The sequence below is a fragment of the Abrus precatorius genome, unplaced genomic scaffold (genome assembly GCF_003935025.1).
Source record: "Abrus precatorius isolate BTA unplaced genomic scaffold, Abrus_2018 Scaffold7, whole genome shotgun sequence".
NCBI lineage: Eukaryota > Viridiplantae > Streptophyta > Magnoliopsida > Fabales > Fabaceae > Abrus > Abrus precatorius.
This window is the reverse complement of record NW_020874417.1, coordinates 33,146,845-33,257,858: the sequence shown is the minus strand read 5'-3', so window position 1 is coordinate 33,257,858 and position 111,014 is coordinate 33,146,845. Positions and strand designations below refer to the sequence as shown.

Sequence of the window (111,014 nt, the reverse complement as noted above, 5' to 3'; positions counted from 1 at the left end):
AGACATGAAATTATATAAAATAAATAGTAAAATCTTTATCTTGACCAAAATTTTACAAAAGCATCCACAAAAACTTTCTAAAATATAAAAGTAGGTTAGATTCTTGTTTTCTTAAATTATTAGTTCCTCCATTATAAGTAAAAAATTATTCAAACTATAATATATGAAATTAGAACAATAAAAAATAATTAGAAATATCAATAATAATTATAATAGAGTTTTAAGCTTACTTGTTGAAGACTTGCAAAATTTGTTGTACTTGATCTCTGAATTCTATAAGAAGTGATGGTGAGATCTTTCTGTAAGTTACACTCCTAAAGCACAACTCTCGATAGGCAAATTGTGGAGCAACTCATATAATTATATAATTATCAATGATTATAAAAGAGACCTAGCCTTGAGTAACATAAAGTATTAACCCTAATTCCTTCCCATTATGGGCTTTTGGGTTAAGGCTTCCCTCACATAAGTAGCATAATAATAATAATAATAATAATAATAATAATAGTATATGCGGGTATGGGGCGGGGTGGGTACTTAGGTACCCATACCCGCCCCCATCCCCATGGAAATTTGCGGGTATTTTCCCATACCCATACTCATACCCGTGTAGCGGGTAAATACCTTACCCGTTGAGGGTAGATTTTGCGGGTACCCATCGGGTACTTTACCCATTGCCATCCCTAGTCCGATGCTCTCTTCAGCAAATATTACGAGTGTGGGTCCTTGTAAATAAAGAAATGGGACAAGGTGCAGCTCGGTGGGGATGTATCTGTGGAAACGATACAATCAAGGAGGGGGGGGTGTGGTTAAATCAAGTGATAATAAATAAATTAGTACGTGACACAAAAATTAATTGTTTAATATAAAACACTTTTGTTGTTTTTAAATGATTAAATTTCTCAAAGTTCTATTTAGACAAGGTTTAGCAAAATACTTCTTACGATAGGAAATGCTTGGATGGGAATAAGTTTATTATTGTTGTGTTATTAAAATCAATATTGGTTTTAAGGATAAATCTTTTACATAGACTTGGGTACATTTAAATAAATCATGCTAATCTGATATAATCAAAGTAGAGAGAGCATCCATATATTCTTAATTTTCCGACATAGTCCAAGTGGCAATGGATCATTCTAGCATGTCTTAAATCCAATTGACTAGAACAATTCCTTGACAACCTCAGTAGTCTATAACAATCATCATTTACTTGTTTTTACAGCAGAACATAAACTTTTATGTACAATTCTATTGTAACTGATATAGAATTTGGAGTGTCACTTAATTTCTTTGATGACTTTGGTCCTACCACTCGTGTACTAGAAACGTGGGTCACACAGCAATAGATGGCTAACATAATGCAGGATATATGTATTTTATTAAGTTCATGTAAGTGTTGGTCCCCTTCGATGCCATTCATTTGAATGCCTCATTGGGAAAAATATTTGGAATTATTAGTTTTTAAATGAGGAAAACATGATGATGAGAGAGGATTGTTTTACCTTTTGTCGTCAATATTAAATTGGTAGATGACAAACACAGACCCAAGAGAGAACTTCATCATTTCGAGCTGTGTCTTCGTCATTTTCGTGTTTCCTTCCATAGACATGATTCTGTTTTCAAATTTGCATTGAATAGTGTGATTCGTTCCCTCTTTTACTCAATTTAATCCAGAGATGGCGTCCGCACAGGCTCAAGTTAGAGTTATATTCGGCTTCCAACTTTCGCGTCTCAACTTTTTCATCCCAATCCTTAATTTCACCTATTTTTTCTTTGCAGGCACTTTAAATGTATAATACAGTTTTCTTTAACAATCCAAGAGAATACAAAGAAAAGGGAAAATATAAAAATTATGGCTCTGATATCGAAGCTTAATTAAATTCAAGTTCAACAAAAATACTAATAAAAAACTAAGCCCAATTCAGGTTTAACTTGATATAATACATGATAAATCAAAAGTGATAACAGCACCTTAAGGAAAATCTAAAAGCCTAACTAATCAATCATATTTTGCTGAAAAATTACTATACCTTGTTTGCTAATTAGAGCATTTTTAAATGAGTAATTTATTTTAGTTTTTCATTATATCTCAAAGAATAATCTGTCATTTTTTTAACTTTTAAATTCACTTTTATTATATTTAATGGGTAATCAATTTTTTTATTTTAATTATCCCCCTCTTATTTTTTATTCCTTTTTCAAAATATGCGTGATTTAAAAAAAAATATTATTCTTTAGCAATGAAGGAATGGTCGCTTAACAAATTTTGATGACAAATAAAAAGATTTCCTATGTGAAGCCCGGCTCATGTTCAGTTTTACAACTCTTAACACAATGCAATTGGTGGGCTACAGGGCCCAATTTCGAGCACAGCATCAAACTTAACACCCATTCCTTATTGTTTACCAAAAATTAAAAGCCCAGCGACGAAACCTGAGCTCATTTCTCTGGTTGAAGTTCTATGGTCTGGGAACCGAACTGAAACTGTTCGGTGGTTTTTGGACCCAAAAAAACAAATGTTCGCTGGTTTTAGAAGCTGCACACGATTTTGCCCCAACCAAAAAAAACTTTTACCTTTATGATTTTTTTTTGGATAATAACATTATAAATAATCACAAAAGTTTTATATATTTAAATTCAAATATATGAATACAAAATTTATTTTTATGATTTATCTTTTATTGATTTAAATAGAATTTCTAGTTAAATAATATCTTAATGTATTCTAAAATTTTTATTTTGTGATAAGTAAATATTGAATGTCACGTATAAAATAATTTAAATAATGTAGCTTATAGTTATATTAAATTTACGATGATGTAATTATTACATCTCTGTGCGGAAGAGGTAGAGTCGAGTCTTTGAGTAAGCTTCTTATAAAATTATTTAGAAAACTTAATATATAAAATTAATAAAAAAATTTCATAAATTAAAAATAACTTATTTTATTAAATTGTAGAAAATTTATATGAAATAAATTTTTAAAAATACAGAATATAAATTATTTTAATTACGAGAAAAAATGTATTTGTTTTTATACTGTTTTCTTCTCTTATAAAAATTTCTATACAAGTTTACTCAAACTAAAATAACGCATCCACTACGCATTTTATGCCACATCGTTACCTTGCACAATTTATCCTACCCTGTTTTAGATTTGAATAAGGAGAAAATATTGTTCCTACAGTATATTAAGAGTGTTTATTGTATTATTAAATCCAACATAAACCGTTAAAGTCGTAGCTACAAACTAAAATAGAAAAATAAAACTTTTTATTACATTGGATCGAATTTCAGATATATTTTTTTTAAAAATAAATCAATACAATCTAAACTGAACTTTTATACGTTATATAGTTTTTATTTACAAAATTATCATGTAACTGCGTCTTGATCTAAGTAAAATATGAAATTATTATGCCAATTAATTCCCATACAATTATAATATCCATTACATCTTATTAGAACAATAATTTTATTTTAAGATTTGTATTTTAAAAATTATTTCCATTACATCTTATTAAAATAATAATTTTATTTAATCTGAATTTAACTTAAGTTACATATAATAGGTAAGTCTACTGTTAAAGATTTTTTATATTCGAATTCAACACTTTACCTAAATAATAACAAACTGCTTGCTATTTCAAGTAACTTCTATTGATATTTTGAGTAATATTAATATAATTTATTTTATCTTTATCGGTCCATTTAAACACAGTTAATTATCTATGATCTTATTCTTGTGGCGAATTTTCTCACAGATTGAACTTTTTTCTTCCCATTGACGTGTATTTGGCTACACTACTTTGGTTTTAATTCGTCCGTTTCATCTCTTTCTTCGTTTTCTTTTTTAAAATTTAATGGCAACTGACAAGCGCTACTATAAACAAAAGGAGTGGGTGCAATGTGATGTTTCAGTCTGTGTCAGAGATACCCAATGCACACCGAAATCGATATTTCATGTTAAAAATTGCCATTAAATTCGTATCCTATGTTAACAGTTAGTAAAGTCAGAAAAAACTAAACATGTAGTTATCTTCTTCACCAACACCTATGTAAAGGATTGATCGAGTTGTATGAACGTGAATAAAATGTTGCCATGCGAGTTCAAACAAATAGCGCAAGTTTGTTTGCCATCAAATTATTGCTTGTGTCTTTGGTTGAACAATTTAACTCTCTTTAAAAGCACCAAACGTTTTTACAATATAATGGTAAGTGATCAATGAGTTTTCACGCTACTTTTGGCATCCCATCACGATGAAACCTGCCTATTGCACACCATAAAAACATCGACTATGAGAATCAACCGATTAACAGACAATTTAGCAGTGAAATTAACATGTGCATGGCCAAAATTCAATGGCATCCAAGATATTAGAAAGCATAAATCTAATTGTTAAATTAAAATTTATCCCAAAAAAATAAATTATAAATTTTACACAATTTTAAAATAAGCAATATTCACCAATGTCAATAAAATAAAATAAAATAATTTTCTAGTCTACATAACAAGTATTTTTTTCCAAAAATAATTCTGTTAAGTTATATAAGATTACTACAACATGAAACTTTCTTTTTCAAGTATTTGACATAGTTTACGGTAATTCAAGTCAACTAACTTAGAATAACTTTATCAGTTGATCACAGTGTGGGTATTTAACTAAGATTATATATATATATATATATATATATATATATATATATATATACACACTATTTTTCATGCAAAATCTTGACTACCTAAAGACGAGTTTTTAACGGTGGGATCGCGGCGAAAAATGCTGTTATCTTTTTTTAAACAACTTTTATGTTATAATTTTATCTTATTTAATTTTTATTTATTCGAAACAAATATAAGAAGTAAAAAGTGTTACCCTACCATGAGACTGCAGAAAAGTGTGCATAAAGACATTGAAAAGATAAAAATAGGTGAGAAAAATAAGTTTTAAAAAAAGATTATATAAAGAAGAGACTTCCATTCAACTTTCGTTGGAGTTAAGTTGAATCAACAAGACTCCATAGACACGGTATGCTGTTGAGTTGATGAAATTGATACTTTCCATATGTAATGGGTCCAGGCACCGCTAAACCATCATTTTATGGGCAAGTATACTTCTATTTTCCATTCAATAATTTAGATTTTAGGGCCATGATAATCATTGTTTATCAAGTACAACAACATGCCTCACTTCCGATGTTTTTCTTTTCCGCTAGTACTTCCTTTCCATTGTTAAACTTTCAGACATTGATCTCTAAAAGAAATCATCTTTTTGGTGTCCAATACTTTATATTAGTTGCTCATAATCCTACCATTGGTGTTTATCTAAGAATTTTTCAGAACCAGGGTCACTTTACCTGTTGCTGATGATTCTTATGTCCTTAACCTCTGCAATGCCTAGCGCTGCCTCAATTATAGGAAAGAGAAAAGAAAATTTGAAGAAAAAAGAAATTAAAAGGCACAGCACAAGCACTATCTATTTTAAACCAAACATAGAGTGCAACGACATTAAAATTTCCTAGAAATAAGATAAGCAGGTGAAATATCAAATGTACATGCTCAATCTCAGCACCATTTCACGGTCAAAGCTCAGAAGCAGATGAATAGTATGGAAAAAGAAGAAAGATTTTGATGGATGGGAATAAAGATGTGAGTGTCTTGAGGCAAAGTGATGAAGGGTCTTGCTTTCCCAGTTCACCGGCAACCACAACAATACTGTCAAATCATACATCACTTCTTAATCTATTATCTCCCTTCTTCTTTTCAGAAACCTAACCAAACTTTGTTGAAGGTGGGGTGTTGTCATGTGTGCTGTAAGGGCATCCTGACTAGACCTTTGGATTTTGAATGTCAATTTGGAGCCACCGGTTCACCCATTCCCATCTCATTGTCAATCTGTCTTGTCAAACCGTGAAATAAAACTACTATATACATGTTTTTCTGTGGGACTATGACATATTATAAGTGGAAGAGAAGGAAAAAAAACAAATAAAAAACAACAACGCTGCCAGGCCTCGTGAAAAAGCAGACTCCTTGTGCTGTACATTTGTGTGTATCTGTGCCAGCTAGTTATCAAAGACAATGTTATATATGGGGACATATCTCGAACAAACAAAAGGGTCAATAATATGTTAATAACTTAATATCATTATAACATTATAAACACATTAAAAAATTAAAATTCGTAAGGTGAACGAAAATAATTCTAATCATGTACTTGTGTACTTGTTAATAATTATCCATCCAAAAAATAATATTAATTTTGAGTAGTTTATAATATTGAACTGGTCCATCCAAGTAGCACATTGCCGTTTTGGGAGTAGTAACTAGTAAGAAGGGTTTCAAAGAAGGGCTAACATTGTGAAATAGAGGGACCTGTTTCGGTGACTCAGTGGTGGCTTGTTGCGGGTGTTTGTGAATGGTGGCTTTCTTTTGCCAGTTTTTACTTTTACCCCATTTGATACAAGCAACACTGACAAGAGTGTAGCTAGCCAAAGCAACTGTATATCTCTGTTCACCCCAATTGCAGAGAAAGGAGCTTTCACCCCCTCGTGTGTGTACTGCATTTTTGGGGGGAAGCACAGGTCTCTCTACTTTGGAATTGGAGCACATCATCAGTGATATGAGTCGTCACTCACATGTCATCCACTACAATAATAATACTATTGTCTATCCATAATTGTTGGCCCATTATTTTTTCTTCTTATTTAGGAAAATAAAAATCACACACATCTTAGTCATTAGCTTCATTTAAAAGAGACATCAACTTTAATTTCCCCACGTTCGATGCGCATGATTAATCAATGCGTCAACTTGTTTATGCAAAGTTCCGCTTCACCCTACCATAGAAGATGCATAATTTGCATGGCGTTGTCATACTTACGCAATTTTGAATCATGCTGCCGAAGTAATTCATAATTCTGTCGTGCTTCTACTTTCTACTTCCATGATGTCACGTAAAGGACCATTGAGAGAAAAAGAAAGCTAAGCTAAAATAATATGGTTAGATAAATGAAATTAAATCTCCTGCTATAATTCAAAGTTTTGACATCAAATTTCAATTTTGAGGTCGTGAAAATAGTACTGAGATTTAGGACACTAATGAGTTGTTCGAAAGAGTAATTAATGTTACACTGAGTAGTAATTATAACTTGCGATCAGCAATGAGCAAATAGAGAAAGAAGACACCAATCCACTCCCAGTTGATGTATGTAGCTATAGAAGACCTAAAAATAGGGTTACGAGTGAAATATTCATTCTAGCTAGGTAACGTTAGAAATATCTTCAAGTTAAATATTAAGTCACCTCATAAGGTATGGAAATGAATATTGGAATTTAAACAAGGGAATGAGATAACAGGAAAAGTGGTAATTTATACCAGTAAAATACAATTAACTATCTTCCATGATCGTTCTAATGAAAAAAACAAATTAATACCCCTATATACGTGTTTCTTTTTGTTATTTTCATTCTCTCACAACATAATATCACTGAGCAGTGTCAAACGTAGCTTTCAGCACAGGATGCAAACACCTCTTATTAGCATGTGCACATTTAATGGAAAATGAAAGTAGGGGGATATATAAAACATTCACCCGGTGGAGCAGAAGACAGAAAATAAGTAAAAACGTAATCTACTGCATAGGAAAAAAATCTTGGTGAAGGAAACAGTAGTGAGAGCGATGAGACAGATCATGTATGCGTGTAACAATAATTCCCCAACAGTACAAAAAAACAAACAAAGAAAAATTAAGAATACTACTCAGATACCTAATATACCATGAAACAGTGAGGTAGCATAAACTTCAACAAGTACAAACAACAGATCAATAACTTAACCCAGCCTCAACAGTTTCCCACATACCCTCCATTCAATATGATGCTCCCTCCTTCCCTCCATGTGAGAAAGATTTCAACTTTACAATTACGAAGATAAAGACAACAATAATGATGAATATTGCTGTGTTTTCTGAAGTGAAGCTACTCATGTCCCTTCCTTCATGTCAACTTTACGCTCCCTTCCTTCATGTCCCTCCAGCCTCAAAAGGTTAACCCCAAAAATCCATACTATAAACATAGTACTCATGAAAAGCACCACAAAAACAACCCAACACCAGCAACATTATATGCACGAATGCACTAACACTGAGATTAAAAAAACAAAACCCAAAAGGGGAAATTTTAAGATGACTGCTGCCTGCAATGTTTTGCTGTTCGGTTCTGGCAACGTTTGTGTTTTTCTTTTGTACTGGGATTTTTTTTATAATTTATATAATTCATAATTATATATTAATTTATTTGTCAAGGCATAAAAAGCTTGTTCCCACACTTGCAACGCCACGCTTCTGGGTAGTACTCAAGCCGTATGATTAAACCCGGCTGAACCGGAACGTGAACCGGTTGGCAAGGGCTGCACCATCCGCACTTGGATCTGCACGACGGCGGCGACGACCCAGGTCCGCCAAACCTCTTCTGATCCGCCACCGCTCTGTCCAACGGAGCCGCCGCCAACCCATTTTCCTTCTCTTCCCGGTGAAGGTGCTTCACTGCTCCCCCACCTCAAAACCAAAAAAAAAAAGAAAGAAGAGAGAACCACCGTGAAAAGTTAGAATTTGAATTGAAAACTACAAGTAACCGAAATTGGGTGGATTTTATTTTATCTTTTTGTTTTGGGTACTTACTGGGTTGTGATGTGAGAGCAGCTATAGCTGAAGTGGAAGAGAACAAGAGAAAAGTGAAGGTGGTGAAGGTTGGTAACCAATGATATTGATAGTGCTGTTCGCGACGACGGTGGTGGCGTATTACGCCCATCGCCGAGGTGGGAATGCGCACGTTAGCAACAGGATAGGACGATGAGAATGAGAGGGATGGTGTTGAAGGGAAGGTATGGTATTATTGTTGCAGAAGTAGCGCAGATTCTTGCGTGTATATGCGTGTGTTTGTGTGCGTGAGGGAGAAAGAGAGAGAAAGTCCAAGTCAAAAGAGAAGAGAAGAGAACCCAAGAGGGGAGAGGGAGAGGGAGAGATATTGTTTGAGTATTTGGGAAAAAGGCCCAAAGGGTGGGGGGCATGGGCCCTACCAGAGTCCAGAATGATTGTGATGGGGTGGGTTCCAATTTATGGAGTGCCCTCCAACAAGCCTCTTATTTGTCAAATGTTTGTGTTATTTTCATCACTTGTTTCGGGGTGTCACGTACATCCCCTTTTCTTTCTACAAATATTCATCATATTTGTATGTGTTGGAGATATAGACATGACAGAGGTAGTATGTATAAGTAAGGGTCTTTTCATTTTCTTAGAGGGGCTACCAAGAATAAAATAAATATTAAAATCAATCTTGGAAAATAATTTGGATCCAATGCTATCCCCCTCTCCATCATTTAAAATATGACTCATTTTTGGGGTTGGAATTATAGCCCTTTATTTATAATTTTTATAATCATGTTTTCACATTATAATTCATGTTTTATTGTAAGTTTAAAATGTCTACTAAGACAATCCGGAGGAAAAAAAAAACACTAAGAGGGGGGGAAAAGTATAGCAAATGGCTCAAATTCCAAGTATGCGGGAAAGGAATTCCTGGACTTGTCTTGGTTTTCCATTTGCTTTACATTTTAATCAGCTTCACTTTCAATAATAGAAGCTTTAATATAATATTAATGATTATAATTATTTTAAGTATGTATTTAGTTATATTCATCAGTCTAAAATCAAATTTTATTTTTAAAGAAAAAACAAACGGACACTTTGCCCAAACACTTTTGAATCTGCTTGTTTCTACATTGGATGGCCACATGACAATTTTTAAAACAGAATTAACGGCTCAAATTAGTTTCTGTACTATTTCACAAAAGTATGTAATATGTATAGACACTTTTATTATCATAGTAAATTTTTATATATATAAAAAAAAAAAGAATCAGTATAAAAACATAATAAAACTTTAATTATAAATTAGAAATAACTTATTCTTTAAATTTAAGAAAATTTAAATATTTTTTTTAAATAAAGAGATACAAGTTATTTAAAAATAAATGAGTTTTATTTATTTATATATTGAATGACAAATACTTTTAATATTTTTTTGTTATATTATATATCTTATTTTTTTTTTGTTTTTATCAAAACAAATGTTAAAGATATAAATAAAGAGAACAATTTATCTTATTATCAATATTTTTTTTTATTTTAATGATTGAGACAGTGGAGCATTTTTAAGCACCGTTGTATTTTCAGTAGTTTGAAAAAGTGGGTTCCACTGACCCCTCCAAAGTCCAAATCAGTAAAAGAGTACGAAAAGCATTAAAAGGTTTTAATGATAAAAAAAGAGAGAAAAGATAAAAAGAGAAAGGAAAAAGAAGTATAGTAATAAAAGAGGAAGAGTACCTGTAGATAAAAGGCATAAAATGCTATCTACTTAAAAAAAAAAGGAGTGAAGTTGTATATTTATTTTAAAAAAAATTAATTTACTAGTTATTTTAATCTATTTAAAATGTTTGTATATTTTTTTATTTATGATTGTTGGCATTCAAATACTACATTCAATATTCAATTAATCAAGTACAATTATTATAAATAAATAAATGAGAATTATGCATTATATACACTTAGTTAAATAGATGATATGATATCAAAAACATAAAAGAAACAAACAATTAAAACTAAAAAAAAGTATACATCTGTATGAATATCATTATTATAAATGAAAATATTATACCATTACATTTATATATTCAAATGCTTAAATTTAATATTTTTAATTATAAAATTAGTAGTAAGTTGAATGATACACTTAGTAATCCACAATCAAAATATTTAAACTTCTTTTATATTAATGATACAAAAAGAAAACTAGTTTCATACTAGTTCATACATGAGATTTCAAAAAACGAATATACAAATAATTTGAATAGTTTAAGAGTTTAATTTTAATGTATTATCTACACTTTTTTTTTTTACATTATTATTAGTTGTGATCTTTGATATAAAGATTATGAAATTTTAATTTTTTATAACAAGGCAGTAAAAGATTAATTGTATAATTTTTTTAATGATGTCAATATTAGATTCACTGCTTAATGATTAAATCAGAGTTAATAATGAAATTGTGATTATATTTCGAATGCTTGAAAAACTAGTTTTATGGGAACAGCAAAATAAAAGTTTTGCTGCTTAAAATATGTATACTTCTATGTAAAATACACGTGATTCTAGCTAAATCCAGCTCAATTATGAACAAGTTTATTTGAATAAGAGTAACAAGGTTTTTACATAATTTAATAATAATTTATAAAATTGAACATTCTTCAAGTTAAATTAAAATAATTTATCAATATTTATATACAAGATATTGATTAAGGTTTAAATAATGATTTTTTTTATAATAAATTTAATTACAATACAGATTTAAATGTTAAAATATAAATATTATAATTTTAAAAAAATTATATGTACTTAAGTTGAATCGAATTCATCATAATGCAAGAAAGAAACCCGATCCTCAACCTGTAAATTATCAAATTTATCCTTTTAAGACCCGATTATCTGACCCGTCAAATTTTACTTAAATTTAATTGGGTTGATCCGATTAGTCAAGTTTACCCGACCCATGAACGACTTTATTAGTTACTAGTTTAACATCTACCAGTAATACTAATTTCAATAGACTAGTCCTTCTTTCACAACGAAAAAAATGTATGATAAAATTACATTATGAAAATATATTTCATTTAATTTTAAGATATATATATTTTAGAAATGTATCCAACAAATAAAAGATAAAAAAATAATTAACATAGTATTAACTTTTTCACGTATTTAAATAATACAATTGTTTCGAACATCTTCAATGCACTATTCCAAAAGGAAGTGGAAGATGAGTAACACTGAAATAATTCAATACAATACTCGATTAGCTTAATTTTCTTATATATTCAAAATCAATAAAACATTGCGGCTCGTAACATTTTAGAAATAGGCGATATATTGAGTTTTGGGAACTTTTTGGAAAATTTTTATATTTTTGGAAGGTGTGAACCTTTTATTGATAAACATTATTAGATCTTTCCCTCACACGCTCAATTTTAGGCATATTAAAAAAAAGCGCACACATATATACACAATACAAGTAATATTAAGGTTGATTATACAAGCCCACAATGTGATCAGATCACATGAAGTTGTTTTTTACTATCAAATAATTGTGGTAATAAAAAGTAAGGTTTTTTAAAATTTTGTGAGGATAGGTAAAAAAAAAATACAAAAGAACCAAAAGAAAATTTTATAATTTTTATACAAGTTAAAAATATATTTAAAGGAAAAGGAAAAAATATATATTTTTTTTTATCAAATAGCAAATTTAATTTGAAACTTAAAACATTTATATCGATGACTCGACACTATCTACAGGCCACGAGGCTCAAATGCATTGATAGAACAATGATTAAAGATATTTTTGCCGAGGCGAACTTGGCCCAAAAGTATAATCACTAGCCCTTTTATGGTTCCGTCATGTATTGGGCTAACCCCACCAGCCAAAAAATGTGAGAGAATTTATTTTTTGGCACTTTAGTTTTGACCTGAATGGCTCTTTGGTAACTGTCTCACAATTTTGACTACGTCATATTTATCTCCACCAAAAATGTTTCGTCATTTTAATAGTAGCTATATTCTATCATGTAATTAATGTTAATCGAACATTTAGTTGAAGAAATAAAAGAAAAAAAAATTCTATATCTTGAATACAAATTTATTCAATACTTATTTTTTAAAAATAATTAAACAATATATTAAATATTGTTAATATAAGATCCTTAATCTGTTTATTATAAGTGCATTTGAATATTAAACAAACTTAAATGTTTATTTTTCAAATATAGTAACTTATATTGTAAGTTTAGTGATAAAATTTAATAGAATAAATTAAAAAACATATTTTAACAATATATATATATATATATATATATATATATATTATTGAAACAACTTATGAACTTTTATATTTTACACCAACATAATTTATTTTAAAATTTATATGCATTTGTTAGCTTTTGTGTTTGTCACCTATTAAACGCGTACTTCTAATAGCATATGGAATAAGACTGCGGATTTGAACTTCAGTTTACAGTATTCGAAACACACAAGTAGATGCGTGCCAAATATGCATTTAAATATATGTTATTTAATAATATTTGACATAATAATTTATATTATAAACTTAGTTATAAAGTTCACTGGGATAAAATAATGAAAAAATGATTAAAATAAACTAAAAAAATTACTAACTATTATCATAAAATTTCTAGCAAATTTTCCAAACGAACTTTTAAGTAATAGTTACAGCACAAAGCAGTTATTGTTTGACAGTTAGAGGAAGTGAGAAAGGAAAGAAAGGAATTGGAAGTTTGCAGAGAGCATAAAAAGTTATAGGAGATGAATAATGATGATGAACATAACTCATTGATAAAAGTTTGGTAATTGATCATAAAGATCCAAAACGGGAAGTTAATGAGGGTGTGCAGATCGATGGCAACAGCACCCGTGTTGAATGTGTACGTATGGGAGTATGGACAGGGCGTTGTCTCGTACGGGACCAACATCTTAAACCTTTTGGCTGAATGCACTCAAAGCCAAAACCACCATTATTGCTTCTACTCTTCTCTATTCACTCTATCCCAATCTGCATATATCGTGGCTGAATCCTCAGTCCATAAATTCAACTGGGCACCCACACCAGAGAACAAACACCCCATTCATTTATAGCCAACATTTATTACTCTGAATCACAATCATATCAAATAAAAGACAAATGCTATTAATCAAACAATTGCAACATAATATTGATATATTTCTACCATAGCTTTTTCATTTTTTTTTAATGGAAACTATGAGCATCTTTAGTAAGCAACAATTCTATTCAAATTCGAAGCATTTACATCATGGTAGAGCTTTCATGTATAAGATTTTAACTCGAAACTTTACTTTAAATGCACCAGGAGAGCTTTCATCTATTCAAATTAGGAACATTTGTGAAAAAGGTCATACATGAAAAACTTCAGAAAAAAGTGAAAAGGGAGAGCAAGTTGTAGTTAATGGATCAAAAGCATATGATCTTTGTGCAGGTGCAACAGGCCTATCCTAAACCTACTACAGTGGCAGAACCCGGAAGTGAATTTAAAGCATAATGTGAAGTCACGTTGTGTGATTCAGGACCAACAATGGTTAGCTGCCTCGTCTTCTGGTATCTGCTTTGCTTATACAAGGCAAACCAACGAGGTATAGGCTGTGACATTTCAAACTCATCACTCAGAGAGTGTTAAAATCTATTAGTGTGTGGTGGAAAAGAATCATAGGATTTGTTTGAGAATCAGAGGGAAGTGAAAGAGTTATACAATTCTCAAATTTTTGTATAATTCTCCTTCCATTCTATTCTATTTTTTTTTTTCTTTACCTTCCAAAATTTTGACTTACCTAACATGGTCACAAATAATTCATAGTTCTAATAAGCTGAATTTAGTAGTTAAAATAACGTGACACCATTACACTGAAAAATGTACTGATATTGCTTTATCGAATAACCCAATACAATGCTCTATTGTTCTCGTCCTTGTTTTGACGAAGGTGGAAAGAAAATTCATTGGGTTCCTGGCTGGCAGGGTTAGGTCTGTAAACTCAGGCCCTGTATGATGGTCCAAATGGGCCCATTGAGCATCAGGGTTTCTGATTTTGGACTCGGTCAAGTACACTTTCAATAAAGTAAATCATACCATTACTTCTTATACCATTCCGGTTGATACCCTCGCCGACGAGTTATATTCTATATAACTATAATACCATATATTGCCTTTTTATACATACACTTATATTATTTAATTTTTATTTGTCTTTTAAAAATATAATACTTATTAAAATAAATTTTTTATTAATTTAAATTTATATAAAATCTTATAATTTTAATCTGATAAGAACGTTAAAATTAATAATTTGATTGGTTAATTTTATATTTTATAAAATTATTAATCGTATGTGAATGTTGAAGTTTGTTCCGTTATCAATTGACGCTCACGTGCAGCAACATTGTTATGCAACACAAAATTACAAGAGTAATGTTGTTATTTACATAACTTTGTTGAATTATTGACGTAACTATACCCAAAACTACCCATGTCTTGCTTCTCGTATACCTTTCCTTATTGAACCCGCATATGGCCAAATCAGCATGTGCAAGGGAATATGTTTATCGAAAGGTTTCGCCTTTCAACAAATAAGATTACGTTTGCACACTCAAAGTATTCTAAATGACGATAATTTTATTTTATGACTGAACGTTAAAAAGTTTTTTTTTTTTTTTTTAAATTCTCTATTCTTCTTTTTTCTTTCTTCTCCCTTCTTATTATAAGCAACTGCAAAGTTCTAAGGATGAGCCTGTACATGGGTTTCAATTAATGTCACATTCCACTCAGAGTTAATAAAGTACAAACGTTTGCTTTCTTTGAAATCCTAAAATCATACTGTACAAAACATTTGAAATTATTCCTTTCTCGATTATATTATAAACCTTCAATTATTCGAATAAAAAACAATGACGTGCGACATCTGTGTAGAGAAAATAACTGATGATGATTAAATTCAGATAAAAAACGATTTAAAAACAAAAATTACATATTATAATTAATGGTTGTAAAATAACAAAAAATGATTTTTTTTAAAAATTTCTTCTTTAATTATATTATATCTATTTAACCCCTCCGTGTAAAATTATATAAACGCATTGGTACTTATATTTGAAAAAATATACATCACTGTCGCCCAAAAGTTATTTTCGAAATACACTACCCAGCCACCAGGTCAACAATGTTAGTAACTAACGGTACCACACTTTCCATGGCATAACAAATAATGCAATCGTTGCCCAAAAATAGAAGAATCTTCCTTGTGCAGCGAGACATGGAGTCATTAGATGGATGGAGCTTTGAAGCTTTGTGCCCAAACTAGAAGGAATGCAAACCCACACAGCTCAGCTGTTTTACCAGGTGACAGGTCACAGGTGACAACCTATTCGGCCACTGCAACTTTCGTTGATTCATTCATACGACGTTGATGGCTTGATCCAGATGTAGTTATTTCTTATACATTCAAACTAACATTTCACTTCGAGCACAAAAAATTGTAACAGTTCGCAATTTTACTGTGGACATTAGAAAGGGAGTGTGGAAATACATTACTTAATAAAATAACTGCAACAACAGAGCCTTATCGATACACGAATCATGTAGAGTCTTTCTCGGTTCATAATGACCAAACTTCACTTATAGTCCTGTAATGGGTCTCAGATAAAAGTAGAGGAGGAAAAGTTTATTAAACTTTCAGGAATTAACATAAAAATTGTAATGTTATTTGAAAATAACGTTTGAAACGATTTTGAAATAAATTAAGCGAAACAAGTACTACATCTTACACGAGCAATGTATGAGAATTTATTCGTCAAAGAATAAAGTATGACAATGACTATACCCAGGAAGGAAGATTACGACGTGACATTGAAGGCAACAGAGGGAAACCGGTCCATCTTAAAACCCTCCCTTCCATCGAGGAAATCCAATGCTCATGAATCAGCTGTGTGCATCAAATGGTGTTCAAGTATTGCGAAAGGAAAGGTAGTTGGTACGTTATGCTGTGGTTCAGTAAAACAATGATGCGTGTTATATGTTGCAGATGAGTATTTATTTGTCGCCGTCTGTGAGAATCAATAAATAGTATTTTTATTAAAAATTATGTTAAGTTGCGTTTATGATAGTGAGTGCATTTTTATATTTTTAATAGTTATTTGTTAGTATTAAATCTTTAAAATTAAAAAGACAAGATTTTATTTGAATCAATTTTTTGAAAATTTTTTATAGAAAAAATAGTATAAAAAAATTATTTCATAAGTTAGAAATAATTTATACTTCTCTATTTTTTTAAAAAATACCAAAAATCTCTTTTAATTAACTTTTTTAAAAATTTGAAGATATAAGATATTTTTCATTTGTAAATAATTTTTTTATTTATTATATTAACATTTTTTATTTTTTAAATAAAATTTAAGTCTTTAAATATTATATAATGATTGTATAATTATAAAAAAATTAATTTTAATTATTTATAAATATATGTTCAAGATTAAACTCTCTTGTACTAAAAAAAATTATCTCATTAAATAAGCTCTCATGCGAACAAGCGAATTTTTTTTTAATAGGTAAAATATATATTATTAGAAAGAGTTTAAGGAGAGCTCAAAACCTATATATATAAGGAAAAAACTAATACTTATTCATAAAAATAAAAAGTAAAAATATATTTATACAAAGTTAATATGGATGCAATTTCGTAGGTTCAGATACCAATTAGCTAATAAAATAATTTATTTCTTACTAAAAAGTGATAGTCATTTTCAGGATTTCAAAATAATATAATCTAAGACTTCTCTCTCATCTAAAATACTATTAAAAAAACACAATTTTATTTCTATATAACTACGAGGACCACATTGTACTTACCAAAACAATCAATAAATATGTCTATTTTCTTTTACTACAACCAATACTAACCCAAGAAAATAAGTAAGTCGATAAATTTAAATGCAAAACCAGTAAAAATCCAAACCAACGTGCAGTAAAATATTATATTTGAGATAAAACTAAACACGTTAAAAATAAATGAGTTTGGAGTTTCTCTAAATTATGATAGTAGTAACAGGTTATATCATTAAATTGAACACCACGATCAATCAACAAACCTTTTATAAATAAGTGCATTTAACAACAATTGTCAAAAAAATATAAAGTACTTGAGAGGAACCTTCTCTCTTTATAACCTTTATAATACATCTGTCGTACACTGTACACTGATCTACATTATTAGGATCACGAAAAAAAGTTCAAATAACTATAAATACGCAGATTACACTGAATAACAATTTGAAGAATTTTCTATAAATTCTATCTATAAGCTTTAACAAAAAATTAAAGTTTGAGATCTCATATTAAAAGAATATTTCACAAAAACGACGAGTGCATCAATAAAAAAATTAATAAAATTAATAAAATAGTTTAATATAATTTTTAACTATTAGATGTAATTATGATGTTTTAGATTAAAATATAAATTCACACATTTTGTCAATATTTATTTATTTATTTATTCTCTCATATTAAAAATTCCATTTCCCTATATTATCCACGTGTATGTGTACATACGCTATATAATAAAAAAAATTAAACTATTTTATTATTAAGTAGAATAAAATTTGTAAAGTACGTTATTTAACATATCAACTTAATTAATTACTTATATATACTTTATTTCTAACCGTGACCTTGCTAGAAATTGATAAGTTGCACCCCTAAATTTAATGAAAAAACGTATGTCTTATACTAAAAATATTATATACAAAAAAAATTATAACAAACAAAAAATTGTTTTTAATATATATTTAGATATATATATATATATATATATATATATATATTGTTTTTTAAAATTTCTAAATTATTTTCTCCTAAAAAAATATAAGCAATTTTGGTTGGAATCATTTTAAAGTTACAAATTTTGACTGGCATAAAGAATAAAAAAAACCATAAAATTTAAAAAAATATAAAATATAAAAGTATACTTGACGTAAAAAACAAACCCATAAAAATAGTATAATTTAAACATAATATACAAAAACGCTTCGATTTACGCATTTTTTTTAAAAATATAAAAGAATTATAAATATTTTGAATTGATGGCAATTCATAATTAAAGAATATTATAAAAAAGTATATTTAAATGGAATCCATAAAATGAAGCAGGAAGTAAAAGTGAAGAAAATGGATGAAAAAGAAGAAGATAAGAGTTGACGGTAAGCAGGAGAAAGAGTGAGGGGGAGAGTGGAAGGGTGGAAGGGCATGGCGTTGCATCCTGCAAATTGGAAATGGGAAATGGGAAATGGGAATGGGAGGAAGGGAATAACGCAAGTGGACAAAGGGAAATCTCTATCTATCTAAAATCTCCAAACAGGAAAGCAGAAAGCACAAATAATTACAAAGAGATGCGAACTCCCACGTAAAAATAATAAATAAACAGAGGGCTGAGCGGGGAGTAATAGTAAAGAAGAGGAACAGGAAGGAGATTAGTTGCTAATAATTAAGACACAAACATACGTGGCAGCTTAGGGTTCACCCCAACTCCTAAAAAAGCCCCCCCTACCCTTCCCCCGTTTTCCCCCCCTCTCCCAAACGCTGCCAACACTCTCTCTCTCCCTCTCTCTCAATCAGTACATGGTCCCACCCACCACCGTGTGCCGTAATCGGAAGCCATGAACGGCGCCGCCGCCGCCACCTTCCGATCCATCCTCGACAAACCCCTCAACCAGCTCACCGAGGATGACATTTCTCAACTCACCCGCGAAGACTGTCGCAGATTCCTCAAAGAAAAAGGTCTCTCTCTCTCTCTCTTCCACCATTTCCGCCACCTGAATACCACCATTTTCTTAATTCCTCTGAACATTATATTATATCATAATATTATTAATCGGGATGCGATGCGCTACTGATTATTATTGTTATTATTTAATTAAAAGCAGAATAATAATAATAATATTAATATTAATCATCTCTATTAAAGATTTAAAAAAATTGAATGGAGAAGACACGTGTTCGTACAGGGATGCGCAGGCCTTCCTGGAACAAATCGCAGGCGATCCAACAGGTCATTTCCCTCAAAGCCCTTCTCGAACCTTCCGACGATGATTCCCTCGCTCCCGCCGTGCACCACCATGCCACTCAAGTAGTCTCTCTATCTCTCTTCTCTTTTCCGCTTTCGTTCCTCACGAAACGACACTGAATGCCGTCAATCGTGGGTGATTGTAGGGGGACTTGAGAGAAGCTCCGGCAAATATCCCGGCGACTGAAGAACCCGCTTCTCATGCTGGAGAGGAGCTTCCGAAATCTTCATCTTCCGGGGAAAAACCTAAGGAAGCCAATGATGCCAACGTTGTTAGCCCCAGGTCTATTTCCCTTTCGTCTTTCTTTTTTCATGGATTTCAATGTCCTTTTTTTCTGACTATAATTTTTAAAAAAAAAATATCTATGTATTAAAGCTTTTGGGGGTGTTGAATGGCGTCCAAGCTAGTTGGATCTTTGATGGTGCTTTTGATACTTTGTGGGAAACAAAATAGTGTATGCTATGTAAAGTGTGTTCTCAATTGCAGTGAAGAGTGAGGGTTGCCGACTAGAGGGACTGATAGGATGATTTGGGTGGTTAAAACGTTAAATTTTTCTTCTCTTTTTTTTTTTTTTTTTTTCAAGTTTTTCTTTAGGCATTGGCTTGGAAATTTGGCCATTGTATATTTGTGCAGTTTGTGGCTCTTTAAGTTGTTAGATGTATTTCTGAGCTATAATAGATGTGATTATGGGTTGGATCTTGCTGTCAGCAAGGTCAGCAGAAAAGGTTTATGGTCATTTGAACTTTTGGATAATTGATAACCCTTGATTTCAGCCTTGGATGTGGTAACAAATTGTAACTTTAGTTGATGATGTGGAATCTCAAGGAGATTTTACTTTTAGTTGTAGTAAGTAGTAATTATGTGTCAGTCTGAATAAATTTCTTGAAAAGCATTTATACAAGGAGAAAGTAAGATAAATTGAGGAGGTAAAATGAACCAAACTTTTCTTATAAGTTACAATCAAATCGTGCATCTCAATCTTTTCAGAAGTTCCTTTATTTAACTTCTCTGTAAGTCGAGTGTGATATATTGATTTTAATGTGTGAGCAAAGTTTGATTCATTTGAATTTCATGGTTCATCATATTTTCTTTTCCTATAGGAGGTTGAGAAGTTTGTCCACATTATCGCTATAATTATCTCAAAAGAAAGTTGACATGAGTGTAGTAATTCGGTGTTAGGAACCCAAATGAGAAAATGGAGAAAAGAAAAAAAGGAATAATCTTGATTGAAAATGAAAACAACAAAGGAGAAAGAAATCTCTTAAGGGTTTCTCCTTCACAGTTTCCCTTTTCACAAGAGTTAATGCATAGTTTTCCAGATGAAAAAAAAGAATGAAGCTTCTTCCCTTGCATCCTTCTATTTATTTGTCTCACTGACCCCTCTAACTAATTAAGTAACTAATATTGTAACTTCCCTCCTTACCCTTTGTCCTATCATTAGGTGTTATTGATTTACTAAAATGTCTTCATTGATTGATATTTAAACTGAAAACTGCTCTTGTGCCATTCTTTACAAAATAGGAGTCAGGATACTGATAAGGTGCACAAAATATTGATTATACAACTATTTTCCATTTGAATAAAATGATTCAGCAACTTAAATAAATAAGAATCAATATTTTGTGTAATATATACATGAATAAAGGCAGGCCAATGTTCCTATTATGTATTGTCCATTAATGTTTGTAACATTACTTATGAATGTGGTCGCAGAGGGTGTGCAACCAGTGGATCATTTGGGCAAATGACTATTTTCTATTGTGGTAAGGTGAATGTCTATGATGGAGTCTCACCTGATAAGGTTGGTAACCATTTGTCCTCTTGCTTAAATACTTGGCCATAAATACAATAAATTTCACCATCCAATGCAGTAGTATTTGGATTTGTAGGCACGAGCAATCATGCAACTTGCAGCAAGTCCAATCCAGTTTACTCAGGATGATCCTTTAAATGGAAATGCAGCAGTTTGGGCTTCTCCTTGTCATGTACATATGGATAAGGATGTCCTTGTCCCTGTTGATACGACAATCCTTCAGGTTGCTCAAGCAGGTAGCAATTGGGTAGAAATATTGCTTAAATTTGCTTCAATGTATTAGCTTTGTGATGCACTAGGGAATGAGTCTTCTTTGGTGCCCACTGCATCAATTTCTGAAATTTCTTCAAGGAATGCATTTTTTCATCCAATAAACAGCTGCAGAAAATTATTGTAGCATTTTCATCAGCTTAAAAACAGGATTCAATTTATTTCTTGGAGCAGGATGTATCAACATGTTGCCTTGTTTTGTTTTTTACGGGCTTCAAATTCAAACTGTTATTTCTTATCATACTATTTCATATGCCATGTTTATTAAGTTTTTCATGCTAATGGCTGTTCCTTTTCTATGCAAGTGCAACAATAATTGGATGTGCAAACGTTATTTGGACCAAACTAACTCTGAATTCTGATTTTAGAATTATGGCTATCAAGTCCTTGTGTCTTGAAGGTGGATAAGTGTACCATATTTGACTTGTCGAAATCATGAGGACTTGCATTTATTTGGAACTAAAGATGTTGAGATGCACGCATTACACCTTTTGTTGTATTGGTAACTTTGTAATTGGTGTTCTGAATTTATTTTACAGATAAGATGGTGGAATATCCTCTGCAATACAGGGAGAAAGGTAGCATAGCCCGTGATGCTCGTAAGTATAACTAAGTTTGAAATTTTCAGTCAGCTTGAGCTATTTCTTGTTCTCTCATTTTTGGCAGATTTACAGAAAAATATTGAGTAGAAAATTAAATATTTTGATTAACCATTGGGCTGAATTAGGACCCATGCTGCTACAATTAGTTGTAAATTACCCTCCCTCCCAAAAAACAACCCCATTTCTTTTCATTTGATTTGACAAGTTTCTGGAGGTCCTTTTTTGTATTTTACCTTGGCATCCAAGGTCATATATTATTTTGTATTAAGAAAAACAATTACTTTAAAGTTTTATTAGTGGATAGCTATGTAGGCTACAGGAAAAGGCTGTTGTTGTTGCTCCTATTGTCCAAGAGTTGTGATGTTATGCTGCCATTTTTCTACCATAGTTTTGGATGTCAGTTTCATTTTGGAGTGCAAGAGCCAGTTGTGTATTTAAACACCATGTCTGTTGGTAAATTGCTACCATTACTTGAAAACTACCCCCCTCCAAAAAAAAAAAGTAAAAATAAAAATAAGCTAATATTAGAATAGGGGTGTATTTCTAGATTGTCAGATGTGCTCTACGTGTACTTCTAAATTGATCATGTATGTCTGGGTACTGATGCTGATACCATTCACAAAGTACGGTATAAGTCTATAACTTTTCCCCCTAAAAATGATCCTGTGTTTGTACAAGATATGTGTCTGATGCTCTTGTAATTTCCAGCCATTTAAGTATCTGGGCTAACAAGTAGCGTCTCCACTTAAATACCTGTTTAAAAGAACTTGCTCTTTGTGATTCTGAAAGCAATGAAATAAGATAAAATCTTGAGACTTTGATGATGTACTGTACCAATGCATTATTCACGTATAAAAGGAAGACTTCTGTTGCATTAAATATGTAGAAGAGTAAATACCTGATATGCAACTTGAATAACACATTCATGCACCCATGTGGTAGCATAATATGCATCTTAGATTGCAAGCATCTCCAAGAGAAATAGAGAATACTTGCTGTTTAAACTTTAAAGCATTGTATTAAGCTTCCATCGTTCAAATTATGAGAACAGAAGTATTCATAATATTTATTTGTGTTTCATAAGATGTAGAGGGCCAGGCTAGCAGAAAAGTGTCAGTGCAGCGGTATATTGAAAAGCGCAATCACAGGTATTTGCAGTACTGAACTGTCATTTGTTTATTGACATTAATTCCGTCCCTTGCGTTACAGGTGTATAGTTTAGTGATAGCCCCCTGCACTGTTCTCTTATTCTGTCTTTTATGATAGGGGAAGATTGAAGGGCAAGAAATCAACTGGGGTAACTTCAATGTATTTGAACCTCCCAGTGAAGGTCCATGCCCCGAATGGGAATTCAAGCCGTAGTAGCACTAGCTCTCCACCACAGCCTAGACTGCCTCCAGTTTCAAGTGGCTCAGCTGACAACCAGCTAAAAGTTGCCCTTCCCATTGATCTCAATGACAAAGGTCAGTCGCAATCTTTTCTTGAACTGTTAAGTAATAAACCAAATTTTTTCCCTAACAAGAATGTGAAAATTAGCTTTTCAAGATGTAAATCAGAGAATTCTAATGGTTAAAATAAATTAGATTGTCTTGCTTACTGTATTGATATTTGGGGATGTAAGAATTGCAAACCTTCTTACTAGCAGTGAGATGATGTTTGTCTGCAGTGCTTATAAGACAACCTTATATGTAAAACTTATAGCCACAAGGGATAATATTCTTGGTGGTGATAAAAAAACTAAGTGGTAAACCAAGATATGACAAATTGTCAGCCTCAATGCTAGTTTACCAAAATGTTTTTCAATATTTTCGGTCATATATTTATGTTGTCTCGGTGTCTTCGCAGATGTTCAAGAATGCCTAAAACTACTAGATAGATAATGCAGAGTTGGGACTCCGTTGATTGAAGAGAGATGATCAACATTATAACTGAAGAGACCATAGCTTCTAGGAGCCTATTGCAAGAATTGGGCTTTTCTTAGACCGGTCAATTTTAGTATCTTAACTACTGGGCAAATTTCTTTTGTTTAGGATAGTCGAGTGTCCTTACCTGATCAATTTTGTAATATCTGCCATCTAATTTCATCCTTCGGGAATTTCTTGTTAATGAAGTTTAAGGTTTTCTGAGTTAAAATGTAGAGCCAGGAGCAGCCATTTTCCCCAGGAATATATTATATGTAAATTCATCTTGCTGCCTCTTGTTAAATGTGAATAGCTTTTCTGCAATGCAAGCCAAACTAGTTTCTTACTTTTCTATTGTTTTTATTTAATCTATCGTTGCTGTTTTTTTATTCTGTTTCAGTATGAATGACTTCATTAATTTCAATGAATATTGACATTTAATATTTTGTTGTGCTATAACGTCATGCTTTTGGCCGCAAGACGGCCTTTTCGAAGTCTAATATATATTTTTGAGATTGGAAAAAAATACTAGTTAAATTTAGATCTTAATCCTTAATTTAAAAAAAGAAAATTTTAGCATAATTTTATTTTGAATGTGAAAAAATAATTTATTTTTCATTAAAAATCTATCGGCTTTTAAATTTTTAAAATCACTTTTGAGAATTGATATTTGCAAAATTATTAAAAATTATTTTTTGTGATTGGTGAAAATAGGATGAGTTATTAATGCTTAAATTTATTTTGTCACGTGATGTAAAAAGTGATATTCTAGAATTGTAAAAAATTTTTTCTCAACCATAAAATTAGATAACTCGAGACAATTCTGCAAGTGCATAAAAACAAACAATCCGATAAAACGACGATGACGATATTTTTGCGGGGTGGAAAAGACCCGCCACATGTACACATTACCCGATGGAAGAAGAGGTGCTGAAAAAATACGAACTGCACGCCACAATAATTTTATTATTATATTATGCAGTTTTATATTTACTCTTTTTTAATGTCTTATGGCAAGTAACGTATACTCTCACTCTCACCAGTCTTGGTTCATATATATAGAGAGAGAAAGAGAGAGGAGAAATTATAATAAAAGTAAGAAACGAGTGATCAACAGTTGAAAGTTGTGATTCATGGCGATCGAGGTGAGTTCTTATACATTTGAATGTAGGTGTAGAACTTTGTTTATTAATAAAAAGATTGTCACATGCCAGGCATGGTTCATGGACGATAGCAATGAAGATCCAAGGCTTCCTCACCATCGCAACCCACACGAATTTGTTTCCATGGACCAATTAGCAGGTGCGCTCATATCTCTCTCTCGAACTATTTATATAAAATTTTACTTCATTTATTGTGACGTTGCTGAAAACTGGTGAGTTTTGCAGAATTGGGGGTCTTATACTGGAAGCTGAATCCAAATGTCTGTGAGAACGATGAAGAGTTGAACAAGATTAGAGAAACTAGAGGATACAATTACACGGTGATATTCTGTTTAAATTTTCTATTAATTTCAATTAACTTTATTTTGTTCTCCGTAGATAGATTATTTTTGGTGCATCGTATTTTTTATTTTTTTTCTTTTTGGGGCATGTTTTCTGTGATTAGATGATGTATGAATTGTTACCTTTTCATTGATTTTCTTTCATGATAGAAGCTAGCATGTTGATTTCTTGTTTGGGAATGGTTAAATTTCAAGAAATAATTAGTTTTATATAATTTTTTAAAAAGTTAATAAAAAATAATTATATCATTAGAATAAACTGCTTTAAACTAGAAGGTGAAAGCCTGATCATGTTTGAGTAAATTTTTAGAAAAGTAAAAAGAAAGTCAATAAAAAATAAATAATATTTTTTTAATAAGTTGGAATTAATATATGTTTTTTTATTTTTTAAAAAGATCTCTCGTTTTATTATATTTCTTTAGGAGATTAGATGTTTTTAATTTACTAGGAAATTATTATTTTTTATATTTATTTTTTTATTGTAAGGATTTTTATGCAAAATTACTCAGACCGGACCTTGTCAAATAAATTTAAAAGAACTAACAAGAAGGCGAAGCCGACGAGTCCAAATAAGCTATTCTAATAATTTCCTAAATATAATTATAGTAGCACACTCGCTAAGACTAAACATGCTTAGCCTATTTAGAGATCTGGCGATTTCAAGGTTTATTTTTGGGCTCTTATTTTTTTAGCTGTTGTTGAAATTTTCTCTTTTAGATTTTTTTATTGGGGAAGGGAGCAATCATTCAAGCTTGCTATTAATTGCAAACAATTTGTCATGAATGTTCAGACTTCAGAGTGATAGTAACATTTCCTTCATCTTGAATATTTCTGGTTTATTTGGATATGCTGTAGGATCTGCTGGATTTATGCCCAGAAAAGGTGGAAAATTATGAAGAGAAGTTGAAGAACTTCTATACTGAGCACATTCATCAGGATGAAGAGATTCGTTATTGTTTGGAAGGAAGCGGCTACTTCGATGTGCGAGACAAGGATGACCGCTGGATTCGCTTTTTAATCAAGCCTGGTGATCTTATCATTTTACCTGCTGGAATCTATCATCGGTTCACTCTAGACACAAATAACTACGTGAAGGTATGAAAGTTTCTTATGCTAACCCCAACCATCAATTTCCTTTTTACGGCTACATTTTGTGGAAGGAAGAAAATGATGCTGTTTAAAGATTGTTTAGAAAAAACGCTTAGATTCAAGGCTTTTCTTTGGTTGGTTAATCATTGTTTTTTTGTGTATGTATTTGTGTGCAGTTAATGAGGCTGTTCAAAGGCGAGCCAGTGTGGACAGCATACAATCGACCACAAGAAGACAATCCTGCTAGAAAGGAATACATTAAGGGCCTGACTGAGAAAATAGGAATGCCACTTGCAGCTCATTAGGACCCTGAAATATTATTGTAATTAAGCTGTTTGAGACATAATGCTTACGGTTCTTGATGTAATTGTTGGTATATTTTTAGCTAAGAGAAGACCTGGGTATGAAGGTAAAACAGACCAAGCATGAGATTATGTATCAGATCTAAGAGCATGTATGATACATGATTACATACTACTAGTTTTTGTCACTTTCTGTGAATCTGTGTTCAGTTGTTGAAATCAAGTTTGTCCTTTGAGGAGATAATGGGATATATATCATGTTCGATAGGTAGGAGTTGAGAAAGTGTGGTTTATTTTAAAATTAAAATTTGATTTTTTTTATTTTTATTTTTTTGCTATTCAAAAGGGTTTTCTCAAACATCACAAAATAGTCAAAGACTTAATTTATGAATCTAAATGCCTAAAGAATCAAGGCAAGGAAAAGGTATGAGGAAAAAGGAAGCTGAATCAATACAAGAAGAAGATAGTAAATTATTTAAGCTTAACTTGCTAAATGATCAGCACAAGAATTAACTTTCCTATAAGCATGTATAAATCTAACAAATGGAATAGATTTTACAGCATTCTTAATTCTGGAAATAAGGTCATATAAAGGGTGGGTATTTACTTGAGCATTAAGGATAAGTGACAAAATTTCGTTAGTATCACTTTCTATCTAAATGGTAGAGATATCTTTTTGAATAATAAGATTCAGCTTCAATCAAATGCTCCACAATTCAGCTTCAACAGGGGAGCAAGGATCCAAATTTTGCAAAATCCAACAATAAAATAGTTTTTATCATCTTTGATTAAACCCCCCACAAGCTGTAGTCCTGACAACTTTAAACACTGCTCGATCAACATTTAGCTTCTATTGGTTAGTAGGAAGAGGGACCCATTTGATTTGAACATGATCTTTGACTTATTTCATGAATTATCTAGAGAAAAGATCGTCGCTACTAGAGAAGGCCTAAAAATCAAGAAAAATGTTTTGAATGAGGGCAAGTGATTGGACAGAATAATTTGTAAAAATAAAATTATTTTTCTCCTTTCACAATACCAAACAATAATATCAAATAAGCTATCCCAATTAGAAAACTTACTAAATTGCTTATTAGATAGATAAAGCCATAATGAATCATATATACCACTACTAAAAAAAGCAATCTATTACTTAGAGGAAATGAAATATTCTCAAACATCTTTAATAAAAGTACAATCTCTAATCACATGGATGACAAATTCTTCATCCTCATAACATCTGATACACAGAGAAGAAGACATACCTCGACGACATCTTTCAAGATTTGTAAAAAAATTATTGTGAGCAAGTTTCCATAGAAAAATTTTAATTTTGTGCTAGACTTCCCACTTTCAAAAAGCATTAAACAAGTTATGATATCCACTAGAAATAGAATTAGAACAATATAACAAAGAGTAAGTAGATTTTAGAATAAAAATATCATTATTGATCATATTCCAAAATATAGAATCAGGTCCTTCAGAAAATGAAAGAGGTTTAATTTTGGCCATAGTATTACAAACCTAATCAGTAAGGAGCTCAACAATTTCCTTCCAGTCCCAAACCTCATTTTTGGAAAATAAACAAACTGGAGTATCCTGATCTAAAGTAGAAAGAGAAACAAAGTTATAAGATGACAAAATATTCATCTTATGATACCAATTATCAGATCAAAATTTAACTTTCCTCCCATCCTTATTATGCTAACCAGATCTTGAAAAAAATATATGACAAACAAAAGATAAACTACTTTATAAATAAGAAGTTTTGAAACAATTTATGGCTAGAAAATTTTGGTCAACCCGAAACTTATATTTTAAATAAAAAATATAAAACTTATATTTTTTTATTTAATATTAATAAAATTATTTATTTCTAAAAATTTAAACCAATTATTGTAATATATTTTAATTAATTATGTAAAAAAATTTATTTTAATTTAATTATATTCGTGCATCATTTTCTGATAGAGAGGGTCCTCATCAAGAATTTAATTTTATAAATATCTAAAGTTAAATCGTGAAAGATAAGGCTGCTGCTTACTCTATTCGAACCTAAAAGGAAGTAAGCAGCTCTATAGCCTTTCTTGCTTTAAAGGTAGAAAAAGTCTAGCCCTTACCGTGTACCTTTCTTATGTTATAAATAGCAGAAAAATCACTAGCTTTATATAATCATTAGAAAACACGACTTTCACAATTCGATGCGTTTTTAAAATTATTTTTCTTAAAAAGATTAAGCAAATAAAATAAAAAATTTTAAAATAACTTTTTGTCTAATATATTAACCTAAAACTTATTTTATATAATTAATTATAAAATAATCAATCACACATATAATTAAGTATTAAAATGTTTTTACAATTAACCTAAACATATCGAACAAGCTCTTATGAAATAAGAGCTTATTTATATATTTGATTGTAAATTTTATTAAAATAAATTTTTAAAAATTGTTCTAACAAGTTTCTTTGTACATCAGGACTAGAGTCTAATATTTTGAGAGTGATTAAAACTTTTAATATATTATCCTTCAAAGAATAATATTCATATTATAGTAGAATTAGCCAATTTTCACGATCCATTACATGAGAGCAAAATTTTTTCATTCTTTTAAAAACTTCGTTATACAAGTTATCCATCACGCCAACGCCATATGTCATTTCCACCGTCCATGCAGCCCTTTGTCAATAATTTCCGGTGGACCTTATTTAATGTCATCTTTTGTTTCAATGGAATAAATTTTATTGATTGAAAAAGAAATATATTTTTTCCTCTAAAAATAGAGGAATGGGTACATATGTCGTTGAACGCTGATTATAGGCCAAGGGCGGCTAAGGCTAAGTCCCGCCATTAACGTGCATACTCTGCTTTCACTAATGGCTGCATTCTCTGTGACCGTTACCACTTCACCTTCTCCATGCCTTCTTCAACGCCGTCGTTTCTCCACTCCTTCACCTTCTACCCATCTTCATGTACCTTTTTGCTTTATTCTATCTTCTTGGCTAATTTGCCCTTTTTAGCTCGATGATTTTATGGATTATTCTTAAAAGTTTTATCTTTCCGTAATTTAGGGTTCATTTTCGCAAAATCAGAAAATTGGGATTTTCGATTACGAACGAAACTGGAGGAGGAAGAGGTAATATTCCAGGATTACATCCCTGTATTTACTTTACCAACTGTGCTTGTTCGTATTATGATTGTTCAACTTGGTATCATTTTGGGGGTTTTTTTCAACTTCTAGGGTATGTTTGATTGCGATGAAAATGGGCAAATAGAAAAAGGATAGTGTATCTGAACTTTATTGTGCTCAAATAAGTTGCCATTTTCACTCATACTACCAAGTGTAGTCATTTAGTGTTGTATTATATTATGATACTCCAATTGCTGAAGCTGTCAATAGTAAATTGGCGTGTTTGAATCTAAAAACAGGAGAACTTTAATGTGTGCAGTCAATCAAGATGCCAAGGAAGCAATGAAAGACACTGTCGAAACTGATAGCCTGATAGGTGTGCTGGGAGAAACAGATTCTGACCAGGTAAGAACAGGGAAACTTTTTCAATTTGTTTCTCACCCTTTATTTCATGCTGCCTTTCCTTCAAGTGAGTTGTTTTTGAGAAATTGTTTTTGGTACTATAAAGATATACGTGACATCAGAATGGTCTTCCAATTGGTTCAACAGAGGTATACATAAACGTGATCAATTTCATCTATGAATGTCATATTGTTGCCCAAATCGATCTTTGAAAGGTGAACGAACTTGATAGTATATAACCTTTGATTTGAAGGCACGTGTGATATAAGTGGAGGACTTATGTGCTGTAGCCTATATCTTTGAAGGACCAAGATGGGTGTTTACTCTTTTTTTCTTTTAATATCAAACATAATTTTGGATTGTGATTCTGTAACTTGTTGGTGCTATTGCTTTAAAATGTTCCCCTGATTACACAAATTTATGCAGCCTTTGCCTTGTTAAGAATTCATGCAATACTATGTACTTTGGATACCAATTTGGCTATTCCATACAGGATGGGAGTAGAACTTTTCTCAAGGTATGTGACAAAAGTATTGAAGCCTGGTCGCAATTTGCCAGAAGAGTCTCTGGTGAATGGGATGGATTTGGAGCAGATTTCAATAATGAAGGGAAGGCAATCGAATTGCCAGAGTCGGTGGTGCCTGAAGCATACCGGGAGTGGGAGATTAAATTATTTGATTGGCAGACTCAGTGCCCCACTCTTGCTGAACCAGAAGATCATGTTCTTGTATACAAGTCCATTCAATTACTTCCAACTGTTGGATGTGAGGCTGATGCTGCCACACGGTACAGTGTGGATGAGAGGAAAGTGGGAGGGGAAAATAGTGGAGTTACTGCCTTTGCTTACCAATCCAGTGGTTCTTATGTTGCTGTCTGGCAAAAGGATAACTTGTTTGAGTTGGAGTACTGCTTGATCCATCCTCAAGATTTTGAATCTCGGGTTAGGATTATTCAGCTTATCCGTGTATTAAATAACACAAAGATGGTACTGCAGAGTATTAGAGTATTTCGTGAGCAGTGGTATGGGCCATTCAGAAATGGTGACCAACTAGGAGGTTGTGCTATTCGTGATTCTGCCTTTGCTTCTACTGCACCCATGATTGCTTCAGATGTCGCTGGTATCTGGCAGGGATCTAAAGCTGTTGCCACTTTTGGCACTCCAAACACTGTGAGTGCAAGAATCTCTCATAACCTTATATATTTTTGTATCTGAATTTTTCTTATTTCATTGCCTTCATTGGCATGCCATTTCTATTTAACTTCAGGAGATCTTTCGAGAGCTTTTAGATGACCAGGTGCAGAACTCTGTCAGAGATGGAGACAACAGCATATTACTTCCTAAGCAACTGTGGTGTTCGCTTAAACAAAGCATGGATGGTGAAACTCTTAGTGAAGTTGGATGGCTTCTAGATCATGGACAAGCAATCACATCAAGGTGCCAATTCTCAAGCACTGCAAAGCCACAGGCAAGTTACAGTATGTAGGGTTATAGTAGTTATAGACATTGATAGAGATGGGTAATCCACAAGGATGCAAATCGCCACTCACATTTAGGAAAGAGAGATACAAAATAAAATATTTAAATTTCAGTTAACTTCAATAACTGTGTGTCTCTGTGTGTTTCTCAACTTCTGGACTCCTGAAATTCAGAGCAGGGGATCCACGTTTGAATGTAGAAGCACCAACATTAAAAAATGCTCGTTTGTATTTTTATATAAATCTAATAAGGAAAAACAATGAAGAGTAAAAGGTTGCTGAGAAAATGGCGGAATAGTATCAGACTCTTCCAATTTTTATACTCAATGTGACTTCTGAAGATGCTTGCTGGATGTGCACCATTATATAAACAGCAGGTGGCACTGTCTAGAACAAAAAAACATGCATATACTTTGGTATAGCAAAGATATGACTAGAACAACAGTATCGACGGAGGGGGAAACAGACTCTTCTTTAGGAGATGAAAACTTCTATTTCATCAACATAAGTAGTGTACAAGCAGATTTTTTTGTTTGGTATTTTTTTTAACGTGTCAGCATGAGATGTTTGCAATATATTTTTTGTTTGTTGACTTATTTCGATTAATTTTTTGGTTTAACATTGCAACTGTGTTTCTTCTAACAAACCCATGGTCTTCATATTTTGGCAGGAAATATCAATAGCCTTAGAAACTAGAGCCTTGGAATAGGAATAGCCACACTGGCAATCCATTCTGATCCAAATTTGTTTAGATTCCTATAAGGCGGTTCTTTACTAGGTGATTTATTCATGTATAAATATGGCAAATTTGTAGCAAAAATGTGTTATTTAAATCATTCATTTTAACCCGTGTATATATAAGGTCGATTTATTTTATCTTTCATGGAATGTTTCTTTGCGGTACAGTAAGTTTAAAGGTTTATTTATATTTCCATAACTTATGTTCCATGCATATGACTTCAGTGCTTTTAAATTTAATTGTTGTTTTTCCAAGAAAGAAAATAAGGAGGAAAGAAAACTTTTAAAGTTTGAAAAGAAGCTACAAGAAAGAAAAAAAATCAAAATTTTATCTCTTCGAGTATTTTTCTTCCATGTCATTCCAGAGGTGGTTTGTGGTTACATAAGAGGTAATATTTTTTTCTTTTCTTTTACTAATTTTCTTCCTTCTGAGTAATGGTGGGGGCGATGGGGTTGGTTCCAAGTTTGGTACATTTGTGTGTTTTTGATTTATACGGTTTATACACTGAATGTAATTTTTCATTAATTTATACAAATAAACGATGCCCACACTTTTATTACATTTTTACTAATTATTGCATAAAATTTTAAATTTTAAAAATTACTTTAAATACTTGAACAGTTATGAATGAAATTATACTAAAATTAAAATAATAAAAAAACTATAAACGTAATTATACCTATGCAATAATAATAATAATAATAATAATAATAACAAAATATTATAGAACCTAATATTTGTTCCTTAATGCCCCACCCCAACTAAAATGTAAACCTTCGAGTCTATGATTTAAAATGTTTAGGTCAAGTATTTTAATTTTAAGAATTTCAACTTTATTTTAGTCTTTGACTTTGTGAAAATTTATTAATTTTAGTTATTTTTATTACCATTCGCACAAAATATTAAAATAAATATTGCTTTGTAAATTTATGAACTAACAAGAGATTTTTAAAATCTTAAAAGATTAAAAATATACAACTCATATGACATCAATAATTATTTTGACAGTTTACTCTAAGCTAAATCCCTAGTATTGCATAGTTAATAATGAGAATTTAAATGGAATAAAATAATAAAGAATGAATACATTTAGATATAAGAAGTTAACATGTAAAATAACCTTATAATTTATTAATATTTTTAACATTTGTCGGCTTTGAGAGTTGAATAGAAATATAGTTGAAAAAATGATGGAACTGGAAATTAAGTCGGCAAAAGAAAGATCATAAGACTTGATATTCACATAGACAAAACAGCTTACTCTGTACGAAATGAAATTGATTGCCAACTCGTTCAAACAAAAGAGAACTGAAAATAGAAATTAAGAAATAATAAAATTCAAAATAAAAATGGGCATCGTACAGTTGCAACAATAAAAACATGTATCATGCTAACATGTGTGGTTGATAGGTCATTCAAAGGAATTTTTGAAGACTTATTTTATTTTTTAGTTGACCGTTGAATAAAAACTCTCCTCAATTGACGCAGCCATGCTTTGTAACTCCGTTCCGTGCCCGGTTTGGTTAATGTTCTCTCAAACGGAGTTCTTCCTCTTGCAAGACTTTCATTTCAACCACATAACTGTGTAACCTGCTTTTGGAAAGTAAAGTGATTATCAAACGCTTCTTTTTTTTTTTTTGTCAAAGATTATTTCACTTTATAAATGTATATTTAGTATTTTAAATTGAATTTTTAGAACAAAAATTAATGTAAATATTCTTTTAAAAAAGTTGATTAATAGATTATCAGCAGGAAAAACAGTAATATCAAATTAAATATTTATCTTTTTATTTCAGCACACTACTCTCAAAATACAAATTACATTAACAATTTTTTTAGTCCAAAAATAATATTTTACTACATTAAATGTATTCAGGTAATTAGTTTTAATTGACACTTATTTAATAATTTTATCTGCTTTTACATAAATTCAATCATAAACTATTTTTATAAGTTCTCTATTTCAAAATTTCTTATTGTGCATAATTTATTTTTAAATTTTATTTTATCGAATTACATTTATTAATAATTAAAAAAAAATAAAACTTATCTTCAGTAAGGATATTAAATAAGGAAAAAGACCAAAAAAAAAAAAAAAAACCCTTGTGAAAAGGCAAGAAGGGTGTTTCGGTGAAATCTGTTGAAATTGAGGGTTTATAAATGGCGTAGGCATTAAGCGCAGTGCGTAGAAATCCGATCGACATAGCCTCAAAACCGTAGCAGCAAACATATGACCATTATCTCCTCCGACATGGTATTCTTCGAACTCTCTTCTTTGTTTCTACGCTAATTTTGTTTTCTTTTTTATATGCATTAGATTGTACCTTTTTTGCTCTTATAGAAATACTTCCTGGCTTAGCTCTGCTTCAATAATTTCTTCCACATAACAAGAAAAGATGTTAATAATCGTAGTCTCATATTCCAATTCAACTTTAGCCACTTCTGTGTGAGTGTGTGTGTGTGAGTGTTATCTGTAAGTTTTTATCAGAAATTATTAATATTTTTGTGATTTGTTACCAAGAAATTTGTTGAAAGAAGTATTGGGAAATTTGTGTTCTGACCATTTCTTGAACGTAATTTATCAAACTGTCCTATAGTTTTCCCCCTTCTTTAACCTTTTCCTATTGACATTGGTGCTGGATTGCTGGCTTGGGTACTACGTTTGTTATTCTATCATGTGATCAAAATATTTATCTTTTCTCTTTAGAACTCGGGAAAGACAGAATATATTGTATCTATAGGAATTTTGAAATGGAAATCCTTTTAGGGATGGGTGTTGTGAGGCAGCTTTGATATGGTGGATCTACACTGATAGTACGTTTGGACTTTGGTTGCGAAAAATTCGATACTAACTGTGGCTGTCATTGTACATATTCCTGGAGAACATTTTGTATGGCTGTCTTATACTATTGGCTCTTAATTTAAGTTTCCTTGTACGTTATTGTTCCATTGGTATGATGATAATTTTAAAGCTAATTATCTATTTCAAAAGATTTTTTGGTTTCTAATTGCTAGTACATTCTTTCTTGTTTATGTTGATCATGGGCTCAAAGTATGCTGCAGTTAAATGTGTGTTTCTACTAGTCAACTACTGCTACTTTTTTGGTTGTTGAGTTGAGAGGTTGTCTTATGTATGTTGATCACGCGCTCAAATTATCTTTTTTTTCATTTTTTTTTGCTAATGACTTTTTTCACAGGATCCACGTGAGGAAGTCCTTCAAGCATGGTACATGGATGACAGTGACGAAGATCAAAGACTTCCCCATCACAAAGAACCCAATGAGTTTGTCTCATTGGACCAACTTGCTGGTAAGCTTCTCGCAGCTTGTGTCAGGTATGTTTATGTGCATATTAAGGGTTTTATACTGAAAACCTGATCTTGGGCCCATGTTAAATTGCAGAACTTGGAGTCCTTAGCTGGAGGTTAGATGCTGATAACCATGAGACAGACCCAGAACTGAAAAAGATTCGTGAAGAACGTGGTTACAGCTACATGGTTTGTTATACAAAGTTTATAACATTATAATAAATAGATGCAGAGAATTATCAACAATATGCAAAATCATCACTGTATTTAATTGTGTCTAACATTGAGCACTATTTAAGTGAAGTTTGACAATTTTTAATTTTTTTATTTGATGTCAAATATTTGTATCTGGACGTTGTGGCTATGTTTTTGAATAATTTAACCTGAGGCACCTTTTCTGCAGGATGTTTGTGAGGTCTGCCCCGAAAAGTTGCCAAATTATGAAGAGAAGATCAAGGGCTTCTTTGAAGAACATCTTCACACTGATGAGGAGATCCGCTATTGTGTTGCTGGAAGTGGTATGAGCAAATTCCCAGCTTTACTTTGATTTTCTTGCCACCTTGCCTCCATGTTAAGTCACTGAATATATCCTATGTTTAGGCTATTTTGATGTCAGGGATCGCAATGATGCTTGGATTCGTGTATGGGTGAAGAAAGGAGGAATGATCATCTTACCTGCTGGAATTTATCATCGCTTTACACTTGATGAGAGCAACTACATTAAGGTATCGATTGCATATTTACAAGTGGTAGCGTACTAGTACTTTTTCTGTGGCTAATAGAAAAGCATTTTATCCTTGTACTTTTGTTCCTCTGTTCCATTGTTTTGGGAACTTGGTTCTCGGAATACTTCTCCTGTTCATTTGGGAACTTGGAAGTCTTGAACTAGGTTATTAGAATACTTATTATGTTATCCTGTCCTCTTTTTGGGAGGCTTTTTGTCAGTATGTTGATGTTCTTTGTCTCTTTTTGAAAGAAGCACGTGATGGCAAAATTTCTGGTTAGGGGAAAATAGTGATGTAGTGGAACATGATGGCTGCTGGCTGCTACAGGGAACTCATAGCTTAGCAGTTTTGCATTGCATAAATAGCTGCCAAGATTGCTGCTGATTAGTGGCCAAATAGCAGAGGATAGCCCTGCTATTTCTTTGTTTGTACATCAAACCTCCAGTTTCTGTCCAAACCTTTTTTAGCCCACACATACTCTGGCTAAACACACCCCAGTTTTTGCCTGAAGTACTCCCTTTCTAGCCAAGTCCATTCATTATCTGGTCAAGTTCACCTCCCACCTGTGTTTTGTATTTCAAAAACCGGAGTAGAGCTAATAGAGCCTTTCTCAACTATGACAATGCGAGATATCTTTGTTTTTGGTGCTGTAGTGTGTTTTTCACACTTCATACATCATTAAGGTGATGCAGGACAATAGATTTCCAACTAGTTGGTCTGGTACGTGCCCCAATTATAGCAAACGAAGATGTTCCCAGGATTTGATCTCATGTCCTCTGGGTCATAATGCAACAACCATATTGTTGTACCTGTGCTGTGTATATTTAACTAATTGTTCTGTCACAACTATAAATTCCATCATGATGTTTTTCTCTTAACTTCATTTTGTTCTCATTTCTCTCATTGTTAATTATAAGCTCAAGTTAGTGGTAAATTGTGTCTCAGACTATGACATTTTTGTTATGAATGATGAATACATCTTTGTTTTGTTTATTTTTAATCAATTACATGCTGTTGGTATAAAATACAAATTATTTATCTTGTGTATATAATCTTTACTATAGCCGCTGACCCACCACGCACCCTTGCATGCTTATTTTTGTTATTTTTCAGTAATTAATGTGCATTTTCAACCTTTTTTTTTCTTTATTTTAACTTTTGAGATTAGTCTACCTTATGAATGCTTCTTAAATGATTATTATGTGCAGGCTTTGCGATTTTTTGTTGGTGAACCAGTGTGGACTCCATTCAATCGCCCTCATGATCATCTACCTGCAAGGTATGAGTTAATAAATTCAGTAGTCTGTCGGACAATTGGTTTTTTTGTCAATCCTTATAATATGATTTAAATGCGCAGACAAGAATATGTCAAGACTTTTGTGGGAAAGGATGTCGCCAACCATGCCGTTGATGCTGCTGCTGCTTAGGATTTGGTTCTGCCCTAGCGTAGTGAGTGAAAAGGACTAGGAATTTGCTACTAAAGTAACGTTTGAAAAATGAAAATAATGGTCTATTTTAATAAAGGGTCCCGTCTATGTATGCTACGGTTTGAGGGTAAGGTGACCCTTGTAACTTTGATGTTGTACTCTTTTCAGTGCTTTTGTTGCCCATTACTGTATAAAGATTGCAAGGTATTATTACCAGAAATGGTGACAGGATAAACATAATATTATACTAATGTATTTATCTTTGGCTGCATTGAATTTTAAATGATGAAATTAAAAAATATTTAGAATACTTTTTTAAAAACTTCATGAGGGAAATTCCTAAACTATAGGCGGCGGTAACAATAGGTATGAGTTGGGATTATAAAGGAGTAAATTTCAAGTTATTTCAAGTTTTTTGTTTGTCTCTGGGATTATAAAGGTAACCTAGGTTTGTGTCTGGCTTTAGTTTCTTTAGGCTACATATATATAAAAGAGAAGTTGGCTTAAACACATTTTTAAAAATGAATTAACGAAAAAACAATGTAAATGAAGCAATAAAGAGAAGTTAATTAGATGAGCTTGTATATTTATTTTTTGTTATAACATACTGGCTTCTTTCCCCTTTTCAATTTCTTTACCAAACGCACGGTCCTTCAAATTTAAAATAATAAATTTTTTATCTTACTCACCTGCTTTTGAAGTTTAATCCATTTGTTTAAACATGTATATATAGTTTAGACAAGGTTTAATCCTCTGTTGAAAAGATTAATTATCTACTACAGTTTGTTGGAGCTTTAGAAATTCTACGGAGTGTGTTTAGTTTTGTATTAAAAATGAATAAATATGAATTCAAATTCTAAAAGTTATTTTGGACGAGTGTTTAAGATTTAAAGCACTGAGATTCCGTGAATCAAACTAGGTCTTATTTTCATGACAGAAAATTACAAGTAATCATGTTTTACCTAATATTAGGCCCAATAATTTGATTAAAAAGTTGAACTAATCGACGGAAGTGCTCGAAAGTAAAACAAAAACAAAAAGCAAGAAATGGGACCCTCGTCACTATCCTTTCATTTTTGAATTTTGGTGGTGTCGGGTATATTCGATGCGGTTCTACACTCATCTCTAACAACACTAAAATATTAGCCATATGCTTACACGTGTCTTCTATCTGTGATGCCAAAAACTCTGGCCAGGTATCCCGTGCACGACCTTTCTCTTGTGTTAATCAATGTAATCTATAACGGTATAACCTACATTTCTGGTCAAATTTTGAATATTTGTCACATATTTCATGCTTAAAACCCCTAAACATTTTCCAACTTCGATAATTAAATTGTTTATCATTCAATCGTTAAATTATTATGAAAACATTAAGTACTTTTTACATGTATCACACATTTGATAATCTCACTTTTATGTTTTCCTGTGTTGGTAACATTGATCATTATTAGAGTTGTTAATTTACTACTCAATCTGTCTTATGAACAATAGTTTTTATATGAGTTGGCTTGCATAATTTAAATTTGTTTTAAAAATATGTTGTTATTATTATTATTACTGCTAATAATATATAATCATGTAGCATGAAAATATGATGCTATTTTGCTTATATAGACAGAAGCTTATTCTTGTGCATGAGGATAAAAAGAAAATTAAAACCCCTTTCCTATATTATCGTTTATTTTCTTTGATGGATCTCATGCCACATTACATCCAACATCTAGTTGAATTGAATATTTTTCTTTGCACCTTTTTGGACCGGAGAACTCTGTTTATTAATTAATTAAAATCATGACGGTTGCTTTGAATCGGTGCCTACCATACTTGGTTTAAAAGATAATAAAATAAGGTGAAAGATGCTTACATTGAAAGAAAGAATAAGAAACATGACAGTTGGGTTTATAATATTGTTTAAAAGGGAATAGTTATCCCAATGCGTAGCTCATGAAAAATATTCTATCGTTAAGTTCATTTAAACCCTATTAGCTACTAGTTTCACCACTTATTCTGCATGCAACTTAACTTAATTCCTCAATCAAACAATTTACGCATCCAATGTTGATCACAATGGAGTCCTTTGGAAGAAATGTACACTACAAGAAAGTAACAGTTGTTGTTTGAGAAAGAGGAGAACAAATCTTAATAAGGAGTATTTTATTAAAGGTTTCTTAAAATAAAATTTACCAGACATTAAATCAGTTTTTAATTCGATAATAAGTACAAAAATATAAATATTTTAATGAATTTGCTCTCACTCTTTTAACGAAAAGAGCATATAAAAAAATCCCAAAAGATAGAAGAGGAGCAACTCGGGGACAGTGGCATGATGGTTGAATGAAAAAAAATACTAATATAACAATGGATGTAAAGCTTCTTTAATGAACTAATAGAATAAAATAATGTTGAGTGGCTAGATATTTATTTTTATGGAATAAAATAATGTTGTATGGCTAGATATTTATTTTGACACCCTTGAATTGCTGATCTTCACCTCCCCATAACCCTGCCCTCATTCCTGGTTCGCTCAAAATCTCCGTGACTCTATGCAAACCAATGGCTGCTCATTTTTAGTAAAAGGGATATTTTTTGGCATTTTATGTATAAACAATTTTCATTGTATTATTTAAAGGAGCTTATATTAGATCTAGGTGCCCAAGTTTTTAGCAAAGCTCTACTAGCTTTTATGAAAATGTGAATATTTCGTTCACATAAATTATATATATGTCAATATTATTACATGACAAATGAAAAAAACAAAGTAATAAAATACAAAGGATAAGATATAAGAAGACCGATAATATTTTTTGGAATAATTACGGAGAATAAATTCCAGTGGAATTCTTTAACTTTTAAGTGTATTTTAATATTGTATATATACATAACAAATTAATAAAACATATAAAAATATAAACAATATTACATGCATTGTCAATTTTTAATTATTTAAATAACGAAATTGTTTAACATAGAGAGCGAATCCCTTTTCAAAAGCATTCCTATGAAGAAATTAATAAATATTCATAGAAGAAGAAATAAAGTGATAAAACAAATTATACTTTTAAAATAATTAAAACCAAGTTATATCATTTAATTTTTAAAAAATATAAATAAAGAATGAACTGTATAAATTATTTTGAATTTTTATAAATATTTATTAATAAAGTTATCTATTCCTTTGTCCCATAATGCAAAAAAAAAAAATTAATATAAAAAAATCGAATGTATACGTGGGCAAGAGTAAATTATGTAAACACATCACATTGATTTGTGCCAGTTCTGAAACGTTCATTGGTTGCTTTCATACGAAACGTCGCTGCTTTTCTTTAGGGGTGAATTAGGGCTAAGAGCATATGCCTCTTTACCAATGATCGGGTGACACGTGTTTTGCGGTCAGTTTCATTGGCGAGCATGGACCAAAGAAGAAATCAAGAAATATATATACAATATTGAATCGATATTAAAAAAACAAAATTTAGGTGAATTATAGTAAATATTTTTAGTGTTGTTTTTATATTTTATTCTTCATAAAAATGTGAAAAGTTATATATATATTCCTTATCCCTACTCTTTTTTAAAATTCTTCTTTTAAAGTGTAAAAAAATAGTAACAATATTAAGATAAAGAGATAAATAAAAAAGATAGGGAGTGATTCGGTCCAGAAGAGAGAAACTAAAAGTAAAAATGATTTTTTCATCCAAACACCTTCTTATATATGGCATTGGCACAGCTCGCGACAGCTATATATTACTCCTACTGACAATCATACAGAAAAGGAAATTCAAAGGAAAGGACAAACGCAGTTTGATGAAAGATGATAAAAAATGGACATAACTAAAAGCAAAGTAAATTTAAATATATTTTTAATCTTCTTTTTTTATTCTATATTTAATATATTTGAATAAATATATCTATATTTTAATTCTTTAATAAATATTAGGCACACTGACACTGATTAGTAATAGTAATGTGCTTGTTTTAATATACAAATATCTTAAATTGCTGAGTGCTAACAAAATGAATGGAAGGTGCAACGGCTTTCCCAAAGGAGAAAAGAAGACAGGAGGGAGAAAAATATCTGATTGGCATGTTGGATTTTTCTTGCACTTTACCTTCTCCATTAGTCATAATAATAATTATTATAATAATATGAGCCTAAAAAGGAAAAGCGAAAAGGAAAAGAACAAAGGCAGCATCAATAGCTATTTATAAATAAATTGGACAAAGCTAACGCTGCAACTGCTTCTGCTTCCTCCACGTCGCTCCAATCCAAAAGCTTCCTTCTCCATTATACCATAACATCATATATCAACCCTCTAGTCTACATTCACTGTCCTCTCTCTCTCTCTCTCTCTCTCTCTCCCTCCTTCTTCTATATATGATCTAATTCTATACAAAAATACCACATCTAATCTTCATTTTACCCATTTGATCTTTTCACTTTCACCTGTCACTTCCCAAATTCCTTTTATGAATGCTTGAACCACACTGCACTCACTAGCTTTGGCTGAACTTGAGAGTGCCCTCACAAGGTCAAAGTCAAAGAATCAAGAAGGTAACATACGAATCAATTATAGATATTTCCAGTATGAATCCTAATGGTAGAGTGAAGGAAGAGTTTCTTGGAGAAACTTCAAGCTTTTGTTGTAGTGGTTATGAACAGCAAGCAGTGGTTGTTCCTCAACCAATTGATGGGCTTCATGAAACTGGTCCTCCACCATTCCTCACAAAAACATATGACATCGTTGATGACCCTTCAACGAATCATATAATTTCGTGGAGCTCAGGGAACAATAGTTTTGTTGTGTGGGATCCTCAGGCCTTCTCCATAACCCTACTTCCCAGATTCTTCAAGCACAACAATTTCTCCAGTTTTGTCCGGCAACTCAACACTTATGTCAGTAAATTAATTATTTCTTTTTTCTACTTACCAATTATATATCATGTTAGTATTTATTTTTTATTTCTCCTACCGAGTTTTTCTTACCGTGACAAACTGAAGTGCTGTTTTCATAGTCGATTTTGCATTCAGATGTAATGATAACTTTTATTATCTTCACTGAGGTTCATGAATCTTCTGGAATGTGTTACTACTGTTACCCTTCTTCTATCTTCATTTATCATATAGGTAGAAAAATTACAGTATAAAATGATGCAATTAGAAAGGTGTTGATTTAATTCTCAGCTATATCATTAGCAGTGATGTTATATCTTTATATAGGTTGTTTTAAATAATAGTTTATCATATGTGCCTTTCTCAAACCATTAATTACCAGAGTGGTATTTTATGGATTGATTTGAAATGAAGAAGGAACTTGACATGACTGTAGGGGTTTAAAAAGGTGGATCCAGATAAGTGGGAGTTTGCTAATGAGATGTTTCTTAGAGGACAAAGAATTCTATTGAAGAACATTAGAAGGAGAAAAGCAAATCAATCTCAGGCAATGATGCAGCAAGGTATAGAGGCTTGTGTTGAGGTGGGGCAGTTTGGATTAGATGGAGAAGTTGATCAGTTGAGGCGTGACAGGCAAGTTCTCATGGTGGAGTTGGTGAAACTTAGACAACAGCAACAGAATACCAGAGCTCACCTTAAAGAAATGGAAGGCAGGCTCAAAAGGACCGAGCAGAAACAACAACAGATGATGAATTTCTTGGCAAGAGCAATGCAGAATCCCAACTTTGTACAACAGTTGGTTCAGCAAAAGGAGTGGAGAAAGGAACTTGAGGAAGCCTTTTCCAAGAAGAGGAGGAGACCTATTGATCAAGGGCCTAGTAATGTTGTTGAAGTAGATGCATTAGGTTGTGCTGAAGAATGCTCAACTTTTGTTAAACTTGAACACCAGGAAAACAATGATGACAAGTTATTGGAGTTTGAGGTGTCTGAGATGGACCTTGCTTTGAATATGGAGGGACCAAGTGGAAGCCAGAAGAACATGGAGGAAGATTTAGATCACATTCAAACTGAAATTAGAGATGGTAGAGATATTGATGATGTGTTTTGGCAAGATTTGCTTAATGAGGGTATTGTAGATCAAGATGCACTAGGTGTTGAAGATGTAGATGTATTGGCTGAGCAACTTGGTTATTTGGCCTCTACTCCTAAATAGGAGGCTGTCCAAAGCTGCATTTCCTAATTCTTCACGCTTTTTTCATTGAATTGGCTGTGTGCTGGATCACTGCTATACTTTCTGACCATTTTGGGGTTGCTGATTGATACATACTCAAGATGCTAATTAAACCCAACCTTTTGTGTAAGAGTTTCTTGGCCCAAGTTTAAAGCACATGGTTATCAAGAAATGGACACCTTTTGATGCCATATGATCAGTTAGGGTGCTACAAGTCTGGTGGTTATTCTCATGGCTTCTAGATTATTCCATTTCAAAGTTAACTTTATATCCTAATTTCAAGTTAATATCTCATGATCTCCGTGAAAATTCTTGCTTCAATGAGCTGGGTAAGGAACTCCTGCACCTGCTAGCTATGTGAAATGACATGCCATTTGTTTAATCAATTTCAGTGCTCGAGAACAAAATGCCAAACCATCTTTTAGAAGAGGGTTCATTAATTTTTTGGTATGCACAACTGGATGGGATATGGCTACTAAGAGATGCGTGTTTCCTGAAACTTCTAGTTCTTGCATGCTAAATAATTTTATTTATTTTCTTCTTGAATGATTACAGCAGGCTGTGGAGAACGAAATAAAAATTCCAGTAACAATTAAATTTTGCATGTTCATGTTAGTTTATGCTACAATATTATTGTTAAGATTATATTTTTTTAGTCTAATATTAAAACTTTCTCTTTTAATATATTCGCGATATGTACATATACGCATATATATGAAGCAGTTGATGCTAAGTCATAAGGGAAACCTGACTCATGCGCAGACGTTGAAGATGGGATCGGCTAACTGCACCATGGGCGAGGGACACATCCGGGATGATGCCACTATTGCTTGCTCTCTCAGAATTTTAATGGTAATAATTAACAGTGACATATGCTTCTGAAATTTTTTTGGGGGTGAAATTAATACATATGCAAATTTTATTTGCATTTTATATTCATGATAGGGGGTGCACTAATGTATTTGTCCTCCAGATATGATTTTGAGTTTGAAAAATAATTTTAACAATCCATCTATGTGATTGAAGGTGTAACAAGAAAATAGAGAAAAATGAAAGTGAAAAATAAAATAAAATCCAATCAATGTACATTCCGACACATCTTTACAAGTTGCTAGAATATTAAAAGAGTGGCTTTTACCGATTATAGACAATTGTTCTCGTAATGGTGTGAATTGGATTTTACGTTTTTCCACACCAAAATTTTGTTCTTTTACCTGATAGCTAGCCCTAGCATTCCCTCTTCCTCTATATCTCTTTTACTTTGGAGTTTCCAGAGTACTTTAGGGCAAAAGGTCTGGCAAACAGTATGAAAGTTGTTCATCGAGTATCAATGAACTACGGTATTCTTCGCCATAATTCTGCACAACAAAATATTGATATGTTCCACTATATAAGACTACACAAAGGGGTTATTAACTTCAAGGGAAAATTTTGTGTATCTTATACAAGGATATATGATGTTTCGTACACAAACAAATCCCGAATTGATAACCTTTTATTTGTTGAAGGTAGCATAAAGTGAATTCTCTTGAAATTAAATTAAAGTAACTTAGACCTTAAATATATATATGTTGTTATTGAAACATTAATCATTAGTCAAAACTCAAAAAGCAGGTTTTGAATAAATTAGTTAGTATATAGTAAATGTAGCTCAAGTGGTTGGTCTTGTGGGTGATGATTGTCATGTGTCAGTCATATGGGGGTACCAACAGGGAGCATAACAAGTTATAGCAAGACATGGGAGGGGAAATTCTTTGAAGAAGGGTTTGGCAATGCTTTATTTCCTTTAATGGAAAAAAGGCAAAGAAAAAGCTGAAATGTTAGCTCCCTTAAGTATGCAGAAATTTTGATGATGTGGTGTTATGTAAATTGAGTTGGGTCACACAGGTTACTTCAATTGTCTGCTTAAGTGATAAGGTTGCACATGCCATGCATGAATTTTCACATGCCAGAAAATTCTATTTCTTCCTTTTTCTCTTTCCATTTTATATGTAAATTTTCCTTTTGTCTTAAAGAATATATTAATTAAAGGCAATATGAATTTTATCTCGTCAAGAGAATTGAGGGTTTTTTTTTTTTAATTTGTCCAATATTTAGAACAAGACCTAATTAAAACATCAAATAAAGATCATTAACGAACGACAAAAAGATATGAAAATGCAGTGAACGGAATGAATACTATTTTGAATAGCAAGTTTGTTGTTAATTTATGTAATAAATGGGATTTTATGTTTGATGAACCCTTGAGATTTTCTTAAAAACCAGGCAAGTGATGCAGATACTACTGTAAATCTATATGCGCTTGCTTTTTTTTGTTAAGTCTCTTTCGTTTCTACTAGCTTCAAAGTGGTGTTTTTCAATCACGCTTCTATACTAAAATGCTAACAAGTTAATGAGGTGTGAATTTGAGCGCAATTACAAAGTCTTTTTATTGATTGGCAAAATAATACTTACCAAAATTTTCGATCTACTTTATACAAATGCATATATAGTTAGTTAATATGAGTTTGGGGGAATAGAAAAAAAATTAAAAAATACTTTAGTCACATAAATATGTAATTTAATCTAAACACGAAATTATCGAATAACAGTGTTATCGGGACATGAATCAGCTAGAAAATAATTATTATTAAAAGTTAAAACACCATTTAGGTACGATTTTATTAATTTGAATTGAATTTCAGAAAATAATAATAATCTGCTTTAAAAATATTTATTATATTTTAAATATAATAATTATTTTTCATAAAAAATATTATTTAATATATTTAAACTCAGACTTAAATGCTGAATTTAACAAAAGAAATTTTCGTAATAGTGCCCCGAAAATAACTATTAATATCTCCAAGCGATACTTACAATGATAAACCAAAAATGTCTCACATCGAAAGAACGATTTTGGTAATAAAAACGATTATTTCACATTCCAACAGGTATATATACTCTTAATAAAAAGAGAAATAAGCAAAATTATTAAATAGAATTAATATTTTGAAAAGAATAAAAAACTATTCAATTTGAAAATATTTTTAAAACGTATATAAAAAGAAGTAAACAAATATTATTTCTTAAATAAAATTTTAAAAAAGTTATATTTTTAAAATTAAAATTTAAAAATAATTTTCAAATCAACTGACCTATAGTGAGTATAAAAACTAAAGTGAGAGAAAAATTAGGTTATTTGGGTAGAAGCGTGGGTGACCTGCATACTGAGAAAGCAAAGGTAGGTTATGGTGCATTTATTTGGAGGTGTATTTTTATATTTGGGGAAATTAAAGTTGAATTTGGATTGTTGTTGAAACATTTGAGCAGTTTGTAGCTAAGAACACCACAGCAAGCAAAATTGAATTACAACGAGCCAAGTGTCTTCACTGTTCTAAGCCAGCCAGTGACCAACACAAGAACCTTTCATGAACATACATCATTTCAGGAATTGGAGCAAAGCAAGTTAGAGAGCAAACATATATTTATAGACAACCTCCACCGCCAATGACCCCTGCTTTGCAATTCCACCATTTTTTACTATTCCTTTTGCTTTTAATTTGTCGTTTCTGCTTGTTCTAGACTTTTTTTTTCCTAGAGATATCTAGTCGTTACTCTAGATTCTAGACTAATCTATATTAATATTATTAATTATTTTTTCACTGACATTTTCTGACCGCCACGTGGCAAATGCAGGCATCACTAATTAGACTAAGGATCTTTATATGAACAGAGACCCAAGATATATCTGCAAAAGTATAAACAATTAACCATTTTTTCATATTCCGGGCACTGGTCCTTCATCCACTGTTTTGGAGAAACTGCGTTTTGTGTGGGTTCCATAACCTTATGTTTTAGTCATATTTAGTGGGATACACCAAAACCCAATCTTTGCTATATCTCATTGACGGATCTTTCAAGGTAATGAATTCATTGGAAGGGCCCAATATGCTGCTACTGATGCCTTAAAGCAAAGGGCAAACATTGATTCTTTTAGAATGAATCCTTTACTTTTTTGTTGACTCTTTTAGTTTCTTTAATCGAGTTTTTGGATTTTTTGTTTTTTTTTTTCAGAAAAAAATATGTCAACCAATAAATCATCAGTGGAGTAAAGGCTAAACTTTTTCATTAAGTGTTGAAATGGAAGTCATAGAAAGAAAATTGCTATAATTAAAAATAATTAAGTTAGAAAACTGAATAAAGAAAATAAAACTTTAAAAGTCGGAAAAGAAATATTTAAACTCATATTTTTCATCCGTCCAAACATTACATTGAATATCAATACTAAAATGCTCGTTTCCTCCAACAGTGTAGAAGAACTCTTCAGGACTTCCCCAACTTTAACATTGGTACGTTCATCTTGCCATTGAAAGGGATTACACAACAGGCACCCCATCCTCAATTACACACACCCTAAACCTTCTTCTTATGTTTTTATATTTATAGATGTGATCCAACAATGTTTTTTCACCAAAGTTAATGAACAACAATTCAGCCCTTCAAAGTTCCTATTTTCCAAAACCTCATGTTATTATTTTCAATCTCCTTCCTTTTTTTTCTTTAATAGAAAAAGATAAAACACCGGTATAAATCTAAAATTTTTTATACCAAATCTACATTTTTCATGATCTATATATAAGCCCAGCACTAAACGAAGTCATCTGTGATGAAATCCTTTTTAATTCAGTGTTCGTGGCCCGTTAAGCGATAAAATAAACAAAACTTCTAGTACAGCCCAAATGTGCAAAAGTTCATCAAGCTATGTATCTCCGTGTTTCTCAAGGCAGCAAAAGGTCAAGCCTAAAATAAAAAATCCAATGCATTGCATGGAATAAGAGATAATGATGTATGTGGAAGATAAAAATAAACTCATTATTTATTTATTCATCAATGCTTCTTCACTCATCTCACTCGATACAACCGATCCATTCATTGGTATATTGCCAAAATTATTCGAGTCACATCCATTTATTATGGTTTAAAGGCATATGTCAGTTAATGGAACTTTTTAAACGTGTATTCGAAGGAATATACATTAAAAAAATAATTTTTTTGTTATTAAATATTATGATTATATTAATTTGTATGATATACTATAACTTTTAATATACATGATTTTTTATCGTAAAATTTTTTAGTCGGTGTTAAAAAATATTAATTGGTCTGATTAACTAAAGCGGTTTAACAAAGTGCATTCTACAAATTTTGTAGTGATCGATAAGAACCAACAAGTTAATGAATGAGATGATGAAATTCATGCCTTGTTTAGTAATCGTGGGCCTAACTTTGACAACCCTATAACACTTAATTTATTCTTACCCATTTCATGAATTTTAGGGAGAAAGAATCTATATTTCTTCAGTCATAAAATAATAAAAATTTTACATTTTCTGTTACCCACCTATGTGTCATCTTAATTCATAATCACATATTAATTAATAACGTGATCATAAGAAGCATGAAACCGTGGAGACAATTTGATTTATTAATATAAAAAAAAAAACTTAACATAAGTGAATTTTCTTTCTAGTTGAATTAACTACAATACTTGTTGAGTTGAGATTAAGCGTATGTTTGCATTACTTGAAGAATCGTTTCTATTGAAATAAAGCAAAAAATATCACCGTATAATGTACATTGAGTTAAAATAATTTTTGTTTCAAATATTTTTCTTTCAATATCTTACAAAGTTGAAACATTTTTCATTTACTGGTTAATCCAGTAAAATTAAAATACATATATTTTTGTGAGTCCTAAATGTTTGTGAAACAGGATAAAATGCATGTTTTCTATTCAACCATTCAATAAAATGGAAAAAAAGTGTTTTTCTTACTCTCTATTATTAATTAGGATATTATAATTATTATGGCGGTGCCGGAAAAAAATGGAAATGTAAAAGTACAGTATATAAATTGTACGTGGCCAATTATTAATAAAGAGTAGAATAATCAGCAAATGGGAACAAACCTTACCCACGAAAGAACCCAATGACTTGTCACTCTCTAATAACCTTAAGTTACGTGATACAATAACTACATTTTTTTTGTAAGTTGGACTGAGGAAAATGGTTTGTTTTTGTACAATTTCCCTTCATTTTTTCTTGTCAAAATTAATTTTAATAAAGATGTTAAAGACTATTAAATGTTTTTTATAAGTTATCTTTTATTTTTAATTATTTAAAAAACTCTACTAACTAAAGTCAACAAAGTATTTTTTTTTTATAAATAATATTCATCCGGGATAGACACCCTCTTACACTGTTGAAGAGTTAGAAAATCATTATTTTCAAATTATGTTCAGAATTTCAATATTCATTTGTAAAAGTTTTTACTGCTAAATGTTTGTTTATAATTTATATTTAAACGATGTATGAAAATTGCTATTATTTCTGAACCCCATACGTCATAAAAAATTAACGTGTTTGGGGGTACACTGTAGGCAGAGTGAAGCGTTAGGCTAAACGCACGTTGCGTCGTGAAAATCATCTGCAAAATGTCTGCTTTTCCAATGTATTTAGTTAATTGTACATTAGCGAGGTGACAGATCTCTCACATTTTCATATCAAATCAAATCAAATCAAATACAAGTCAAGAAGGCCATACTAATTATTTAAAAAAATGGAATAAAAGTTATGAATATGATACATTACCAATATTTTTATAGTTTTATTGACGAAATTTATACAAAATAAATAAATTAGAAATTTTCGATTTTGTCGATTTCGAACTGTGTCTTGTTTGGTTTCCAGCCAAATATAAGCTCAATTTTGTGGAAAAAATATGGTAAGACGCGTTTTTGTCCAAACAAGTCCTTATAATTAATTCATTGCTCTGCAAAACCTTCGTTTCTAAGCTCCTTCTCGTTGTTGTTGTTGTTTTCCTTCACACTCTCTGTTCCCTTCTTGCGCTTCACGAACCAACCAGATTTTGAAATCCCACACCCGTTTTTGCATTCGGATCAAACCCTTTTGATCTCTCGGCAAGTTTTCGCGCAATGTGGTTGCCCTGAATCTCACACCAAATCAGAGTCCACAAGATTTGTCACAGTATCGACGACCCAAAACGCCACATCGCCAAAATACCGTTTTTTTCTAATGGGGACGGTGCCGTCAACGCCGCGCAGGGGTGGCGCATTCTCGCCGGAGACGGCGGAGTATCTAATCGGCACTTTCGTCGGCGACCAGTCCTTCCCGCTTTCATCGGAGTTCTGGCAGAAATTGCTTGAGCTTCCTCTTAATGTTCAATGGCCCACTCAACGTGTTCAAGAAGCTTGCGAGCTGTTGGGTTAGTCCTATTCTGATTACTTTCCCTGATCACAATTTTTTTAGGCTTAGAATGATAATGGTTTTAAGGGGAGGCTTTAATCCCTCGATTTGAAGCAAACAACATTAGTTAGGAGCTTATTATATTTAATTTATGTGCTAGAATGCTAGAGTAAGATTTTCCTATGTCAAGATGATGATGATGTTAATGTAAAGGAGTCCAGAATGTTATGTTGCTATTTATATCTTATGTTATCTCAAATAATTGGGTTTCTAATAGAACTGATATGTTATAGTTTCACTCTCCTTGAATTTATAGGTTATAATATGTTAATTGAGGTATTAACGGTTAGGGAGAGTATTTTGTATCTCATGGATGTATCATATATCTTTTTTGATATATTTTTTCGCTGGATTGTCTTGCAGCCAAAAACAGTTGTCACACCAGGCATCTTGCCAAGATTTTGTTCCATTTAGCGTGCTACTTGCAAGAGTCCATGTCTACTTCTGGTGCGTCACCCTTGGTTTATGAAAAGGCTGTTAATGCAGGGTACATCAGTTCAGTATTTTTGAAGCACTTGATTGAAAGTGTCCAAGGCGATAATATTCAGTTGTATCTGTCTCTTGATGATAATGAGGCTGCACAGAAGGATGTTCTGGGAGGTATGTACAACTCTCGTTGTTTCAGATTTATTGAGAACTATAATCTGCAAACATACAAATATTAGAATTCTTTTGAACTTTGTTGCATATGTGGTTTTGGGTGATGTAGTAGGATAAGACTTGTGTAAAGGCCAACTTAATTTTGACACCTACTTGCATGAGATTGGATTAAATGTCAATTTATTATGTTTTGCATTACATAAGCATGGTTTTTGACATTTTTTTGAATTGGAACTTCCTTACTTTTTCTTTGGTTTCACATGCATTATGTCAGTTCTCCCTTTCAATTTTTTAATTTTTTTTTTTTGGTTTTTTTATGCATGTATTTCCAGTATTATTCATTTTATTTTCAACATTTGTACAGACCAAACAATTGTAAATCTTGTTATGCGGAATGTGCTGGACTTCATAGCATCAGTAGAAGTGAGGTATATCACTGCTCCTGAGTAATTTGACCTGCTAATTATTGTTGAGTTATTGTGTGAACTTTTTGACCTAACATTTTTGTTATTATAGTTCGGAAACATTCCTCCTACATCTAGAGGTGCTTAATTTCATGATTATTGCAATGTCAACTCAGCTTCTCTGTGGGCCATCTCCTGGACCGAATGATGTGAACCCATTTATTGATGCAGCAATGGCTCAGGTTAGAAGTTGAGATTTTAACGTGAAACCTTGGTTATTGAGTTATTGTGCATATGCTGATAATAAACATCAGGTTAGTGTATTGTTATTTTTTTCAGGACAGTTCTCTGGTTGGTTCAGTTGTTCGCAGATTGCTTCTAAATTTCATTGCCCATGCTAATGTTCCATTAAATAGGGCAACTTATTCCATCTTTTATGATGGAAGTCAGAGTAGTGTGCTACAGAGAGTTGGTTCTGCGGCTGGTATAATGACTGTATATATATTCTATTTAATATTTTTGGATTCTTTGGAGTCAAATATGCATTTTGGACGGTATTATAATAATTGTCTTACTGCAAGATTGCTTCTTTTTGTTTTGCAGCAAATATTGTTTTATTTCCATTCAGTTATCTGGTCAGTTCAAGTGGTGAAGGATCAAGAAGTCCTATTGCAGATATCAGTATTCATGTGCTTCTTGTTCTCATTCATTATCGTAAATGTGTTGTGAGTGAGGATTACTCTGCTGTTGAAAATAACAAATCTTCCACTTCTGATTCTTTGCTCAAAGAAAATCCTCATTTTTCTGACAACCCTTACTGCAAGGCCTTGGAGCATGCAATTGATTGTGAATGTAATATATTTTTCATATATGTGTATTATTTCAATTGATTAAGAAGGCTAGAAATTTTTGATCAGTCCTTTAAATGCAGTGGATCGTGTAGATATTGAGGGCAATGCTCACAGTGCTCGACACATAAAGTTGCCTTTTGCTTCGTTGTTTGATACACTTGGCATGTGAGTATCTTTCTTTAGTGTTTGACAATTAGCATGCTACAATTATTTCATGCTTACCACGGTTTTAATTGAGTGCATCCATGTTTGTAATTGCTTGTTATGATGATGATAAGTTGAAAATTTCTATTTGTGAAATGTGACATGATCAGAATGTGTATTAGTTGTTAGTTAGTCTTATTATGACATATAGAAAACTTGTTTCTTATACTTTTCTGTTCACCAATTGATAGTTATATCAAAGAAAAGGAGGGAAAAGGTAAAAGAAGTAAGAAATCAGATTCCCCCCCCACTCTCTTTTCTTACCCCTTCATGGTTGGTTGGTCTTCAGTTAGTCAGTTACACATTTCCTCATGTTACATCGCTCATGTATATAATTGTTATTTGCAACTTTTTATCCCTGTTACTGTTACCTCAATTTCATTGTTTGAGGCTCTACTAGCCCATGACTTTTAATTTTATAGTGTCCCTCACTCTCCCTACTTCTAGATATAGCAAGAATTCTTGGTCTTCTTTTCACTTGGGACATTTGATTAAACTTACATGTTATATGTGTATGCAGTGTCATACACTCATACCATATGCAATTCATTATTTTGAATTTTACATCTTTGTTAGCTTTTTAATTCTTACAACTTATATTCCTCCGCAGACGCTTAGCTGATGAGGCAGCTGTCCTACTGCTATACTCACTGTTGCAAGGGAATTCTGCCTTTCTGGAGTATGTATTGGTGCGGACAGATCTGGATACATTGGTATGGGCCAACAAAATTAAGTTCCTCCTATGAAGAAAGTGGGAATGAATTATTTAATAAGTAAAAAAGTCAAGAAGAATCATAGATGAAGTTCTGTTATGGATTATTACTTTGTAAAGCATGCATTTACTTGATTATCCTGTGATGCATGTATCTACCTGTTTTAAATTGTTCTAAATCTTATGAGCCCTAATGATACATATAGAATGACTGAAGGTCAAGCCTTATTCTGATCCCTGTTTATCTTATGAAATTAACAGTTAGTGCCAATTCTGGAAGCTCTATACAATGCTCCAAGGAGGACAGCTAATCAAATTTACATGCTGCTAATTATACTTCTCATACTTAGTCAAGATTCTTCTTTTAATGCAAGCATTCATAAGCTGGTAAGACTTGTCTTTTGGCATTAGACTTTGTTGTAAAATGCAAGGATTGTGCTAAATGCTAATTGGTATACAAATGGACAGATATTGACTGGTGTTCCATGGTACAAAGAACGTCTTCTCCATCAGACTTCTCTTGGTTCGCTCATGGTCATAATTCTTATAAGAACTGTACAGTATAATTTGTCTAAGCTGCGGGTATAAATCTTAAACTTTATTGGACTATTAGTTTAATCTCATGTATCTAAGATAAGCTTTTCTGCTAACTGATTATTTAATCAGATGTTAAATGCATTGTATAAAATTACCTATTTCATTTGTATATAAAAGCAATATTTTTTAAGGATGGACAGAAAGTTTACACTTGTACAAGTCTGGAAGTAAGACTGAGAAAGCATTGAGATCTGTTAGCCTATGTCTATTGAAGACCATGATTACATATAAAGTATGCCAATGGATCCCAGTAGAATTGACTTATTTCACTCTTAGAGATGTTTCTGATCATTGTTTATTTACTTAAGCAGTTTATACGCATTGAACTACTACTCTGCTTTTATTTTGTTAATATATCTCCTTTGATCATTCTGTTTTGTATTGAATTATGATAGGATGTCTATCTCCAAACAACATGTCTAGCAACTTTAGCAAACATGGCACCTCATGTCCATCGATTGAGTGCATATGCATCTCAGAGACTAGTCAGCCTTTTTGATATGCTTTCACGCAAGTATGGCGCTCTTTTCTTTGCCTTCATAATGTCCTATTTCCATTTCTTTATGTTTTAGAATATTGTAGTTTCTATAAAAATATGTCCATATCTTTGCTTCTTGTTAGGTATAACAAATTAGCTGACCGCAGAGATAATAAGCTCCACATTGCAAAAAGCAACTCAATTGAAGGAAACAGCCTCGTAGAAGATATGGTATGTACTGCCTAGGCGCTTTTATGGCTCTATTGATTACAAAATTTAGACTACTCCTGTTCCTAAATTACATATTCTTTTGATGCAGTCTACTGAATTGCACATTTATACTGACTTCTTGAGGCTTGTCTTAGAAATAATAAATGCAATCCTGACTTATGCACTGCCTCGGAATCCTGAGGTATTTGATCTTCTACTTGGTTGATTGAAGGTTCATCACGTCTATTTTTATCTAGTTCTGAACAGTTGAATTTACACGATGAACTTTTGTGCCTATTGTATTTATTTCTTATGTGACTGGGGCAGGTAGTATATGCAATAATGCACAGACAGGAAGTCTTTCAGCCATTCAAGAATCATCCACGCTTCAATGAATTGCTTGATAACATCTATACTGTATGTTTAATATATTATATTTAAGTTAAAGTTATAAAACATGTTTTCCCTTTGAAATCTTGCAGCTTTTAAAGAAACAAGTTTTGTGCTGTCTTCAGTTACATTAATGATTCTTGTCTTTGTATATAATACATCATGTTTCTCAAAATGTATCTACTAAATATTTACAGGTGTTAGATTTTTTCAATAGTCGCATGGATGCTCAAAGAGTGGATGGTGACTGGTCAGTCAATGAAGTGCTCCAAGTCATAATTGTCAATTGTCGTTCCTGGAGAGGTGATGGAATGAAGGTAAGATGGAAATATATTATTTTGTGATTTGTGGTCTGCTACTTTGCTTCCAATGGGGAATATCGTTTGGTAGATTTTTTGTCATATTTTTATGAAGCTGATCTTGTTTGGCAGATGTTTACTCAACTGCGCTTCACATATGAACAAGAGAGTCATCCAGAAGAGTTTTTTATCCCATATGTCTGGCAGCTAGTACTATCCCATTGGTATGGTTCCTGGAGCTTCTTATTCACGTTGTCTCAAAGCTACTTGTAATTATTTCTTTTATAATTGTGAATTTGTTGGGTCTTACTTCATTTTGTTGTGCTTGTAAACCAAGTGTGTTTGCTCATTAAGTACCAATATTGGATAATCATTATGTATTGAGGCTTTAGAGACTCTATCTCTAGGGGATTAATTCTAGTATAGTAGTATCTATCTTATTATTGATTTTAACTTTTGTTAATTCTTTTCTACCTATGGTTTTTCTCATTCTGTGCATGCCACTAATACAAAAACTGGGTCCTCTTCAGTGGATTCACATTCAACGCAGGAGCCATAAATTTGTTTCCAGTTGATCTACATACAGAAGTATGTGTCTGAAACACTCTATCTGTTTTTTTTTGTTCGTGTGTACATGCAATTTCTAATCAAACAGTGCAACTTTTTTTAAAAAAATTTCTTGTGTGACAACATTGGTATCTTTTCTTTAACATGTTACTGTTTTTTGCAATGGATTAATGTATCCCATCAATATGGATCTCACTTGTCATTTGTGTAGTGCAGAATTGAATGTACATTTATTTTCTAAGAAACCGAAGTCTTTGTCCGTTTGACAAAAATTGAACCACCCCATTGTATTTGACGTATAAAACAAGTACATTAAAGGGTCTTTGTGTAGTGTTTGGTCAACATCAATTTACTGTAATATGACATCAATTTCATTTGTATTGGATACGAGATACTGATTTCTTCTCTTGTGTTGGGGATTGACTTATGCAGAGACTTGAAAATGGTGAGGTGGGAAGCACACTCCAAAATGGTGATTTTGACAAGCCTGAGTATCAGCTCGATCCATAGCCAGTGGGGTATTACGAACGTGGCCTCTTAAGACATTAATTAGTTCTATTGGTGAATATTTGTACATATGGAATAGATGATATGATTTCCGGAGAGAAAAAAAAAATGCTAAGATGTGTATTGTTCTCATTCTTTTATGTTCATATAATTTGAGTGTAGAGGTTCATTCCCGTAGATGAAAATCAGAATATCCATGTAATCAATAAGGATGACACTAATATCCATGTCATGTCATATAATAAGTTTTTGTAGCTCTGTTCATTTGCTTGCGCCTCGGCTATTATATCATTATTTTGCAAACTTATATAATTATAATATATATTTTTTATATTTTAAATGTTTCTTTAAAAAAAACAACTACATACAATTATACAGACAAGATTGCTTTGGTTGATCACTTTTGTGAATTACATCTATTGACCAACACGCTCTCAGCTATGTTTTCGTAAGATGCTCACAATCTAGAAAAAAAGAAGTGTGTATGTGCTATATTATTTTGTGTTTCATTCTCTTAGGGTAGAAGTTCCCTTTAGTTAGAAATGTTTAGGGTATCAATACATCTAGTTAGAAATGTGAGACATTGCTTTGGGAAGATTGTTGGATAGTTTATAAGCCAGTATATTAACTAATTTAATGTGCATATTATTTTATTACTTTTAAAGTTATATATTTTACCTAATAATATAATTTTAAGTTTTAATACAAATATATTAAAATTTTATTTATTTAATACACATGCAAATAAATGCACGAGCGTATTCTTTTATATCACAGTATATTTTAGCAAAAAAATTTAATTGAATTAATTAATTAATTTTTAAATTTCATTCCCTAATTTTTTTGCCCTCATTTTTATATGTTCAATTTCCTTTTCTTAGTTTGCGTGGCATGTTATTTGTCCTATAATACTGGTCTTGATTTGTATCCTCTGAAAATAGTTAAGGGTCTAACTAGTTATTATTAATATTCTTAAGGGACTAGAAATGAAAGATAATATTTTTATTTTAAAATACATTAAAAAATAAAATAAATATTCTTAAGGGATCAAAAAATGTTCAAGAATACGAACAGGATTGCTTTGAAGTTTTAAAGGTGACCTTAAAGTGTCCAAAAATTTAGTATTAACAATTGGTGTTCTGGTTGAAATGATGAGGGAGTGACAGTGTTATTGAAAAAAATAAATGTATGAACTGTCACATATAAGATGAAGTTTCGCGCGTTCCCCTTTTTTCTATTATACTATTAGCTACGTATTATACTTTTCTTTTTTTCCAGCGCAAACCGCAAATGACAAGAGACAAGAAAATAAAACAAGAACCAGCACCTTGTTTAAAGGTCAAAAGGGATAAATTTTTTTACTTCATTTCTGACGATTTGTTGTACTTGTCTTGCACTTTGTTAAACCGCTTTAGTTATTGGGATAATCACAAGTCAATCCCATGAAATATGCTCATGATCAATGTAAAATTCTGTATGTAGATTAAATCAACAAAACATAGCAAAACCAAATAGATTGGCTCCTAACCACAAATTCTTAAGGCCATTTTGGTGTCTTAGTGACTAAATCATACCAGGGTACTGCTGACTAATTTACACCAGGGTACTACCCTTGACATACTCGGTAAAAGCAAGGGCAACTAAACCCAGCATAGCAAACCTCCCATTCCACAGCTCCGCATCTGAGGACATGAACCCTTGGGATTTAGACTCCACACTAACCCCTTGAAATAGTGGAATCAAAGAAGCAAGGGAAAGAATCACACTTGTTCCTAGGAACCATGGAATGCCACCATTTGTTATCTGTTCAAAGACACCCTGCCCATTAGCTATTTCAACTGCTATTGCAGCTACAAACCCAATCATAGCCAGCCTTCCATTGATCCTCTCAGGTGCTGGCCCACTGAATGCCAATACGTCCGAAAATTTTGTGCTCACCTGCCATAATTTCGTTAATCATCATTTAAATTGAGGTTCTCTTTCGTTCATTGACAACTATATATTAATTCAATTACATAAATTATCCAGTTCCAAAAGAATAAATTAATGAAAAAATAAAATCAGTTATCAGTGCATTTACATTGTTACCTTCAATAAACTTCAATAATTTAGATGAAAATTTCTAATCTAGCAAGCTTAATTACTGATTAAGGAAACCCTAAATTATTAATGGCCCATGAAGAATATACAATAATTGGATTCTCACAATTGATGGCCTAGAATCAAATCAGAGAGTACTGTTCAAAACAGAAGATGTAGTATTGCTCTACACATAACACTATACTCACCTTTGGTGAGCGAGATGAAGCTGACTGTGGCTTGGGGTTTGGTGCTGGTGCTGATGCTGGTGGGGGTGTAACCGGGGTTGCAGGTTTACTTGGTTGCTCATTCTGCTCTTCCTGCACGTAAAAACCAATGATTCATTTAAACATGAAAATTCCTGTGCACCTGATGAAACATAAACACGATATATACTATTACTGTTTCATCTGATATTTGGCTAGTGATCCAATACCTCAGCCATGGACCGAACTTTCAACGTTGCACTCCTTCTCAGGCTCGGCATATACGTAGCAGGAATGCCAAATCGGTTCACCCTAGTCCTGCTTGGAATGTGGATCATAGGGTTTGCCAAGATAGATTGCATAGCAAAAGATGAGACAGCCATAGATAAAATGGTTATAATATCACAGATCCAAGATGCACACTATAAGGAAATGTGACCAAGCCAACCACAAGGACTAGAGAAATTGAAGATTATCTTAGCACTCTAACTCAAAAATATTTATGACAAACTGCAACCTAAAGAACTTCACTGTAGTGTATTCACTGCAATTAAGTTGGCAGGTAAAGTGACGAACAAGGTTGTTTATATAGAATTAAAGGGCTAGCATTGTGGTGGATATTTTGGTTCCACGTCATGTGTATGTTGGTACTAAAGGTCATTGGTTCACGTGGGTTCACTTGTCCTCACATAGTAAAAGCAAGAGACGTGGCTCCCATGAGGACCAAAGACACCCTTTGGTGAATGTGAGGTTTTAGAATGGTTGGAGTGTGGAACTTGCAGGACTACAATTATTATTTTTACTGCTTCTTAGTTTGATAAGACTGGAACATTCTACACACATCTAGACAATTGGTGGCTCCGAATGATCCTTAATTAACCGATAAACTTTAACTCTCCTTAAAACAATGTTTTTGCTCTAACCAAAATGCTTTGTATCCAAAGCATAATAGCTGGGGTTGCAAGCGTAATTTTTTGAACGCTTCTTGCAATTAAGATCACATGCCTTACTTCTAAGAATCGACTTCAAATTTGTGTACGAAGTATAATATAGCTTAGTTTGTAGGATTTATCCTGGTTCGCTGTGTATATTATTATTGAATTATACATTATTATATATTAAAAGAATTTGGCTTCATAAATTATTATTATTATCATAGAACTCTCAAAGAGTAGAAAGATTTTTTGTGATTATCAATGTAAATAAGAGGGTTGCAAATTAATCCCACAAAACAAAATACTGCTGCAAAATGTTTAATCAGATATAACATTTAAAAATAGTTTTTTAAGAAGCAAAAGAGATTTTTAGACACTTTCTGGTGCATAATTGTTAATTTGTGATTAGAATTGCTTGTATTATACTAATTCTTTAGTTTCTAAGGTAAATAACATTTTTTTATATAATAAATATATTTTTTCTAATAAATATGTTTTGGTGTTTGTTTTCTTAAAAACAATATTTTTATTTGATTAACTAAACAGACGGGATAGCTACTAATTAATACCGCAAAAGTATTAAAATTTTGAAAAAAGTAGGTTATATATATATATATATATATATATATATATATATATATATATATAATCTGTAACCAGTATTTTAAACCGTTATGAAAATAAATCTGATATAAAGCCCAGAATAGTAAATAAATAAATAAAGCTGCTCTCTCTCTCTCTCTCTCTTTTTTTTTTTTTACATATATGAGAAAAAATTCAAATTACTAAAATATGAGATTTAAAAATACAAAAATATAAAAAAAAAATTCAAAAACTAGCCGTGACAATTTTTGACATAAAATTATTGCTTATTTTTAATTTTTAATTTTTTTAAAAACTCGTCCTTAACAAATTTAGATACTTTATAATTTTATCTGTTTCATTTTTAAATTTTTGCACATAATCTAAAGGTAATGTTTGAACCCTATATTTTCTTAAAAATACCATATTTTAGTATATAAATATCATATATAAAAAAACAATCCGCTTTTATTTTTTCCATTTCTCAGTCTTTTTTCTCTAGGAGAATCGCAGTGGTTATTTTACTGTGATAAGCATGATGGTCGAACACAAACACAACATTGTTTCATTATAGACTTGCACGGTTCTTCTCACAATTACTTTGGGGGTGTAGTTGCAAACTTCCAAGTATAGTTTGATAAAGTATCATATTCTCGTTTCCCAGCAACTTCATAAACAGGAACTGCTTCAGAAATTTCCCTCAAATCTTCATCTGTAAGCTTCACGATCAGAGATCCCATGTTGTTTTCAAAGTTCCTTAGTTTAGTAGTCCCTGTGATATAAAAAAAAATATATAAGATATGATAACACTTGGTCAATAGAAGTAATTTATATATTCTCATGTTTGCAATAACTACACATTTTATGGACAAAATTTAAGTACTATGAATGAACAAATGCACATTAATGTCATGCTTTTCATTTCTTCATATGGTGATTTTCATGAGAAATTGAGAAAAATAAATTGGCAGAATTTGTTAAGCATTTGATATAGAAACACAAGAATTAACAGTAGAAGCAGATAGTAAGCAACTCATCAAATATGTTGAACACATAAGTCTTCCTAAATGTAACAAAGACACTACCAGGGATAGGGATTATGTCATTTCCCTGATGTAGAAGCCAAGCTAAGGCTAATTGAGAAGGAGTGCATGCATGCTTAGAAGCCAAGTCATCAAGTCGTTTATAGAATAGTTTGTTCTTCTCCAAATTTTCTCCACTGAACCTCGGATGCATAGCCTGATACAGAAACAAGAAGAAATCTCAATAGACAATAGCTGCAGGAATAGAATTAAGACTGATATTTATGGCACTTTCCCGCAGAAGAGATCCGTTCCAACTCCAACATAGTTCAAAGTTCAAACCACCCTTGCCAATGTTATTTTGACTATCATAATAGGGAAAAGCTACAACATCATGCAAACTTGAAACTGTGTTACTTGTTTGTTAATAGCTTCATACCAGCAAGCTCTGACTAGGCAAGTTCTCAACCACTGCCTTTCCAGCAAAGAATCCACGACCAAGAGGGCTATATGCCACTATTCCAATTCCCAGTTCTCTGCAATTACATAATACTAGTTATATAATAACAATATTTTTCTGATAATCTAAGTTAAAATCATGCATGAAATAGCTAGAAAACATATCAAACTATAAGTTCGAGTATAACTGCGACAATATAGATATGAGATAATATTTCTATTTAATTAAATACCTGCAAAGTGGAATTATTTCTTCTTCAATGTCACGGGTCCATAAGGAATACTCCATTTGCAAGGCAGTAATGGGATGAACAGCATGTGCTCTCCTTATAGTGTCAGCATTAGCCTCTGACAACCCAATATATTTTATCTTTCCTTCATTTACCAGCTGTTTGAGCTCTCCCATCTTCCATACAAAGGTCCATATTAAAGCACTTAATCATCTATAGTTTAGAAATTTTGAAATGATATGCATAACTAACAACAGAGAAAAACCATTCAATGCTTACGGTGTCTTCAATTGGCACTGAAGTGTCAACTCGATGTTGATAGTATAAATCAATATATTGGACATTAAGCCGCTTAAGACTAGCTTCACAGCACACCCGCACGTATTCAGGGGTACCTTTTATCTCAAAAACCATCCCACCAGAATTAACAACACCAAATTTTGTAGCCAGTTGAACTTTTTCTCGTGGAAGTTGTTTTAAAGCCTAATAACAGAAGAAAAAACATCTGTTACTATATTAAATTTACATTTTCCACGAGTTTGTTTTACTCCACCAGGTGATTGCCTAAACAAGCTTATAAATAATGCTAACCGTGGAAAGCTTTTATTACAAAATGTTATTAATGCATATGATTTTAAATGTAATCTATCATGATTTCTATTGAAAACTTTTCACTTTTGATTCCTTAATCAATGCTTTTTATATTTATGTCATGTTATAATGAAATTTGTGAGACATAAGTCAAGCCATTTGTCATATCTAAAGAGTGATCTATTTGTGAACCAGTTGTTAACACGTGATAAAATTATTACAATTTGCGACTAATGCACATTGATTATGAATTAAAATTGAAAAATATCATTTAGTTGTATAACATGTTACCTTACCTTACCAACCATGATTTCATTATCATGATTATGACCATAAAGATCCGATGTATCAAAGAAGGTAACACCCTTATGGAATACTTCCTTAATTATTGAACATCCTTCATCATGCGAGAGGGGGGCATTATAAATTCCAGATAATCCTCCACATCCAAAGCCCAACCTAGAAACCTGAATTCCACAAATGAAATATATACAGCAGGTTCTTATCTTATCACAGATATCCAATCCACATGTACAATTAACATCAAATTTCTGCTCTCTCTCTTCATTCCTGTTTCGAACTGAATACTGTTTGGCTTGAGGTAAGTATTCCGCACCAACAAGTCAATCGGTGAACCAGCAATTAACAAAAAATTTGAGCATTTATTTAAATTTTATTTTCACAAATCACAATTCATATCCAATGTAAGCCTTAGAAATAGAATCATGTAATTTTTTCTTTGATCAAACTAATTTCTTTAGGTTGATGACAATAAGCACAGATATCCTTCCTTCAACCAAGTGGTCAACTGCAGGGATTGATAAAAACTAGCATATGATAGCAATTGATGGTACTGAAAAAAGGGTTTAATGTCATCTTTGTTCCTCTTAACAACAAAACTGGAAGATGAGTTGGTAAACAAGTAGGATGAAAAACACCCACGTGAAAATATTAGTATTGGGGGTTGAAGATCACCTCTAAGCCTTGGGTACCCAGTTTCACTCTTGGGACTAGCATCTGGCTCTCCCCTTTCTCCATTTTTCAACGCTTGTTCTGTTCACTCCTTTGATGCAAAGGAGAAGACTTTATTGACACAGAAAAGCAAGACCAGATTAAGAAATACGCTGAAACCATGAAATATTCCTGTCAGTTGTCAAAGTGGAGTGTACCACCCTGTCACACACTACCCAAACAACTTTTCGGTGTAGAATTAGAGAACGACAAAATTAATTATTGATTTATTTTATATTATTTTTATAATTATGAATATTAAATTTAATATATATAAATAGGTTATTTAAATTTTAATATTTTAAAAATATATCATCGTTACAATAAAATAACACCATAAAATATATATTAATTTCGTTTTTATATAAATTTTATAAAATTAATTATTTAATACAAAATTTAAAATTAATTATTGAATTAATTTATTTTTTATTTTATAAAAAATTATTAAATAATATAAATATCTAAATTTAACATTTGATTAACTTTTTTATAAATATCTAAATTTAACATTTGATTAACTTTTTTATAAATATATTTTTTAAAATTATTTATTAAAATATAATTTTTTTAAAACAAATTTTTTGATTGGAACGCCTTGAGACACTTTATCACTGATTTGGTCACTTGCAGGGACAATTTTTTTTTCCATCACCTAATAAAATTAAAACTATCTCAAAATACAATTCACCGGAGAGTTTTATTAGTAAAATAAAAAATATTTTTTTTATCTTTATAATTAACACTTATTTACAAAATAATTTTTATACTTAAAAATATTTTTATATTTATTGTTTATATTTTAATCTTTATTGTTAACTAGTTAATCATGTTATAATAATAAAGTTTAAAGTGTAATAAAATACTTAATATATAAACTAAAACATAATTTATTTTAAGTGTAAAAACTGATTTGTAGATAAATATTAATTATAGAGATTAAATACATATTTTAATTAAAAATAAAAAAAATTAATAAATTTGTCGAAAAAATTAAAAATGAATTATCAAATAAAAAATCTTAAAATTTGAAAATAATAAAAATTCATATATTTAAGTCAAAAATTATTTATAATTTAAGATTATATATATTTATTGATAAAAATTATTGATTTAATAAATACATAAATTAATGAAATAATAATAAGTACAGTTAATAAAATATTAAGAATATTTTTATTATGATTAAAAAATTATCTAGACATATTTAATCTTTTTGAGACAATATAATATATAAAAAAAAAACTAAATATACCTAAATATTTTGTTTGTCTAATTGATAGAGAAAGTAACAAAAACTGACTAAATAATATTTTGAATTGATATAATAAAATTTATTTATTTACATTATAACAAAAAATTATAAATTCATTTATGTAATGAAATAATTTTTTTAAAATATTGAATAATAGTGTAATTTTACATTTTATTAGTTAAAAATGAAGTGTTATGAAAAAATAATTAAATTATAATAAAAAATTAACTACTTTTAGTGTATTATATTATTTTAAAATTATGATTAATTAAAACACGTAATTAGTTCGATACGTTTATAAATTAATTTTTATATTTTAAAAAAAATTCACATTTCACTTTTTATATTTAAAAAAACTTGCATGTTAGTTTCTGTGTAAGGAATAAAAGTATTGCCATGGAGAGACTGCCTTGGCTGACAAAGTTCATTCAATGCATACTAAAACTAAGAATCAATATTTTTTTTATCTACTTGTTAAATGCGCCACACTTTCTTGGCACAGTTAAAAAACAATTTAATCAAATATAATTATATTTTTTAAAATATAATTATTATTAAGAACACTGAAGTATAATTATTTTAAAGTGCTAAAAATTAATGTTCTTTTAATAGGGCAAGATTAACGTATTCTGTTGCACGACACAAAATAAGATAAAAATATCTTATTTAAAAGCTTTAAAATTATATGAATCATTGACTAAAATTAAATAGTTAAAAATAAAAAATGAGTTTAATTTATGAAAAAATATATTAATAATTTAACGTATATTTTTTTTATTTTTTTTATTTCATTCATTTTTGTTTGTTTGTAAATATTTGCAAGTAATAAATTTTTTTATGTAAAAAATATAAAAAATTATAAAACTTAAAATTTTGAAATTTAATTTTTTAAATTAAATAACTCTCAAAAAAGTTATATTAAATAGATATATAATTTATATAAATATAATTTTTTTATTAAAAGTTATATCATTTTGAAGTGTACACGTTAAGTATAATAACATTCAAAAATTTTTATTGTCTAAAAGAATTAATATAAAAAATATATTAATTTTTTTTTATTTTTTATATCAAAGAGAATTGATGTATAAAATATGTAAAATTAAAAAAAAACTTCTATATTTAAAAAACTGATATAGAAAGTAATATTATTTTAAAAATCTATTATTTACGTCAAACAGTCTTCATTAATTGTGACTGTGATAGTTAAAAAAAAAAAAAAAGATATATGATAAAAGATATTATATTTTTTTACTTTCTATCCTTTCTAACAGAATCTTTGAATAATATAAATTATTAACTTTTTAAGTATTTTATGCTTATAATATAATATTAAAAATTAATGTTTCTTTTTTACTTTCCATTTGTTTCTAACGACTTTTTATCTTTTTAACAATTCATACTTAATGGCAAAGTTTGAATAATATGATTTATTAATTTTTTAAGTACTCTATGCTTACACTATAATATTAAGAATCATGTAATTTTATGCTTACAAATGAATAAATTAATAACCATAAAAATAAGATCAGAATTTCTAAGTCACATATCCACAACCACAGTCAATAATATAGATATTTTTTATCTTATATAGGTAAGAATTAATATAAATTATTCATCTAATTTTTATTTTATTTTTTTCAGTTTCAATTCTACTCATTGATTTATTACAAAATTAAATTATTTATTTTAAATGATTTACAGTTTTTATTAAAAAATATTACTTTTCTAATTTTTTTACTTTTTTTCCCTAACAATCATATATACTGTGGTTAACTTTACTTATTTTAAGTTTTATATTTCAAATTTTTTATTGAATTATATATCTTGTATTTAATATATTTTGTGGATTGTATTTAAATTAACTATTGATGAAATTTTTTTTATCGTTTATTATTCTTTAAATTTTATATTTAATATTTTCTGTTTCAGTGTTGCAAACAGCTAAGACCAACTCTGTTTTCTGATTGGCTGGTGCACGTTGTTGGCTCTATCTACCTTTCACACGTAAGCTCAACTAAACGACACCTCCATCAGAGCCTTGCGACCTTCACCACGTGCCGTTTTGTTGCACTGCACTCGCAAAGACGAGAAACGGAGTAAAGGATCAATTTTTGGGGAAGAAGTGAGAGGGTTGAAGAGATCTGGGAAGCGTTTCTCACTTGCAGTTGCTCACAATCACAATTCATCGTAATTTCGTTTCATCATAAAACCCCCAAAAATAAAAAGGGGGCAAAATGAGAAGCGCCAAGATGTGGACGATTTTCATGTGTCTGGTTCTCAGCTTCTTCGCTCGCATTCAATCGCTCTCCGTCACGGTGAATGACGTCGAGTGCGTCTACGAATACGTGCTATACGAGGGTGACACCGTTTCGGGAAACTTCGTTGTCGTCGACCATGACATTTTCTGGAGCTCCGATCACCCCGGCATTGATTTCACGGTGAGTGCAATCTCAATTTTCAATCACCTCCATGATCTAATCATTGACTTACCCAGTTACTAATTGGTTAAATTATCAAATTAGGGTTTATATATATATATATATATATTTATTTATTTATTTTTTCTAATATCGGCATGTTTACTAAAGATAGAAATCGGAATCTGGAACTCATTCTCCATACTCCTTTTGAAGAATCTGTTTGCAAATTGAATGGCAACCTTATAGATTTAGGAGGCGTTTGAAGAGCTTAGGGTGAAAATAATCCATGACTATGAGCACTTTTTAACTTATTCTTATAAATTTTTTAATCTAATTTATGACATAAGCCTTCATGTGATAAGATTTTATTGAATAAATGTTTAATTAAGTTGTTTACCCAAATGCACCCTGATTATCCGATCTCCAGCAGTTTACACTTTTGTTTACTACGGAGTGCAGCTTGAGGCCTGACTATATTGTTATAAACCGTGGGAGACTTGTTCGTTATAAGCCTTCTGCATGAAAGTGGGTTTGTTATGAGTCCCTCTTTAATTAGAAAAAATAAATAGTGCTTGCTATGGTAACCGTAAACTCGAGAGGGTCTTCAATACCTTTTTTTTTAACTAAATCACAATCCCCATTATCTATTAGTATAAAAGTAACGGTGACGATTGTTTCACGTGTAAAAGAGGGTAACAGACTCTCTCATTTATAAAGGGTGTCATAGATTTTACCAAAAAATATTCAGTGTGTTACTTAAGTTATGGGATTTTCTCACCTAATGGATTAGGTTTTTGGGTTGGACTCTTCTCATGTGCTTAGATCATAACTTTAGACTACTCTATAATAATGTACCCAATACTGATAGGTGAAAGCAGCCGCCAATATAAGGGAAAAGGGTTACCATTGGATTAGTTTCGATAGAGTAAAAGCTGGTGTGGACGTTGGCTCTTAAAAGGGTGGCAACGGTATGAGTTCCTCATTGAGTAAAATAAGATGCTCAATATGGTACTAAGTTATGGAGCTCTCCGATCCGATCTAATAGACTAGTTTTTAGGTTGGACTCTCCTAATGTGCCAAAATAGAACAGGGTTTTATGTAAAAACGATGTGTGCTAGTAATTATTATAGGAAACACATGGAGCCATCTATGGTTACTGATTTGTGAATCCATTGTGGCGGAGCAGTCCCTTGCTGTCAAAATGAGACCCACCCAGAATTGCATATTGTTTTAATTTTGGAGTTATTTGCAGGTGACATCTCCTGGTGGAAATACTGTCCAGAATATCAAGGGGACCTCTGGCGACAAGTTCACCTTTAAAGCCCCAACACATGGAATGTATAAATTTTGTTTTCATAACCCATACTCAACGCCTGAGACTGTTTCTTTCTACATCCATGTTGGTCATATTCCCTCTGAGCATGACCTTGCCAAAGATGGTATGTTCTCTGTGTAAGCTGGTTTTCTTAGTAGATTCTACTATCCTATTGCAGTGTTACGTCATTTATATGTTTAGGTTTTAAACAGTACAGTCATTAATTATTTACCTGAGGTACTTCTTGATGTTTGTGAAGAATGATCCAAGTGTTTCTTTTCTTTACTATTTATTGGTTCTCGGGGCTTCCTAACTTTGATGATTTGCAGAGCATTTGGACCCCATTAATGTAAAAATTGCTGAGCTCAGAGAAGCACTAGAGTCTGTTACAGCTGAACAAAAGTACTTGAGAGCTCGTGATGCAAGACATCGACATAGTAAGTAGTTTTCTTTCCTACGAGCTTGCACTGTTCTCTACTTGTAGGAATTTGATTGTGATAGTCATGATATTATTCTTGCAACCATGTATGCATTTGTAGATTTACTTTTCTTTCTTGAGATTAGTAGCGAATGTAGCAAAACGGGAGAAAAACTCTTTTTGAGTTTATGTATTTAAATTGTATAGTGCTAGAGGTTTCCGCTAAAGTGAGACCTACACGTGGACTTCAAGATCTCCTGAGATTTTTGGCCATTAAAAAGTTCTTTGTGCGTTTTCATATCTGAAAAGTATGAGACCTATAAATGGCATAGCAAGAAGCTGCCCCAGGAGGCTTCTGTGATAGCTAACATCCCTTCTGCCAGAAAGGGCTATTCCTGTTTGTTACAGCCGTAGTAAGTTAATAACAAAATAGATAGAAACATTACATTCTTGGTACTTGGTTTCATATTTTGGAAATAATCTGTTTCCCCATTAAGGTAGAACAGTTTATGCATTCTAGGATATAAGAACCGGTTAGTTTGTTGTTCAAGATTCGGTGCAGTGAAAATTGGATGCAGTCCATGCAGTCAGTAAATTGGAGTCTTCGGATGAAAATTGAATGGGTGTCAGATTTTGATTTTTGCAAGTTGGATTCAAAACATGAACCTGGAATCTAGGCCATCTGATTTTTATCCAACAATTCTGACTTCTAACTGCAACAATATTGTTGACTAAGAATGTTCTAATTTCTGCATTGATAAACTGTTCAGTCATGATATCGGTTGACTATGCAATTATGATGCTGCTTTCACCTTCAAGAATAGTAAGCACTTGGGATGATATGTTTTTCTTATCAAAGACAAAGTAATGATATTGGTAAATAGGAACACAACAGCCACTACCTTAATCTTTCACTGACTCACTTCCTTTTGTTGTTTGTAGCGAATGAGAGCACACGTAAGCGTGTTATATTCTATACTGTGGGAGAGTACCTTCTGTTGGCTGGTGTTAGTGCACTGCAAGTCATATACATAAGGCGCCTTTTCAGCAAGTCAGTGGCCTACAACCGTGTTTGAGTCTCCTCTCTTATTTAGCGACAGTGTTAGGTTTACATATCTGTTCTGTTCTATTTTAAACCATATAATCCTTATCCAACACTTTTTTCAATTCAACATAGACGTGACTTTATTTTGATACCCAACATGATTTTTAAATTCCTTAGTTTCAATTTAAATGGATTGACAGAAATTAATAGAATCGTGTGGGGTGGGAGTCGATGCTTATACTACGATTCTTAAATAAAGCTTCTGTGAGTTCTTAAACGGTTGAAGTAAAATAAGATATTTTTGGTTAATCAAAACCCATACTGCTTCCTTTGACACGTTCTTCCAGCATTTGGCTCTATAAGCTGTGCATTTTACACGCAAAAAGTGAGAAACTCCAGCGGATACAAAATCTATAATTTTTTCTTAAAGTCAAAAAATATTAACTTTAGTTTTTAGGTGTTAAAAAATAATTTTAAAAAACGATGTAAATGAAAACGTTTCTCTAAGTAGATTTAGCCTTCAATTTTTTATAACTTTACAATTAAGGTTTTCCATTTTTTTATTCAAAATCTTATAATTCTTCTAAGTAAATTTGATCATTTAATTTTAAAAATATAAAGGCTTTTATTTATTAGAAAGAATTTGAGAGGTCAAAATTATGCACAATTTAAAATAAAAAGAATTAAAAGCGTATGTTTGTATATGTTGTTAAAATTCATTTTTATAGAAATTTGTCATTTAAATTATTTTTTCACTACACCAAATTGTATTTACTTGAGTATAAAGGCAGTGCACGAAAGGCTATGCCTTCGTTAATGGCAAGCGTTGCTGTTGAGCGAGGCAACTACGTAGAGGGTGCTTGGTGGATACTAAAAAGAAGATACAGAATTTGTTTGTTTCGGTTATTTTTTTAAATTATTTTTTCATTTTTTAAAAATTATTAAATTATTTAACTTTTTAAAAAGTTCAATTTTTCAAAGAAGTTTTTTATTTATTATTTTGAGAAAATTTTGAGCAATTTTTAAAAAATAAAATAATTTTTAAAATAAAAAGTGCTCTGCAGAATGGACACATGTTAAATTAAATATGGACACGTATTAAATTATAATAGGTTTATAAAAATAAGGTATTATACCTTATCAATTTTAATCTTTCAAGGTATCGCAGAATTTAGTTTATAATTAAATAACATATAACTTTTGCTTTTAAATAATTCTTTGATATATAAATTAATTTTTAAATTAAATAAACAGGCCATAATCCAGTTTTATCACATGATAAATTAAAAAATCTATTTAATTTGCATTATATAAATTTCTCTGTAACACTAATTTAATTTCCTATGCCCGTGCACTAAATAGAAATAAAAAAAAAAAGGTGAAGTCTCCTTTGTTGAAAATTCAAAAGAAACTGAATGAAAATAGCAAAAAAAAGAAACAATCGGTGGTTTAATTGGTTGATTTATCTTGATGCAACCAACCCTGATGCTCTGGATATGGGATCAAAATTGTGTCTTCCCCTTTCCTGTCTCATCGATCACAATTTGACATCTCAATTAATAATTTCATGTTACCTTCCACTCATCTTTCGTTAAGTTACGCTTTTCTCCATGTAAAATCGAATACTGCTCTTTCTTTAGCTGCAACACCTCACTTAAAGCCTTCACTAGCGTCTTCTCCAATGCTTTTGCATTCATTCACACCCTTTTTTTTTTCTCATATTTACTGTTTAATGCAGTAATGTTCGTGAACAATGGGGATTATCAATTTTGTTGTAGGATATTAATATTATTAGTGCCTCTCTGTTGAAGTTTGTGTAACTTTATCTCATGGACCAATAGCATCATTTTCAATTACGAAAAGTGCATCGGTAGTTATAAGGGGATAGACATGTGAGACAGACGATTTTAATCCCTGTTATGCTTGGTACTTGGTAGAATGGTAGCTGCAGTTTCTTTTTCGTTTTATTTAAAATATAAATTTTTACTTCATAAGAAACTTGTATACATGCCTTCAATTTTTTTGAAGGATACGTTAAATTAAAAAGATAAAATAACAGTGCGCTTAACTGGTATTTTTAGAATTACTGAATTAGCCTTCATCTTTAACGCTGGAGAAGAAAGGGAGGTAGGTTGCTGATCAGAGAAGAAACCGAGAGCATGAGAAATCGTTGAGTTGACTCAGTAGAGCGATTCGATGGAGTGCTTCGAGTGCCTCCAACTTCGAGTAAAGTCAGATTTCTCTGACCAAGTCTTTTTCAATTATGGCATCTCCGCTTCTGCTTTTCCCTTCGGATCCTCAGCTATCGTCCATGTCTCTCTCTCTCTCTCTCTCTTTGAATTTTCCGATCGAATTTTTTTTACTCAATCTATTTTTTTTTTTAATTTTGTTTTTGTTTTTCGGGAAATAGATTTCTGGTACAGCAGATGGTGAAGCTTCGGGTGGTCAATTTGTATTACAATACATGCCGAGTCATGAGAAGAATTGTTTTACCAATTATGTGTAAGATTCATGTTCTTTATTATCCTCTTTTTTTCTGTGAATTACATTTTTCCTATAATTTTAATGATGGTTTTGTGAATTACTGATGTTTTACCAATGATGGTTTGATTAATTGTTTCTTTATAATTATTTTTATTATTTTTTTGATGAATTGTTTTACCAATTACCGATGTTTTAGTTCTTGGTTGGGCTATTTGCTGTGAAATAAATGGCTGGTTGGAAGTAATAAACTATTGTTCTGTTTGCAGAAATGAGTATATTTTGGATAGTAGCGAAAGTACATTGAGTAGTGATCCTGATATTGGAGGCAGTCAGCATAATAATGTGGTTGATGGTGGAATTACTTCATTAGATGATTTGGAAAACGGAAAAGCTTCTTTGAAAAACACAACTTGTAATCATTCTGGAAGGTTTTCTTGCTTGAGGACAATGAGTTCACTTGCCCCAATTGCTCGTGTGGGAATGTCTTCCTATTCTACATTTCAAGAGGTTTCCACTGATTTCTTGTCTGGGTTGATCGAAGATCATGTGCTAGATTCGCTTGATCTCTTCATTGAAGGGAAAGCATCTGGACGGGACAGTATAAATTTCCTCAGTTTACTTGGGTTGCCATCGTTTGAGGAGAATACTTTTCCTGGCTCCTTGAGGCATCCAAACATAGCTCCTGTCCTTGCAATTTTTAAAACATCTGATCATGTCAACATGGTACTTCCAAAGACGCCGTACAACTTGGAAAGTATTCTTCATTTTAACCCCAATGCCTTAAAGTCTGATTGGAATAGAAGATTTCTTATATATCAGCTACTGTCAGCCTTATTGTACTTACATGGTTTAGGGATTTCCCATGGTAATATATGCCCATCCAATATCATGTTGACGGATTCATTGTGGTCTTGGCTGAGATTATGGAATGAGCCTGTATCGGAATGTAATTTAACTTTGCAGAAGAGTGAAAGCATTAGTTCTAAACCTGCAAGAATTGGTTGTTGTAATGGTGGTTGTCATTCTGATGGCCTTTATGCTGATCTAAAGCTTTCTCCAACAATAGATTGGCATTCTAGCTTTCACCAGTGGTGGAGAGGAGAACTAAGTAATTTTGAATATTTACTCATCTTAAACAGATTAGCAGGAAGAAGGTGGGGGGACCATACATTTCATCCTGTAATGCCTTGGGTAATTGATTTTAGCTCAAAACCCGATGATAATTGTGATGTAGGCTGGCGAGATTTGAGCAAGAGCAAATGGCGCTTGGCAAAAGGTGATGAACAATTGGATTTCACCTATTCAACGTCTGAAATCCCTCATCATGTGTCAGATGAATGTCTATCTGAATTGGCTGTCTGCAGTTATAAAGCAAGAAGGTTGCCTTTGAGTGTTCTCCGAATGGCTGTTCGTTCAGTGTATGAACCTAATGAATATCCTTCTACAATGCAGAGGCTTTATCAATGGACCCCTGATGAATGCATTCCAGAGTTTTATTGTGATGCCCAAATTTTTGAGTCAATAAATTATGGAATGGCTGACTTGGCTGTGCCTTCTTGGGCAGAGAGTCCTGAGGATTTCATTAAATTGCATCGTGATGCGTTAGAAAGTAATAGGGTGTCATTTCAACTCCATCATTGGATCGATATAACCTTTGGGTACAAAATGTCTGGCCAGGCAGCTATTGCTGCTAAGAATGTTATGCTTCCTCTTTCAGAACCCCTGATGCCAAGATCAGCAGGGCGTCGTCAGCTCTTTACACAACCACACCCCATCCGTCATGCCACTACCAGAGTAACACATCATGGTTACAATAAATATGCCAAAGTTTGGAGTCAAGCAAATGAAATGCAGCCAGAGACGTCTCTTCTATCTGAAACTGCTTATCTACAAGAACTAGAGCAAGCATCTACATTTTCTGAACATGCTAGGCATTTGAATGCTTGTTACCATTATCCCTTAAATCAAGTGAAAGGGAAGAACATCTCATCTTCGGGAGTTCCAACAACACAGAAATTTAGTAGAAGTATGCACAAACTATCCTTGATTGACAGAAATTACTGGGTTCCATGTAAAATAAATCTAATTTCTTTTCTTCAACATATGAAAGAGGAAGATGAAAGCTCCTCAGGATATCCAAACTTGCTGCTTTGGAAGCAGAAATTATCTTCTTCGAAACTTTGCTCAGAAGATGCTGCTAAGGACATATTTTCTGTTGGTTGTCTTTTAGCTGAGCTTCATCTTTGCAGGCCACTTTTTGATTCAATCTCATTAGCATTATACTTGGAAGATGGAACGGTGCCAGGATTTCTGCAGGAACTACCTCCTGATGTTAGATTACTTGTTGAAGCATGTATCCAAAAGGATTGGATGAGGTATCAGTATGTTTGTTCACACATACAACTGAATGCATGTGTTTGGCCTTATTAGGTATGATTTTTATGGTTGATTTTTCTATCATGTTATTGAAGTATTAATTTTTTCTATATAGGAGGCCATCTCCCAAAATTCTTCTGGAATCACCTTATTTCCCTAAGACTGTCAAGTCCTCCTACTTGTTTCTTGCTCCACTTCATCTTGTAGCTAAAGATGAAACTCGCCTTCGTTATGCTGCAAATATTGCAAAGGAGGGTGCTCTCAGGGAAATGGGTGCATTTGCAACTGAAATGTGCGCTACTTATTGCTTACCACTTATAGTAAATGCTGTGAGCGACAGTGAAACTGAATGGGCATATATACTACTGAAGGAATTCATAAAATGCTTAACAGCGCAAGCAGTAAAAACATTAATCTTGCCAACCATACAGAAAATTTTACAGGCTAGTTGCAAATTCTCTGTTAATATTCTTTAGTCTGCAGAAATTTCTCCTCTTCTTTCTTCTTTTTTAACAAAAATGTGAGTTCTTATTAAGACATCTTTTTACAGACGACAGGTTATTTACATTTGAAGGTTTCCCTTCTACAAGATTCATTTGTCCGTGAAATATGGAATCGAGTCGGTAAACAAGCATACCTGGAAACTATTCACCCATTAGTCTTGTCAAACCTATATATTTCTCCAGATAAAAGTTCAGCTGCCTCTGCTTCAGTGCTTCTAATTGGTTCTAGTGAGGAGATTGGTGTACCTATTACCATACATCAGGTTTTTTGGTTTTGCGACAATCTTCAGTACTATGTTTTCCTTTATACATGTGCCTCCACTCCCACTTAATGTGTAATCATTGTTGTTTTAACTTATATTTTATCCTTGAATCAGACTATCTTGCCTCTTGTTCACTGCTTTGGGAAAGGACTATGTGCAGATGGCATTGACGTGCTGGTCAGAATTGGTATTCTTAGTATATTGACTTTCATATCCTTCCATCACTTCATCACTGAGACCTTCAATTTGTGATCCCCTTTCACTTTTAAACTTCTCAGGTGGCATTTTTGGGGAATCTTTTATTGTCAAACAGATGGTTCCATTACTTAAAAATGTGGTTCGTTCCTTTATTGATGTGTCATACATGAATAAGCCTGATCCTGTCCAGAGTTGGAGTGCTTTAGCACTTGTTGATTGCATGATGACTTTAGATGGCCTTGTAGCTTTCTTGACAGAAGAGACCATTGTAAAGGAACTGCTTGAAGTATGGTTCTTATTAATTTTTGGCTTCAAAGTTCTTTTTAATTTCCAATAAATATTGTATAACAGTTAATAGTTAATGTGTTGTTGCACATACACAGGACCTAAGTTGCATATACGTTGGGGTTCTTATGCAGAAACATATGGAAATTGCAGTGCTTCAGGTTCTTCAAATTTCCATTGGTTTGTTTTGGATCCATCACCCATTCCTTGATTCCATTTACTCTAATTGGCATATTAGCTTTACTCTTTCAAGGGACTTTTAACTTTTTAATCATAAGTCACCAAGGAATTTTACAGTTTTAGATGAATTATATCAGGATATATTTTTTCACCTTGATTTTAATTGGAAGGATGAGAAATGAAGATTTACAGTGTCAATGATTGGATTTTGTGCCTGAGTTATGGAACCAAGCATTGCACATAAACCAAACTTTGGCACTCCTCCCAAATTGGTTGTGCGTTATTCCCCAAAGCTTTATTTTCAAAATCTAAAGATCAATTGCTCCTGCCTTTTATTTGGCTTGGCGGTGTCTGCTCCATTTCATTGCCCTAACATTTTGCCATTTGGTTAATCACTTAAATCATCCTTGTTGGCTTCTGTTTGTCAGGTTGCTGCTACTACTCTCTTTGGAATTTGTCAACGGATTGGGGCAGATTTGACAGCATTGCATATTCTTCCAAAACTTAGAGAACTATTTGACGAGCTTGCTTTCTCCCAGGAAATTTCTAAGGGTTCAACTACTGTTGGCAGAAACTTGAAGGTTAACAAATTAAAAATTGGAGGGGACTTGCAAATTGAAACTCGTATGGATCTAGTGTGAGTGTCAAATCTGCCTTTTAAACTGGATTTTATGCTGGTACCAATTCCTCTCCTGGCTATTTAGTGCAAAACTAGAAAAAATCTAAGTAGACAAGAAGATGTAATGGTAAGTCAGGAAAATGGAGAAGAAGAAATCATGCAACACAACAGAAATGAATAATTTTTAGTCCTTTTAGTGTTTTACATCAAATCTAAAAATACACTGCACTAAACCTGTAATTATTGTGTAAGGCAATATAATCCCATATGTGATATGAAGATTTCCCCTCAATAAATGATGGATTAAATAGACAGAGGTAGTATCTTTTATTTATTGTTTTAGTTCCGTATTTTTAGCTTAATGTGTTACTAATTTATATTATTTTGAATAACTATAAGAGCTTGTTTTACAAGCTTTCTTGACTTAACAAAATTCAGAGCATAGTGTCTACACAAGACACCAACTCCACTCTTCACCTTTGAATTTATACTTTCTGTTAATTCTAATGATAAGACAAATCCATACTCCTAACACCAAACAAAATTAAAATAAAATAAGATAATAATAGATTCCTTGAGTGTATTCCTAAAATATCCTTGTGCATATATACACCCACTATGTGCTTCAATTTAACTTTGCTTTGGTAGTTTTTTGACCCAGCTGCTGGACCCTTCCTGATTTACAAAAGTAATGCACATTTCTACCTGATATAATATTAGAATTTGCAGTGTCTCACTTATCACCAGAATACAGGGTTAACTATCATGTTTGAGAAGCATGTGCAAAGCAATTAACTTCTTGATGTTAAAATGAATTGAAAGATCAATTAATCCCCATCAATCATAAGTTCTAGGCGACACAAGCTTATCTCATTTGGCATAGTCAGGTCTTCTTGCAATCCAAAAAGTCACATACTTTGCACATTCTATTGAAATCTTGAGAGTTAGTTTGGATATGTGATCATACATTGCAAAAAGTCATTAAATTGGATGGATATGTGCTTAATTTTATAAAATCATGGGAAAGTGCAATTGGGGTGATAAATCAAGGTGTCATCAAAGTGCAATTCATTCCCAATTGTAAATAGGTTGTGTCCTCTTAGACTGTTAGGAAACCTCCTATTATTAAGGTGTATAGGAGAAAAGATAGGAAGGCTGAAGGGGATGAAAGCCTTGAGTCAGCCTGTTAGGGATATTCATAATAATAATTGTAATAGAATCAGTTATTCTGTATCTAAATCTAGGCGATAGGAGAGGAGAACAGTATTATAAATAAGAAGGTAAAGAGTGAGGAGAGGGGGAGAAAAAGAAATCCTTAAATATGTCAAGGAGAGTTTGGCCTCTCGAAGTGTCATCATTGTATTCTAGTGCATTTGTACGTTTTTTACATTAGGACTAAACATAGATTCCTAAATAATACGAGTGTCTATTCAATCTCTAGTCTATTTGATACTAGTATCTAATATAGACTCAATTTTATGTTTGTTTTATTTTATAACGAGTCTATGTGTAGTATGTATAAAATCTTCTGGGTCATGTGTAGATTGGTTCTCTATCCTTCCTTTGCATCTCTTCTTGGAATAGAGAAACTTCGTCAATGTTGTGCTACATGGTTGCTTCTTGAACAATATCTTCTACGCAGTCATAATTGGAAGGTAGGCTACATTTTATTTTCTTCTTTCCCCCCATATGAGTGGAAATTTACATTTTTTTTTATGGTCTGAGAATTTATGCTGTATAGCCTCAAGTCCATCTTTCTTGTTTGCTTGTTTCTAAATCCGTTGTGGTTCAGTGGGAACATGCAGGAGAATCATCAAAAAATGGCTCAGAAAATATTATTGCTAGAAGACCTTTTATAGCCCAGGGATTTACATCTGAATACAATCCAGCAAAGCTGTTACTTAATGGAGTTGGATGGTCGATTCCACAATCCCAAGGAAGTAGAAGTGCCAAAAATTTGATCCCACAGAGACGATCATTTAAGGCTCATCAACGTCCATTAGTAATGCACGAAGGAATGTCACACCAAATGAACCATGAACCCTGGTTTTGGTTCCCTAGTCCAGCCACCATCTGGGATGGACCTGAATTTCTTGGGAGGGTTGGGGTTCAGAAAGATGAGCTTCCATGGAAAATCAGAGCATCTGTTTTATACTCTATACGTGCACACCATGGAGCAGTGAGGTCTCTGGCTGTTCATCAAGATGAATGTACTGTTTTTACCGCAGGAATTGGCCAAGGATATAAAGGAACTGTTCAGAAATGGGAATTGAGCCGAACTAACTGTCTGTCTGGCTATTATGGCCATGAGGAGGTTTGCTTCTTCATTCTTTGCTGAAAATGACATTCTTCAACCACCAGAATTATTTCTTGATATAGATCCCTGTAATATTTATACATTTCCGTAGCAGAGAACTATTTGGTACTACTACTATCATGCATGAACTATGGCATTGATATGCAGTAGCACAAAGTGAAGCATGATGGATGATGATTTAAAACAAAACAGGCTATGATTGGTTGGAGAAAAACATACCATTAATTAGTATAACCAATCACAACAAAATCCAACTTTTTTAGCTTCAAATGACATTTAGTTAAATACAGACGTGTTTCTCTATGGGAACAACTTTTGCAATGAATATGTCACTCATACATATCTCAAATTTCAGGTTGTGAATGATATTTGCATCTTACCATCTAGTGGAAGAGTGGCATCTTGTGACGGAACAATTCACATTTGGGATAGCCAAACAGGGAAGCAAATATCAGTATTTGCTGAGTCCCAAACAGAATCTGGCCATCCTACAAGCCACCCATCATCTGCGCCAAAAATTAACAGTGACCAGGCTAATGTGCTTAATTTGAACACACTGTCAAATGGAATATTGTCTAGTGCTTTTGATTCAAGCCTTTATACTTGTATGCATCGATTATACTCCACTGAAACTCTTATAGTTGGCACTGGAAATGGTTCTCTAAGGTGAAAATATTTGTTTTGAATGCCATTTCAATCAGATATAGATTGCAAAATATGTTTATGCCTGCTAATTTTTTAATCTTTGATGTACTGTACAGGTTCATTGATGTTGCTCAAGGTCAAAAGCTTCATATTTGGAGAGGGGAATCTAATGAATCTAGTTTTCCTTCACTTATTTCTGCTATTTGTTCAGCTGGTTCTGACAAGATGCAGGGAGGAGGAATTTCTACTTTGCCATCTTTAATTGCAACTGGACTAAGTTCTGGTCACTGTAAATTATTTGATGCAAAGAGTGGAAATGTCATCGCCTCTTGGCGAGCTCATGATGGATATGTGACAAAGGTATGTTGGTTATGTTCCAAATGTCATGGCTACCCAATTTGTTTTTCACACAGCTTCATCAATGTCTTTGTTTACAGTTGGCAGCACCTGAGGAGCATCTTCTTGTTTCCAGCTCTCTGGACAGAACTTTGCGAGTTTGGGACTTAAGAATGTAGGGGCTATCACCCTTGTGAATCTTCAATTCATTAGAAGTTTAGGATTGTAACTCTCTCATGCATTTTATCAATAGATCAAAGTTTTGTGCCTTTTGACGCATGAAATTTTAAGGTAAAGTAAATGTTAATTGATGTTTGAAGAATGATAACCCCTTATGGAATGTACACCTGCTGGTAGTTTATAGAACTTCATATAAAAATGTTTTTACACGATGTAGTTGTATACAATTTCACTCTAGGAAATTAAAGAATTTATCCATGATCAAAAAGAGCAAAAAAACATATTTGACCACTATTTTATGTTTCTTCCTTTCTCCATGTAAGCAAGTATTGGACTTTCCTTGCCCCCGATGTTTCTGTTGTTTCACATTTCATACATTTTAGTCTGTGCTCGGTATATTGCACGTGTTTATACGAAGATATATTCCAAAAAAAGAACCTAAATGAAAGTGATAAGCTTTCTTCCGCATTTCTAAAAGGATGTAACTTGACCTGTAGTTCATCTTTTAATTACCCTTGCAGGAATTTGCCATCACGGCCCAGTATTTTCAGAGGTCATTCAGATGGTATATCCAGTTTCTCCATTTGGGGCCAAGATGTTATTTCAATTTCCCGGAATAGAATTGGACTTCTCTCCTTGTCTAAATCTGCCTATGAAACAGTATGCTACTCTTTCTTGTGGTTCATAACTAGCTAGTATGATGAGGATAGGAAATAGGAAAGATATGTTAATTTTGCATGCCTAGCACCTAATATAGATGTCAAGCTATTTGTTCATATTGCTTTAGTTATATCTTGTTGCTTGATGTGATCTCTCTTCCCTCTTGCTTGCTCATATAGATTCTGCTTGTCAATAATATATGAATGTGCTAATGTCATTGTTTAATAATACAGACATAGATTTGTGCTTGAGTTTTTTTAATTTTTATCGTGATTGTGTGGTTCCATGGCACAGGATGGGCAGCAGCACATTATCCCCCAGAAACTCTACGTTTCTGATAATGGATTGAGAAGCTTGTCAGCATTATCAAGTATTAGCATACTTCCATTCTCTCGATTGTTTCTCATTGGAACAGAAGATGGTTATCTGAGAATCTGTTGTTGAATATGCATCATCGTTTTCCTTATCTTTGCATCGGCTGCGAGGAATTCATTTGTACATCGTGATGAATTATGAATCATCCATAGCATGCAGGTCCTATATTAGAGGGACCAGCTTGATAGTAGATAATTTAATCCATCATTACTTACATAATTATTTGTTTCAGCCAATATGGCCTTGTAAATCAATCAGCTATTCAATATTTTTTGCCAAGCAGGGTCGAAGCTACAGCTTAACTGAGGTGAGCCATGGCCCCCAAATTTTCTTCATTTTATATGTAATATTTTAAAGAAAATTAATGATTTTTAAATTCAATTTTATATTTCAATGATTTTTTTGTGTATTTGACCATCACAATTAAATTTAATTGCTTTACTTTAATGATATTTCTTTGTGTCTGGTGACTACAATCAAATCAACCTAACTGCCACTGTTGCCAAGACCATTCATGTTCCCTTTTAATTATTTTCTTCAAACCCTTAAATATTTAAAAGAAAAAAACAACATTGTCAAAGTATCTAAAAATTTGGAAGTGATTAATTTAAATGACGTACCCCTAACCAATTATTTTTATTAAAAAGATAATAATTCTAAACTATCTTATCTTTTTTGTTTATAAATTTTTTAATCAATTTAAAGAAGTTATTACATATTTTTTTTTATATTTTGAAGATAATAAAATAATCTAAATTTTTGCTCAATACTTTGTACAATAATAAAAAAATTATTCAAAAATATATGTAAAAGGGATATAGGAAAGTTTTTAAAAAGATATGATTATTACAAATAGAGTCATTCCTAACGAGTTGAGAGTATTTATAGGGCACTATAGGAATATTAATTTTCAGCACAATGATCGTTTGATTTCAAACCTTTAAAATTTTGAAATGTGAGAACCGTCACTTGCATAGAAATTGATATTTTTGTATAAAGAACAACAGTTTGTAAACTTAACAAATTCCCCTAATCTCTTTATTAAATATTAATTTTTAAAATTTGTCAAAGATGAGTTGCATTTGGACAATGACTTCGATTTTGAATCTTTGATCTATCCGCATGCCATACAGCAAAGCAGAACCCTATCTTTGTTTTGCGGAAAAGTCGGTTTACTGTGTCATTTAGTGCTTTTTCAATCACGATTTTTAAACAAACGTACATAATAAATATTTATAAAATTTATTAATATTAATTTATTACAATTATTATTATTTATTTTAAATTATGTATCTTTAGATATACAGTAAAAAAATTTATTATCCTGAAAGGTTAAAAGGTTAAATGCAGAAAGTTTTTGTTAAAACCGATAACAAAAAACAAAACATTTATTTATTAGGATTCTTTTAACTCCTCAACCTATAGAACAATTACCAAAGTAATTATATTATTTTTTATCTGATCCTTAATCTATACCTATATTATAAAATAAATCTGTGTTATTACTCAAGTAATCGGTCACGTGACTCCCATCTCGCTACGATGATAACAGTACAAATAACAGCATAAATAAAACAACAGTAGCAAAATAATATAATATTAAAATAACATAAAAATTAAATGTCTAAAACAAGAGAAACAGTATATATTTTTGCACACAATATAATCCGTAAATTTATGTGAAAAAGTAAAAATGTTAATAAATTAATACCAATTAAGATGCAAATAATAAACTAATATATTAGAAAACAATATCAATGAAGTCATGTTGTAATATTTGTAAAAGAAAAAAAAAAGGAAACATTAAAAAATAAAACAAAAATGTGATAAAAATATTATAATCTATATTTATTATTATAATATAAATCGTGTTACTACAGCAACCTATCGCATTCGCTATAGCGATAGCAATATTACAATTAACAACATTAAATAAAAAGAGTAATAGCAAATTAACATTATATTTATATAGAATAAAATATTTTAAATAACAGAAACAATATATGTAAAATACAAAAGTAAACTTTTGGGATAAAATTAAAGATATAAATAATGATGAAGTATAAAACAAAATAATAAAGGAATATTATAATAAAAACCATTTAATATTTATGCATAAATATTTTTTAAAACATCATGATTTTATAATTAAAAAATATTTTTTAAAACCAAACTTTTTATTACTTTATCTTATAAAAAATCCTAAATTATGAAAGAGGTTTCTACATCTGCACTTCTCAAAACTCTGCATAACAATTTTTTAACAAATAAAATAAAATAAAAAAGTGCGTCATAAACGTATAAAATAAATTATAATATGTTTACGCTAACATTATATTATATTTAAATTTCAATTATATATCTTTTTTTTAAACTGCCAAAATAATTGTCCAAAACGAATTTCTTTAGAAGAATAAAAAGTGAACGCCAAAAAGAGTGGTCGTTAAAAAATACTATAGTGTGGTCATAGAAAACAGTTTTTAAAAATAATCCAAAAAATGAAGGGGCATAATGGGAAACAAATGATGTTCCATCGCAGAAGCTTATATTAACCGCATTGCATCGCATGATCTTCAGCATCGTCAGACTGGTATTGGTTCCGATCCACGAAAAATGTTGGCAGTTTTCGACAAATCGGTGGCAAAGAGCCCAGAGGGTTTGCAGAGCCCTCACTCAGTTTCTGTGTCAGCCCTGAAAGATGGGTTTCTGGCACAGCACTTCTCTACGGTTCACCCTGGTTCCGTCACCGTCAATTTTGGCCCTTCTGGTCTTTTGGCTTATTCTCTTCACAAACAGAACCCCCTCCTCCCAAGGTCCTCTACCCCATCTTTCTTTTTTCTTCATTATCTTATTTCCCATTGTTTTCGATTAAGAAAACGTTTTTTTGTGTTATTTTTTTGTTTAATTTGGTTGCTGCAATTCTTTCCTTGATTTGGGTTTTTCTTTTCTTTTCTTTTTTTGTTCTTATAGGGTTAAAACTTTGAGTTGAAGGGATATTAAAGTTGGAATCTTGTCGATAAACACCACTGATTTTGGATTTTAATAAGAAGAAAAAAGACCCATTTTCTGTGTTCTTTATGTTAAATTTCATTATTCTATTCTTTTCTTGATTTGGGTTCATTTGCGTGTGTGCATTTTTGCTATATTGGGTGATCTTCTTAGACATTTGAGTTGAATGGAGATTAAAGTTGAAATCTTGTTGATGAAACCATTTGATTTCCCTGAGTTTCTTGATCATTGAAGCACTTTTTCGTTGCTGTCGTGGTAAATTTAACATGTATTTCGTTTATGTTTGTAAGTGTATAAGTTCAAACCTCGCACTTATTTGGATGAGGGTCTGAAGTTGAATCTTTTGTGTTGTCGGCATCTTATTGATCTTGGGTTCTTGTGGGTTTATGGTGTTTTTTATTCAATTATTCTTGTTTATTTTCCCGACCTTATTCTTTACTGTTTATAATAATTATTATTATATTTACTTCGCAATCATTTAAACCTTATTAGACCTTAATTTGGCCGATCCTCGGGGATAGTCCAGTTTTACGATGATAGTGCGTTATATCTCTTTATTTTATCAGCATGCATGTGATTCCATATCTGATTTTTTTCCCCGGTTCTGGCATTATCCGTCTTGTTTCTACTGATGGCCTTCAAATTTAAGAAAAAAGAATTAATTAACCCACGCCATATACAAATCCCTTAGATTCTCCATGAAATTTGGGCTATGTAAAATAATACCCTTCTTTTTTCATTCTTCCCTATCTTAATTTGTCAGTATATTAAATGTTTATTCACACCCCACCTTCTGTACCCCTTTACCACCGGTGGAAAATTTTCTAAGATAGTTTTGCAGTGCCATTTATAATTTTTCTACCATGGTCTTAAAACCTTTATCTGCTGCTTTTTGTTTTTCCTATTTCACTAATTTTACTGATATATTTTTAAAAAATAATCATATCACTAGGTTACAACATTACTTTGGCCTTGAGGCAATACTCAGTCTTTCCTCTCTAATGCTAAGCTGACATCTTTCTTCTATTCTCTCTTTGATCAGTAAAATCATCATATCTGATAATCTCGAAATCTTAAAATATGATTTTATGGAAGACATTTACATGTTATAAAGTTGTTGAAGATTACTCTTTTCTTGATAATTATTTGTCTTCCTTTCTTATTTGCCAGGCTGTTTGCAGTTGTGGATGACATCTTCTGCTTGTTTCAAGGCCACCTCGAGAATGTTGCTCATCTTAAGCAACAATATGGATTGAATAAAGCAGCAAATGAGGTGATCATTGTCATAGAGGCATACAGGACACTAAGAGATCGTGGTCCCTATCCTGCTGCTCAGGTTGTGAGAGATTTCCAAGGCAAATTTGCATTTATTCTGTTTGATAGTGGTTCTAAGACCACATTTATTGCTTCGGTGAGTTATATCCTTGGTCCATTTCTTTTCCTACATATCTGTCAGTAGTTTGCTTCTCTAACCTGGCATACATACCCTGCTTTTTGACAGGATGATGATGGGAATGTTCCCTTCTTCTGGGGTACTGATGCTGATGGAAATCTCGTTCTTTCTGATGAGACAGATATTGTAACTAAGAGCTGTGGGAAATCTTATGGGCCATTCCCTAAAGGTAAAAAGATTTGTTGCGGAAGGGCAGTTTGACTATATAAAAATTCTCCACCATCCCCTGTGGTGAACATTTCCTGTGAGACAACACCTTAAAAAATTGTTCTAGTGTATTAAAATTTAAAAGTGAATTAAGAGGAAGAAAGGAATGACAAATTCAATGTCTTGAAAATCGAAAATGTAGATGATTTGTCATTATTTAAGTTGAGTAAAATATGACATTTGCACCCGTTGTTATATTATTTTTCACGTTGCAGTTGTCCATTTCATTTCAAGGTCCTTATGTTATGTAATTGACTGTCCACTGCCTCTTTCTTCCATGTTGAACATTCACTGATTTCGTGCAAAAAATGACATATTATCCCATGTTCAGGATGTTTCTTTACAACATCTGGAGGTTTGAGCAGTTTTGAGCATCCACTTAATGAGTTGAAGCCCGTACCACGGGTTGACAGTTCTGGACAGATGTGTGGTGCCACTTTCAAGGTGGATGCTGAGGCTAAGAAGGAATCGACCGGCATGCCAAGGGTTGGGAGTGCTGCTAACTGGTCTAATAATATATGATTGCAACTCTATTCTGTTTTCACAATGACTTTAATTTTATGCGAACTCGGTTGAATTTCAAGTTCTGGATCTGTTCCCATCATGTGATGATAACTTTGAGGCTCAGGCGAGGCTTAGCTTGTCAAATTAATTTGCTTGCTGAATCGATAAATGATTTCATGAAGCTATATAAATTGCTTGGAAGCAAATATTGAGCTCATACTCTTTAGGCACAGATCATGTAATAATATCAACGTGCGGACAGGTTCATCCTAAAACCGATGATTACTTACTGTTTTTGTTTGGTCTTTTTTTATCTTTGCTTTATTAAAGCCCTATTTGTACCCTGCTTAAACCATCAATACGATGGATATTATGTCAAAAATAGGGTCCCTAGAAAGTCACGTACAGCATGATTTTGTTTAGTGTTTAGAGTAATGCTCAAATTGCAAAATAGCTGCGCACATATATAACTAAGGGGCACTCGTATAATGATATATCTGGTATATACTAACCCTGTTCAAGCAACAGCACTTTTCATACAAACTATAATAAGCAAATATCAAGAAGATTAAGGTTACTAGAAATATTCAGCCACTGGTATCTCTTGTGGATTCGGCCCAGAAGTCAGCAGCGACTTCAGTCCTTAGCGTCTGCAATGCCCCCTGGTGTTATCTGGAAGACGTAATTCTGTCAAGAGAAAACGTGGATAATTGAGGTAGTTTTCTCCTCATTCTCAGATGTACTGTAGTGTGGTTCCAATTGTCATGATTATGTTTTTCCCCCATCTAAAATTAATAGACGTAGCTGGTTCTATGTAGAATTATGTAAAAGCCAATTTCACGATATAATAGCCATAATTTCGAAGTCATTTGGGGCAAATTGTAAGATGACTCGCAAACTGAGAAAGAAAACTAATAGATTACTAAAGAAGCAAGGTCGGGTAAAGGATATCGCTTCAGCCTCTGGCAGGTTTGGGGCGTCAAATACTTTGCAAATGCGCTGATCGCCTTTCCCTTTCCTGAACATCAACCTTATTGTGGCTGCATGGGCGAGTACATGACCTCCTGCTGGTTTCTTCGGATCAGTTACGAACACCCCACCTCCTGGATCAGCTATGACTGCAACCAAAGCAATATTTTGAAGATAATCATCAATACGCTTAGGGTCCTCACATAAAGCTACAACTAAAAATCCAATGCTAATGCTTGTCGTATCAAAACAATCTTGGGACTTCGAAGTGAAAAAAATAAACTGGAAAAATAAAATCTTAATTCACTAAGGCAGAATTTACCTTGATTTGTCATATAAACAGCAACATTGAACTCCTCAGCAATCTTTGTCAATCGAGAAAGCATTTGTGCTAGTCTTTGCTGAAAATGGTTTGTTCAAGTCAGCAAAAGCTGACATGGGGAGGGGGTGAACCTATTATTTTAAGTGCATATTAATGACAAGACCTGGCGTTCTGCAAGCTCTCCTCTTCCTGAAAAGTCCACCCGAAACAGAGCGATCACCGAATCCACAATCTGCAGAAATCAATTCCGTTAACTGCCATATCCCATGACATTGCAAAGGAAGATAAATTTGTTACTCCATTAGTAAAATCTCACCAGAAGTCTGAATGGTTCTTCGGACATTTTAGCAGCCAAACCAAGGAGGAGGTTGTACTGATGCTCATAAGTGTAGGCACGAGCATATATAATCTGGCGCAGACACAAACAGTATACGGTTAGGTGTCGACCCCAAAATATTTCCCTTCAGAACCAACTATAAGAAAGTGAGAAAACTTACATTGTCTAGTACAGCCCCAGGATCCATGCCAAATCTCTCAGCTATGGGAACAATGCGATCAGGTCGACTACAGTTATTTGCGAATTAACATGCAACATTGGTAAAATTGGGTGGATATCAGTTTAAAAACAATCGTAAGTTATCGATGCAGAGGGACTAGAAGTTCCTAGTAGTTAAGGCCAATTCTTAGCTCTGTCACAAACACTATACGGTTAAATGTGAAGAGAGAAAATAATCATACAAAGTTCCTTCCGTGTCAATGTAAGCAACTTTTCCGTTTCCTCCCCTCATATTAGTTGGCAGCTGGAGAGGTCAGGAACGGTCAGTAGTATACACCAAATATTTCAATATGCGTGAAAATAAGGCTTAATGCTTTTAAATTCGGTGTTTAATAAACTATCAATGCGTACGACAAGACATACAAAAATGAACTTCAGAAAAAGAAAAAAAAAATACTCGCATTTTAACTAAGTCAACACTCGCATGCCATGACCATGGAGAGATCACAGAAGTAAACCTGAGTGGCAACACAGAGAGTATGAGCAAGCTGTGTTTTCCCAGATCTGAAAAATAAAATCGTATCCTTAGAATAAACTTCTGAAACTGAATATGAATTGGATCTCTGGCGAAACTAGATATGTTCTATGCTCTCACCGGAACTCTCCAAACGCTTCTGTAATTGACAGTGTCTCGATCCCGCCTTTTTCAGAAGTTAAAATGAAAATTTCAGAGAGAAGATGGCTACGAAAATTAGAGAGTCAAAATTTACTAGTCATACAAAACTGTAAGGAAGAAATTCTCCGTGTAATGCTACCTCCAAGCAATTCATCCAGCGCTTGACTTCCGGTTGTAATTCGGATCACTGACTTTCTCTGCAGTAACAGAGGACAAATAAATGCTTAATCCAAATACAACTAAGTAAGTTGTACTTAAGCCTAACGGAAGCCACAATTTCTAACACGTTAAAGGCGTGTCGTTTTAAATCGAATCTATAATTCGAAAATTTCCAAACAAAATTAACAACCTACTTTGAGTAGAGCGTCACTTCCGGTAATATAACCAAAATTCTGCATGGAAAGAGGGCAATAAGGTATAAAGATCGAATTATAACGAGTTGGAGTAGTACTCCGAAGTGGAGATTTAATAGATTACAATTTCTTACCACAATCTTCTCGGCCGCTTCACAAATTTTATCGACCTTGGCCTCGGATAGGCCTTTGATTCCAGTCAAATTCTGCCAAAATATAACAAAAATTGCTAGTAATTGAAATGCAGAGTATATTGACATTCCACGTCCTTAGAAATTCGAATCAGAGATGAGTTTGAAGTTAAACCTTCTTAGTGTGCATCATCAAGCCATTGCAAGTATATATCCCAGCGTCCTGAAGCTTCTTCACATCTCCGGCATTGATGCCTTGGGAAATCACTGCGTAGATGCATATTGATGTGAAACGAAGATGAAACGTTTTGCCAATAATCAAATGAGGACGGAGTTGTGCTTTTTTCAAACTAGATCGGTGTTCGGTTAGTAGCGTATGTAGCCAAATTTTTTAGAAGAACCGGAGAGAAGGAAAACAAAGACCACTGAGGATGAAGATTTTACAATCGTAACTGATTTGTTCAGTGAAAAAGTGAATTGAAGAAAAACTCAGCCAAGAGCACAAAAATTGAAAACTAGAAACCGATAGGAATGAAGAGGAGAGAGAAGTTAAATACAGATATCGGTGTTTTGTGCGGTGATCTAGGAAAAAGAAGAACGACGAAAACGAACTGGAAAACAGAGTTCAGAGGAAATACGTTTGTCGATTGCTTCGAAGAGGTCTTCATCGTCATCGATGTCTTCGCGTTCGACGAGCTGCAGCTGGCCGCTGGACTCTTCGGATCTGAAAAGTCATTGACGTTCAAATTGTGAGGTTAGAATGAAATTCTTAGATGGAGAATAAACGGAACTAGATTCTATGACTTACTTGAGCGTAGCAAGCATCGTGGATGTAGAAGGAAGTTTTGAATGTGGCTTAAGAACAGGGAGAGATATTTTTGAATTATGAATGAGGTGAAGGAATCAGTATATATATAAGGCGGGAAATGAGAGGGAGAGTTTGTTAGAGCTGAGAAGCGAGAGCAAGAGCAAACGGTTAGCGCTCCCTCGTTTTTCTGCGCTTTATTTAATTTGAGTTCAATTTCTTTTCCTTTTTTTTCCTGGTCAAATTTCTATCTCGTAATGACAATGGGCTGGGCCTTCTGCACTGCAACCAGATTTATTCACAAAAAAGATTAATATTGATTAATAGTGAATGCCAGATACGATCCACGTGTTAAGTTTTGAAATAAACTTAAATTTACGCTTCACACCTCCAACCTAATATTCAAAACCTTTCCTTTAATTATTGCAACTCTTATAAGATGAATAATCAAACAGATATAAGTCAAATACTATCACTTAATTTCCAAATAAAATTTACCTCTATATATAATTTGAATCTAGAAAATATTTTTAAAAATTATCTTAAACAAAAATATTTTTAAGAATCAGTTTTCTCTCTCATCAAGCATTTGACTTTAAAATAATTTAATGTTAATTTAAGTTTTTATAATCTATTTTTCAATTTCAAAAATTCTATCTCTTATTTAATATATTTTAATATAATAAAATATTTATTATTACAATTACAATATTTTTTTTCTAAATTTATAAAGTTTATTAACTTCAAAATAATCACACAACATGTTTTTATTTTAATTTAATAATCTCCCTACAATATACTAAAAACTTATTGGTTAAAATAAAGATGCAAATTGACACACATGTGCACTAATCTAAGTAAATTTTAATTGCATACTTTTTACATATTTTTTTTATATCCCTATACTTGCTATTAACTCTGTGACCCAGTGTTGGTAACTTGTAAACTAATAGCAACAACTAACTAAAGTTTCTATTTGTTACAGGAGTTTTATTAACACAACAAATTTTTATAACAATTTTATTTCTATCTCTCTTCATTACATCACTCGTCTTACACTTTTTCACTCTCACTTTCTCTTCCTATCTTTCTTGAATTTGTTAAAAACAATAATAATAATAATAATAATAATAATAATAATTTAGATTTAGAAATAGCATCTCTCTTCCTACGTGTAAAAACTGATGCAGCAAGATATGGCGACATAGGCACATAGCAGCCGGATAGTGGGGTCAATACGCGAAATTACATCAAGTTAATATTACGTTCTAGCTTTACAGCAAAAACGTGTTGAGTGATGGATGTATAATGTGTTGGCCAGTAGTCATTCAACCTGACTTCTAGCCTTTCAGGTTTCAGCAGTGGTAAACAACGAGAGTCCACACACAAGTTGTCACGTGAATTCCTATGACTCAAAAAACTATAATTCTGAAAAAGGAAGAATAATTCATCTGCACAAACAATTAAAGTATTATATATCACACAACAGAAACGCCGAGTACGTTGGATATCTATGCACACTCTTCTTTCACCGAGGAAAGGCAGGACAAGATCCTTGGCTTGTAACATCCTGCTAGATCTCATTTACCTAGCTGTCTACATCCTCCACCTTCTGATCTAAATCTTGCCTCCTTTGGTTTCTGATACCTAAGTCATCAAAGCTTGTTTCAGTTTTCCATGGAGGTGGTGTTAGACAATCAGAAACTCCTGGTAATCTTTGGGAAGGATCTCTGGCTGGTGTCCTAGGTAAAGGGGAATCAAATTGGCCCACTCTCAGTTTCTGAAGTGTTGCAAATGACTCTCTTGTGGCAGACATAGCTTCAAAGAACCGAGTGCAAGATGCCAATGCTACAGGAATGGGTCGAAGCATTTCCTGGAGAAAAAATAAAAAGTAATTTCATTTAAAATGAAAGTAGCAAACACAAAAAGGTTTGGACATTAACATTGCACAAGATGTCCTCAAAGCAGTGCCTGAGCACCTTGATGCCTTTGAAAACACTTACTGAAATGTGATAAAATGCAAAACCTTTAGAACCCGTAAATTCAAATTAAGAATTAAAAAAAGATTTTCTTTCACATGTCAAAAATTTCATTATAACTATTTTAAAACTCCATTTGTAGTATTTTGTAGGTTATTTGATCTGATTTGGACTTGGAGCAATTTTAGAGTGTCAAAGTGGACTTAAATAGACTTCAATTATTCACTTAATCATATTCTGGATGCTTCTAAACAACAGTTAAAATATTAATGAAAAGTAGAAGGTGAAAACTAAGGCCTAAGGATGGAAATCGGTTTAGAAGTTAAGACATAATGCAAACAGAAAGTCCTAATATTTATATCAAGAATATCTTTGAAAAAATAAAAGGAATGCAGAAGCATACCCCCCAAACCGAAGGCGGTTCCTTAAAATTTTGACTCCACTGAAAATCTGCCACTGATGCTGTTAAGGCACCATAATCACTAGCCGCCTTCATCAATAGTTCAGAGAATTGTTTCTGTACAAATTAGAGAAATATATACTCGAGCATTACAATGCCAGTCTTACATTGGTTGAAAATTTACACTGAACAATAGTTCAACATTTACATCAATTTTCAACTACAAGGATAAGGGGTTATATATTAATATTAGAACCAATTTATTCTTGCCCACAATATTAAAATTTGTAATTTCAATTGGGTATGTGAAATTGTAGGGACAAAATTCATGGTAGTATCATAGGACTGTAACGGTTCACAAAAGGATTAATATATTTTATTTAAGCAAAATCCTTATACTTTATTTTAAAATATATAAAACAATTTGCACAAGAAAACGTTAGTTCAGCATCTCAAGCAACAGGAATAATTGAACGAACTCATGTAGCTGAGTAGCTGATAAAGCACAGTGCATAAAAACATTTAAGCCTGTGTACAGACTACATAGGTCTTATCTACAGATGCCAATCAGCACTTGATTGACCAAGAAAGTGATGAACTATATTCTTAATTTCCAGTGTATAATGGATGGTGAAGCAAATAGATCAAGCTCCTTAATGTGTAATTTATATTGCATACCAGAATCTTTGATCTTATTTATAACAGCTCCAGTTGAAGTCACTGTATCAAATTGTTCCTATAATGCTGCATTTTGTAGCTAACATGCTTTATTAAAGCAAAGTAATAAAATTACCACATTAAAGACAACATCTAGGAAACTCGGGAACTAAGCACAAAACAAGAAAATGTATGCAAATGAGCAACATCACTATCACTAACACAACCAAAAAACCATACCAACACACACATAACTGCCTGTGCATGCCATTGGATGGCCAACCATTGATAAAATCAATAACTTCGTACATCTTTTTTTATGTATTTGGCTCAACAACAATTTAAACTAACCTGATATTCTGCTTCAACAGGAATGCAGTCAAGGGAATATGGCTGCTGCAGGCGAGCTATAATGCGATCCTGCCAAATTTTAGCAAAAAAATAATGATAGAAAGCATATAATAGGTTGTCCAGTTATACCTGAAACCCTAGATACCCAACACCGAGAAAGGAATTGTCGAACAGGAAAAGTAAACAACAGCATAAGAAAGCATAAAATGAGACATACAGAAATCCTCTTGATATGGTCTAAATATTCACTAATTAATAATTATGTCTCTGTTGAAGCATTTCGTGGAATTTAGTCACTAATACCACTGCAATAATTAACAATTTACAAATGTGAAAAATAATAAACTAAAATTGAGAATCTGATGCACTAAAGCAGTGCTGGAAAAAGTGGACAAATTACATTACCTTATTCTGAATAACATCTTTGAGTATAGTGGTAATCCTTGCCAATGTCTCAATCTTCTTTTCCATTTCACTCACATGAGTCAAGTGTGCAACATTTTTATCATCCTAAAAATTTTGCAAATCTCAAGATGAGTACGAGTAAAAAATAAATAAACACAAAATATCAAAAGAAGACACTGGTTTTTTTATAAAAAAAAAAACTTATTCCATGCATTTTATCTATTCTTAACTAAATAGTGAAACGAATTTGTTTAAAGTAAAACAGCAGATGGTCCAGATCCATATAAAACAAAAATGGCTAATGCTAACCTTTCGACCTTGAAGTTCAACTTGCAAATCTGCAATTTTTCTTTGGACAGTGGTTAGTTCTCTCAAAACCCTGATCAAGTCCTCACCCTTGTCCCCAGTTGCAGGGGACGAATTTTGAAGTCCTTCCTAGAAAGAGAGACAGTAACGTACTACAATTTGGCAAACAAAGAGTGCGAATCGGAGGAAAAAGGAAGAATGGTACCTGAGATGGGGGAGGAGACACGGAGAAACCGAGATCGGCCGCAATTGATAGAGCATCAGACATTCCCCCAATGCGTTTCACTGGCTTCCTCCCAACCCAACTCGATTCATTTGCCATTGACATTTACAAATTCTAACGCAATCACCACCAGTTTTTCAGTTAAAATTCTACCCAAGTTTTTTCTGAAAGGAGAACAAACATACAGAAAATCGCTAACATGGATGTTCAAATATGACTTAACAGGCACAGATGGGGCCAGCCCTGTTTCATTCAACCCTATACCATGGCCGGGCCCACTTTTAAAAATTATACTTTATTTAAAATTATTGTATTTTAAAAAAAATACTTTGAAGAAAGTTAATATCATTTTTTTTTATCAAATTATACGTAACCTAACCTCTCCACACACAAAAAAGAGTTCATCAAGCTTTTAAAATGTGTAGCCATAATAATAATTATTTAACATGACTATATTAGATAGTTATAATTAATTGAGTATTATTAGTTTAAATTACACTTATCTTTTACTTGAGTCAATCTCATTTAAGTTGAATGATATTAATATAAATAACAAACAAATTTTTTAAAAATATTTAACATAATTATATTTATTTAAATAAAATTTGATATCATAAATTAAGTTAGAATAAAATTTTTATAAGTTTAAAAATTCTTACATTCAATTTAAATTATTTATTTAATTTATATTTAACGTTTAATGAAGTAATAAATTATAATTTATTAAAAAAGTTTTGCTTATTTAATAGTTAATTCTAATAGAATTTATTAAGCTGAATGTTAAATAGGATTTGTTTGCATTATTTTATGTTTTTTTTTTGTTATAAATATATGAACACCTTCCTTGTATAGTTGTATAGGATTATTCTAAAATAATGAATCTATGGCTATGTGTGTTTTGACACCTTACCTTGTACCTTTTGAAAACCCATTTTTCCTTTCATCTTTTAAGGTTTTGGGTACTCTACCGTCTTTGGATCCTGATCAGACGTTTCTAATCCATTTTGTTACCATGTAGCAAAGACAAGTAACAATCGTGCTCACCGTTGAGCTTGTAGTTCACGTATGGTGGTTGGGTTTGTCACCTCCTGCTAAATGTGTGGAACAATGCCAATGCCATGTGTATCATTGCCGTCATCCATGGGAACTTCGTCAGCGTGTGAGAAACACTAAAAAAAGCATAGTAATTCTTGAAGTCTATATTAATTCTCCGTGATACAAAAAATAATTTTCATAATTTTGCTAATAATAAACAAGTCAGTGTCCATTTTAAGTTGTTTGCAATTAATTCAGAGACCTATAACTTTGCGAGAGTGCAATAAACATATACAAGAAGTCAGTGTACACGTTTGTTAAGTGCATTGGACAGTTAGAGGTAGTTGATTATGACTCAAGTTAGTTTTACTCAGTTATGTTTAGTTTTCTAAGTCACATTATCCTGCGTTTCTTCTCGTGCCCTCGCGTTATACAACAAAAAATTTACAAGATTGTATGCTGTTTGACATCACATCTTTTACTTGTGAACCTACTTTGGAAGCTTTTTTCATGTTATTTTTTTAAATTAGATTTATTAAAAAAATATTTTTTTGTATTTTTTTTCTTACTTGTAAACGACCAACGTTGTTCATGGTTTATTGGGTTTACGATCTGGAGATTAGACATATTGCATTTTTTGCATAATTCTGTATTATATTTTGCTTTATTTATATATATATAAACAAGTATATATCAATAGATAATATTTTGAACGACAAAATATCATTTATTTAAATAATTATTTCTTATTTAAAATTTATACTTCTTAAACCTGCAACTTTAACTATATATAACATTAAAATTATTAAAATTGTTTTATAATATATATTTTCTGAATACACATCATAAAAAATGTAACAATACGATTGACATTTATCTAACCCAAAAAAAAAAAAACAGAGGATGTAATGTGAAGTTGTCAAATTTTCGAACAACATAAGATGAACACATCCGCATCATGAATACCACTGGATGCGTCACAATGAGATTATTCATTCGAAGTAGAGTTTTCACTTAATTAAAAAAAAAAAAAAAGAGTTTGCAACAAAAAATACCCATTAATTGATTAAATATAAAGAATAGACGTATCTCTCCCTTAAACTTAAAGGTAAGGTGATATGATATGTCTTAAATTTTTATTTAAAATTTAAAATTTGATGAAGAATAAATAAATTGATTAAATATTTGTTATTTATTATATCAAATATTATGTACTTGATGCATTAAGTTATTCTATTCTTTAAAATAATTATTGTCTAAATAATGATAAAAACAAGTAATAAATAATTATATTCGTTAACAATTAGAATAAATAATGATTATATATAATAAATATTAAAAAATATTTTATTTAGATTATAAATTATTTAAATGAATTATTAAAAAATTAAATATTAAAATAATTGATGATTATAAATAAAAAGAATTTAAATTACTCTGTACTGAATTTAAATGAAGTTTAGAAATAATAGAGACGAAAATGATAATTTCCTCTCTATCTTTATAACATATAGCCCCGCAGCCACTTTTGACTCCGCCAAAACCCAGTAATTAAGGGCGAAGATGGGGGCTATTATCGTCCCTTCGGGCAGTGTTTCGCAACCAACGTCTCGATTCGCGACTAGTCCCCAAATATTCATTTTCACTGCAATTGCTGCTTCTGTATTCTAGGGTTTCTCCTTTCCCATTCCCTTCTCCCACTGTTAAACATCATCGCACCCAATGCAGCTCCTTCACTCCGACGAAACCGCGCCCCAACCCTCCGATAAACCCCAAGACCATAACACCTCTAGCGATTCGCTCGACCCCGGAATCGACGATTCCCTGGCTCTCGACGTCACCGGAAAGACCGTCGAGTTCCTGGCGGCTGAGAATGCCGAAGACTCCGTCGAGAGTTTGTACATGTATAAGAATATCTATAGCTTGATTCCCAAGTCCGTAGCTGGCCTCGTGCGGTTGCGAACGTTGAAGTTCTTCGGAAACGAGATTAACTTGTTCGCCCCCGAGTTTGGGAACTTGACGGCGTTGGAGTGCTTGCAGATGAAGATTTCTTCGCCTGGGATTGGTGGCTTGCACTTGCACGAGCTCAAGGGTTTGAAGGAGCTTGAACTTTCTAAGGGCCCTCCCAGACCTTCTGCTTTTCCCATTTTGACTGAGATTTCTGGTCTCAAGTGTTTGACCAAGCTTTCCATTTGCCATTTCTCTATACGGTTAGTGTTCCTGTTAGCTTTCACTGCTGAATTTTACTTGCTTTATGTGAATTTTATGGAGCATTAAGACCTTATTCTATGTTTTGTTGAGTTATGCTTCATTGTGATTGTGTATGTTTATGTTTTTTTTTTTTTAAACTCTAGATACCTTCCTCCGGAAATTGGATGCTTAAAGAACCTGGAGTATCTTGATCTTTCATTCAATAAAATGAAGACATTGCCTTCGGAGATTAGTTATTTGAATGGCTTAATATCCATGAAGGTTGCGAATAACAAGTTGGTGGAACTACCGTCGGCTATGTCCTCTCTGTCAAGGCTGGAGAGTTTGGACCTGTCAAATAATAGGTTGACTTCATTAGGATCCCTTGAACTTGCCTCCATGCATAGACTTCAGAACTTAAATCTTCAGGTACCTAGCTATGATTTGTTCAATCAGGATCATTCTGCAATCATACTGCTCTGTTCAATATCTGTGTTGTTCATAGATGGGGCTTTTGCTTTTTCTGAATTTGCTTTGTCCTTTTAATGCGCTGAAGTTATCCTCCTATTGGAATCTTACTCTCTCAATGCTTTACATGAATTTTTTGGGTGTATATGATAGTAGTCGTTGTTTGTTAGATCTGCTTATTGGTCTAATATGTTGGTTATCTGAAAAAAATTACTAAATGTAGATTTCGCTTATGGTTGATTGTGTGTGCTGGTGTCTGACATGGAATGTTTGTCCAGTTTCCTTTGTTTGAATTTGTGTTTAATATGCATTTAATTTGGTGGCATCTGACAGTGTTTGACATGGAGGGACCGCATTGAAGGTGCCTCTGTGCATCCAAGGTATTGATTTTGTAGCTGTAGTTTGTCTATGAAACAAACGATGATGATTCTGGGTGCATGTGGGAGTGCACATTTATCTATATAGTGCATCACTTCTGTGTTCTGAAGTTCTAACTGTATAATTTATTGATTTGAGTTTTTGTAAAACAAATTCCTATGATTTCCATATGCCTAAATAGCTCGTAACTTATACTTCATACATTTATTGTTCAAGTACAACAAGCTGCTTGGAATGTTTCAAGTTCCTTCATGGATATGCTGTAGTATGGAGGGAAATGATGGAGCTAGATGCAAAGATGACTGCGGCAGTTCTTCTGTTGAAATGGATGTCTATGAAAGTAGCTTTCAGGAAAATGGTGAAGCCGTTTCTCATGGTGAGGCTTATAATGCTTTTCCATGTTTGGTTTATTCCCCCTCATTTTGTGTTTGCTCTTCCCTTTTGCATTGTGAATGATTGAGTTCGTGTATTCAGAGCCCAACCTACACTCTTGTATGAATTCTTTTGCAGGCCCTCATAACACCTCATCAAGCATATTAACAAGCTCCTCATGTAGCAGTAGATGTTTTGCAGCTCGGAAGTCAGGTAAACGGTGGAAACGGCGACATTATTTACAGCAGAAAGCTCGTCAAGAACGTTTGAACAACAGTAGGAAGTGGAAAGGTGTAGATCATGACCAGTTATTGAGCAAGAGGGTTCACAGAATTTCAGAACCAGGAAATCTTGATGGTCTTGCTTCTGAAGGTTGTGCAAAATCTGTATCAGATAATGGGGGCCTTGATGATAGTCGGAAAAGAATATTTTCTGAACAAGCAGTAAATAATAATGTAATTGATAATGTTGACAATGATGAAGTAATTATTGAAAAGCACTTTTCTAGTGAAGATTGCTGCACTGCTGAATGCGAGGATGAAAAAGATTCATCCTTATGCACCTTAGAGAATGGACAAAGTGAACGAGATGAAACATCTTGTTCAGAATTTTTGCAGTGTATTTCCAAATCAAAGAGACATTCGGATCAGGATATTGATAATCCTAAACCATGCAAGTGTAGAAAATCACTTGGTGATAGCTCATTGTCTTGCAAGTTTAGCAAGATCTCATTGTGCGGTGTTGAGGACCATTTATCAGATGGCTTTTATGATGCAGGACGTGATCGGCCATTTATGCCCCTTGAGAGTTATGAGCAAAATCAGTGTCTTGCTTCTCGTGAAGTTATCCTTTTAGACAGGTTTTTTGCTACTATTATTAAATATTGTTGTTGTTAGTATATAATATGTGAGGTTCTTTTCCCTGCCTAACATGACTGGATTGTGTGTTCTCTTTCAGAAAAAGGGATGAAGAGTTTGATGCTGTTATACTAGCTGCTCAGGCATTGGTCTATAATTTAAAGCAGTTATATGGTGTAAGCAGACCTGGGAACCAGGCTATGGTTGATAACTTGCAGATAGCTTCACTTCTTGCACTCTTTGTATCAGATCATTTCGGTGGCAGTGATAGAGGTGCTATTGTTGAGAGGACACGAAAATCTGTGTCTGGTTCAAACTATACTAAGCCTTTTGTCTGTACATGTTCGGCTGGAAGCAGCACGGGTATAAGTTCTTCCACCAAACCAAGTGTAAATGCTGTAGAAGATATCACTCTTTCTAGGATCTCTGAGAAATCTCTTGATTCTATCAAGAAAAGGCAAAATTCAATCATAGTTCCAATTGGTTCTGTGCAGTATGGTGTATGTAGACATAGAGCTCTGCTTTTTAAGGTGAATCATTGTTACTCTTTTCCTATAGTTTTGCGTATATATTTTGTGCTGTGGCTTTTCAGTTTTTGGCCCTCATTGTGATGATCTAATGCTAGTTATTTTGTTTTACAGTATTTATGTGATCACATGGAGCCGCCAGTACCTTGTGAGCTTGTGAGGGGCTACTTGGATTTTTCACCACATGCCTGGAATGTCATTCTGATTAAGAGGGGTAGTTCATGGGTTCGGATGCTGATTGATGCGTGTCGGCCTCATGATATAAGAGAAGAGAAAGATCCTGAATACTGTTGCAGGTATGTACCTCCGGAGTGATAAATGGATGTGTAGCACATCTTCGTGCAGTAACACTGTTTGGCTTTGTATTATATAATATTGTCACATATTTACATTTCATCTTTTGCTTGAGTTGGGTATATATAAGATTAATTTTATATGTTAATGAAGTTTAGTTATTCTTGTTTGAATAAAGCTTTTGGTATTAGTCCTATTCCTGTTGAATATTTATCATACTTTAAATAATCATCCATTATTTGGCATTTTAGATCTTGGATTCATTTTTTATATCTGATCTCATATCCTGTTGTAGGCATGTAAACAATATTTCTTATGGTTCACAATTATTAAACTAAAACTGGCAAACCTGACTCCAGTTTTAGTCTGCCTATTTGTGTAATATCTTTATTGAACCTAACCTTGTATAAAATTAAAGAATATGACTTTGAAATTTGAATATCATGGTTTTTTCCAAATCCTCAGTGCATGGTTGGTTTAGGTGTCCAAACATAATTTTGAATGTCAGAATCATAGTAGTTAAATCGAGATCCGAATCGTGAATCGGAATAACTATTTTCGTGAATCGAATCGTTAAGATTCATGATATTGCTAAAAATATAATAAAAAAATTCTAATATAAAGAAAAATTAAATTCATCCTTGTATTAATATTTTATAGTCAAATATTAATTTTATTATATAACTTATAAAATAAAACATAGTACAAAAATTTAAATCACATCAACCAGAATGACCCTAAAAAAAAGGTTGTAATTGTATAAATCATCTATAAATTAGAAGATCATAACATCTTAAAATATAAAATTATAATTAAATAAATAAATATTTATACAGATAAAATATCAGAAATAAATAAAATAACCTTAAAATCATAAATAACATTTAATCAAATTTAATTAAAAATGTATATCATAACCCATAAAAATTATAATTCTATAAAAATGCAATTTTATTTATTTATTTAAATAATATAAGTTTTTATAAAAAAAAGAAAAAGAAAAACATTTTTCTACAGTACCTATTGTCTGAACTATTCACATGGCCCAGCTCACACCTTGCAATGTCTAAGCTATTCACATGGACATGGTAGACAAATGCTGACAAAAAAACAAAAGGACTATAAAACATGCAAATAGGAAAAAAAATAAAAAATGAAGTCTACAAGTGAGAATGGAGAGACTCGTATTCAAACACCCAAGGCGAACTCACAGGCACAACGACTAACATCGAGGAGCAACTCAAGCTTGCAGGTACAGCAGCACACATGCACCCAGCCAGTACACATGTAGAGGAAGCAACACAACTGAACTGGGTCATGCGCGGTTTGCGGCAGAATCGTGCGTCACGGACAAGAATCCTGATTCCGCATCGATTCAGGCGATTCAAGCTGCGATTCTGGAACAAATCTGATACACCCTGCGATTTGTATCTTTAAGATGCGAAACTGCATCGAATCGCAAATCATGCTATTCTAACTACCATGGTCAGAATTACATAACTGGAAGTCTGGGTAAATATGTATATGGAACCTTATCGTGTATAAAATTAAATGAATTTTAGTGACTTTGAATATAACAGTTTTCTCCAAACACTGGTGCATATTGGGATAAGGTGTTAAAACTTAATTATGGAGGTTGGCATTTCATTTCTGCTGACAAATAAAATTTAAACCCAACATCTGCTTGTTAGTTAGGCAGTGACAGAGTTCTCAGTTTAAAGTAAGATTTCTTACTCAGAACTAAGAATTTATTCTTTACGTGAGAACTTTATTTAAATTTTGTGAATTCTGTGAGACTATATGGTGCTGTTCAGAGTCTGATTACTTGCTTGGTGTTCCAGGTATATACCTCTTAGTCGAACCAAAATCCCCCTTTCATCTGGAGGAAGTCCAGGTCCTGATTATTCCTTTCCATCTTTCTCTACTGGCGATGAACTCGAGAAAAAAGCTTCAACTACTTTAGTTAAATGCAAATTTGGATCCGTTGAGGCTGCAGCAAAGGTATGTAATTAGACATCAAGGCTCATGATGTTCAACTGTCCTCTTTTTTTCATTTAACTTGTTGTGATTATTCGGATATAATATGAAATAATATGATGCACTTTATACTTATCTTGTGTGATATTGTAGGTGCGTACTTTGGAAGTGCAGGGGAGTTCAGCTGACAAAATTAAAAATTTTGAATATAATTGTTTGGGAGAAGTTAGAATTCTTGGTGCTTTAAAACACCCCTGCATAGTCGAAATGTATGGACACCAAATATCGTGTCAATGGTCTATCTCAGCTGATGGTAATCCTGAGCATCATGTACTAAAATCTGCAATTTTTATGGAGTATGTGGAAGGGGGCTCGTTAAAAGTAAGATTTTCTGTATCATTTTTGTGGTGTTATTATATTTGTGTTTATTGTTAACTTTTTTTATTGTTTTTATTAAATTCACACTTTATTTTCTCAGAACTATTTGGAGAAGCTGTCGGAAGCTGGAGAAAAGCATGTTCCTGTGGAGTTGGCTTTATATATTGCCAGAGATGTCTCATCTGCTTTGTCAGAGCTGCACTTGAAGCACATAATTCATCGTGACATAAAAAGTGAAAACATTCTGTTTGATTTGGTTAGGAAGAGAGACAATGGAGCTCCCACTGTGAAGCTCTGTGATTTTGATAGTGCAGTGCCACTAAGAGCAACTTTGCATGCGTGCTGTATTGGTCATTTGGGGACACCTCCTCCTTGTGTATGTGTTGGAACTCCTCGGTGGATGGCTCCAGAAGTTATGCGGACTATGTATGAAAAAAACACTTATGGTTTGGTAAGATAGCCCAACTGATTAGCCATATCTTTATTATCTTTCATGATATTCAGTGTCTTTTGGGCTTTTATATGTGAACAATAGCAGAACTTTTGATCTTGAAGGTCTCTGTGATGTTGGAAAAAGATAGTGTGTTTATGTAAATCTGCTGTTGTTAAAAAATAAAAATAATGGGAGGTAGTTCTTTGTGTTTTAAAGTGAAGTATATTTTGGAAAAATGACTGGTCCCCTTTCTTTCTCCAATTTCCAAAGTTACATTCATCTCCATCCCCCAACACCTTTTGCTTTTTACCTGTTCCTATTATTTCGCTTCTCCATTTTTTCTTGCTTATATATACATATAACTGTGTGTCCATTTTTTTTTTCTAGTTATATTATCTATTGTCTATGCTAACAGGGAGTAATCTAAACTTTGGTAAACCTAGAAGGAATGAAACTAGAGACCAGGTTTTTGATTCCCTTTATTTTCAAATTTGACTCTTTAACTGTTTTTGTTGTTAACAATATTTTTGTACAACAAATTTGGTGATTCATTCTAAAGTACATGGCAGAAGTTGGATTACTTTACTTGCTCTTCTAAGATATTTTGACTAGTCTGAAAAGAAAGAAATTATTAATGAGACTGAGAGAATAGATTATTCATTCCATAAAAAATTCCATCCAGACGTTACCAACAGTACATTAATGTCATTGAAAGATACATAGAAGAAAAGTCATGTATATCTAACAGGTGTCACATATATAACCAGTAAATCTGTTTTGTATTAGGTTTACTGGTATGGAAGCTGGTGCTAAGCACAGGCCAATATTTTTAAGGGAGACTAATTATTTTTTTTTTTTTTTGTCATAATTCAGGAAATGAATACCTCAGTCTGATTAGTTTGGGAAATTTAATATTATGTATACCCTAGTGATTAGAAACTAATTTACAAAAATTACAAATTCAGCTTTACATAATGTGGAAACTAGTCTTCTGTTTTGCTTTAGGTTGTTATGCTGAGAAGACTAAGAGAATTGTGTTAAATGGATTTTATCATTGTATGCTATGCTACTATGATGGATTTGTTTTGTTTGAGGACCTTGCATTTAGAGTTCTGATTTCATATTTTGTAGTTTGAAGATAAGATGCTATAATCATTTATTTCCCTTTTATTTTTGTGTTCCTATTGCATAATCTAGATTCTAGAATATGTATCTTAGGTCGCAAATTTGGATGGACATATGTTATTCATACTTTGCAATAGATTACTGTTGCATTGGTATAAAGAGCTAAAATTATAAAAAGCATTACTGATAATACAGTAATTTTAAGAATTTTGTTGTGCTGCTGCCTATGCCTAGTAAAATTTTCAGTTCATTTATCAAAATTGTATGATATCCCCTGACCTAGCTAGTAAAAATTTGCTGTTCCATTTTTTTCCTTGTTTGGGTTAGGGAACAGGATTCTCTCCCATTTTGGCGCAAATTGGACGGTCCAGTCAAGCAAAATTTTGCATTTTCGTTTAAGCGAAAATTTTTGGCTTAAGCAAAAATGCAAAATTAACTAAACTGGACGACCAGTTACAGGAGAGGGTCCGGGTCCTTTGGTTAGAGGTGCTATTGCTTATGTTGCTTATTGGCAGCGGGTTTATGATATCATATCTTGAAAATGAGTTGGTTCAATCTTTCATGACCTCAAATGAAGAATGTATATACAACAATGAAAACCTTATCACACTATATAATTAAGAATATGTATATAGTGAAAACAATCAAGTTTTCTCTGCTACCAGAAGTAATAATATTGTCTGGGGTTGTAATATATCTTTATCTTGTGACAGGAAGCTGATATTTGGTCGTTTGGATGTTTACTTTTGGAGATGTTGTCTCTGCAAATTCCATATTCTGGAATGCCTGATTCCCATTTCCTTGATAGTCTGCAGGTATGGTTGTCTTTTGTTCCACTTTTTGTACTCCACGGGCAGTGCTTGAACTAGTTGGTCCATGTGCAGGTCCAATCTTTCTGTTTTAATTATTTTTTGAACAATGTATCAATACAGATGGGCAAACGACCACGGTTAACTGAAGAGCTGGAGGTATTGAGTTCAATGAATGAACCCAGGATGATCCAATCCGGTGAAGAGCTGGAAAAATCAGATGCTGAGTTAGACACATTGAAATTTCTTGTTAATTTGTTTCATAGGTGTGTGGAAGACAATCCAAGCGAACGTCCTACAGCTGAAGAAATCCATAAAATGCTGCTTGCACACACTGGTCGCTTACAAGTTCAAGAGGTTAGGAAAATCTAGGTAGGTTATTGGGGGGGCCCTGTCGTGGCGCAATATATTTATTATCAGAACCATATAGATTCATTGTTTTCTTCGCAAATGTGTTACGGCTTATCTAAGAAAAATTGTTTGTACTACTATGTCCAAGTCTGCAATGAGTTGTATCTTTTATTCATTTTCAAAGGGTTACATCCATGCGGCTCTATATAATCTGATTGAGATCTGTATTTTATAGCTAGATCTCTTTCAGGTGGTAAATGTTGAGACGTACATGAGTTCAACCATTCAGCAAGTGTATCTGTTAATTTATTGATGCCTTTGAATTGAATCGTGTCTTATAGGAGCGTACCAAAAATTGGTACTATCAAGCAGGGCGGGGTTCTTTTTTTGTCTTGAATTAATTTGATGAATACGAGAATGTATAATTGCTTTATTTATATTGGCTGTTTTCAAAGAACTGTGAATCCTTTTTTCTTTCTTAAATCAAGATCCGTATGATTTTAAAATTGAAGAAAAAATACGATAGAGATGAAATCTTGGGCAAACCATTTTATCTGAGATGACTTGAGAGTATTGGTAGTTCGTTTTGTTGGTTCAAAATGGTGAGAGTTTTCATATGAATTTGATTAACCTTTCTTGTGAGCTTTTGCCTTGGTTTCGAAGTATTAATAGGAAGCAGGAATAACATAAATTAACCACTACATGGGCTATATTCTCCGTTACTGGTAGCAAAGTCACCTCAATGAATAATTATTATCTGTGTTTCTACCCATGTTGTTTTTAACCTGGTTTCACATGCAGCATTTGGCATCATGATTACACTAATCCCTTTGCCAAAAGGAAAAGTCGGCGTCCTTTTCATTAACAAATATTCTGAGATGGGGGGAGAGGTGCATTGGACAGTGATCTGCAGGATGGCAGAATGACACCCACCTCTGAACAGCTTGTACTCCATTTAGTTAAAATTGTTTAATGGGGTTTCAAATGCTTCATCCCTCAGCTGCTCTTTATGTTCCCTTTTCTGTGAGCACCTAAAGTTGAGACTGGGACGGAGAAATTGAGTGGTCTTTGCATCCTTACACAAGAGTGCATGCATTAGGCAGTAGCAGCAACTTTGGACCACTCTACTCACAAGATACTCTCGTACTTGTATCTCTCCAATATCTGCCATATCCTTATTAAAGACCAGAATCACTCCTCACTATAAAAATCATGTACCTATATTTATGTAGGGTTCTTAGGGAACGCAATCCCAAAACACTCCTCCATCTTTGCCAGTGGGCTGTGTAAGTGTTTTTTAAGGAGGGCCCTCAATACTCAGCAGAAGCAGTGAGCAATTTTTGACCTTGAGTCAACAAGCATTGGTGTTTTTATGTGACAACTACAAAGAAAAAAATAACCTGTGGCAATTTTATAGACATCAGTCTGAAGTAGACTGGACGTGTGACAGAAAATCCAATGAAACCGAAGAATGGAAATATCTTTTTGGCTTTAGATGCTGCTGTGCTTGCTTTACATGGGGTGGTGATGGTGCCTATTCCTTTTCCTTTTCTTGTCTCTAATTTTCTACCTTCTGACTTGGTTGGCAGTTTTTGGTACACCAAAGAGATTGAGACCCTAATTAACCAAATGGAGCATGCTTTCTTCAAAAGCGGACCACCTCTACCCTCTGGGTTTGAGCCAGCCTGTTTTGTTGCGAGCGTGGGGCATTTATACATGGTGGACCATGATGCTGAGTGTTAACAGTAATTTTTCCATTATAGGCAACAATTACAATTTTGGCACAAAAATCTAGCTTTCGTAACCCACTCATTTACTTGGACAAATAGATGCAGATGCTTTCATCTATGCTAACAATGTACCCCCCCCCCCCCCCTCATTTTTATTTTGTTAAAAAGTGATATGTTTCCTTCCCTATTTTATCCTTATAAATCACAATTGAAAAAACTGAGTCAACTTAACTTTTTTCTCCAACTCTAAATAATTTCAAAACATTCTGGTAATCTACTGGGGCATTGTTTTTCTTCAAGCAAATGACCCTTGGATTAACTTGACCATAGTTTTGCGATCGTCGACAGATAATAGTTATCGATAATAGGTTTTCTGTTAGTCCCCTATTTGTCATAGCCATACAATATATAAATAAAATACATAGGGATATTATACATCTAAAGTTATAAAATGGTGCAAGGCTATAGAGCGACCACCGGCAGTAATAAACTAGTCGAGTATCGTGATTATTACTCTTAATTAGCATAAAGACTGTTAATTGCTTTTATTTTAAAAAGATATTAAAATGTGATAATCTTATTTTTATTTAATATTATTAAACCTAATTTATTATTAATACTTTTTTATTAATTTGAAATTTTACTAGCTCTATTTATTAAGAAAATAATAATAATAATAATAATTTTATAAAAATTATAAAAAGTGCCTTGTAAAAAATATCATATAAAGTATCTTCTTATTAGTTCACTCTTATCTGTTGGTACTTGGAAGGAACCGAACATATATATTTGTCAAGAACTATGTCTCACATTTACTGGTTTTTGTTTTTGTTTTCTTTAATAAACGGCGTTTCTTTTCTACTTTCTATCATACGAGAAGGAATAATATTCTTGATAGAATTTGCACTCAAAATTATAATCTTATATGTATTGTTATAACACAATGTCAACTTCAACATTTAAGTGAATAAGAATACAGAAGTTAAAGATTGTGACAATCGACATCCACATGCAACTACATCTATAAACTTCTCAACCTCCTCCACACCCCCTCCAAAAAAATAAAACCTTCGAAATGTCATTCCTCTATCCTCATCGATCTTTAGGAAGCCTTATATCATCATACTACCATTTAGTAAATTTTAGTTTTTAATTTCTCATTTTCTCTTAGTTCTGATCTTTAGGAATAATCAGCTTGCTGACTCAATGAATTAATTTAACTAATTTTCAACCAAACTTTAATGATGGTCATTCGTATTCTATGGTTAGAAAAGCATAGACCAGACCTCTTCCATTTCCAAATAAAAACAAGAAAGCATTGTCATGCCCATGCATCCTGAAGTTTAATTTGGGAATTGGGATGTGTGCAGCGTAACATCACTCAGTGTACGAGACTATGGGATTGGCAGTGCCTCCACTCAAACAACAAAAGTAACGTAAACATTTACGGATGTATTTTTCCGTTTTAGGAAAAAAAAAACTCTTCTCAAGTTTTTTTTATAAAAAATAAAAAATTAAATCATTAGAATAAAAAGAATAATTAAATCAGTTATAATATTCATAAATATAAATTTTATTTTAAAAATATTTATAATATTAGATTATGTAGTTAGTGTAATCATTATCTCATAAACATATATTTAACTATAAAAGAATAGTATAAAAAAAAATTAACAATTAATATATTTTATATTTTTTATAATTAAAATAAATAAATAATTTATTTTTTTTATAAAAAAGATCGATGGGAGAATTTTGATGGGATTTTAATTTAAAACAACCATTCCTTCAATTTTTTGGTGGAAGATTTTTTAATAAAAGAGCTAACGGTGCTTGAAGTGATATTTATTTATTTATTTTGCTATAAAGTGATACACTTGTTTTTTTAATAATTACTTATGATTTTAATCAATTTAGTTGTTAATTTGTTATTTAAAAAAATCAAAATTTGAAGTAATTATAATTTCTCTTTCATGTTAGATTTCTTGAAAACTTTAGTTAACAAGAATAAGTTTTTTTTTATTTGAAATGTATATATATGATGTAATAAAAGGAAGAAAAATATAAAAGAATAAGTGAATATAAAAAATATAATCATTGATAAAATATAAATACAATATCTCTCTGGCAACTAAATTCACACTTGACTTATTAATATACATTCTAGC

The 111,014-nt window shown here is 32.3% G+C and overlaps 15 protein-coding genes across 25 annotated transcripts; 10 read left to right on the top strand and 5 right to left on the bottom strand.

Moving 5' to 3' along the window:
- Nucleotides 1-8,302: 8,302 nt before the first annotated feature.
- Nucleotides 8,303-8,869, bottom strand: LOC113873699 (EPIDERMAL PATTERNING FACTOR-like protein 5). Its single transcript, XM_027511957.1, has 2 exons — nucleotides 8,683-8,869; nucleotides 8,303-8,559 (listed from the first exon to the last, which is right to left on the bottom strand). The coding sequence occupies exons 1-2, from the start codon at nucleotides 8,810-8,812 to the stop codon at nucleotides 8,303-8,305; spliced, it is 387 nt and encodes a 128-aa protein (XP_027367758.1). The 5' UTR covers nucleotides 8,813-8,869.
- A 10,016-nt stretch (nucleotides 8,870-18,885) lies between these two features.
- LOC113872099 (protein TIFY 4B) lies at nucleotides 18,886-24,683 on the top strand. Of its 3 annotated transcripts, none has more exons than XM_027509366.1 (9): nucleotides 18,886-19,460; nucleotides 19,688-19,809; nucleotides 19,893-20,029; nucleotides 21,461-21,548; nucleotides 21,637-21,796; nucleotides 22,370-22,429; nucleotides 23,517-23,580; nucleotides 23,699-23,895; nucleotides 24,278-24,683. In XM_027509366.1, exons 1-9 carry the CDS (start codon nucleotides 19,340-19,342, stop codon nucleotides 24,310-24,312), a joined length of 984 nt encoding a protein of 327 aa, XP_027365167.1. In that variant the 5' UTR covers nucleotides 18,886-19,339; the 3' UTR covers nucleotides 24,313-24,683. The 3 variants fall into 3 exon arrangements, with proteins under 3 accessions (XP_027365167.1, XP_027365169.1, XP_027365168.1); XM_027509368.1 differs by having other exon boundaries at nucleotides 19,263-19,460; nucleotides 23,523-23,580; nucleotides 24,278-24,659; XM_027509367.1 differs by having other exon boundaries at nucleotides 19,263-19,460; nucleotides 23,705-23,895; nucleotides 24,278-24,659.
- Nucleotides 24,684-25,348: 665 nt separating this feature from the next.
- On the top strand, nucleotides 25,349-27,501 carry LOC113871332 (1,2-dihydroxy-3-keto-5-methylthiopentene dioxygenase 1). Of its 2 annotated transcripts, XM_027508387.1 has the most exons (5): nucleotides 25,349-25,478; nucleotides 25,548-25,635; nucleotides 25,722-25,816; nucleotides 26,693-26,932; nucleotides 27,103-27,490. In XM_027508387.1, exons 1-5 carry the CDS (start codon nucleotides 25,467-25,469, stop codon nucleotides 27,229-27,231), a joined length of 564 nt encoding a protein of 187 aa, XP_027364188.1. In that variant the 5' UTR covers nucleotides 25,349-25,466; the 3' UTR covers nucleotides 27,232-27,490. The 2 variants fall into 2 exon arrangements, with proteins under 2 accessions (XP_027364188.1, XP_027364187.1); XM_027508386.1 differs by having other exon boundaries at nucleotides 25,349-25,635; nucleotides 27,103-27,501.
- A 2,463-nt stretch (nucleotides 27,502-29,964) lies between these two features.
- Nucleotides 29,965-33,186, top strand: LOC113872278. Of its 2 annotated transcripts, none has more exons than XM_027509706.1 (6): nucleotides 29,965-30,200; nucleotides 30,300-30,364; nucleotides 30,658-30,763; nucleotides 31,254-31,928; nucleotides 32,026-32,226; nucleotides 32,907-33,186. In XM_027509706.1, the coding sequence occupies exons 1-6, from the start codon at nucleotides 30,105-30,107 to the stop codon at nucleotides 32,943-32,945; spliced, it is 1,182 nt and encodes a 393-aa protein (XP_027365507.1). In that variant the 5' UTR covers nucleotides 29,965-30,104; the 3' UTR covers nucleotides 32,946-33,186. The 2 variants fall into 2 exon arrangements, with proteins under 2 accessions (XP_027365507.1, XP_027365508.1); XM_027509707.1 differs by having other exon boundaries at nucleotides 30,034-30,200; nucleotides 30,678-30,763.
- Nucleotides 33,187-35,100: 1,914 nt separating this feature from the next.
- On the top strand, nucleotides 35,101-38,718 carry LOC113871000 (1,2-dihydroxy-3-keto-5-methylthiopentene dioxygenase 2). Its single transcript, XM_027507642.1, has 7 exons — nucleotides 35,101-35,229; nucleotides 36,173-36,284; nucleotides 36,377-36,471; nucleotides 36,686-36,800; nucleotides 36,883-37,007; nucleotides 38,216-38,286; nucleotides 38,365-38,718. The coding sequence occupies exons 1-7, from the start codon at nucleotides 35,206-35,208 to the stop codon at nucleotides 38,432-38,434; spliced, it is 612 nt and encodes a 203-aa protein (XP_027363443.1). The 5' UTR covers nucleotides 35,101-35,205; the 3' UTR covers nucleotides 38,435-38,718.
- A 4,045-nt stretch (nucleotides 38,719-42,763) lies between these two features.
- Nucleotides 42,764-45,568, top strand: LOC113870999 (heat stress transcription factor A-6b-like). 2 transcript variants are annotated; one of them, XR_003505734.1, is made up of 3 exons: nucleotides 42,764-43,331; nucleotides 43,765-44,888; nucleotides 45,283-45,568. XR_003505734.1 is itself a non-coding variant. In XM_027507641.1 (2 exons), exons 1-2 carry the CDS (start codon nucleotides 43,023-43,025, stop codon nucleotides 44,539-44,541), a joined length of 1,086 nt encoding a protein of 361 aa, XP_027363442.1. In that variant the 3' UTR covers nucleotides 44,542-44,985. The 2 variants fall into 2 exon arrangements, 1 of the variants encoding a protein (XP_027363442.1); XM_027507641.1 differs by lacking the exon at nucleotides 45,283-45,568 and having other exon boundaries at nucleotides 43,023-43,331; nucleotides 43,765-44,985.
- Nucleotides 45,569-51,390: 5,822 nt separating this feature from the next.
- Nucleotides 51,391-57,946, top strand: LOC113872393 (dymeclin). Of its 2 annotated transcripts, none has more exons than XM_027509916.1 (18): nucleotides 51,391-51,824; nucleotides 52,229-52,465; nucleotides 52,830-52,893; nucleotides 52,982-53,111; nucleotides 53,209-53,353; nucleotides 53,473-53,721; nucleotides 53,801-53,885; nucleotides 54,535-54,637; nucleotides 54,898-55,023; nucleotides 55,105-55,218; nucleotides 55,629-55,747; nucleotides 55,855-55,942; nucleotides 56,031-56,123; nucleotides 56,249-56,338; nucleotides 56,509-56,628; nucleotides 56,743-56,834; nucleotides 57,141-57,198; nucleotides 57,610-57,946. In XM_027509916.1, the coding sequence occupies exons 1-18, from the start codon at nucleotides 51,635-51,637 to the stop codon at nucleotides 57,685-57,687; spliced, it is 2,181 nt and encodes a 726-aa protein (XP_027365717.1). In that variant the 5' UTR covers nucleotides 51,391-51,634; the 3' UTR covers nucleotides 57,688-57,946. The 2 variants fall into 2 exon arrangements, with proteins under 2 accessions (XP_027365717.1, XP_027365716.1); XM_027509915.1 differs by having other exon boundaries at nucleotides 51,405-51,824; nucleotides 56,743-56,879; nucleotides 57,610-57,898.
- An 879-nt stretch (nucleotides 57,947-58,825) lies between these two features.
- LOC113871270 (early light-induced protein, chloroplastic) lies at nucleotides 58,826-60,530 on the bottom strand. Of its 3 annotated transcripts, XM_027508259.1 has the most exons (4): nucleotides 60,200-60,521; nucleotides 59,973-60,083; nucleotides 59,451-59,622; nucleotides 59,086-59,366 (listed from the first exon to the last, which is right to left on the bottom strand). In XM_027508259.1, the coding sequence occupies exons 1-4, from the start codon at nucleotides 60,350-60,352 to the stop codon at nucleotides 59,278-59,280; spliced, it is 525 nt and encodes a 174-aa protein (XP_027364060.1). In that variant the 5' UTR covers nucleotides 60,353-60,521; the 3' UTR covers nucleotides 59,086-59,277. The 3 variants fall into 3 exon arrangements, with proteins under 3 accessions (XP_027364058.1, XP_027364059.1, XP_027364060.1); XM_027508257.1 differs by having other exon boundaries at nucleotides 58,826-59,622; nucleotides 60,200-60,530; XM_027508258.1 differs by having other exon boundaries at nucleotides 59,066-59,622; nucleotides 59,973-60,074; nucleotides 60,200-60,526.
- A 1,435-nt stretch (nucleotides 60,531-61,965) lies between these two features.
- LOC113871268 (perakine reductase-like) lies at nucleotides 61,966-64,937 on the bottom strand. Its single transcript, XM_027508253.1, has 7 exons — nucleotides 64,764-64,937; nucleotides 64,085-64,255; nucleotides 63,477-63,680; nucleotides 63,201-63,373; nucleotides 62,948-63,044; nucleotides 62,572-62,725; nucleotides 61,966-62,258 (listed from the first exon to the last, which is right to left on the bottom strand). The coding sequence occupies exons 1-7, from the start codon at nucleotides 64,824-64,826 to the stop codon at nucleotides 62,083-62,085; spliced, it is 1,038 nt and encodes a 345-aa protein (XP_027364054.1). The 5' UTR covers nucleotides 64,827-64,937; the 3' UTR covers nucleotides 61,966-62,082.
- A 3,152-nt stretch (nucleotides 64,938-68,089) lies between these two features.
- On the top strand, nucleotides 68,090-71,560 carry LOC113871269 (transmembrane emp24 domain-containing protein p24beta3). Of its 2 annotated transcripts, none has more exons than XM_027508254.1 (4): nucleotides 68,090-68,495; nucleotides 69,730-69,916; nucleotides 70,122-70,229; nucleotides 71,153-71,560. In XM_027508254.1, exons 1-4 carry the CDS (start codon nucleotides 68,292-68,294, stop codon nucleotides 71,284-71,286), a joined length of 633 nt encoding a protein of 210 aa, XP_027364055.1. In that variant the 5' UTR covers nucleotides 68,090-68,291; the 3' UTR covers nucleotides 71,287-71,560. The 2 variants fall into 2 exon arrangements, with proteins under 2 accessions (XP_027364055.1, XP_027364056.1); XM_027508255.1 differs by having other exon boundaries at nucleotides 68,098-68,495; nucleotides 70,122-70,233; nucleotides 71,153-71,288.
- A 1,818-nt stretch (nucleotides 71,561-73,378) lies between these two features.
- LOC113871266 (protein GFS12) lies at nucleotides 73,379-83,124 on the top strand. Its single transcript, XM_027508252.1, has 16 exons — nucleotides 73,379-73,568; nucleotides 73,666-73,757; nucleotides 74,006-76,114; nucleotides 76,231-76,558; nucleotides 76,666-76,881; nucleotides 76,996-77,068; nucleotides 77,160-77,365; nucleotides 77,463-77,525; nucleotides 77,973-78,181; nucleotides 79,707-79,818; nucleotides 79,956-80,477; nucleotides 80,836-81,146; nucleotides 81,242-81,485; nucleotides 81,563-81,636; nucleotides 82,163-82,301; nucleotides 82,596-83,124. The coding sequence occupies exons 1-16, from the start codon at nucleotides 73,452-73,454 to the stop codon at nucleotides 82,743-82,745; spliced, it is 4,965 nt and encodes a 1,654-aa protein (XP_027364053.1). The 5' UTR covers nucleotides 73,379-73,451; the 3' UTR covers nucleotides 82,746-83,124.
- Nucleotides 83,125-85,176: 2,052 nt separating this feature from the next.
- Nucleotides 85,177-90,066, top strand: LOC113871204 (stem-specific protein TSJT1-like). Its single transcript, XM_027508128.1, has 4 exons — nucleotides 85,177-85,489; nucleotides 86,856-87,096; nucleotides 87,187-87,307; nucleotides 87,677-90,066. The coding sequence occupies exons 1-4, from the start codon at nucleotides 85,290-85,292 to the stop codon at nucleotides 87,865-87,867; spliced, it is 753 nt and encodes a 250-aa protein (XP_027363929.1). The 5' UTR covers nucleotides 85,177-85,289; the 3' UTR covers nucleotides 87,868-90,066.
- LOC113871203 (meiotic recombination protein DMC1 homolog) lies at nucleotides 88,413-91,765 on the bottom strand. 2 transcript variants are annotated; one of them, XM_027508126.1, is made up of 15 exons: nucleotides 91,605-91,765; nucleotides 91,435-91,520; nucleotides 90,972-91,063; nucleotides 90,800-90,871; nucleotides 90,666-90,704; nucleotides 90,452-90,509; nucleotides 90,292-90,337; nucleotides 90,155-90,200; nucleotides 89,879-89,940; nucleotides 89,638-89,704; nucleotides 89,457-89,549; nucleotides 89,304-89,372; nucleotides 89,141-89,219; nucleotides 88,801-88,967; nucleotides 88,413-88,530 (listed from the first exon to the last, which is right to left on the bottom strand). In XM_027508126.1, the coding sequence occupies exons 1-15, from the start codon at nucleotides 91,619-91,621 to the stop codon at nucleotides 88,486-88,488; spliced, it is 1,038 nt and encodes a 345-aa protein (XP_027363927.1). In that variant the 5' UTR covers nucleotides 91,622-91,765; the 3' UTR covers nucleotides 88,413-88,485. The 2 variants fall into 2 exon arrangements, with proteins under 2 accessions (XP_027363927.1, XP_027363926.1); XM_027508125.1 differs by lacking the exon at nucleotides 88,413-88,530 and having other exon boundaries at nucleotides 88,660-88,967.
- Nucleotides 91,766-92,888: 1,123 nt separating this feature from the next.
- LOC113873098 (AUGMIN subunit 2) lies at nucleotides 92,889-96,079 on the bottom strand. Its single transcript, XM_027511077.1, has 6 exons — nucleotides 95,905-96,079; nucleotides 95,703-95,828; nucleotides 95,394-95,498; nucleotides 94,989-95,057; nucleotides 93,984-94,097; nucleotides 92,889-93,474 (listed from the first exon to the last, which is right to left on the bottom strand). Exons 1-6 carry the CDS (start codon nucleotides 96,025-96,027, stop codon nucleotides 93,190-93,192), a joined length of 822 nt encoding a protein of 273 aa, XP_027366878.1. The 5' UTR covers nucleotides 96,028-96,079; the 3' UTR covers nucleotides 92,889-93,189.
- A 2,412-nt stretch (nucleotides 96,080-98,491) lies between these two features.
- LOC113872105 lies at nucleotides 98,492-107,567 on the top strand. The gene is made up of 11 exons (XM_027509379.1): nucleotides 98,492-99,167; nucleotides 99,312-99,576; nucleotides 100,210-100,369; nucleotides 100,504-101,224; nucleotides 101,323-101,752; nucleotides 101,864-102,045; nucleotides 103,885-104,044; nucleotides 104,174-104,401; nucleotides 104,499-104,849; nucleotides 106,670-106,771; nucleotides 106,889-107,567. The coding sequence occupies exons 1-11, from the start codon at nucleotides 98,680-98,682 to the stop codon at nucleotides 107,135-107,137; spliced, it is 3,336 nt and encodes a 1,111-aa protein (XP_027365180.1). The 5' UTR covers nucleotides 98,492-98,679; the 3' UTR covers nucleotides 107,138-107,567.
- The last annotated feature ends 3,447 nt before the right edge of the window (nucleotides 107,568-111,014 follow it).

What these genes read in the sequence shown, in the direction of transcription:
- LOC113870999 (XM_027507641.1), top strand. Translation starts at nt 43,023, where the DNA reads ATGAATCCTAATGGTAGAGTGAAGGAAGAGTTTCTTGGAGAAACTTCA. An exon ending in TCCGGCAACTCAACACTTAT is followed by an intron (nt 43,332 to 43,764) that starts GTCAGTAAATTA and finishes ACATGACTGTAG; the next exon opens with GGGTTTAAAAAGGTGGATCC.
- LOC113871332 (XM_027508386.1), top strand. Translation starts at nt 25,467, where the DNA reads ATGGCGATCGAGGTGAGTTCTTATACATTTGAATGTAGGTGTAGAACT. An exon ending in TTCCATGGACCAATTAGCAG is followed by an intron (nt 25,636 to 25,721) that starts GTGCGCTCATAT and finishes TGAGTTTTGCAG; the next exon opens with AATTGGGGGTCTTATACTGG. An exon ending in ACACAAATAACTACGTGAAG is followed by an intron (nt 26,933 to 27,102) that starts GTATGAAAGTTT and finishes ATTTGTGTGCAG; the next exon opens with TTAATGAGGCTGTTCAAAGG.
- LOC113872105 (XM_027509379.1), top strand. Translation starts at nt 98,680, where the DNA reads ATGCAGCTCCTTCACTCCGACGAAACCGCGCCCCAACCCTCCGATAAA. An exon ending in GAAGTTATCCTTTTAGACAG is followed by an intron (nt 101,225 to 101,322) that starts GTTTTTTGCTAC and finishes GTTCTCTTTCAG; the next exon opens with AAAAAGGGATGAAGAGTTTG. An exon ending in CCGTTGAGGCTGCAGCAAAG is followed by an intron (nt 104,045 to 104,173) that starts GTATGTAATTAG and finishes GTGATATTGTAG; the next exon opens with GTGCGTACTTTGGAAGTGCA.
- LOC113872278 (XM_027509706.1), top strand. Translation starts at nt 30,105, where the DNA reads ATGGCTGCATTCTCTGTGACCGTTACCACTTCACCTTCTCCATGCCTT. An exon ending in CTTTTGGCACTCCAAACACT is followed by an intron (nt 31,929 to 32,025) that starts GTGAGTGCAAGA and finishes ATTTAACTTCAG; the next exon opens with GAGATCTTTCGAGAGCTTTT. An exon ending in CAAGCACTGCAAAGCCACAG is followed by an intron (nt 32,227 to 32,906) that starts GCAAGTTACAGT and finishes ATATTTTGGCAG; the next exon opens with GAAATATCAATAGCCTTAGA.
- LOC113873098 (XM_027511077.1), bottom strand. Translation starts at nt 96,027, where the DNA reads ATGTCAATGGCAAATGAATCGAGTTGGGTTGGGAGGAAGCCAGTGAAA. An exon ending in AAGATGTTATTCAGAATAAG is followed by an intron (nt 95,058 to 95,393) that starts GTAATGTAATTT and finishes AAAATTTGGCAG; the next exon opens with GATCGCATTATAGCTCGCCT. An exon ending in CTGTTGAAGCAGAATATCAG is followed by an intron (nt 94,098 to 94,988) that starts GTTAGTTTAAAT and finishes TAATTTGTACAG; the next exon opens with AAACAATTCTCTGAACTATT.
- LOC113871000 (XM_027507642.1), top strand. Translation starts at nt 35,206, where the DNA reads ATGACCATTATCTCCTCCGACATG. An exon ending in AACGTGGTTACAGCTACATG is followed by an intron (nt 36,472 to 36,685) that starts GTTTGTTATACA and finishes CCTTTTCTGCAG; the next exon opens with GATGTTTGTGAGGTCTGCCC. An exon ending in CATGATCATCTACCTGCAAG is followed by an intron (nt 38,287 to 38,364) that starts GTATGAGTTAAT and finishes TTAAATGCGCAG; the next exon opens with ACAAGAATATGTCAAGACTT.
- LOC113871204 (XM_027508128.1), top strand. Translation starts at nt 85,290, where the DNA reads ATGTTGGCAGTTTTCGACAAATCGGTGGCAAAGAGCCCAGAGGGTTTG. An exon ending in AGACCACATTTATTGCTTCG is followed by an intron (nt 87,097 to 87,186) that starts GTGAGTTATATC and finishes GCTTTTTGACAG; the next exon opens with GATGATGATGGGAATGTTCC. An exon ending in TTATGGGCCATTCCCTAAAG is followed by an intron (nt 87,308 to 87,676) that starts GTAAAAAGATTT and finishes TCCCATGTTCAG; the next exon opens with GATGTTTCTTTACAACATCT.
- LOC113871269 (XM_027508254.1), top strand. Translation starts at nt 68,292, where the DNA reads ATGAGAAGCGCCAAGATGTGGACGATTTTCATGTGTCTGGTTCTCAGC. An exon ending in ACCCCGGCATTGATTTCACG is followed by an intron (nt 68,496 to 69,729) that starts GTGAGTGCAATC and finishes AGTTATTTGCAG; the next exon opens with GTGACATCTCCTGGTGGAAA. An exon ending in GCATGACCTTGCCAAAGATG is followed by an intron (nt 69,917 to 70,121) that starts GTATGTTCTCTG and finishes GATGATTTGCAG; the next exon opens with AGCATTTGGACCCCATTAAT.
- LOC113873699 (XM_027511957.1), bottom strand. Translation starts at nt 8,812, where the DNA reads ATGGGCGTAATACGCCACCACCGTCGTCGCGAACAGCACTATCAATAT. An exon ending in TGCTCTCACATCACAACCCA is followed by an intron (nt 8,560 to 8,682) that starts GTAAGTACCCAA and finishes TTTGGTTTTGAG; the next exon opens with GTGGGGGAGCAGTGAAGCAC.
- LOC113871203 (XM_027508125.1), bottom strand. An exon ending in GAGAGCTTGCAGAACGCCAG is followed by an intron (nt 89,220 to 89,303) that starts GTCTTGTCATTA and finishes AACCATTTTCAG; the next exon opens with CAAAGACTAGCACAAATGCT. An exon ending in TGTTTATATGACAAATCAAG is followed by an intron (nt 88,968 to 89,140) that starts GTAAATTCTGCC and finishes CTTTGGTTGCAG; the next exon opens with TCATAGCTGATCCAGGAGGT.
- LOC113871270 (XM_027508257.1), bottom strand. Translation starts at nt 60,352, where the DNA reads ATGGCTGTCTCATCTTTTGCTATGCAATCTATCTTGGCAAACCCTATG. An exon ending in AAGTTCGGTCCATGGCTGAG is followed by an intron (nt 60,084 to 60,199) that starts GTATTGGATCAC and finishes TTTTACGTGCAG; the next exon opens with GAAGAGCAGAATGAGCAACC. An exon ending in CTTCATCTCGCTCACCAAAG is followed by an intron (nt 59,623 to 59,972) that starts GTGAGTATAGTG and finishes AAATTATGGCAG; the next exon opens with GTGAGCACAAAATTTTCGGA.
- LOC113872099 (XM_027509366.1), top strand. Translation starts at nt 19,340, where the DNA reads ATGAACGGCGCCGCCGCCGCCACCTTCCGATCCATCCTCGACAAACCC. An exon ending in CCTTCAGGTTGCTCAAGCAG is followed by an intron (nt 21,797 to 22,369) that starts GTAGCAATTGGG and finishes TTTATTTTACAG; the next exon opens with ATAAGATGGTGGAATATCCT. An exon ending in TAGCATAGCCCGTGATGCTC is followed by an intron (nt 22,430 to 23,516) that starts GTAAGTATAACT and finishes GTGTTTCATAAG; the next exon opens with ATGTAGAGGGCCAGGCTAGC.
- LOC113872393 (XM_027509915.1), top strand. Translation starts at nt 51,635, where the DNA reads ATGGGGACGGTGCCGTCAACGCCGCGCAGGGGTGGCGCATTCTCGCCG. An exon ending in ATGCAAGCATTCATAAGCTG is followed by an intron (nt 55,024 to 55,104) that starts GTAAGACTTGTC and finishes ACAAATGGACAG; the next exon opens with ATATTGACTGGTGTTCCATG. An exon ending in ATAATTTGTCTAAGCTGCGG is followed by an intron (nt 55,219 to 55,628) that starts GTATAAATCTTA and finishes GAATTATGATAG; the next exon opens with GATGTCTATCTCCAAACAAC.
- LOC113871266 (XM_027508252.1), top strand. Translation starts at nt 73,452, where the DNA reads ATGGAGTGCTTCGAGTGCCTCCAACTTCGAGTAAAGTCAGATTTCTCT. An exon ending in TACGCAGTCATAATTGGAAG is followed by an intron (nt 79,819 to 79,955) that starts GTAGGCTACATT and finishes GTTGTGGTTCAG; the next exon opens with TGGGAACATGCAGGAGAATC. An exon ending in ACTGGAAATGGTTCTCTAAG is followed by an intron (nt 81,147 to 81,241) that starts GTGAAAATATTT and finishes TGTACTGTACAG; the next exon opens with GTTCATTGATGTTGCTCAAG.
- LOC113871268 (XM_027508253.1), bottom strand. Translation starts at nt 64,826, where the DNA reads ATGGAGAAAGGGGAGAGCCAGATGCTAGTCCCAAGAGTGAAACTGGGT. An exon ending in ATGAAATCATGGTTGGTAAG is followed by an intron (nt 63,681 to 64,084) that starts GTAAGGTAACAT and finishes TTCTGTTATTAG; the next exon opens with GCTTTAAAACAACTTCCACG. An exon ending in GAAATAATTCCACTTTGCAG is followed by an intron (nt 63,045 to 63,200) that starts GTATTTAATTAA and finishes ATGTAATTGCAG; the next exon opens with AGAACTGGGAATTGGAATAG.